Source organism: Pelodiscus sinensis, chromosome 3 (genome assembly GCF_049634645.1).
Source record: "Pelodiscus sinensis isolate JC-2024 chromosome 3, ASM4963464v1, whole genome shotgun sequence".
In the NCBI taxonomy this organism is placed as follows: domain Eukaryota; kingdom Metazoa; phylum Chordata; order Testudines; family Trionychidae; genus Pelodiscus; species Pelodiscus sinensis.
This window is the reverse complement of record NC_134713.1, coordinates 83,545,060-83,647,406: the sequence shown is the minus strand read 5'-3', so window position 1 is coordinate 83,647,406 and position 102,347 is coordinate 83,545,060. Positions and strand designations below refer to the sequence as shown.

Genomic DNA, 102,347 nt, shown 5'->3' with positions numbered 1-102,347 from the left:
TAAAATGATATAGGATAGGTCTTTGATGTTTTTCTTTTCTGAACGCTGCCTTTTACAAGAAAACTAGCATTATCTCTTAAAAAGATGATTTTCATTATTCTTTCATTCCTGAATGACAGTACAGGCAGTCCCCGGGTTACATGGATCCAACTTACATCGGATCCCTACTTACAAACGGGGTGAGGCAACCCCGCACTAGCTGCTTCCCCCCAGCAGACCAGAGAGACGCGAAGCTAGCCCCCCCCCCTGCCCCAGCAGACCAGGGAGACGCAGAGCGGCTTTTCTCAGCAGACACCTCAGCTTGAGAATAAAGGACTGAGGGAAGTGAGGTGTGGGAGAATAAAACTGAGCTCTGGAGAAATGTTTGGCTAGAGTTTCCCCTGCAATATGTACCAGTTCCGACTTACATATAAATTCAACTTAAGAACAAACCTACAGTCCCTATCTTGTACGTAACCCGGGGACTGCCTGTATATGACTCTCTACCTGTTTTCTTCCTGCCAGAATCAAGGTGTAATCTATTAGCAAGAGTAGAATTTTCTTTTTAATGTTGATTTCCTACCCCCCCAGAAACTTAAATAAAAAAACTTACCAGCAATAATAAAATGTTGTTCAAATATTCATGAAAAATGTCCCCCATGTTTCACCAGCTCCTGATATTTTTCTGCTGCCCTTCAATGTAGTTTCTGGGCATTTCAACATGCAGTAAGGATAGAAAAACTTAAATGAATAATGACGGAGTAAACTAAGAAACTGAACTCTGCTCACTGCAGTTAACAAAATTTGGGATGGTATTGGGTGATACTTTGGAGATCAGATTTAAGAGACTGGAGTTACTTGAGCTATATACTTTGGTGTGATATGAAATTAGAATATGACACCTGAACACTTTACAAGGGGTTCATCTTAGGGCAAAATGTCATTACCAGGAAAAGCACTAGCTTTTATGTTGACATTTAATAGTATTTTTATATAACTACGTGAAATTAGGATAAATGGGCATGCCGCTTGCTACTTAAGATTTATCATAAATGGAAGAAGCATCAAGATAAGCTTTAGAAACACATTTCTGTATCACAATAGGCCTGGAGGCAATCAGGACAGGGGCCACAGAAGAATCTTTAGGAATTTCCTTTGAGCTTTATGGTACATCCCATGAAAGTAAATAATTTGTTCTTTGAATTATATCTGTGCTACCACACAGCCTTTGTGAGGCAGTTATGTCAGCCATTCCATGAACCCTTTCCCATTACTTTTCTGGGCATTACACTGTGCCACAAAAATTAGCTTAAGGCTGAAACCTATCATAAAGGGACTAATTGCCAAAAACACATGCCTATGCTCAGCACAATCAAACACTTCCCTGGATGCAGCTTAGCCTGTCTTTTAGTATTGCTGACAGGGAGAGGTTAACCTAGTATGCTGGCTAATCACTCCTAAACCTGCGAACTATTTTCTAGGTTTGCCTGTAGAAAACCTATGACAGATGTTAGGGAGGGATTCCAGCAATGATGAAGCAGAAACTCCTGACTGAAGTGTGTCCTAACACCTTGCCTTCCCATTGCTCCAATCTCCCCTTGAGACCAGCATAGGACTCCTGAAGTGAATTGCTACCATGATGGCAGTTTTCAATCTGATCCTTGGACTAGGAGTCAGCAGGGGGAGGCCAGCTGACTGACAGCAGCCATTCAGAAGAGTTGAGCAGGCATTAGTCATGCGTGTAGACCAAACAATGCTGGAGAGGCAACCTGGCAGCAGAATGAGGGCATGCAGCCCAGAAATAACCAGGGCAGGTGGGGGCTGGGTTATGATTAGAGATGGGTGGGAATTTTTTGACAATGTTTTCACTGGCAAATGCCAATTTATTGTAATCAGGACCTTTGGAGGAAATGTTTTGGTTTCAACAAATGTTTCGTCAGGAAGCTTTCTTGGACCCAGCATGCAATTTCTGAACAAAGAAAACGCTGCCTGGGTCAGGATAGACTTGAATCTGGATTTCCTACATTCTAGATAACTGCCATTGATACAGAGCTAGTAAAAGGGGGGGAGGGGAGAGGTATCTCTTGTGCCCTCTATTTTTCATGACATTTTTTCAACAAGTCTAGTTTTTATTCTGATGCAGAACAAAACCACATGTTGGATGTTCAATAGAATTCTTGCTTTCTGTACAGCTCTGGGTGATGCACTTGTGTGGTTCAGAAAGTCAGGTATGTTTATTACTACAGTCAGAGGTGTGACTGCAGCTCTGGTAGACCTCAGTGCTTTACAACTTCCCTGTCCCTTTAATTTTGCTGGCTAAGAATAGCAAGGAAGATACAATGGCACAGACCCCAGCATCTGCTGTGCAAGTCTGCCCTGGATCCCTAACTCTGTACTTGCATTGCTCGCCTGGGCCAGTGTCCATGGTGCCTCATCTTCAGTGCTATTCTTAGCCACACTGGGTAAATTAAATCTAGCGTGGATATGCCTAAGTAAACTGCAATCACACCTCCCACTGCAGTAGATTTACCCATGAAAGAGAGGTTGGAAAGTGAGAGAAGTGTCTTTCTGCTGAGAGCGTTGAAGAGGGAATAGCAGCTGAGGGGGCTAAGGGTTCTTAGTAAGTGGAGAGGAAAGGAGCAGAAACTGAGAACAAGTATGTACTCCCCCAGTTCTCTAAAGGCTAATGCTGTTAAACTTTAAATCTGCACTTCATGCAGGAAATAGTTGAAGCTCACATTCCTTCTTGCAGCCTACAGTTAGTGGCACATTTACCCATACGTTTCTTTTGTATTCTACAGCTGGTGCATGTGCCCACCTACCACCAGTCAGCCAGGTCTGCTAGCACAGCCAGATTTGCATAGCAGATTTTCATATTTTGAGATAACATGTAAAAATCAGGTCTGGGGGTACTTGGGCCAGTGGTAGGGAGCAGGGCCAGAGGGCAGCCTTGACCTCCTCTGGTCCAGCAAACTCTGTGGTTCGGGACCACTAAGATGTGTCATGGATCCATTTTACACCCACTCACCACAGGTGAAAATAAATTGGTGCATAGTGGCTGGGAGAGTTGCAGTGTGTAGTGGCGATGGGGAGGGGTGTTGGCACACATGGCAGCCGAGGGGAGTTGGCGCATCTAGCGGCTAGAGTGGCGGGGTGGCAGGGGAGGGATGGTGTGCATAGTGGCCAGGGTGAGATTGGCATGCACAGTGGCTGGAGTGTGGTTGGCACATGTAGCAGCCAGAGGGGAGTTTGGCATGTGTAGCAGCTGGGGAGAGAGGAGTTGGTGCGTGTAGCGGTGTGGGAGGGAGGGGGGAGATGTTGTCAAGTGTAGCAAGCTGGGAGCACATTTCCATAGTTTTTATGTATCTGACTAGTGTCACATTGTCCCCATTTCCACTAGCAAACACAGCTTTTCATTTTAAGCATAATGGAATTTCATCCCACACAATGCATGCATTTGATTCAGGGAGCAAGTTTTCATTGGGGGTGTATCTCAGTCCAAATAAAACAGCCCTTTAGACCACAAGGGAAAACCTTTCCATATAGTGCTGTTCACAAGCCCATTTATTTTACATTATGCTTAATGCAGCCTCTGAGAATTATACTATAATATAAACATAATATATATATTGATAATATTATGTATTTTATCAAATGGATTGTATGTCCTTATATTGGGTTTATTTCAGTAACTGCACAAATAAAAAGCTCTAGCATCTTGAGCTGGATATTTTAAATTCACAAAAGACAGGCATTGTAGATTGAAAGTTCCCATGGCAACCTTTACTCTGCCCTCTGGTAAATACCAAAAAGTAACAAAAATTGATTTAAAAAACAGCTAAGATTACTAAGTCACATTATGTATTTACCTGTCATGCCTTTCGCAAAACCAAATGCTTAAAAGCCATTTTGTGGGAAAATTACATATGTATAAGTATCTGCATCTGACAAACATGAACATATTTTTGCCACTAATATGTAAACATATAATTTTAAATAATTTTTCACAAGGGTTGTTTCTTTTAGCATTACTAATTAAAGATACATGTGTAGTGGCAACTGCTGACCAACCCCTTCCTTTTTGAACATGCAAAAACCTTCATATGTTAATGTAAACATACATAAAACACTACCTGTTGATAATAGGGCTTCTAGCACCTCCTCAAAACAGAAACATCAATTAATTCATTCTGCATGGCCAACCCTGCATCTGCCCATCCTCATCCCAATTAAATCTGTGTTCCCTTCACCCCAACCTCACAGGGTACGTCTAGACTACAGGCTTTTGTCGACAGAAGTTTTGTCGACAGATACTGTCGACAAAGCTTCTGTCGACAAAGAGCGTCTAGACTACATTCAGTTCTGTCAACAAAGCAAGCTGCTTTGTCGACAAAACCCTGTAGTCTAGACACAACCCTACATGCAATAACACCTTCTGTCAACAGAATTCTGTCGACAGAAGGCGTTATGCCTCGTAAAATGAGGTTTACCAGCGTCGACAAAACTGCTGAGTTCTGTCGACATTATGTCGACAGAACTCAGTGGTAGTGTAGACGCAGGTATAGTTTTGTCGACAAAAGTCCACTTTTGTCGACAAAACTCTGTAGTCTAGACACACCCACAATGGCCTCTGTACTACAGGCCCATATCTATTCTGCACTCATCCTGGCCCCACATTTTTCTCTACCATCTAGCACACCTATCTCCTCCTGCAGCTTTGGACATGGTTCTTCTGCCCCCTCCCTTCCTTGGGGTATGTCTACACTACAGCGCTAATTCGAACTTAGTTAATTCGAACTAAGCTAATTCGAACTAACGCATCCAGACTAAAAAACTAGTTCGAATTAGCGTTTTGCTAATTCGAACTAGCATGTCCACATTAAGTGGACCCTGAACCGGGGTTAAGGATGGCCAGAAGCAGTGCCGGCAGGGCATCAGATGAGGACTTACAGTGTGGAGCTGCTGCCTCAGGCTAGCCGAGGGCTGTGCTTAAAGGGACCCGACCCCCACCCCGGACAGACAGTTCTCAGGGGTGCCTCGCTTGCAAAGCAGTCCTGGCTTGGAGTGCCCTGAGTGCCCACACTGGGCACATCACAGCACTCGGCCATCAGACCGGCTGCACTTGCCGCAGGCTGCCATCTTGGAAGAGGGGGCAATTGGGGGGCTGCAGGAGAGCTTCCACCCCCAGAAGCCCGCAGAGCCAGCCCAGTCCTCCCCATCGGGGGCTCGTGCCCCATTCCTCCCTCACCTCCTTCCACTTACCCTTCCCTAGCCCCTCTTCTTGATGTACAAAATAAAGATAACGTGTCTTCCAAAATGGAATCTGTCTTTATTGAACAAAACTCGGGGAGACTGGGAAAAGGAGGTGGGAGAGGGGAAGAGAGAGGCTGGGAGAGGGGAGGGCAACTAAAATGATCAGGGGTTGGGAACAGGTCCCATATGAAGAGAGGCTAAAGAGACTGAGACTTTTCAGCTTAGAAAAGAGGAGACAGAGGGGGGACAGAATAGAGGTCTCTAAAAGCAGGAGTTGGGTGGAGACGGTGCATACAGAAAAGTTCTTCATTAGTTCCCATAAAGAAGGACTAGAGGACATCAAAGGAAAGGAATGGGTAGCAGGCTTCAAACTAGTAACAGAAAGTTCTTCTTCACAAAGCAAATAATCAACCTGTGGAACTCCTTGCTGCAGAAGGCTGTGAAGGCTAGAACTAGAACAGAGTTTAAAGGGAAGTGATATCAAGTCATGGAGGCTGGGTCCATGGAGTGGTATTAGCCAGGGGGTAGGAGTGGTGTCCCTGCCCAAAGTTTGTGGAAGGCTGGAGAGGGATGGCACGAGACAAATGGCTTGGTCACTGTCTTCGGTCCATCCCCTCCAGGGTCCCTAGGGTTGGCCGCTGTCGGCAGACAGGCTACTGGGCTAGATGGACCTTTGGTCTGACCCAGTACGGCCATTGTAACCTCGGGCCTCAGGGTCGGGGGTCTCAGTGCACCACCTTGATTTTCATGCACACCTGCTCCTGGGTGGCCAGGCTGGTAGCTCTCCTGCCCTTGACGGCCACTTTCCCGTGCCTAGTGCGGAGATCGTGGACGAGGTCCACAATGTCCGCACTAGACCAGGCGGGTGCCCGCCTCTTGCGGTCCCAGGCAAGCTCCCGGGAGCCGCCAGCCTGGTCCCGTGAAGAGGGGGAGGGCTGGGGGGCATCGGGTGGCTGGCTCGATCCATGCCAGGTGCAGGGTCTGCTGGGTGGGTGCTGGCAGGCTTGCACCTGGCACGGGCACCGTAGCCAGCCTGTGCCCCTTTAAGGGGTCCGGGGCTGGGAGGTGGGCAGACGAGTTTCCCTGGTGTTGGCCAGAGTGGCCACCAGGGAAAGCTGGGGAGGGCTAGCCTCCCACTAGTTCGAATTAAGGGGCTACACACCCCTTAATTCGAACTAGTAAGTTCGAACTAGGCTTAGTCCTTGTAGAATGAGGTTTACCTAGTTCGAACTAAGCGCTCCGCTAGTTCGAATTAAATTTGAACTAGCGAAGCGCTAGTGTAGCGCCTATCAAAGTTAATTCGAACTAACATCCGTTAGTTCGAATTAACTTTGTAGTGTAGACATACCCCCAGGCTAGGGTTGGTGATAGCTTCAGGGTTCATCGCTATGGGAGACAATGGGTGCGGAAGGGGAGGAGGGAGACAGGAGAAACCAGAAAAAGCTGGGATCTGCAGAGCCTGAGGGGAACATTTGCTTGTCACTTGGCCCTTAGAACACAGGGTTGAATGATTCAGTAGCACTTTAGTCCTTGGTTTATATGTAGGGGGGAGGGTTGCTGTGGTGTTGAGAGAGGAAGCAGACCCACTCAGCATGTGCAGCTACACTGATTGGCCCTTCCCCAGGAGGCGTGGTAAAGGGGAAGGGCGTTGTTGGTTAGCGGGGTTTTACATCTGCTACAAGTCTGTGGAGAAAAAAATATCAACTGAAGGAACAATCTCTTGCTCGGGGCTTTCCCACAGAGACACAAACCACTGTGTCACAAAACCCACAGTCCATTGGGATAGCGCATAGTGTGGCAGGGGCAAGAATAAGATTTATTTTGAGTGTGGGCAGGACCAGAAATGCAACAGCCTCTTTATAAGAATTCACATAATTCACGCATGAGGTAGTCATAAATGCATGGACAGCAGTCAGGGCCACCACGATGGTAACTTCGCTGTTTACTTACATAGGAGCATTGGTGAGCCTATAGTTAGTTGAGTGGCAAGCTGTCTATATAATTGTCTTTTGAAAGCTATCTGTTTATTTTATAGCTATTGTACAAAATCGTCACATACTCTTATACATATGATTTTCTAGGGTTATTATACTTCATATGCCATAGAATTTATAAATTGTCTTATAACTCCACATTTTAACATGAAGATAATTGTATTCTATAAGGGTGGGTTTTTCAGAAGCAAATTTCAATGAAGCTGGTGCTTTTAACTCGCTTAGGCATTTCTAAAAATTGAATCCTATATGTACACTAACCCTGAAATGCATTCAAAGAGTAATAGAACCACTGTCCTAAGAACAATGTTGTTTAGATGAAACACATAGAGATGATTCCTGTAGGATTTCTTCCATCATATACGTAGTGAAAATATGAAGTTAAATTGGCACAATAGCAATGTTAAAATATGGACTGAGATTAGCATGCACATTGAAATTAGAATAATAGAAGTAAATCCAGTCTGACATCTATTGTATGTCCTAGAGAAAGTGGCATACTACTACATGAGCAGGCACAATGCCATCCTAACAGATGGCCGTGAGTGGAGGCAGCCAAGAGACCATGTATGAACATCAAATGTGTTTGCTATGGGCAGGAATCCAGGCTGGGAATGCTGAAATTGTTTTCCAGCCCAAGCTTCCGCTAAGAGGGCTGTGTAATTGCTACTCTAGTTCCGAGATAGATAAACAGCAAAAAAGACAAAATCACTTCCGCACTCATATAAAGTGGGACTCTGTGTCTGGTGGGTCAGGATTAACACCCTGGCAAGTATGGTGAAAAGGTCTTAACAGCCTCTCCATGCCCTAGTCCCTTTCCGGCTTTTTGGAAAAGGCCTTCACAACGTTGGCTTAAAAAGCTCAGCTGGATGGTGGTTTTAGCTGAAAAGATAAAAAGGGCAAGGAACTCTCTGCCATCACTTTCTCACAGCCCGGGTGTGAGTAAGAGCAACATAAATTGCCTACAAAATGCAGTCTTATCCTTGTGATAGACTCCTGGGGTACAGCTTGGACTGTGGGACCACCATGTCCCTTTTTACTGTCTAGATCAGGGTATCTTTCACAGTGCTCTGCTAGCCCTGGTCTACACTAAGGAGTTATTTTGAAATAATTTCCTTGTGTAGACATGCCCCTAGTGACAAGCAGCCCCTTCAGGCTTTGCTCTCACACAGCTATTAGCATGTGACGGCACATCCAAAGTTAGATGCAGGCTCTCACAGCTTCTCATAAACTGTAGTCAGGGAGACACGAGAAAATCCCTGCAGCCCCAGCTCTATATGCCAGAAATGTACTATCATACACTGCTCAAGATCATATTTTGAATAATGCAAGCTCATTAATTAGTTCACCACCACATCAAATGATGCAAGAAATAAAAAGTAAAATTGCAGTCTAAATCCTAAACTTTATCAGACTAAACAAAATTTGGATCAAGCAATTTTTCTCACCCCACAAGGCATTGTAAGCAGCTCACAGTTCTTAGTACTCAAGATGAATTCCTCACTGAGCCTGGGGCTAGTCTCCTTAGTTTGAAAGGCTTTTCATTCAAATGTTCTTGCTGCCTTTAGAGAAGGTGGGGTAGGAGAAAGGTGAAGAGGTGATGTTATTGCTTCTCATTTTATATTCTCTTCCTGGTGTTAGAAAGATCCTTGATGTATCACAGGGATTAGACAGGCCACATTGTGTATGTGCTTTCTATGGAGTCTTTGAGAAGAGCCCACTGGGACAATAGATTCTTGTTAATGGGTCATCAACACGTGGCTGGTTAGTCCTGATAAACATAAGTCTTGGGCGTTTCTCCTTTGTTGGCACCTAAGGTCTAGGTGTGTGTATTTCCCAGTTCACAACATACTTCAGTGACATACATATAGCAAACTTCATAACTTCACATACAATGTTAATACAATCCAAAACGAAAGTAATGTTCAAAAGATCATGACCTCTCAAATGATACCTCATAAGGCCTACTTCGTACAAAATATGTCATAATCATATAATAGTAGTGAATATGTGGGTACATGGTGTCATTTTGAGGTACAGTATGTCACAATCCTAATGGGGCATTTTTAATGAGAAAAACACATCTTTTAGCCTCATGCTCTAGTTCCGATCTTCCAAGTTGAGCAAGAGGATAGAATTCAACATCTACTACCACATAGCCTTAAACTTTTGTAGATATACTTTATTTCCAATTTCTAACATTCTAGAGCAGGGGTTGGCAATCATTTTTGAAGAGGGGCCACTTCACAAATTTTTGAAGTGGCTCCCAGCTTCCCTGGAAGGGGCAGGGCCTCAGCTGGAAGGGGCGGGGCAAGGACACTACTTGTGCTCACTCTGCTCACAGACTCTGATTGGCCTGGGAGGGGAGGAGCACATGTGAAGTGTTTGCTGTTTCAGCTGGCTGTTCACTCTAAGCACCACTCCCCCCTTGCACGGTGGGAGGAGACTTTGTGCATTTCCCCTCACCCACAAGCTAATCAGGGCCTGGGGGCAGGAGAGCGCATTAAATCTTTGTCCCCTGTCCCCACCCTGCAAGTGACACATGGTGCCTACAGTGAACCATCATCTGTTTTAGCTGGCAGTTCTCTCTAAGCACCATATGCCCCTGGCAGCGGGAGGAGACTTTGCACGCTACCCTGTCCTCAGGTCTCGATTGGCCTGGGAGTGGAGGAGTGGCAAGGCAGCCGGGGGCCGGATCAACTGACTTGGTGGGCCAAATGCGGCCTGCAAAGACTCTCTTGCCCATCCCTGTTCTAGAGGCTGGTTATCAAACATAACTGATCACGTAAATTTTCATTGGGAGCTTGTAGGTCTTGGCTAAGACATTTGCTTTGCAAACACAGGTGGTTTATTAGCACACAAAGAGCAAGCACTCACAGAGCAAACATTGTAGCTTGTGTGAGTGAATGTTATTCGGGCTTTGTTTGAGCTAACTCTCACTTACTTGTTATATAGTAATAGAGAGGTAGCCTTGTTAGTCTGATCTTGCAAAAACAAAAAGAAAAACTATGTAGCACTTTAAAGACTAACAAGATGGTTTAATAGGTGATGAGCTTTCGTGGACCAGACCCACTTCCTCAGATCATATTCTGGAAGAGAATTGGCATGACCATATATAGCAAAGGAATACAATGAAAAAAGTGAACACATTATTAAACTGACAAATCAGATTTAATACAGAAGGGAGGTGAGGGAGAGGGAGGGAGGGAATAGCTATTTATGAGTCAATGAAAGGTGATAAGTGGGGTGATAATTGGGGAAGCTATCTTTGTAATGGTTAAGGTAATTAGCATCTTTGTTAAGGCCCATTTGTAAAGTGTCAAATTTAAGAATGAAAGAAAGTTCTGAAGTTTCCCTCTGTAATCTGGTGTTAAAGTCTCTTTGAAGTAAGATGCATGTAGTAAGGTTTTTAAGATTATGTCCAGGTAGGTTGAAATGAAAAGCAACTGGTTTTTCCTTGTGAAGATGTCTGATGTCTGATTTGTGGGCATTAATTCTTTGGCGAAGTGTCTGAGAAGTCTGTCCAATATACATAACAGAAGGATACTGTTGGCACATGATGGCATAAGTTATATTTCTGGATGAACAGGAATATGTGTTCTTGATCATACAACTGACATGGTTAGATCCAGTGATGGTATTACCAGAGTAAATATGTGGACAAAGTTGGCGATGGGGTTTGTTGCAAGGGAAACTTCCAGGGTTGGTATTAATGTGGTATGTCCTGTCGTTGTTGGTAAGAATCCTCCTGAGGTTAGGTGGTTGTCTATAGGAGACTATGGGTCTATCCCCCAGAGCCTCTCGGAGTGTAGTATCCTGTTCCAGTATAGGTTGTAGTTTATTGATAATGCGTTGGACGGGTTTAAGTTGGGGGCTATAGGTGATGACAAGTGGTGTTCTATTGTTGGTTTCCTTGGGCCTATCTTGAAGTAGATGGTTTCTGAGTATTTGTCTGGCTCTTTCAATTTGTTTTTTTATTTCCCCTGGTGGGTAATTGAGATTTACAAATGCTTGGTAGAGATATTGAAGTTTCTGGTCTCTGTCAGTGGGATTAGAGCAGATGCGGTTGTTCCTAAGGTCCTGACTATAGACGATCGTATGTCCTGGATGGAAACTGGAGGCATGTAGGTAAGTGTAGCAGTCAGTGGGTTTTCTGTAGAGAGTGGTATTTAATTTTCCCTTAGTGATTTGTACTGTGGTGTCCAGGAAATGGATCTCTCGTGTTGAATGGTCCAGGCTGAGATTGATCGTGGGGTGTAGGTTGTTAAAGTCTCTGTGGAATGCGTCCAGTGTTTCTTGGCCATGGGTCCAGATCATAAAGATGTCATTGATGTAGCATAAGTAAAGGAAGGGTAAAAGGGGACGGGATCTGAGGAAATGTTGTTCTAATTCATCCATAAAGATATTAGAGTACCCTGATAGTCCAAGAGATTTCAGTCAGACTTTTGTGCAGGAGCTCTGACATTGTCTGCAGCTTTAAGTCCCACTCAGTAGTATGCCTGGTGTGTAGAGACAGGAAAGGTAGCCAAAGATCGCTTGGCTCCTAAGGGTATGTTTACATCACAGTGTAAGCCACGGGCTAATAGAAACTCAAGTTAGTAGGCCTTGGGTTTGTAAACCTAGGGCTTGAGCATTTAGACTCATCATTTGTATCCATGGTAAGGAACTGTTGAACCCTGGGGCTCCAGCGTCTACACTGCATTATGTGGGCCTGAGTCCAACTACCCATATGTCAGACTTCTTAGCAGCCTCCCACAACATGGCCGCTCTAGTGCTTTGTTTGTGATGCAGACTAGGAAAACTTGACTGTCCATCAAACTTGGCTTTCCTGAGTCATCCTGTGGATTTGTAGGATACTTTTGGCAGATTCCCAGAGCATGTCTTCCCAGGGCTGCATCTTCACTGCATAGCAATAGGGCTCGAATGCTGGGTCTTGACTTGGATTCTTCACCCCTGAGGGTCCTGGAATGCTGGGTTTGATCCCTGGAGTAGTGCAGTTTGTGTGCTAGTAGAAGGGGGTTACGCTTGAGCCTGAGTTCAAACACTGCTGTTAGTCTGCAGTGTAGGCATACCCGCAGGCTACATCTACACTACAGCATTATTTTGGGACGCTGAAGCTATCCTGCATTTTAACAGCAAGCCCATTATTTCAAAATAGAATGGGCTTACTATTCCGATATCCCTGCAAACCTCGTTCCATGAGGAGTAAGGAATGTTTTGGAATAGTGGCTTATTTTGAAATTTGGTGCTGTGTAGAAATAAGCTATTTTGAAATTGACCCAAAATAAGCTATGCAATTTGCATACCTCAAATTGCATAGCTTATTTCAAGCTATGGGTGCAGTGTAGACACACCCTCAGTGAGCAGTGGTGTGAAAGAAGGCCAGGGGTTAACATGGAGGATGGAGTGCTCAAACCTGGTTTCTCAGTGGATCCTCAGTATCAAACGGCTGAATCTTCTACTTTTTCTATATAGCTACAAATACTTATCCTTAAGGGTAAACCCTCTGAGTAAGGGTTTTGATCACTTCTTCATCCTCTGCAGGCCCTTCTGTCACAGGGGAGTATTTCAGCTTCTATTTGAATTTGAAAAATAGCTTAAAAGGTTCTTTGGCATTCACTCTTTTGATGTCTTCCTGTAGTGGTCCACAAAGCAAGTAATGCTAATGAGTTCATGGTCTACATTTATACAGCACCTTCCTTCAAAAAGCATTCTAAGGGTATAGCAGCCTGTGGAGGGGCGTGGCATCAGTGCGACCCACCCCCAAGCCGCGCAGGGCCTCCGTCCCCCCTCCGTCTTCCCTCACCCGAGGTCTCTTCCCCTTGTGCTCCCCGCTCACTCCGATGCCCTGCTCCGGGTCCAGCAGGGCTGATCCGTCGCTAGTAAGGTCTTAATGGCATCTGCGCCAGCGTGGAGAGGTAGGAGGGCTCAGGCCCACCCTTTCTCCAAGCCCCGACCCAGGGCCCTAAGGTCTGGGGCATTCTGTCCCCAGCTCTGGTTGGTGGGGGAGGGAGTCCCCTAAACCCACCAACCCCCCCGGGTTCCAGCACCCTGCCCTGAGTCGCTTCCTACCTCCCTCGCCGACTCGCCGTGACAGCTTGGTCCCCAGGTCTCTGTAGCAGTGGCCCAAGGTGCCTCTGTCCGGCCGCCTGGCGTCCTGCTGCTCTCCCCCCTCCTCTGGCTGGCGGCGGTGCTCCTTTTGAGCGTCCCGCCGCGATGATGTCTCTCGTGGCTGGGCGGGGCCGCCTCCTCTGCCGGGTGGCGCTGCCCCACCGGGGCGCCTGCGCCTCCTGGCACCACGGGGGTGGGTCGGCTCCTGGTCCTTCCGGGCACAGCTAGCCCACTCCCATGCTCAGCCTCACCCACGTCGGAGCAAGCCGCGCAGGGCAGGAACCGGCACGGGGTCACCACTTGTCCCCAGCACGCCGGGGACGGCGCTGGGTTAGTTTGGGGCATGAGCACTGCCCCGTCACACAGCCATATATATATGCATGTGTATGGAATAATTCTCATCACTGAAATGCAGTCACTTCCCCCTAATGATGGCACATCTTCAACAATACACAACTGCATTACACAACAGTTTCAGACTGGATGTGATGAATAACACACACAATTGAAATCTCAAGAAGTGGAAGCACCACACAAGGCAGGGCAGGGGAAATGATAAACTGCACCTAGGGACGAGCTAGGGATTGAGAGGCTGATTGAAGATGGAGCACGCAGCAGAAAGAATAGGCAGGGCTGATATAAAGCCAGGAATCTGGCAGCTTCAAAGGAAGTAGTTTGACCCTGGGAGAAGGAAGATGTGTCTGGGGCTATTTATAATTATATCTATCCCAAATGGACTCATGTAAATAGGTGGTGAGCAGGGCCGGATTAAGACCTTTAGAGGCCCTAAGCACTGAAAAGATTATGGTGCTCTCCCCCATATGTAATTCAAAATAAAAGCAATACTATACCATAAAATAAAACTTTATTTTTCGAAATGACACAAAACTTACATGTATGCTGAAATTAAAATAGCTTCTTTCTAGATTTTCTGGTTGAAACATTCTGAATAAGTTCATAGAAGCCGACTTGACGAAGCATTTCCACTTCCATACACAATAGGGAAAGTGAATCAATGTCCTGACACATTGTTGTTCTCTGAGGGTTTTTTATTCTTTTCAGCTGAGAAAAAGAGCATTCTGTGGAGCAGTTAGTAATCATCAATGTTAGAAAAATATGTAGTGCGGTTTATACATTTGGAAATACACACAGTATTCCATCTTTCAGTATTGTGTCATGAAGATCAGTGTGACTGAATTTCATTTTTCCTGTTTCATTAAACTTTGCGCGCATATAACAGTGGAACTGCTGTACTTCTCCACAGAAATTCATGTTCAACTCAACGGGGTATGAGTCAACAAGCTTTGGGGAACTTTGTGAATATTGTTGGTCAGATAAGTCTATATCATTTAGAAAAGAAAGTCTACTTGATACTTCTTTGTACACTTCACCTCTCCTCTTCATATGAGCTTCAAGTGTATCAATTATAGTGTAGTAAATAGATATTCAAAATTTGTCTCTAGGATTCAATGCTGTTTCTGTTGCACTGCTATCATTTGCTTGTTTTTTCCTGATTCGCTTGTGGACTGGGCTTCTTTGTAGTTAGTATCAGGCAAGATATCTTTTGATATATCTTCAAATCTTTCGAAATCATTCCTCAAAGTGTGTAAGTGGTCTGCTAATGATTGCCAGAGGTCTGCACGTGTTTTCAAATCCAATTCTTTTTCTTGAAGAGCTTGACTTGTGTGGTAAAAGTGTTGTAAAATTTCATTTCACATGGTCAACATGAATACAAACTCTAGTTCTTGCATCTTGTTTGCAGTGTTTTCTGCCTCTCATATAGTTTTTTCCTTTTGTGATTCGTCTTCAGCTATCCTTTCTAATGCATCCACAAACTTTGAGTAGGACTCCAGAACTTCACTTGTTGCCACTGCATATGCCTCCCAGCGAGTATTAGAAAGAGATTTCAATACATGATCATTGCACAAATATGTGTTAAGAACTGCCCCTTATCTCAGTTATCTGAACTTAAAAAAAACAAATTACACAACGTACACTATTTTTATGTAGATGTATAATATATATAAGAAAGAAAAAAAACAAATCAAGTACGTATAACTCAGAAGAATATATCAATAATAAAACATAAATTTATTTCAATACATGACAGGATCTGATTTCCTTGCATTATGTTATGTTAGTAGGATGCCTCCCTGGTTTAGGTGGGGATAAGTAATAAAAAGAGAACAAGAAAAACAGGGGAAGAGTGTGTAGTGGAGTGTAAGGTAATCTTACAAAGTTCTGATTTTTCCCATGATGACTATTTTGATGCTTTTTTTGAAATATCAAATATCAAATTAAAAAAAAAATCTTTTTTTTTTGGTGCCCCTGCTTTGATGGTGCCCTAAGCATGTGCTTAGTCTGTCTATTGGGCAATCCTGCCCTGGTAGTGAGGAATAGTAAATATGTATTGAATGGGGAGGCTTTGATTTGATTATATTTGAGCCCTTTAGTATACCTGAAGCTTTGAAAATGTCTGTAAAGTTCAATGTTAAATACCTATGTTAGACCACAGCCATACTAATACTTGGAAGGCCAATTTCACAGCACCAATATTACCAGTAGATACTATATGTACTTGCACAACTGTAGACTTCCATTTGTTAGTTTGTTAACCTCTTCAAGTATTTTTGAATGCCCAGTAAATCAGCAAACAAGGGGGTTGATCTGTGAATGGTTTGAGATGTCTCCCACTTCTGTTCCAACCCTACTCCTAAAAGGTGAGATTTTTTGAAATTTGTGTTAAAAGGATACAATTCAAACAGTTCTAGTATCTGGCCAGTGCACTGGAGATATTACCATGTACTCTTCTGAAAGCATCTCAGTTTGTATTAATTCTAGAAATGCTCACCTACAACACCCACCTGCCTGTAGCACCTGCCATTTCCTTGCAATTTCTCATTCAGTCATTCACCAGCCCAAGCATTACGACAGCTGACAAAATCACAGCCCAAGAAGGTCTGGCTTAAAGGCTCCTTACTGCCATCAGCCATTTTGGATCTGACAAGGAACACCTCAGAAGCGTCACCTCCCCAGTGATTTGGATTTGTACATGTTTGAGACTTGGGCTTAGGGCTGGAATTAGTGGAAGGTGACTCAGGTGACTGCTGAAGGGCTCAGGGGTGCAGTTTTTGTTGTCAGCATGAATCAATACAGATTGACAGATCCTAGTGTGCAAATCCATCATCTTATATGACAGGGATAAAGCACGTTTGCAAATTGTGCATCAAAGTTATGAAATACAGTAAAAAGTTAAAGTATTTAAAAATGTAGCAAAAGAGAGGAGTGGCAAAGACACTTCTTACTTGGGGAACCATTTGATCTAGGCTGGGCCAAGTTGGGCTACTTCTTGCTTGCATAAGGTATAATTTTATTATGTTTCCTACTTTAAAAAAGAAAGTAGCATCTTTATTAGTTTTTAGCAGTTAACTGACCACTACAGAGAACAGCACACAACAGAGCCTGTGGAAGTCTTATTTAAAAGTCCAATTGCTGCAGGTGGCTGATTGCTAATGACAGCCAAAGCCCATACCTCCTTTATCTGTATAAACTAAAATCCTTGCAAACTAGGGAAGGGATTTTTTTACATTTGTATCTTTCTGTCTTAGGCTTTTACACTGGTAACCATTACTGTAGTATACCAGCGCCTGCCCCATAAAATCAATATCAAAGACCTTTGTGGCCTGTCTCTCTTGGGGGTTAAAAACTGTTTGGGGAGGGGTTTTGGTTTGATTAACTTAAATTTTATTTCTTTCATTTTTACTTTTAAATAGTTGGGATGTTTTAGATAGAAAAGGATGTCCATGCTGTGAGTGTCATTTTTTATGGATTCTTATTGTATAGAGCTAATTCCACTCTGTAATTGTGGAATGCTTATAATCAAATCCAAATAATTAAAGTGCATGCATTTTACCTGTCAGATTATTAGTCCAGTGAATGAAATGATTAATTTGCTTCTGAGAGACCGATAAAAAAAAAGATGGGGAGTGCATAGTAAAGTTTGCCGAGTTCCAAGGGCAGTGCTGCCATCTGCTGGTGATCTGAGAGTGGTTTGTATGCACACATTATTTGAGAGACTAATAAGATTATGGGGCAAAACATATTCATACTTCCTGGTGTGTCCCCTTTTCCAGGAGTTCTCCAGACAAGAGCTGTATTCTTCCTAATGAGTTAGGAATTGCACAGTTGAACATTTTGTTGTCCTGCTGAACAGGATCAAATTGCACCCCTACCTGTTTTCAGTTACTTGCTGCTGATAAATGCATTAGTACCACTAGACACATTCCACCCACTGTAGTCTATAATTCCACTTGGAGATATGGTGCACACGCTGGCATATTAGGATGCACCCTTTGCTAGCTCTGTCTTTAGTGCTGTCAAAAGATGCTCCCAATGCTCCTATGAGCTCCAGTGTATGAAGTGCTCATCTGCTTGGGAGGAGAAACAAACAACTTGTGCAAAGTCCATCAGCATCGCCACCCCAAAGAGAAATAGTGGGAAGTACTCACTGAGGGCTCTTGGCTCACTTTTATATGTATTCTTTATTTATGTTCCAACTCTTGCAAAGTCTTTGTGACTCGTACATTACGGACATGTATCACTCAGAAAAAGGATGGTTATAAGGAATAAAACTGGATTTCAGTTATATCTGTTTAGTTGCATCAGCTATTTTGCTTCCCTGCAATTTGGATAGATGCTAGTGGCCACTTCAGATGCATTCATTGTCCATACTCCTCTCTTTTACAAAGTACTTATGGAACCCCAGTTCTTTCATATGGGCACTGTGTTGCCAGTTGCACTTATGGAGAAAAATATAGTTCTCTAGATATTTTTAAGAGCCTAGAGCTAAGACACACTCTGTTTCCCTTCTGCACCCATGAATCCGTTTGCCCCCACCCCCTCTCATCTTTTCTTTTCCTATCTCTTTACATTCTGACTAGAAAGTATTAGCTATGATCCCACCAGATAGAAGCTACATCTCAAATGAAGAGCCTTTCTGCTACACAGCTACGTTTTACCTTTACCTCTAAAGCACTTTACCACTTTAGCTCTGCCTAATGGTATTAAAGGCCATGCTATGTTAAAAGGTTTTTGAAAAGAGGATAAACAATTCAAACTCAGTTTAGAAGCATATTAAACAAATTTTGAAGAGACTAATGTAATTTTAAGTCCAAATCATATTCTCACCAGAGCTGGGAATATAAGATCAGTTTCTGTGGGTGCTTCGCAGGTATAAATATTACATTTCCAATATGCAGACACGGTACAGCATAATTATTTGACTGGTTGACTAGCATTACAGAATTCATTGCACAGGTGCCTTGAAAGCCATTTTAGAGAGTGCAATTTTATAATGCTGTTTTAATACATGACAGATGCATTTTTGACAAACAAGGTCTATTGCTGCACATTAACAGAGTAACAAGATAATCCCTTCCTAAATGACACAAGTCTGCTTCAGACAGTGCTATTAAGAAGTGAAAAACTTAAAAAACAACAAATAGTCTAGTAGCACCTTGAAGACTAACAAAACATGTAGATCAGTGGTCCACAATGCGGTGACCACGGGTGCCATAGCACCCACTGGGGCATTTATGTGTGCCTGCCTAGTGACCAGGGCCAACCCGAGCCATTCCTGTGCCCCGGGCCCCGGGCGCCCAGTTCATGCATGGTCCCCACCCCGGGCATGTGGCAGCCCCAAAAGGTTGGGGACCACTGATGTAGATGGTATCATGAGCTTTCATGGGCACAACCAACTTCTTCAGATGACTGGAGTATTGAAGAAGTGGGTTGTGCCCAGGAAAGCTCATGATACCATCTACACGTTTTGTTAGTCTTTAAGGTGCTACTAAACTATTTGTTGTTTTTTATGTTTTTCTTGTTACAGACTAACTCAGCTACCCCTCTGAAGCTAATAAGTAGTGAGGCTGAAGTTGAGGTAACAATCTAAAGCAGTGTTTCCCAATTGGTGCTCCGTGGAACCCTGGGGTAAGGGTTCCGTGAGAACTCGGCACTCCCCTGCTCCCTCTTAAAGAAACAGAGCCTTTTTGCTGTGGGACTCAGCAGGTCTTTTTTTTCCTTTACAAATTTTATCCTGGCAACCCTAAGGGTTCCTTGAAATTCTTTCAAACTGAAAAGGGTTCCATAGCCAAATAAAATTGGGAAACACTGATCTAAAGGGTTTGATTCTCCACAGCCTAGTGCAATGATTTATACCAGGAGAGTGCATAGTGAGTCTGGGATGTCAAAGAGTTTTGCACCCCACTTTGCATTCACTCTGCACAGTTGCGAACGACTGGGTCAGAGAAACCTAACAATCCCCTCAAAAAGCTCTGGGAATAGTGTTATTTAGTTCAGAGCTGCAGCACAAAGCCAGCAGAGGGAGCACAAAGTATTGTTTTGTGGACTCCGTGACAAGCAATTGCTTTTTTTGTTCTTTTGGTTTCTCACTGACAGATCTGTTGATCTGCAAAAATACCAGGGCCAACAGGCCAAAATCCAATTGTCCTTCTACTTTCAAAAATTAGTTTCCTTCTCTTGCACTCTCTTCCCTCTGCCACAGTGTAGACTGATTTTGTAAGAGCCTAATAGGATCTTCCTTTTTCTAGACCGATAATAATGTAAACTGGACCACATGAACTTGGTTTTAAACCAAATGTTTGTTTTCCCTCACAGTGCAGATGCTGCTTATATTTATCATGCACTCTGTTTCTCAGTTGTCTCAGAACTTCAAGACAGTCCCCTCACTTTCTCAGAAGAACATAAGAACGGCCATACTGGATCAGACCACAGGTCTATCTAGCTCAGTATCCTGTCTTCCAGCAGTGGCCATGCCTGATGCCCCAGAGGGAATGAACAGAAGAGGAAATCATCAAGTTTTCCCTCTCCTGTCATCCATTTCTAGCCTCTGACAAACAGAGGCTAGGGACACCATTCCTACCAATCCTGGCTAATAGCCATTGATGGACCTAACTTCCATGGAATTTATCTGGTTCTTTTTCGAATCCTGTTAAAATGCTGGTCTTCACAACATCCTCTGGCAAGGAGTTCCATAAACTTCATTTTGTTTATTTTAAACTTGCTACCTATTACTTTCATTTGGGGACCCCATGTTTTTATGTTACGGGAACAAGTAAATAACTTTTTCTTATTCACTTTTTCCATACCAGTCATGATTGTATAGACCTCTATCATATCCCTCCTTAGCCTCCTCTTTTCTAACAGAAAAGTCCCAGGCTTGTTCATCTCTCTTCATATGGGACCCATTCCAAACCCCTAATAATTTCTGTTACCCTTTTCTGAACCTTTTCCAATGCCAATATATCTTTTTTGAGATGAGGTGACCACATCTGTACACAGTATTAAAGATGTGGACATACCATGGTTTTATATAGAGGCAATAAGATGTTCTCTGTCTTATTCTCAATTCCTTTTTTAATGATTCCTAACATTCTGTTTGCTTTTTTGACTGCTGCTGCACACTGAGTGGATGTTTTCGAGAGCTATCCACAGTGACTCTGAGGGTACGTCTAAACTACATGGCTCCATCAACGGAGCCATGTAGATTTGTTTGTTTGGCAAAGGGAAATGAAGATTTAAATAATCATGGCTTCATTTAAATTTACATGGCTGCCACGCTGATCAGCTGTTTGTCGGCTCAGCGCGGTAGTCTGGACGCTCTCCTGCCGACATGAAAGCCCTTTATCGACCTCCCCGGTAAACCTCATCCTACGAGGCGTAACGGGGAGGTTGATAAAGGGCTTTCAGGTCGGCGCGGGAGTGTCCAGACTAGCGCGCTGAGCTGACAAACAGCTGATCAGCTGTTTGTCGGCTCAGCGCGGCAGCCATGTAAATTTAAATGAAGCCGCGATAATTTAAATCACGGCTTCATTTCCCTTTGCCGATCAGCCTAACCTACATGGCTCCATCGATGGAGATCTCTCTCTTGAGTAGTCATAGTTAAATTAGTCCCCATCATTTTGAATGTATAGTTGGGATTATTTTTTCTAGCGGCATTACTTTACATTTATCAACATTAAATTTCATTTGCTATTTTGTCACCCAATCACTTAGTTTGGTGAGATCTTTTTGAAGCTCTTTGGTCTTAATTATCTTGAGCAGTTTAGTTTCATCTGCAAATTTTGCCACCTCACTGTTTACCCCTTTCTCCAGATCATTTATAAATAGGTTGAATAGGATTGGTCCCAGTTACCTCGCTCCATTCTGAAAACTTACCATTTATTTTGTTTCCTGTCTTTTAACCAGTTATCAATCCATGAGAGGACTTTCCCTCTTATCCCAAATCAGCTTCCTTTACTTAAGAGCCTTTGGTGAGAGACTTTGTCAAAGGCTTTCTGGAAAGCTAAGTACACTATATCGACTGGATTCCCCATGTCCACATGCCCCAAACTCTAGGGGTATGTCTACACTACAACATTAATTCAAACTAACTTAGTTCGAATTAGTTAATTCGAACTAAGCTAATTCGAACTAACGCATCCAGACTAAAAAACTAGTTTGAATTAGCATTTTGCTAATTCGAACTAGCATGTCCACATTAAGTGGACCCTGAACCGGGCTTAAGGATGGCCGGAAGCAGTGCCGGCAGGGCATCAGAGGAGGACTTAGAGCGTGGAGATGCTGTCTCAGGCTAGCCAAGGACTGTGCTTAAAGGGTCCTGACCCCCACCCCGGACAGACAGTTCTCAGGGGTGCCCCACTTGCAAAGCAGTCCTGGCTTGGATTGCCCAGACTACCCACACTGGGCACATCACACCACTCAGCCATCAGCCCGGCTGCACTTGCCGCAGGCTGCCATCTTGGAAGAGGGGACAATTGGGGGGCTGCAGGAGAGCTTCCACCCCCAGAAGCCCGCAGAGCCAGCCCAGTCCTCCCCATCGGGGGCTCGTGCCCCATTCCTCCCTCACCTCCTTCCACTTACCCTTCCCTAGCCCCTCTTCTTGATGTACAAAATAAAGATAACGTGTCTTCCAAAATGGAATCTGTCTTTATTGAACAAAACTGGGGGAGACTGGGAAAAGGAGGTGGGAGAGGGGAAGAGAGAGGCTGGGAGAGGGGAGGGCAACTAAAATGATCAGGGGTTGGGAACAGGTCCCATATGAAGAGAGGCTAAAGAGAATGAGACTTTTCAGCTTAGAAAAGAGGAGACAGAGGGGGGACAGAATAGAGGTCTCTAAAAGCAGGAGTTGGGTGGAGACGGTGCATACAGAAAAGTTCTTCATTAGTTCCCATAAAGAAGGACTAGAGGACACCAAAGGAAAGGAATGGGTAGCAGGCTTCAAACTAGTAACAGAAAGTTCTTCTTCACAAAGCAAATAATCAACCTGTGGAACTCTTTGCTGCAGGAGGCTGTGAAGGCTAGAACTAGAGCAGAGTTTAAAGGGAAGTGAGATCAAGTCATGGAGGTTGGGTCCATGGAGTGGTATTAGCCAGGGGGTAGGAGTGGTGTCCCTGCCCAAGGTTTGTGGAAGGCTGGAGAGGGATGGCACGAGACAAATGGCTTGGTCACTGTCTTCGGTCCATCCCCTCCAGGGTTCCTAGGGTTGGCCACTATCGGCAGACAGGCTACTGGGCTAGATGGACCTTTGGTCTGACCCAGGACGGCCATTGTAAGCTCAGGGCTCAGGGTTGGGGGTCTCAGTGGCCAGGCTGGCAGCTCTCCTGCCCTAGCCGGCCACTTTCCTGTGCCTAGTGTGGAGATTGTGGACGAGGTCCACGATGTCTGCACTAGCCCAGGCGGGTGCCCACCTCTTGCAGTCCCAGGCAAGCTCCCGGGAGCCGCCAGCCTGGGTGGCTGGCTCGATCCGTGCCAGGTGCAGGGTCTGCTGGCTGGGTGCTGGCAGGCTTGCACCTGGCACGGGCACCGTAGCCAGCCCGTGCCCCTTTAAGGGGTCCGGGGCCGGGAGGGGGGCAGAAGAGTTTCCCTGGTGTTGGCCAGAGTGGCCACCAGGGAAAGCTGGGGAGGGCTAGCCTCCCACTAGTTCGAATTAAGGGGCTATACACCCCTTAATTCGAACTAGCTAGTTCGAACTAGGCTTAATCCTCGTAAAATGAGGTTTTCCTAGTTCGAACTATGTGCTCCGCTAGTTCGAATTAAATTCGAACTAGCGGAGCACTAGTGTAGCGTCTATGAAAGTTAGTTCGGACTAACGTCCGTTAGTTCGAACTAACTTTGTAGTGTAGACATACCCTAGTAGATTAGTAAGGCATGATTTCCATATAAAGAAAGCATGTTGACTTTTCCTCAACAAATTATGTTCATCTATATGTCTGACAATTGTATTCTTTGCTATAGTTTCAACTAATTTGCCCGGTACTGATGTTAGATTTATCAGTCTGTAATTGCCACAATCTTCTCTAGGGTCCCTTTTAAACATCTCCAATAAACCTCTCTTTGGTTCATCTTAGTATTTAAACAACAACCATAGAATCCAGGACTCCTGTGACAGCTGTGATCTACGTCCAGCTTTCTGTATCCTAAGACTGGGAATGGAAGAAGATAAATCCCTTTAGGAAACTAAAGTGAAACTCTGCAGGTTCCCGAAGCTTGTTTTTATTAGCTGTGCATTCTATGACATTCTTTCACTCATTTTAAAAAATACCAAGACTAGGGCTGGAGCTCCATGGGTCTGACCCTCCACAAAGTTAAATTAATGTTTGTGTTCAGCCTTGGGCAGGGATGGGAAGTGTGAGCTGTGATACTATAAGACGTCAGAATGTTTACAGTGTTAAAGAGCAGAATAATTTTGAAGTCCATATGATTTGGGGATTTAAATGTTTTACTCTAAAATTATTGGGTTTAAATTCCTCTTCTGAGAGAATATGGCGGGGGATGTGTCGGAGGAACAGGGAAAAGGAGAAAAAAAGTCTAAGGAAAAAATAAATGTCTGTTCACTAATGCCAGCCTGTCTTATGTTGTGTTTTCCTATCCCTAATACAACACAGGCTGCCCTCTGGTTAGAAAACACATGAGCCAATTTAATCTCTGCCTTGAAATTGATCTTTATTTAAAATAAAGAAATGGAGATACTCTGAATGGAAATAATCCGATGTGTTTAAAGTTCAGAGGGAAAAATCCCCTCTGACAATGTAAATACCCACAGAATGTTTTGGTTCCTACTGTTTTAGCTGGCCAAATAAGTTTTGGAACAGAACAGTTGGTCTATTATCAGTCTACAGCTTTCTGAGACTGTTGACCTTTCAAAAGAGATCACGAAAAACAGATGAAGCTTGGGACAAATTTCAGGGGTTCCTGAACCAATGTCAGCTCCTATTACTATACTCTTGATCATTTCCCAAGGTCCAAATCTCATCTTAAGTTTGTTCACTTGGGATGCCTTGACCCTCCTGAAACAGTCCAGCCTTCTCTTGTGACAATTAGAGGAATTCATTCAAATCATGTCCGTCAACTTTGGTAACCCCAACTATAAGCAGACCACTGACACAATGCTTTTGACCTTACAGCATGGATCCTGTTGCATGGGCAAGTACTCTGATGAATTTCATCATTTGGCTTCTCACAGCGAGTCCAATGAGATGACACAGTGCCGTCCTTTTTGCCTCAGGCTAAATGAGGATAGAAAGGACAAGCTTGCTCAGGTGGTGCCTCTGCCCATTTATACAATCTGTTTGAAATGTGTGTCAGAACCAGTGATTGCCTCCTGGAATGGCTTGGCAAGCAGAGGCCGCCAGCCATGACACCCCAACCACACAGGCCTTCCCTGGCATCAAAGCTCTTGCAAGGTTTGTGGAACTCATTCTTTCATGACAGCACATCTGCCTTCCAGTTGGTCAGGCGGATAGGTGACAACAAACTCAAATTGTACAAAGAGGAATCAGCCTCCCTGCAGCTGGTTTGGATGCCTGGCCCTTTTTAGGTTTTGCAATTTGTTACGATGTCTCCGAACTTGAACTGAGAACTTAGAACCCTCCAGAAGATGAAACCATTCTTCAAAGGCTGCTTTTATGGTTAGTAGTTCCTTGCCCAGGATGACCTCATTCATTTCAGCAGGAGTGAGTTTTCACTAGTAAAAAGCACACAAATGAAGCCAATCATCCAAACCAGCTGGCTGGGAAAGAACTGCCTCTAGCATGAAGTTTGAGCATCCTCCTCCTTCGTAAATGGACTGACAGTGTTGTGAAAGATACAGATGGAAGCTGGGACCATAACAAATGGTCTTTTTTACATCAAAGCTATGAAAGGACAAGTCAAAGCACAGAATCCTAAGGTAACTCTATAAAAAATAGCCAAACCCCCAAAAGCTCTGGATTCCATACACCTCCTTGAACCAATCCATGACCACCAACACCTTGCAGGGGAGTCCATTACCAATCTCTTCAGTGAGGTGATATATTCAAAAAACTCCAGGGTGCTAGGGTAAGACTTGATTTTTTCAGCTTAGCATATACATGAATCTAGTATGGTCTTTCAAGAATGCTATGCATATGCTGCTCACGAAGAACTGGCTCTTTGGCAAACAACCAGAATGTCATCAAGATAGCTCTTGACAAGTTGGTCCACAATATCTCATAATGTATTATTAATAAGTTGTTGATAGGTTATTGGAGCGTTGCATAGGCTAAATGGCATGACTAGATATTTGAAGAATCTCATGATACCATCTAGATGTTTCATCAGTCTTTAAGTGTTTCCTGACTCTTTGTTGTTTGCTAATTAATGGTTCTTATCTGCCCCCTTTGACTATCTAGTCTTTAGGTGCTTATAGTTTGTTTTCCCTAATGCTTTCTAGCTCAGCTTTCCCTTGATACCTTTTTTACCCACTGCCTTTTCTTGTTCCCTCCCTCTCCATTTTCCCTTCTTCTACCCCCCTCTCCCCTATTTATTTTGGTCCTAGACATCCAACACTCCGGTCATCTGAAGAAGTGGGCTGTGCCAACGAAAGCTCATGATGCCATCTACATGTTTTGTTAGTCTATAAAGTCCTACCAGACTCTTTGTTGTTTTTTCAGTTTAGATATTCACAGTGACCCTATCAAGTACAAAATGTAGGCTTCCATTCATTTCCCTTGTGTACTCACACTGGGTTATAGGGTGGATGCAAAACTCACTTAGTAAAAATACAGGTCATGAATAATCACTCTCAGAGCTCATTAATAAGTTGAGTGCTCTCAGTTACCAAGCAACCATTTGTGATCCTAACCTATCATGCCTTAGATCATGACCAGTATCAAACTGCCAGTGCCTTATCATACCGATGGCATGAAGGATTCATCTATGTATCACAGAGACTTGGTGGGATAATTCACATGATTGGAATATTGGTATAGAAGGGTACTGCTTACTCAGAAAGGATAGACAAGGAAAAAAGGGAGGAGGTTTTGCCTTATATATTAAAAATGTATACGCGTGGACTGAGTCACGTGATGATGTCATGATAGGGGGTCTACTATAGGTCACCTATCCAGGTAGACGAGGTGGATGAGGCTTTTTTTTTAAACAACTAACAAAATGATCCAAAGCACAGGATTTGGTGGTGATGTGGGACTTCAATTATCCAGACATATGTTGGGAAACTAACACAGTGGGTCACAGACTATCCAATAAGTTCTTGGACTGCATTGAAGACAACTTTTTATTTCAGAAGGTTGAAAAAGCTACTGGGGGGGGGGAACTGTTCTAGATTTGATTTTAACAAATAGGGAGGAACTGGTTGAGAATTTGAAAGTGGAAGGCAGCTTGGGTGAAAGTGCTCATGAAATCATAGAGTTCATGATTCTAAGGAATGGTAGAAGGGAGAACAGCATTGGATTTCAGGAAGGCAGATTTTGGTAAACTCAGAGAGCTGGTAGGTAAGGTCCCATGGGAAGCAAGACTAGGGAAAAACAACTGAAGAGAGTTGGAGTTTTTCAAATGGATATTATTAAGGGCACTAAAGCAAGCTATTCCGCTGCGTAGGAAAGATAGAAACTATGGCAAAAGATCGCCTTGGCTTAACCAAGGAGTCATATAAAAAGTGGAAAGTAGGACAAATTACAAAGGATGAATATAAGTTTAAAATACAGGTATGCAGGGGCAAGATTAGAAAGGCAAAGGCACAAAACAAGCTCAGACTAGATACAGACATAAAGGGAAATAAGAAGACATTCTATAAATATATTAGAATGAAGAGGAAGACCAAGGACAGGGTAGGCCCACTGCTCAGTGAGGAGGGAGAAGTAACAGGAAACTTGGAAATGGCAGGGTGCTTCATGACTTCTTTGTTTTGGTCTTCACCAAGAAGTCTGATGATGAAGGAATGCCTAACATAGTGAATGCTAGTGGGAACAAGGTAGGTTTAGAAGAAAAAAGAAAAAATAAAAAGTTAAAAATCACTTAGAAAAATTAGATGTCTGCAAGTCACCAGGGCCTGATGAAATTTATCCTAGAATACTCAAGGAGCTGAGAGAGGAGGTATCTAAGCCTTTAGCTATCATCTTTGAAAAATCATGGAAGACAGGAGAGATTCCGGAAGACTGGAAAAGGGCAAATATACTGCCCATCTATAAAAAGGGAAATAAGAACAATCCAGGAAACTACAGACCAGTCAGTTTAAGTTCTGTGCCAGTAATTTAGGAGTTCATCTGCAAGCACCTGGAAGATAAAAATGTGATAGGTAACAGCCAGCATGGATTTCTAAAGAATAAATCATGTCAAAGCAATCTGATAGCTTTCTTTGATAGGATAATGAGTGTTGTGGATAAGGGAGAAGTGGTGGACATGGTATACCTAGACTATAGTAAGGCATTTAATACGGTCTCGTATGATCTTCTTATCAATAAACTAGGCAAATACAACTTAGATGGGGCTACTATAAGATGGGTGCATAACTGGCTGGGTAACTGTTCTCAGAGAGTACTGTAGTTATTAATGGTTCACAATCCTGCTGGAAGGGCATAACAAGTGGGGTTCCGCAGGGGTCTGTTTTGGGACTGGTTCTGTTCAATATCTTCATCAACAATTTAGATATTGGCATAGAAAGTACGCTTATTAAGTTTGCAGATTATATGAAGCTGGGAGGGGTTGCAACTGTTTTGGAGGATAGGGTCATAATTCAAAATGATCTGGACAAACTGGAGAAATGGTCTGAGGTAAATAGGATGAAGTTTAATAAGGACAAATGCAAAGTATGCCACTTAGGAAGGAGCATACAGAATGGGAAGTGATTGTTTAGGAAGGAGTACTGCAGAAAGGTATCTAGGGGTCATAGTGGACCACAAGCTAAATATGAGTCAACAGTGTGACACTGTTGCAAAAAAAGCAGACATGATTCTGGTCTGCATTAACAGGAGTATTGTGAGCAAGACACGAGAAGTCATTCTTCTGCCCTACTCTGTGCTGATCAGGCCTCAATTGGAGTATTGTGTCTAGTTCTGGGCATCTCGTTTCAAGAAAGATGTGGCAAAATTGGAGAAGGTCCAGAGAAGAGCAACAAAAATGATTAAAGGTCTAGAGAACATGACCTGTGAAAGAAGACTGAAAGAATTGGGCTTGTTTAGTTTGGAAAGGAGAAGACTGAGAGGACATGATAGCAGTTTTCAGGTATGTAAAAAAGTGTCACAAGAAGGAGGATAAAAAATTGTTCTCCTTAGCCTCTGAAGATACAACAAGAAGCAATGAGCTTAAACTGCAGCAAGGGAGGTTTAGGTTGGACATTAGGAAAAACTTCCTATCAGGGTTGTTAAACACTGGAATAAGTTGTCGAGGTAGGTAGTGGAATCTCCATCACCGGAGATATTTAAGAGCAAGTTAGATAGACATCTATTGGGGATAGTCTAGATGGTACTGGGTCCTGCCAAGAGGGCAGGGGACTGGACTCGATGACCTTTCGAGGTCCCTTCCAGTTCTAGTGTTCTATGATTCTCTGTGCCCAAGGGGAACACTTGGCTTTAAGTCCTACAGCTCTACCATAGCAATGCCTTAGAAGGCCACTTCAACTGTTCCAAGACCTTGTTTCCAGGAACTTTTGGTGATCTGCTGCATGTACCTCTATTGCATCCTGTATAGATTCTCATGAATTTTACACCAAGACTACCCCTGCCACCCCTTCAAGACTGCTGGGTTTCCTCCAGCTCTTACTGACTCTGCCTCAGCCTTAACCAACATTTCCATGGACTTCGTCATGGAATTACCACTCTCCGAAGTCCACACTACCATTCTAGTGGTGGTTGATCAATTAACCTAGATGGTACATTTTGTTCCAATCTGGGTGCATCCCTCTGCTGAAGGTCCTGCCCAGCTGTTAGTTAGCAACATCTTTCATCTCCATCATTTGACCACAGGAATGTTATGTGACTAGGAATCTCAGTTTATTTGCTACTTTTGGCAAGTACAGTATTTCTAAGATGTCTGATTATTGATTTCCTAACATCAACAGCTTATCACCCAGCCACCATAAGGCAGGCTAAGTCAGTCAGTCAGTATGGACATTGTTTCTTAAACTTACACTCAAGATTGGTTGTCCCTGATCCCTCATCTTATAACAATGCCACAAATGCCTCCACCAAGCAGGCTTCTTTATTTACTCACTCTGGTTTCCATCTTCATGCACACCCACAGATCCTTTCTGAATCGTCCATGCCTGTTGTTACTGAACTCAGAGCCCACGTCCAGCAGTGGCAATAACTCCAGAGGCTATTAGAAATCACCAAAGCAACCTGCAAATGGGGATAATGTGTGTTTGTCCACCCAGAATCTCTGATTGACTTGCCCGTGTGTGAAGCTGGACTATAAATACCTGTGGACTTTCCAGATCATGAAACAGATTAACATGATTCCATTCAAGTTACAACTATCAGATTTCCTCAAGACTCTCTAGTCTTCCATGTACCCCTTCTAAAATCATTAGTCAAGAATCCCTTCCCACTCCGAACTAGTCCCCCATTCTCTGCCTATAACTGTTCAAGGACAAGAAGAATATGTGGTAGATTCAAAACTCCCACTGGGTCTCATGAAAACTACAATATCTAATTGGTTGGGACAGGTATGGCCCAGATGAATGTTCATGGGAACCTGCAAAATGCATCCATGCTCCAGATTTCTTGTATGCCTTCTACCATGCTTGCCCAGAGATCTGAAGATGGCAACCTTGGGCAGAGTACTGTTAGAAACTGAGGCCTGCAGCACAACTAAACTCCAGGCAGCCTTATAAATACAGCTGGCTTCTTGATTGGCCATATCACCTGATTGGCTGGAGAAGGTGAAAAGCTGGCTCTTAAACCAGCAGCTGTTCTGTGCTCATGCCCACCACTGTGTCTGCCCTGTGTTACCTTGTTCCTTCTGCTTCTGCCTTACACCCAGCCTTGCCTTGAGCCCTTCCTTGCTCAACACCTTGGTTCCTACCCTCCAGCTTGACCTGTGGCTTTGACTTCTGACTATAGACTCTTATTTAATTGTCAGCCCTTTCTTAGCAATCAGGCATGCATGTGATCTTCAGTTATTTCTAATACAATAGTAAAGATTTAATGTGGTTTGACACTTCTCATGCAATATGTTTTAAGCTACTAAAGTAATAGCAAGTGGTATAAGGGACAGGTGGCAGTATCTACAAATTGTGCTAATGGCCCATCAACATATGTTTCATGTATTCCAAGTTATACTTCACATCCTCCTGTTGCTAGTACATTTCCCCTGGCCCTCTTCTCAACAAAGAAATTTGGAGAGGAAAGGAAACGTTTATAAGCCCAAAGTGTTTAATTTAAAAACAGATATAAATTTTAATACTGCTCATCAGAAGGCTTATTTGACAAGAGAACAGCTCATTGCAGAGTTCAATAATTTTGTTGCCAATATCAGTGAAAGGCTTTGACAAAACAAATACTTTTAAAAAATAGTCTTATGGCTTTTCCATAGCATTTGTTATTTGGTCATGTTGTGCTCCTGCATCACTTTTTAATGGATTACCAAAGCAGACATGTCATGAGGCAATATTCTGTATGTGTTTGTCAGAAAAAAAGTAGTGGCTGGAGCCATGGCTTTTCCACTGACACGATCAGCTTTCCCTCAGGGAAAAATTCTCATTGTACATTTTGAGAGGCAGTGAGACTAAATGGCCAGGCCAGCGGACTGAGATTCAGGACTCTTGAGTTCTTTTTCTGGCTCTGCTGCTTGCCCTTGAGCAAAGTTCTGTGCCTCAGTTTCTCCTCCCAAACTATGTTTGTTTATCCTATAAGCTCGGCGTGGCAGGAACTCACTTACTATATGTTTATACAGCTGCTAGCACATTGGGGTCCCATTCACAGGCAGCACTGGAAGGTACTTTCATAATACAGCTAATAATAACAGTGATTCTGATGTCCCTAAACCTCGGCTTGCTAGAAGCTGGGACTGGACAGCATGGGGTGGGTCACTCAATAAATTGCCTTTCTCTGTTCATTGTCTCTGAAGCATCTGGTGTTGGCCACTATCAGAAAACAGGATAGTGGCCTAGATGGATCATTGGTCTGACCTAATATGATGGTTCTTATGTTCTTACCTAAATCCAGTCTTACTATCTAACGGGTGCGATGTTCTCTTAAAATATTGTTAATTTTTGATACTCCAGGGCATAAATCTGTAAACACAAAGGATGAGGGCCAAAATCTGCTGCATATAATCTTCATGCAAGCCTCACTGAAGTCAAAGTATTATACAGTAAACAAAAGCAGAATCTGGATGTTTCATTTCATAGATGGATGAAAGAAGGTGTTTTGATTGTGCGTGGCATCTGGCGTTATCTCTAAATGCTCACTAGAAATTTGACTTAGAAGCTGTTTTATACATGATTCTCAGAACTACTGTGCTTCCTAGGCTATGCAGTGTTAAGCATATATAGAAGTATTTGGCTGGAAGGGACGACCGCAAGCAGTATCTTGCAGGATCGAGACCTGAGGATGTTTCCCCGTTCCACCTAAAGGACTAATGAACATTTTCCTTTGGAGTCACCAGAAAGATTCTGCCCACAAAATCTTAGCCAATCAGCACCAAGAAAGATTTGTAAGACCAATAAAAAAGAAGAGTTTTCACAAATTATCGTTCGTGACATTTATGAAGATCATAAAGGTAACAGACACATTGTCAAATGTTTATTCTGCTTAGCAAATATGTCCTCAGTCACCTGAATCTACTGTCTTCTGCTCACTATAAAAATTTAACAGGAAGGGGCAAAAGGGAATGAGGAAAAGAAAAATCTCACATTAAAGGACGTATTTCTATTTCATCTTCATTAGTGTAAATCGGGAGAAACTTTATTAAGTCAATGGGGTTATCTCAGTATAAAAGCTGTTTTAGCAGGAAAAGAATCAGGATCTTTTTTTCCTTAATGGGCAGCAGGTTTAAAAGGAAGTATTTCTTCACACAACATACAGTCAACCTGTGGAACTTCTTGCCAGAGGACATTGTGAAAACCAGTATTTTAACAGAGTTCAAAATAGGACTAAATAAATTAATGGAGGTTAAGTCCATCAATGGCTCTTAGCTAGGATGGGTAGGAATGGTATCCCTAGCCTCTGTTTGTCAGAAGCTGGGCATGGGTGATAGGCATAGGCATCCAGTAGCTTAGGCAGGGGAAGGCTTTGCCTTCCCAAACTACCAGACCCGCCTACACTCTGCCCCCAAAACACCTGCTGTAGGCATTCTGGGGGCAGAGTATTGCTACTCCCAGCATCTGCCTCTGTGCTCCAAGATGGAGAGGCTGGAACCACATGGCCTGCTCCCTCCCCTGGTGCTCCAGGGCTGAGGAGGCTGGGGCCACACCATGTGTTTTCCTTTCTCCCTGGTGCTCCAGGGCTGGGGCCACACCGCATGCCCTCCTCCTTCCCCTGGCGCTCCGGGGCTGAGGTGAACCCATAAGTGCCCACTCACCTCCCCGTGGTTGGGAGTGTGCACACGTGGCGCATTGCCCCGACTCCCCATGGTGGTATGGGAGTGATCACTTGATGATTTTCCGCTCTGTTCTGCCCTCTGGGGCACCTGGCATTGGCCACTGTGGGAAGACAGGATACTGGGCTGGACAGACCTTTGGTCTGATCCAGTATGGTAATTTTTATGTTCTTATGTTCCCTTCCTCATTTTAGGGCCCATTTTGGGCTAATTTCTCTTTTTTAATCATTCCCAATTCCATGTGGGCCATGATTTTTATCTGGGTGTCAGACCATCTTCAAATTATATGCCCACAGTACAGAAAGGTGGAGCCCATGTTATGGAAACTGGGCCTTAGTCTTTCTTTAAAATTACAATCTGGCTTTTGTGCCTAATGTTTCAGTAAAGTATTGCCATTATCTCAGATTGGTCTGTTACCCTTTAGCAGCCATGCACTGGTACTAAAGCTGAGAAAGTTAACAAATATAAACTGGGAAAATCAGTTGATCGTCAGTTTACTAAAGGCCTGATGGAGAGCTATAGCTGTGGTAGCTAATGCAAAGTTCTGGTTAAACATTGTCCTACCGTTTGCACTATGCCGTCTGTTGTTTTTACACTAGAGCCTTAGCAGAGGTTGGAGGCAGTATTGACTTTGTAATTAAACTATTTTAACTTCAGGATTTTGTAATCACCACATTCAAACCATCTGTTGTAGTACAAGGGTGATTTCCCCCACCTCCACCCCTTTTAAAGTACAAAAACTCCATAACGTTTTTAATTGCAAAGAAGTAGAGTTCACAACCTCTTGTTTCATGGGGCTATTATGCAACCTTTGAAAGGAAAATGAGGATAAGTTCCTCTCTTTCAGACAATACACAAAAGCTCTGTCAGAACACTTACACTGGGTACTGAGGAAAATGCTTTCGTTTGGATTATGATTATAATAACCGTAAATCCTTGTCCTCGCTACCCCTTAGTTTAAGGGTAGAAGTAAACTGTGCCAGTCCTTTTCTTGGTGTGGGTTACTTCCCTCTCCAGGTAGGTTCAGCTGTGCTGGTCAGCACATTGAGGGTGGAGATAGCTCCACCCACTCCTATGCTTCTCTCTTGGCCCCGGCATGGAGATAGTCACGTGATGGAGATAACCCACACAGAGGAGTAAACAACTCCTTATGCTCAGTGAAAGAATGAAGAAATATAGCCTGGGGAAAGAAAGACAATCACAGTAATAATTTAAATAAACGTAAAAAACAACAGTCTGGTAGCATGTAGTCCTCTACTTACCTGTCTGTCCAGCTAGCCAGCCCCATTGCCTTAGTGTCTGAGTAGTTTGTACAATACCTTTCATCTGAAGCTCTCACCACCACACGCACATTAATTCCCCTGTGATTTCCTGGATGAACTTGGACAAATCATTTAGGCTATGTCTACACAGCAGCCTTATTTCAGAATAACTGACATTATGTTATTTCAAAATAACATAGTGTGCGTATACACAGCAAACCATTATTTCGAAATAATGTCGAGATGAAGGATGTCTTACTCTGACTCCTGTAACCTTCATTTCACGAGGAGTAAGGGGAGTTGAAGGAAGAGTGTTCTTCCTTTGACTTCTTGCTGAGTAGACAGCGCCAAAAGCCGATTTAAGCTATTTCAACTTCAGCTACACAATTGATGTAGCTGAAGTTGCGTATCTTAATTTGACTTTTACCCTGCAGTGTAGACATGCTCTTAGGGCTTGTCTACACATAATAGTTGTGCTACACCTGTACAGTTAAAGCAATGTAATCCCTTATTGTAGACACATTTATTCAATATAAAAGAGCTTATGCTGGTATTGCTTATTCCCATATGGAAGGGAAATAATCTATTCCAGTGTAAGCACTTTTATACGGCTATAACTGTGTTCACTATAGGGTTTTTTACCCATGTAACTATTTCAGTAAAAATCCTAGTCAACTTAGCTATACTTTTAATAGAGACCAGAGATCTCTCTGGGCCTCTGTAAAATGGTTTCAATTGTCTTTTTTTCTCCCATCCTTTGACTTGTTTGTTTGGATTATACTTTCTTTGAAATAAAGATACTATAAGGGCAAGTAAATATCCTCCTCCCCCATTTTACAGATGAGAAGATATCAATAGAAGGCTAGACTCCTGGTTCCCAGTCCCCTGCTCTGACAACTAATCACTACTGCCAGACCACAAGTTAAATGTAAAATAATTGTTAGTAAACAAAAATATATTTTATAAATCAGATTGAATGGAATTCTCTTAGGGTACCATGGCTTGTGTCCTACAGAAGGCCAGACTAGAAGATTGCAGTGGACCATTCTGACCTTGGAATCTGTTAGAAGTAAATGGTCTGTAGTGTATTAAAATGGTGGAGTATCTTTAAAGTTGTACTTTAACAGCCCTCACTTTGTGCCATCCTTCTACATTGTATAGTACGGAAGCAACTGCTATCAGCACAGATAAAAATGGTGACATCAGATATATCACATGGTGACTGTACCTGAATATCAGGTATCCAATTGTTCTTCTATATGACATGCTGATCACACATGAGGCATAGGCTAATGCTTTGATCTCACCCCAGGTTTGTTTGGCATTTTTGTCTCAGGAGCTCCTCTTTTGGATAGCAGATTAAGTGGTGCTCAACAGAGACAGGTTTTTTACTGTTAAACAATGCCACCATGCTAGAAGTTGGAAGTTTGTATTTGCGCATGAGGAGACACAGAGCTGGCCAATCTCTGGTCTATCTTAAATGGCCTGGCCATTGATTCACTTCACAAAATCTGCTCACAAAAAAATTGGAAATGTCTCCACAATTCTTGGTGGCTGATGAAACAGTGATGAACAGTGTGACTTGAATGCAACTATGTGAGAAATACCATCTAAATTAATTTTAAAAGCCCCAAACCCACATGATTAGTTCCTTTTGAGCTCACATTTAATGTACTATTTGTGTGACCTATTTAATGATACTGGGATTAAAATGCTGTTACTGGGCTTTAATAATCTTTACTGCTTTTTAAATCAATAGTATTTTGTGATTGATTGATTGATTAATTTTCATTGTGTAAAGGACTGAACCCAAAAATGGCATTGGTGTGTTATTATCCTGATGAAAATAAACTAAGTGTTTTAAGTATGATAATAATGAGAAGATGGAAAGTAATATGTGAGAAAATGAACATGTCATGACAATTATAAGGAAAATAACTGCTGGATGTTTTTTTGTTTGTTTGTTTATGATCAATGTATCCCTTCAGCATTTATTAGTTGATAGAGTCATTTGAATAATGACAGTCACTGAGAAATGCCGGGTGCTCAGCACTTTAGAAAATGCAGGAAGTTAAATTCAGACTTAGGCACCCTAGTGTTCTATTTTTGAAAATCTTGGCCATTGTCAATTAACTGAAAGAATCAAGGAAACCATTTCCAAGTGGTGAGCCCAGAGTTTTAAAGATATTTACATATTGCTCTGCTCAGAGTTGTAAGTCCTTAATTACTTAGGGTATGTCTACACTATGGGACAAGGTCAAATTAAGATATGCAGCGTCAGCTATGTTAATTGCTTAGCTGAAGTCAAAGTAACTTCACTCAACTTTTGGTGCTATCCAAACACTTTTCCTTAGACTTCCCTTGCTCCTGATGGAAGCAGGACTACCGGAATTGACCGGAGTGCCCCTTCAGTTTGACTCAGCTGTCTTAACTAGACCTGCTAATTTGAACCCTGGAAGAGTGACAGCAGCAGCTTTGATCTTTTCTGTAGTGTAGACGTACCCTTAGCGGGGTCAATCCTATTTTCAAAAGAAAGATAGGCACGTAGGAGCCCAAATCCATGAGCTGCTAAGCCCTTGAATCACTGATGTAAACTGAACTTAGCTGAGCAGAGCAGTGCCTAAATACCTTTAAAATTTAGGCCTTGGTGCCTAGAATTAGGCACCTAAATCCCGATTTGCACATAGAAATACATGATTTTCAGTCATGCTGAATGCCTGCATTTTCACTGACTTTATAGAAGGTGCAGGTGCTCAGAACCTCTGAAAGGATGTATGTGCCTAAATTCAGATTTACAGTATATGAGTAAATTAAATCACCAAAGTTTGAATATTTTGGTCAAACCCTCTCAATTCCTTTTGATATTAATAGTTGTTATTAGTTATTAAGCCATCACCTACAATACATTATTGCATTTAGGGTGGGAATTCACCTTTCAGATTAGGACTTTGGAGGGAGTTAAGTGTTGAAGGTCTGCATAAGGGTGAATGTCTTACTTCTGTTTTGGATAAATAATGGAAACATGCTTTGCCTTTTTTCATTATGCCAGACACTAATGGTTGTCTCTAATAAACACACACAGTCTTGTAATGGGAACTGGAAACAATTAACTTGAGCTTTAACAGGATGCCAAATATAAAAACATAAACATATTGGCAACTTTAAAAATAGGTATGAACTAGAGTTCTAATGGTGACACCCAAAGGAACACCAAGGGAGCAACTTTTCAGGGGTATGAGGTCTGTATCTGTAGCGACCATGGTGGAGGATAGATCAGCTCACTTCCAAAGCTAAAAGCATGATTATGAATTCAAGATTTATATCCAGTATCTGAGGGCTAGAAACTCATATACCCTGTAAGTTGGGCAGTGCATGTTGGGTGGGGAGTACAATGGGTTATGTACCTACTCTCTGTAAAAACAAAAGCAGATGCACTATGAAGATTCTATACACTCAGAAACAATATGGCAACATTTTCAGCTAGCCTCAAAAGCCTGCTTCTTCTTTATTAAAAATGAGAACAAATAAAGACCGTATTAGAGAGAACTACACTCCAGCTTACTGAACTATAAGCACCAGATTTCTGTGGCAAGGGCTGGTTTTGTCCACCTCTCTCCTATAGTTCAACAGGTTTTAACTGGAATATAGATTGTCTAAAAGATTAAACTTTATACATTCGATTTAATTGCTTTTTTCTGCCAGTTGATTCAAGGAGGTGTCTGTTTCGTATAATAAACCGACATAAAGGTGGACGATAGGATGGGTGAAATATGCTGTTAATTTACCATTATGAATGTACAGAACAGGAAAGAAATAAAAAACATGGAATATCAATCTCTTTTTAAATGCAGAATTTCACTGTATGTCTCTTTTTACTGTAGCAACCAGGGCATAAGGGCGCTGTGAACATGTGGCTCTTTATTTGATCAAGGATAATAATCAACTAAGCCAAGAGAAAGGGAAGTAGATTTTTCCTATTTCAATCACGTAATATAATCTTTTATGTGTTTCCAAATGAGTTTCTATCTGTGCTCCCATTGTAAGTGCAGAAAACCTACACATGACCAAAATCTGAATTTGATAGACAAGGAGGCTTTTAAACATGAAAGATTATTGAGCTCATTCAATAGATTTGCTTACTCTGCCTTTGGAAATGCATAATATTGGCCTGACTTTTCTGCCTTCTGTCACCCTCATTCCCAGACCTGCTCCTCACCTAGAAGTGAAAGATGGGCTGAAGGCCCCATTTTGGATGATTCAGTCCCTTTGGAGAATTGGTTTTAGCTAAACTTCACAGATGCCTTGTTACAATGGAGAGTTTCACTCAGATTTTGTGGGCAGGATTTCCCACCTGGATATGCAGGTTTCTTGCCTATGGGAAACTGCAGTCACCATTTTCATTTTTGTTACCATCACCACATCGATGTTGTTGAGCTTTGACAAGTATCTGTTGTTGTGTGCCATGTTGCTAGATGTAATCCTCCTGAGCTTGCAGATACTTACCCACCTGGGACAACATGCTGATCCCGAGTGCCAATGATCCTTCTATTTTCCTTGGAGATCTAGCTTGTCCAGGCTTGTATGTGGTACTAATGACCATTCAGAGAGCAACCAGTTGCCTCCTTCCCCAATTCAAAGTCAATAACCAGCATAAGGGTATCTTACATATTTCTACTTTTAGCACTGAATCTTCTTACAGTTCTCTGGTTGCATCTTCTGATCATGTGCTATGCTATTGTGAAAGGATGCAAAGACATTTTATTTATCCGGGATTCCCAAGGTACTGATCTTTGCAATGGGAACAAGACATCTTTACACAACTCACATGAGCATGGAAGCTTTTTATATAGCATCTCAGAAGTGCAGGAGTCCCAGCGGTCCCCTCAGAGCTATATTAGTTTTCATTTGGATTGTCCTTAAGTCTATGACTGATGTCCATCTGGGTAATTATTATATTCTTTGAGCAGCAGTCTTTCTCATAAAGTTGTCCTAGAAAGTGTGTGTCATCTAAGAGTAGGCCAGAAATGTTAGGTTCAAGACCTCTTCAGAATTTTTTTTTCCACAGAAAATTTTTCCTTTTCATTCAAAACCCAAAACCCGCAAGCCATAATATTTTGGGGTTTTCACGTTGTTTGGGGTTTGGAAGTTGTTTGTTAGAAAAAATTGTTTGTCTGAAAACTGTTATAGAAAATTGTATGTTTGGGGGTTTTATGAAGAAAATGACATGGCGGTGGGAAGGAGGGTCATGTCCCATTTTCTGGCTAGCTCTTAGAATGTATATTTTTGGCTTACTCTGGAATGACAATAATATCTGAAGCTTTATCCAGGTTCAGATTCCATATTCTTCTGTCCCCAGAGTTCGGGTGGGTATTTGAAACCGCATTTTGGGTACATCACTATATATATCTTTTTCTGATGGTGAGGCTCTGGGGTGGGGGCAATGACTAGCGTTGGAACTGTTTCTCTCAGAATAATTCAGATAAGCCAAAAGCCTGCTTAAAGTCCAGGAGGACTGTATCTGCCTGTACTACCTTGATGTATAATCAGGATGGGGCATAATCAGAAAGGATCTGACTCTTCTGTGGCGTATGTGTCCGATGGAAAAGGGGCCAACCAGGGAGTGACTGGTAGGTGTGCTTTTTCTAGTGCTAATGTTCTGCTGCTGGTTGATATGCTGAGTATTTCTTCATGTGAATGGTGAAGCAATAGGAAATATTGCATATCATTCCTATGTGAGTTAAACAGGGAATCTAGTATTGGTGTCCTCTGTTTTGAGTCTACCCAGTCCTGTTAGGTCCCAGTTCCTGCTGGTCCTCTACCCCTCAGCTGTCACTTTATTAATTGTATCCCATGCATTCCTTTCTTTTCCACCCATTCATCATTTTTTGCGGGGGGAGGGCAGGAGGATGTTTGCAGTCCTTATCATCCCTGTTTTGTTACAATGGAAGATCATAGGACTTGGTATCTATGAGGTGAATATTTATGTTTCCTGTACTATCTTCCTCTCCACCCTCATTTCTTCTCTCTACATACAGTTGTGGAGTCAAGGGTTTTTTGGCTTTTTTTGGCCTGCCCCCAGCTATACCACTGGAGCCATTTGTGTTGGCAATTGGTTGGCAGTGGCCCTTATTGCACCCTTTGTTAGGTTCTCCATCTGGTGATCATTCCTACGGTTCTATGTCCCAGGGCTGCGGCAACAGTGACCTGCATTGATGGCTTCCTTTTTTCTCCCAGGTGCTTGCATTTCTCTGCCTCAGATTTCATTCTTTCCTAACACACCGTTGTGAGTGGTGCCAAATAGTTGTGATTCGGAGAAATGTGGCTGTGCTGTACCTCAACCTTTTCATGAGAGACTGACAGCAGTAGTCACGGCTTGTGCATTTGCAGCAATTCCTGCTGTGGAGATGGCTCAGTTTCTTCACTAGCCCACAACCCACAGAGCTAAGGACAGAGGCCAATTTCCTTTAGTTTCCCTTTACTTTCCACATGCATTTATGGTCAGGGAAGACTCAGTTCACTGATAGTGAGAGTGGAGCAAAATCCCACAGTCAACCTATTTTGAGACTACAAGTAGTACACCTCCTTCTCCTTTCCATGCCCATATCTATGATATCTCAGCTACTTCCCTGCTTTTAATGTTGCTGTTTGGTCTCAGCCACTTGTTTTTCTATCTGTTTTATTTTTGAATAGAGAGCAGAACTGAGGAATTCATTCATCCACCCACTCATATACTGCACAGTCCAAGTTCACTGTCATTTCTCTTCTCCCTTTTTTGAAGAGCGGCTCTCAAATTTTGTTTTTTGGAATATTCTTCATTTGCCAGTGAATAATTATATCATATGCAATCATATGCAATACCTACAAGCTTTTATCACTTAAAATTGACTTTCTGGAATGTATATCTAAAAGGGACATAGGAATTTATATACAACATATACTCAAATTGAATTATCCAGTGTTTTTCAAATGATCACTCTCCATTGAGTCTATTATTTACTGCTTTAAAATGGTATATCAAACTTAAGACTATTAAAAAAATTGAAATTATTTATTTATTGAATTCTCATAAATAAACTTCAGTCTGATATTAGAAGGAAATTCACATTAAGTAGTGTACCATTAAATATAGTAAACCACACTTCTAACGATACTATAAAAACATAAAGGTACCAATTGTTCTTTTGAATTGCTAGGATATTAAATCCTATGGAATTTGCTCTTTTTTTAATTAAATAACATATGCTAAGTCTTTTGACCATACAAAAGTCCTCGGCTACGTCTACACTGGCCCCTTTTCCGTAAGGGGCATGTAAATTTCACCTATCGTCGTAGGGAAATCCGCGGGGGATTTAAATATCCCCCGCGGCATTTAAATAAAAATGTCCGCCGCTTTTTTCCGGCTTTTAAAAAAGCCGGAAAAGAGCGTCTAGACTGGCCCCGATCCTCCGGAAAAAGCGCCCTTTTCCGGAGGGTCTTATTCTTACTTTGAAGGGTCTTATTCTTACTTTGAAGTAAGAATAAGACCCTCCGGAAAAGGGCGCTTTTTCCGGAGGATCGGGGCCAGTCTAGACGCTCTTTTCCGGCTTTTTTAAAAGCCGGAAAAAAGCGGCGGACATTTTTATTTAAATGCCGCGGGGGATATTTAAATCCCCCGCGGATTTCCCTACGACGATAGGTGAAATTTACATGCCCCTTACGGAAAAGGGGCCAGTGTAGACGTAGCCCCTCTGATTGGGTGAAGCGTATAGATGGCTATTAGAGTCTTGTTTTTTGTTGCTCCTCCAGTCAATGATGAATTCAGTAGTTTAATATTTTAGCTGGCCTGCATCCAGTATCAATTATAATATTAATCTGCTAATATTTGCTGATGATATTGGGTCTTGCCTTATCCAAAGATGCATGGTTTAGATTAAATGCTTTATGACAAAACCTTTAATTAGGATCTATATATGAAGAGGCTTGTATCAGAAAATGAATGTGACTAGAAGTTATGCATGCAAATCACCATACACTCAAATGAGACACTGGGTACTAATGCATGCCTCATAAGAGCCAGTTTCTGCCATTATAGTCATGCTGCATATGTAAGACCAAGTCACCAAGAGCACATCCATCCAAGAGAATATCATGCTTTTTGAAGAGAGGGTGTGCCAAGCTGTGATTTCATATCATATAGTAAGACACAGTTTACCACTTCCATGCCATACACTATTTGACACAGGCGTTGACTTTCAAAAGTGCCAGGGGGTGCCTGACTCCTGGGTCTGCCTCAGACTCCATCCCCACTCCACCCATTCTCATAAGGCCTCCCCCTCAACCCTGCTCCATCTCACCTATTTCCACCCCCACCCCACGTCTTCCCGCTCAGCTCTGCCCCCTCGAGCGTGCCGTGTCTTCACCACTCCTCCTGTCTCCTCCCCCATCCAGAGCCTTCCCAATGCTGCAAGAGAGTTGACCAAGGGGGGAGCTGATAGAGGTGCTACCAATGGGTGATCAGTACCCACCAATTTTTCCCCAAGGGTTTTCCAGCGCTGAAGTCAGCACCTATGCTGTTTGTCATTGCTGCTTAGTTGCATCAATCAGCTGCTCATAGCAAAACATGTGCTAATTAGAGTGGGGACTACCCATATCCTTTGCTAGGCAACAGCCCCCCTTGCTTATATCTGATCCCTAGATATAGCAGAAGGTAGGTAGAGCCACCCTCTTTCCTATTTGCCAGTCCCCATTCTGCTACAGACTCACGAGACTTTTATCTTTGTGGCACTGTATATCGAGTTTAAAATTTGTATGTAAATACTTCCCCTTAATTGCCCACTGCCTCCTGTATGAAAGAAAGGAAGCTTAATATACAATTCCAATTTATGAACAATAGTAGATCAACACAATGCTGGGGGAATCATGTAGATGACGAGATTGCAACTTTGCTTTCTTGATTACGTGTTCATAGGCTCATAGATTTTTATGGCCAGAAAGAAGCACTATAACCATCTAATCTGAACTGTGGTTTAACAGAAATCAGAGAATTTCACCCATTCGTTCTTGTTTCAAACCCATAGCCTCTGGCTGAGCTAGTGCATGTCTTTTTCAAAGACATTCAACCTTGAATTCAATTTTTTTCAACATGGTGTGATGTCATTTCAAGTGTCTCATTTGTCTCACAACATTTGTGTAGTAAGACTAGCATTGCTACCAGTAGCAGGGAGGACTTTAAAAAACCCACAACACAATATTGTTTGTGTTTACTCTATTGCAGCCAATGCATGTATAATCTTGCGTCAGCTCATCTAGCTCAGTTGCCATTATGAAGTGAGGGGTTAGCGACGTATGGCTTGTTTCAGAGGCTTATATTTTATGGACTTCTTTTTGCAGTGTTTAGAATAGGTTGTTGTTACATTGCTTCGTGATAGCTAAATGGATGTTTCTAAACAAGGGTTATTTTCTTTGGTGTGAAATCATAGCAGAGAAATGCACACTCACACTGCCTGTATTATTTGCTCTCTGTTGTAATCAGGCTTCCAGGACAGAACTTATGGTGAAAAACAGAAATTGAGTTATGCAGAAAATGGAACTAACCTGAATATTGCATCATAAAGCCCCCAAAATAAACCCAGTGGCTCCAACACACAGGGGTGCTGAACAATTTTTATGGTAGGGGTGTTGAGAGCTATTGGACCAAACTAGAAACCCTGTATATAATGTAATAGAAACCACTTCAAGCCATGGAGTGCTGCAGCACCCTTCATACTCGTAGTTGCAGCACCTATGCCAGCATATGGGGAAGTTCTAATCCACATCTGAGTTGTGTGTAATAGGCTGAACTGGACCAGTGAAGCTAAACAGCCCCTTAAACCTGGGAAATTTGCATTTAAATCTAAATCTGTAGAATACTTTCTAGGATTGCCAAACCTCAAGGTTTGTCCTGGAGTCTCTAAGAATTCAAGATTCATCTTTAATTAAAGATTATGTCATGTGATGAAACCTCAAGGAATACGTTCAGCCAAAACTGGCTCCTCTTAAATGTTATACGTTTATTCCTCTCTCCCGTTTTTATCTTAGTTAGTGAATGTTCATTTCCAACTTTTAAAGGGAGAGTTATTAAAGCATAACTGGAGTTTTGCAATGTGTTTCGATCATTTCCACTACATTTGTTGTGTGTACAGAGAGCCATAGTCAAAGGCCCACTGAAGGCAATGGCAGTCTTTCCACTGACTTCAATCAGCACTGGACTGTACCTGTACATTTTTGTGGCACAGTTTCCATTTAATGGCAGTTATCTGGCAACAATGTCAGGTTGTGTCATGATATATTTAGAGGATAATATTTGCAGCCTCTAAAGATGTGATTTAAGTAAGAAAGTGTTTAAAGCCTCGTTATTATTATTTTAAAAGAAAGATCTGCCCTATAATATGGGTGATTCTTGTGGACTCTAATATAAGTAGGAGCATAAGGCACTAAGAATTTGAAATTGATATTTTAATATACAACTGTAGAAAACTGAAGAATTTTGATTTAGATTGATTTGAAGCAGTAAAAAATTGACCTTGTAAACATTTCCATAGGAGGTAGAACACATACATTTGACTATTTGTCAAACAAGAGAAAGTAAACAGTGATTCTGCAATCCTAATAAATAACAAGCATCACAGGTATTAAATAAACACTTTTTATACAAAAAATATGCATGTGAAAGACTAAAACAGTATATTTAATAAATTAGAAATGGGAATAATCATTTCTTCACAACTCAGACATATTTTCAAGACTCATTGGTTCTTTCTGCTCACCCTGAAGTTAAGACTTCGGAGAGACAATTGGTGGAGACAATTTCTGAGCAATTCATGTGCAGAGCACAAACTGAGAGCAGCTTGTTTTCTCTTTGGGTGATAATATCTTCAGGATGGGTTCCTTAAGACCAATTTTAATGCTTTTTCATTCCAGTTATTGATGGGGTTTGTCAACTAACAAAACCACCTGAAGCTAGAACTGGAAAATAAGTGTAAAAAATAAAATACTTCTTCTAATTCAGGTGCCTCCAGCAGCAGCTCCCATGAAGACAGTGTTGATTGGTGGTAAAGATGACACCATTTCTCTATTGGGCTGCGCATGGGAGTCCAGTGGTTCCTGAGAAGGATACTGGTTAGATGTTCCATACATGCATTGGGAGGACGATGCAGATATTGCAGTTTGCATATTTGAAGCTATGAAAAGAAAGGCAACTATCACTACAAGTTATCTATTGGAGTCTATCTTAATACACACTTTACTTTAGATACAGGCCTATATTCAGACATGCCATCTCTCTAAACACAGGTAGCGTAGGGCTGAAATCTGAACTCTTCTGGATTCAGATATGAATTCCCCAAATGACTCCTCTCTTTATAAAAGGATAATGTAAAATCCCAGATCTGGAGGAACAAACTTGAATTTTTAGGGAGTTAGGAATCCAGCCATGAGACAGAACTTCACAGCATAAGCCTGTCTCTAATGCAAACCATGGAAAATGAATCATGTTTGCTATTCCTCTTCCTCCCGCATCTAGCACCATTCATTCCCGAATTAACTCGTAGGCTACACTTACTGCACCAGTTTCGATATCACCCAATTGGCATTTTTTTACAAAAACATTTTGTTGAAAGATTCCTGACTAGCTCTACACATTGGCTATGTCTACATTATGGGGTTTTTCCGGGATACCAGAAGTATCTTGGAAAAACTCTGCCACATCCAGGGAACGCAACTGCTCTTCCGCTTTTTTTTGCGGAAGAGTCGACGCGCTCTTTTGGAAGCCCTGCCTTCCTCTTCCCACAAGGAAGAAGGGCTCTTCTGAAAGAGGAGGCTTTTCTGAAATTTGGCCCGCTCTTCCAAAAAAACTAACGGAAAAAGATATGCAAATTCCGATACATCATTGTAGTGCAGACATAGCCGTTACCTGTATAAAATAGAAGACATTATTTTTGCCTCTTTTGCAGTTTATTGCACAAGGTAAGCAGAAAAGCAGAGGAAGGAAATCAAATAGTTGGTGTCTAGAAGCAAATACATGTTATTCATATAGGGTATGTCTACACTTGCACCCTCTTTCCAGATTTAAATATCCCATGCTTCATTTGCATATTCACATTATGGCGCTATTTCTAAATAGCGCTATTTCAAAATAAGACAGTTAAGACACGGTTATTTCGAGAGAAAACCCGTCTCTCGAAATAACTGGTAAACCTCATTGTATGAGGAATAAGGGTTATTTCGAGAGAAGGGTTTTTTCTCGAAATAACCGTGTCTTAACAGTGTCTGTTATTTCAAAAGCGCAGTAATGCAAATATTTGCAATTTCGAATGTCTTCATTTGCATCCCTCTCTCAAAAGAGGGTGCAAGTGTAGACATACCCTACTAGAGACTAATTATGCTGTGATTAACATCCTCTGTGCAGCTCTTCTGACCTCATTCATAACATTGACTCAAAATAAGCCCTGAATTAAAGCAGCTGATTTCCATGGAATTAAAGGAAGAAGAAATAGTCCTTTATTCTTAATACTTGCCTTTCCAAACACCTTGGGATGACATGGTTCTCACTCCAGTAAAACTCACTGACCACAGTGGATGTTTTGCTTTAAGTGAGTACTACAGAATTTGGCTAATGTGTTTAGATTACACTATATGAAGGGATTCCCAGATTCACAGTCCTTGCTTGATCATCAGAGGTACTTACTTAGGGGGGTCCGACAGACTATTGAAGATGATGAGTCTGTATAGTATGAGCCTGCCTGTTTCCTTCCGTTGTCATCTAAAATGTTGAGGGGGTCATGAATGTCATTGAACGGTGGCAGTGGTCGAATGCTGCTCACACTACTGATTACAGAAACATGTTGATCCACCATTGATCCAAGTCGGTGGGATTCTGAATAATTTATGTTGTTCCCATAGTATCCTATTGACAAGAAATTAAAATAAAGTAACTGTATAGAAAAGAATGGTTGCTCTAGTGGAGCATAACCGGGAGTCAGAAAATCTGGGTTCTACTGCTATATCTGTTAGTGCCTAGCATTATGGCCAGGGGCAAACCATTATAACTCTATGCCTCCATTGCCCCATTTGTCATATGAGAGTAACAGTACTTTTCTGTATCACAGGGGTGCTGTGTGATTTAAATTAATTAATGTTACTATAGTGCTTTGAGAACTGCTGATAGACCATGCTCTTGATGTGCAAATATGATTATCAGAAATGCATTAAAAAACAAATGCTTAAAATTGAGCCTACTGAGTTTTAGGGGGTCTAAGATCAGAATCTCTAAATTAAAATGCAGTGTTCCAGGTTAAATTCCAAACCAGAAAGGGCCAATATTTTGTTTCTGGTCAATCTGTGGAGAAAAGCTAACTAGAACTACCAGTCATACAAGAATTCAGTACCCCAGAATGTACTCCAAACCACTAATTTTGTATGGCCTTGAATTCAAATTTTATTCCCTGGCTGTAATATCTGGATCTAGTTCCAAACACCACTTATTCTTACTATTTACCTTTGTTTTGTTCTCTTGAATATGTATATGAAAAAAACAACAAGGATTATTTATAGGACTAACATAAATTAGCTACAAGTGACTAGTTTTAGTCATTATGCTACAGTAAATCCGCATTTTATAAAATAAGCTTGTTTTAAGTTTCCCCTAATTAGCAATAGTATGTAGTTCTTAGTTAATTTCTTGGCACATGGCTTATTAAACATTAAAACATTACCTATGTGCAATGAGAGAGTAGAGAAAAGATAATCTAAAAACTTGCCCACGGTTTCAGCAAAGAGTGAATCAAAGTCAGACTCAAACCTATATCATCCACAATCAAGTAATCAGTGGAGCAACTATTCAGCTTTATATCCTTAACTGAATTCTGCCCCTTTGAAAATGTGACCCTGCATCATAAATAAATTAAATTATTGGAGATTGCCTATCTCCTAGAACTGGAAGGGACCTTGAAAGGTCATCAAGTCCAGTCCCCTGCCTTCACAGCAGGACCAAGTACCTACCCTGACAAATTTTTGCCCCAAATCCCTAAATGGCCTCCGCAAGGATTGAACTCACAACCCTGGGTTCATACATAAATTTTGAAATGGACAGCAAAGAAAAAATACAAGCAAAGAAAATTCTAATTATAATGGTACAGGTTGAATTCTCTAAACCGGGACTCTCTGGACAGGCAACATTCATGGTCCAGACCAAGGGCTAGATGGACCCTTGGTCTGACCCAGTAAGGCCATTCTTATGTTCTTATGTATGTTCTTATGTCCAGATGTTGCCTGCCCAGAGAGTTCTGGTGGAAAACCAGAGGCAGGAGCTCTTTGGGGGCCAGGAGCCCAACCGGATTGGTTGCCAGGGGGCTGGCAGTCTGGGGCCCTGTCGCAGGAGTCCATCTGAGCCAGCAGCAGGCCGGCTGAAGCACCAGGTGGCTCCATCAGGGCAGCGGTCAGCCACAGTGAACAGGAACTGCAAAGCACCTTATTTGTAAGAGAAAGGACACAAAAAGCCCGTACTGCCTTTGCATATGAATAAACAGTCCGAAAGAAAGGGAGATGTTCATAAAGATTAATACCATTGGAAGCATTAGGAGGATATGTTGCTCCCGGACAGGCAGCAGACACTGAATTGCTCAGGAAATTGAAGCTCCCAGTGTTCAAAAACTGCATATTGTGTGTGTCCTGTGTAGTCGAAGGGGGGGCGTAGTTGGAGGGAGACCTGGGATTGTATGGCGACACAGCGCAACTGCTACTGAAGTAGTCTCTGGAGAACTGCTGCTCACTCAAGGCTGTGAATCGACTGTGCTCTGCCCTATGGTGATAAACTCCTGAAGGGGTAGGCGCCTGGGTCCTGAACAGGGCCTGATAATTGGAATTGCTTCCATAATAGCTCTGGTTGGTTTGTGACAAAGTCTGGTAAAGGGGCTCTGAATAGGAAGAGCAGTGGGAATGTGTGGATAACACTGGGCCTACACTTGGCGGTCTCCCAGCCATAGGGCCCTGGTTGATCACACTTCCTCGATTTGCCATGGTTGGGGAAATGGGTGGAGTCATCAGCTGACCGGTGCTTTGAGAGAGCTCCATCTGACCTGAAAGAAACAAACATTAGTATTAGGTTATGTTCATGTTGTGATATACTTAGATGCTGAGTAACAATGGTTTTTCCAAAATGGTAAATATAACACACTAGTGAGTGAGTGTTACAGGCCCCCTCTATGCTGTTCAAACCTGGGGCACTGGCCAACACTGCAGCCACCCTATTGCATGGAGAGGGAGGCACATCTGGTATTCAAACTGCTGTGGGCCTCAAATGCTTGAGATAACAATGCTTTTGTCCACTCACTGCTCAAAGAAAACTTAACCCATGCCTCCGAGATCCACAGCAGTTCGAATTTCAGACAAACTCCCATTTAATGTGACAGCCACCCTATTGGCCACCCTATAGGACTGAACTGGGGAACTTCAGAACTAAAATCATGAACTGCTTCAGCTCCAGCTAAAGAGCAGAGAGGGATTATAGCATAGTCTTCCTCCTTTAGTAACTTTGTGTAAGTATGGACTAACAAAGACATGATATCAGCAAGGAGAAGAGACTGAGGTATAGAATCACAGAACTGTAGAGCTGGAAGGGACCTTGAGCGGTTATCAAACACAGCACCCAGGGGCATGACTCCAGGATGATCCTTCACACCTGTTCGTAAAAATCTCCAATCATGGGAATTCCACAACCTCTCTTGGAAGCCTATTCCACTGTTTATTCATCCTGATAGTTGGAATTTTTTCCCCCTAATCTCTAACCTACATCTCCTTTGCTACAGAATGTTTTAAGCCCATTGTTTTTTGGTCCTACCTTCAGTGAACATGAAGAACAATTGATCACTGTCCTCTTTATAACAGCCCTTTACATACCTGAAGATAGTTCTCAGGTCCAGATTTTTTCAAGACTAAAATATGCCCTTTCAAAATCTTTCCTCAAAATGTATGTTTTCTAATCCTGTTATCATTTTGTATCTTTTCTCTGGATTCTCACAAATTTGTCCACACCTTGTGGTGCTCAGAACTGGACACAGTACTCCAGCTGAGGCCTCCCTAGTGCTGAGTCGAGTGGGACAATTACCTTCTATGGCTTATATACAACACTCCTGCTAATATGCCCCAGAATTATATTAGCCTTTTTTTTTGTAATGGCACCATGTTGCTGACTGATATTCCACTTGTGATCCATTGTAAACCCACATCATTTTGAACCATTTGAGTTTCTCCAATTTTGTAGTTGTGCGGTTTTTTTCCTTTCTATGTGAAGTACTTTGCACTTTATTGAATTTTAAATTGTTGAATTCAGACCACTTCTCCAATTTGTTAAGGTCCTTTTGACTTCTAATCGTGTCTTGAAAAATGCTAGCAACCTCTCCCAATTTGGTGTAATTCACATTTCTATAAGCATCGTCTCCATTCTGATAGCCAAGGCATTAATGAAAATATCAAATAGTACCGGCTCTAGTAAAGACCCTTGTTAGACCCCACTAGATAAGTCCTCCCAGTTTGACAGAAAACCATTGATAAGTACTGGGGTCTTCAACCAGTTGTGCACCCACTTCATAAGAATTTCATCTAGACTACAAACGCTTATGAAAATGCCACATGGGACTGTGTCAAAAGACTTACTAAAATCAAGATATATAATATTTACAGATTTCCTCTTATTCGCCAGCCCAATAACCCAGTCAAAGAAGGACATTAGGTTGTTTTGCATGATTTGTTCATGAGAAATACATGTTAGTTAAGTCCTTATTACCCCATTATCTTCCAAATGCTTAAAAATTGAATAATACCTGTTAGCTGCATATTTTCACTGTCTCCAGTGGAGAAGGGGTTCAAACCAGTGTGTAAACTGCTGTGCTGGTTGGCTGACAGTGACACATAAGTTTGCTCTGCAAGGCACTCGTTCTTGACTGAAGTGTCACTAGGAAGGGTAGCAGCTTTGTTGCGGTTTGCAAGGAAGCAGGAGCTTGGTGAGGCAGTAAAAGCAGCTTTACTTGCATCTGAGAAAGAATAAGAATTTTTTTATTGTGGTTGTTTATGTACAGCATGTAAACTCACTGTGAATATACAGCCTGTGAATGGGCTGATGAGAACACAAGGGACCTGTTAGTGATTCATTTACTGTGATTTCTTATCTTAAATACAAAAATCCTACAAAGCCTCCAAATTTCACTGAATATTTCAGTATATATTCACATACTGAATATATGCAACTTTATTGGGGTCAACCTAGTCTTCCCCTTCCCCAATCTAATGCCTTTCATTGTGTTCTATGCCCATCGAGCTACATCATAACAGAAGAACTGCTCTTTAATGAAGCAATAATGGTAATTATTTGGGTCAAATTCATCCCTCTGGAAGTGTAAGTGAAGTAAGTGGAAACATTCAAGCCATTAAGTCAATTGAATTGCATCACGAATGAATTAGACTCATAACATTTAAACCTTAATCACATGAAGGGCAGTGAAGGAGAGCTCAAAGCCCCTAAAGCTCATACATTTTATAGTGTTGCTTAGCAAAAAGTATTTGTTCTTTTCATCACTTCTAAAGCTCAATGCACACCATGGGTAAAAGCCTGGCACCAGTGAAATCAATGGGGGTATGTCTACACTACCACCCTAGTTAGAACTAGGGTGGTTAATGTAGGCAACCGGAGTTGCAAATGAAGCCCGGGATTTGAATTTCCCGGGCTTCATTTGCATATTGCCGGGCGCCGCCATTTTTAAATGTCCGCTAGTTCAGACTCCGTGCCCCCGGCTACACGCGGCACGAACTAGGTAGTTCGGATTAGGCTTCCTATTCCGAACTACCGTTACTCCTCGTGGAACGAGGTGTACCGGTAGTTCGGAATAGGAAGCCTAATCCGAACTACCTAGTTCGTGCCGCGTGTAGCCACGGGCATGGAGTCCGAACTAGCGGACATTTAAAAATGGCGGCGCCCGGCAATATGCAAATGAAGCCTGGGAAATTCAAATCCCGGGCTTTATTTGCAACTCCGGTTGCCTACATTAACCACCCTACTTCGAACTAGGGTGGTAGTGTAGACATACCCTCGGAGTTTTGTTATTGTCTTCAGTCATGCTGGAATTTCACTTCACCTTTTTAAGTCCCACCTGAGTCCCCAAGCTGAGTGCAAATTCTGTGTAGCCCAAAGCTCTGTAAAGCTCAAAACAACAAAAAAGGCCGATTTCTATCCTCAGACTAAATCAATGTGCTTGTTCCAAAGAGCAGAATTTGACCATTAAGAAACAAATATCTGAAGACTGATTTAATTTAGGCTGGTGTAAATTCAAAGCAAATCCATTGAGCCCAGGACTTTGGATTTATATGGTGTAAATGAAAGCTGAATTTGGTCCAAATGCAATTTCTTGTGCTTTATTCAGCTTTATTCACCTCATGGCGAGGTGCAGGGGCCTGACAATCTCCATGAGTGCTTGGGCAAGGTGTCTGTGTGTGTAGGGGAGGGGGGGACTCCACGCTCCTGGAAGGGGCAGGGTCCCTGGCAGAAGAGACAGGGCTGGGAACAGCCAGCTCGGAGTGCCACCTGGAGTGCAGTGCTTTGCATGGTGATTTAAAGAGCCGGGGGCTCCAGAGTTGCTGCCACATTAGTCGTGACAGCAGCTGGGAGCCCATGGGCCCTTTTGAGTATCCCCAGGGTAACAGTCCCCTCTGCCTTCCCCCATCGGTGGGCCCAGCAAGGTACCTGGAGTATGATATAAGCATCAGTGTGGGAGTAGAATGATCTCTGGGAAAGTTTAAAATGTTTTTTTACAAGGGATCCTTTTGTGCTTTTTCTCATGGTAATACTTCAACCTGGGCCCATTTACACTGGAATCAAAGACTTGTGACATGACTGAAGCTGTCCTTGGTCAGTTGACTCGGACTTGTGAGGCTCAGGCTGTGGCGCTAAAAACTGCTAAGTTAGACATTTTAGTCCTGGTCTGGGTTTTGGGACTCCTAGAGCTCAGTCTCCAGTATGAGCCCGAATATTTACACAACAGTTTTATAGCCCAGCAGCCAGACATCTGCAAGACCAAGTCAGCTGACCCGGGCCTGCTGAGTGTGTTTAATTGCTGCCAGGGAAGTTGACAGTCATGCCTGGTTCCTGGGCAAGGAGGGGAGGGGAGGCTGGCCTCACGCTCCCAGAAGGGTGGGACCTGAGGCAGAAGGGGCAGTGCAGGATGCAACCAGCCCTCAGTGCCACCTGGACTGCGATGTACTGCCCCCCTACCCTTAGAGCTGCCTGAAGTGTGCCACATGGTGCTCCAGCAACAATTTAAAGGGCCTAGGACGCGGGGACCGCTGCTGTGGCATAAGCAGTAGCGGCGGTGTGAGCCCCAGACCCTTTAGAATTGTTGGGTCCTGGGGCAGTTGCCCTCTTTGCCCCCGTCAGCAGGCCTGACTGCTATGTACCCTAAATGGGGAAACGAGGCTCCAGTCCTGTAGAGGCTCATGCATATATTTAACTTTGAGCACATGGGTAGACCAACTGGAGTCAACAAGACTGCTCATGTTCTGTTTTTAAAAGTTAAGCATGTACATTGCAGGGTCAGGGCCTAAATAAATCAATAAAACCAAAAAGAATTAAACTTAATCAAGTTACCCAAATTCTTCATGTACTTGTCCAACAGATTCTGGAGTTCTTGTTCTTTGTCATTATTGAACTGGGTCTCCATGGCTAGCAGGATGTATTCATCTAGTAGCATACGGATCAAATGAAAAGAACCTTGGTAGGGGGAGAAGAGAAGAGAGAGTGTAGCAAAATTATCTTTCTGACCATCTCTCAACACTTTACAAGAAGCAAGTGAAACAAACAAATAATTGTTGGACTTTAAATGACCTGCCAAGACCAACAAGGAATAGTGCCTAACTTCTCACTCTAATCTCTGTTTGCACTGGCCCACCTAGCTCAATATGTTTACTGTCCTGTAAGCTATTTGGCCACTAATTACATCAAAGAAAAATACTGATGAAAGTGAGACATGCTTTATACATGAAGAGGGCACACACTGGAGGTAGATAAAGCTGCTCTCTGCTAGAATGAGCCTGACTCTGCTCTATTTCTGTTTGTCTTGTGCTAAATAACCAGACAATGGTCGACACAGTCTTGGAGCTGATTTCAAGGAAATGCCACATTCAAAACAGACCTCTCACGACAGCCTTTTCAAATATCCTTTGAATTAAAGTTAAAAATGTAACCTCCGATACTGAGATAATTTGAGAAATCAGTGCAATGTGATTTTTCACGTAATGCTAAAAAATTTGAATTTAGAAATGTCCATTTTGAAGGACACTAAAATGTTAAAAGCCTCAAAGTATATGAAGGGTGAACCTTAGATCTTAAAACAAATAGGAGCAGAATGTGGTGTTTGAGGTCTATTATCCAAGAGCAGATATTTTGCTAAATTCCTTATAAAATGGCTTAATGTGAAAAACAATTATTTTTGCCATATTGATTCAGATGTGTTATTCTGATTTAAAATAATTTATCTGCACCTCTTATCTTAGGAAATACAACTGTGGATTTTATTGCCAAGTCATAATAGTTCCTTGTTCTTACATCACACATTTAACCATTATTATTTAATGATATTATTATTATTGCGATTTAGGTTTCCATGCTTTGCAAAAATCAGTGTCATTATCCCCATTTCACACACTGGGAAATTAACTCCTACCACTAGCTCAAAAAAGACACAGAAAAATTAAAACTTTAAAAACTGACATTAATTCTCGGTTATCAACTAATTACTACTAAGAATTCTTTTTAAAAATACAGTTGGCAATGTTTACAAAATAATAGCTTGGGCTCTGGTCAGAGAAACATTAGCTAGAAGACAATTTCACAATCTTGGGCAGTCTGGATAGAATGCCAAGAAGGCAGTTCAAAAAGAAGGGTTTTATAAAGCCTACAGTACCAAAACTTGAAGCGTTGTTTAGAGTGAGATTATGCATCACTCGGGCCCCAAAAAAGCTCCATTTGAGAAGGAAATCTTGAGCTCTCTTCTTCAGCGACCTCCCATTTTGTTTGCTTGCCTAAAAGAGAGAGGGAAAAAGAAGAATCTGTAAATAACTATATTAACTCCAATCCATAAGGAATATTATTCAGCCTATGCATATGGCCACAAATAGATCAAGGGAGACAGGCAAATAGTATGTGTTTGACACTTCACAGGATCTCTTGGCTAGTCTGGCAGGATGGGATGGCTCAGTCTGACTGCATGAGACATGCTTTACAGTGCACGTGTTAGTGCTTCAGAAAGGAGTAGTGCACGCACACTATAGTGCAAGTGGCCTGGGGACCTGGCTACACCTCCAATGAGGCAGGCTGCTTTCCCTTGGGGCTGTGCTGAATAGTGTTTCGGCTAGCCTTCTTCTATCAGTATAGGTAGGGAGGAAAAAAATTCTGCATTGCATTGAGTCACATAAGACAAAGAGCTAGAATTATTCCCTTCATATGCATAGTATTAAGTGGGCCATCTCTTTTACCAAACAACCAACTGGCATATCTGGTAGCCTAAAACTGGGCTTTAATTTTTAGTAGCTCATTGTGTGCTAACATTATAAACTGTCACTTTTGCAAACAGAAAGAAGCAGTGTTGTGAATTTGACAGTGACTGCTCTTTAATGTAAACAGAAGGTAGAGGGCAATGGAGGCTTACATGTTCTGTAAATGATTAGCTCCTATTCAACTAATCTCAACTCCTACAGGGGACTGCTGGTTGGTTTTGTTTTTTCCTAACCCTGGGAAAAAACAATGCTGGAAGCCATACCTGTTTGCCTTTATATCATGTTACACAATAGATGCTTAAGGGAGGGGAGGAGAGGAGATGATCTTCTATCTTTTCTGCCTGCCTTGTTTGTCACTGATTGTCTAAAAGAAAATCCTGCATCATATTTTAGATTGTAACGGTCAAATTCAGCTTGCAAATAAGATAGTTTAAGCCTCACATCTCTGGGAGTTGTGTATTTGTCTATGTAAGACAGCAGATATCATAATGTTAGTCTGTAAATTCATGGTAGAGCTACACCTTGAATTCTGTGTGTAGTTCTGATTGCCCTGCCTCAAAAAAGATATTAGAGTTGGAAACGGTACAGAGAAGGGCAACAAAAATGACTAAGGGTATGGAACAGCTTCTAAATGAGGAGAGATTAAAACGAATGGGTCTGCTCCGCTTGGAAAAGAGATGACTGGAGGGTATATGCTACAGGTCTTTAACATCATGATTGATATAGAAAGTGAGCATAAAGAAGTGCTATATACTCCTTCACGTAACACAAGAATATGGGATCACTCAATGAAATGACTAGGCAGCAGGCTTAGAACAAACAAAAGGCAGTACTTCTTCACACAACCCACAGTCACCCTGTGGAGATCGTTGCCAAAGGATGTTGTGAAGATATAAACTATAACTGAGTTCAAAAAAAGAATTAGCATAAGTTCATGGAGATAGATCCATCAATGGCTATTAGTCGAGCTGGTCAAGGATGCAACCTCATGCTTTGGGTGTCCCTAAGCCTTCGACTGCCAGATGCTGGGAATGAATGACAAGGGATGTGTCACCCAATATTTGCCCTGTTCTGTTGATTCACTCTGAAGCATCTGGCACTGGCCATTGTCAGAAGACAGGAGAGTGAGCTATAGGAACCATAGGTCAGACTCAATATGACTGTTATATTATCTGAGGACTAAATTCATCTCTAAGGGCTCTATTAAACACTGTACTTAACAATAACAATATCTAGTTCTTATATAATGCTTTTTATTAATTGATCTCGAAGTGCATTACAAAGGAGGTAAGTATCATTATGCCCATTTTACAGATGTGGACACTGAGAAAGGAAATAATTTGCTTAATGTCAACCCACAGGTCAGTGGCAGAGCCAGGCACAGACCCCATGTCTCCTGAGTCTAATTACTAGATCACACTGTCTTCCCTTAATGTACCTGCTTCGTAAGATGACAGAAGACTTTAGCATCATGAACCATTATATACTCAAACAAAAGTAAGTGAAAACAGTTCCTCATATACTGGAAAGGCTTGATTCAGGATTGGGTGTTTCTCACTATCACCTGAAGCACTTAATTTTCCTCGTCTTTCTGTTCTCCTAGATGCTTATAAGTCACAAGCTGGGATGTCATTTATGATTCCAGATATAATCAGGAACTCTGAATGCACGTCTTGATAGGTAAGACCCAAATTTAAATTACTGGTTTGAAAATATACATGTTTTTGGTAACAGACAAGCATAACAATCTAAATGTAACTGTAAGCAAACCCTCACGCTTATGGTTTTACATTTGTTCTGTAGAAGATTTTCAATTCACCAGAAAAATAATTCCCATAAAATTCTTGAGTAATACTAGTGGACTCAACCTAAAATCACAGAGAGGCACTTTCCATGCTATCTTATATTCATACAAGAAATCCTTCTCCAGATTAGCCACTGCTGATTCTATCCTACCGCTTTATGTTGCACCACAATTAATACTGCACAAATGTCATTTAGTAAGAAACAAATATCTGCATGTTTGAGGACCAAATCTTGCTCACACTCATTTGGGCAGTCCTGCTGATGTCACAAATACAAAGGTAAGATTTGTGTCTTTTATTTATTTTCACATAATTGTGGAAGGACTGATTCCAATGTCATAGTAATATATAACTGAGCTATTAAAGCACTTGAGGTGGGATTTTCCAAAGCAGTGAGATTTGGCTTATCTTGGTCATTGGAGCAGACTCTCAGTTTCAATAAACTGTCATAGGGTATATCTACACTAGCCCCCTAGTTTGAGCTAGGGAGGCTAATGAGGGCGACTGAAATTGCAAATGAAACACGAGATTTAAATATCCCGCGCTTCATTAGCATGTTCCCGGCCAGTCGCCATTTTAGAAATTGACTAGCCCAAAGTAACTGCTCACGTCTACACGCGGAAGTGAAATGAGATTCTGAATTAAAGCCCTTAAATCGAATTAGGTGGTAAACCTCATTCCAGGAGGAATAACAGCTAATTCGATTTAGGGCTTTAATTCGGAATCCTGTTTCACTGCCGCGTATAGACGTGGGCAGTTACTTCGGGCTAGTCAATTTCTAAAATGGCGAACATGCTAATGAAGTGCAGGATATTTAAATCCTGCGCTTCATTTGCAATTTCGGTCGCCCTCCTTAGCCTCCCTAGATTGAACTAGGGGGCTAGTGTAGACATACCCATAGCTTCATTGACTTTTATGGACCAACTGCAATTTACACCATCTAAGGATCTGTCTCATTGGAAACTCATTGTCTTCAGGGAGAGCAGAGTTAGCCCAATGCTGAGTGCTTTTGCAAATCTCATCCTTGAAGTCAGTGGGACTGTTCTTACATGAATAAGGGGAGAGGATTTGGCCCTGACTCAGACAGAGCAATTGAAAGGTACCTTGATAACCCTTTGCTCAACCACAGTATCCAACCATTCAATAAATGATTCCACGGTGGCATTCTTCTTTAGCAGGTCCTTCAGTTCTTGGAACACTGTAATAGAGTCATCTACCATGTAAAAAGGAAAATATGTCGTTGCTCGCTCCACTGAATATGAGAGAAAGCCACTCACCAGTCATTGATAATTTTGTAGCATGGAAAGGAAAGGAAAGAATTAGAGCACTGAAAGAAAAGGAAATTCACCAAGGAAGTGGCTATTATTATTATTAATATTATAATAAAAAGTTCTTCCACTTTACAGATTGTGGGAGACTTTAAGAACATAGAGTTTTTCAACTCTGAAATACTGATATCGTTCATTAATTTCAGGATTCATTTTTGGAACTATGTCTAACCCCAAATGTAACAGGGCAAATAATGGCTTTACCATATTGTAATATGGATGATTGAAACAGTGTCTAGGGATGACTCTCGCAGGGTGCATCTACACTGCAGGGCTTTACTCCAAATAAGCTACACAACTGAGCTATGTCAAATTGTATATCTTATTTCAAAATAGATTATTTTGAAATAGGGAGCATCTACACAGCACTTATTTCAAAATAGAACACTCTTCCTCCAACTTCCCTTATTCTTCATACAGTGAAGGTTACAGGAATTGGAGCTTGACAGTATTTTGACATTATTTTGAAATAAGTTATTTCGGGATAGTGCTAGTTATTTTGAAATAGTGTTGCAGTGTAGATGGTACTTGGTCCTGCCATGAGGACAGGGGACTGGACTCGATCACCTTTCAAGGTCCCTTTCAGTTCTATGAGATAGGTATATCTCCATATATTATATTACCCATAGGCTACGTCTACACTGGCCCCTTTTCCGGAAGGGGCATGTAAATTTCACCAGTCGTCGTAGGGAAATCCGCGGGGGATTTAAATATCCCCCGCGGCATTTAAATAAAAATGTCCGCCGCTTTTTTCCGGCTTTTAAAAAAGCCGGAAAAGAGCGTCTACACTGGCCCCGATCCTCCGGAAAAAGCGCCCTTTTCCGGAGGCTCTTATTCCTACTTTTCCGGAGGATCGGGGCCAGTGTAGACGCTCTTTTCCGGCTTTTTTAAAAGCCGGAAAAAAGCGGCGGACATTTTTATTTAAATGCCGCAGGGGATATTTAAATCCCCCGTAGATTTCCCTACGACGACTGGTGAAATTTACATGCCCCTTCCGGAAAAGGGGCCAGTGTAGACGAGCCCATAGTGTCTAAGGCTTTTCTGACTTCTTAGGTTCTCACAATATATAGAAAATCAAACTACTATCCCTTCCAAGATGCTTCTTTTCTAGAATGAGTTTTGTTATTTGACCAATGAATTACAAGATAATCTCTATGTTCACACGAGTGCTAGTTGAGCAAAATCAGAAAGGAAAATAGAAATACAGAAGAAGAAAGAAAACAAGAAAACGAAAGAGCAATACAATGAAAATGTGACTTAGATTATGAGGCATTACTTCAGAAAAGAAAGAACAATATATATTTTGTTCAACTTGTCATGAACAACGTAACAAAATGTAGAATAACACAGATGCTATATTGCTCTCAATTTTGTCAGCTTTTTGACCAACATGGTTCTTAAATGATTAAAACATATCTTTTGTCACCACATAGTGTATTCAGGCACTGAGAAGATGGCTAAATCCCTTTAACCTGAGACAGTAGCTGCCAGAACAAGTTAAAATAGAAAAATGTGTGAAAAAAATCAAAATTGTGAAGGTGTTTACATTATCTAGTCTAACATTTTTCATTTTAGAAAAAAAGGACTATTTTCAATAACAACAAAAAAGGTTTTTATACAATGTCATACAGCTCTAGTAGGGTATGTCTACACTACAAAGTTAATTCGAACTAATGGACGTTAGATCGAATTAACTTTGATAGGCACTACACTAGCGCTCCGCTAGTTCGAACTTAATTTGAACTAGCGGAGCGCTTAGTTCGAACTAGGTAAACCTCATTCTACGAGGACTAAGCCTAGTTCAAACTTACTAGTTCGAATTAAGGGGTGTGTAGCCCCTTAATTCGAACTAGTGGGAGGCTAGCCCTCCCCAGCTTTCCCTGGTGGCCACTCTGGCCAACACCAGGGAAACTCTATTGCCCCCCTCCCGGCCCCGGACCCCTTAAAGGGGCACGGGCTGGCTACGGTGCCCGTGCCAGGTGCAAGCCTGCCAGCACCCACCCAGCAGACCCTGCACCTGGCACAGATCGAGCCAGCCACCCGATGCCCCCCAGCCCTCGCCCTCTTCCCGGGACCAGGCTGGCGGCTCCCGGGAGCTTGCCCGGGACCGCAAGAGGCGGGCACCCGCCTGGGATAGTGCGGACATCGTGGACCTCGTCCACAACCTCCGCACTAGGCACAGGAAAAAGGCCGTCTAGGGCAGGAGAGCTGCCAGCCTGGCCACCCAGGAGCAGGTGTGCATAAAAATCAAGGTGGTCCACTGAGACCCCCGACCCTGAGCCCTGAGCTTACAATGGCCGTACTGGGTCAGACCAAAGGTCCATCTAGCCCAGTAGCCTGTCTGCCGACAGTGGCCAACCCTAGGAACCCTGGAGGGGATGGACCGAAGACCGTGATCAAGCCATTTGTCTCGTGCCATCCCTCTCCAGCCTTCTCAAACCTTGGGCAGGGACACCACTCCTACCCCCTGTCTAATACCACTCCATGGACCCAACCTCCATGACTTGATCTCACTTCCCTTTAAACTCTGTTCTAGTTCTAGCCTTCACAGCCTCCTGCAGCAAGGAGTTCCACAGATTGACTCTTTGCTTTGTGAAGAACAACTTTCTGTTACTAGTTTGAAGCCTGCTACCCATTCCTTTCCTTTGGTGTCCTCTAGTCCTTCTATTATGGGAACTAATGAAAAACTTCTCTTGATGCACCCTCTCCACCCCACTCATGCTTTTAGAGACCTCTATCCTATCCCCCCTCAGTCTCCTCTTTTCTAAACTGAAAAGTCCCAGTCTCTTTAGCCTCTCTTCATATGGGACCTGTTCCAAACCTCTGATCATTTTAGTTGCCCTCCCCTCTCCCAGCCTCTCTCTTCTCCTCTCCCACCTCCTTTTCCCAGTCTCCCCGAGTTTTGTTCAATAAAGAGAGATTCTATTTTTGACCACACGTTTTCTTTATTTTGTACATCAGGAAGGGGGGCTAGGGAAGGGTAAGTGGAAGGAGGTGAGGGAGGAATGGGGTACAAGCCCCCGATGGGGAGGACTGGGCTGGCTCTGCGGGCTTCTGGGGGTGGAAGCTCTCCTGCAGCCCCCCAATTGCCCCCTCTCCCCAGATGGCAGCCTGCGGCAAGTGCAGCCGGTCTGATGGCCGAGTGCTGTGATGTGCCCAGTGTGGGCACTCAGGGCACTCCAAGCCAGGACTGCTTTGCAAGAGGGGCACCCCTGAGAACTGTCTGTCCGGGGTGGGGGTCGGGTCCCTTTAAGCACAGCCCTCGGCTAGCCTGAGGCAGCAGCTCCACGCTCTAAGTCCTCATCTGATGCCCTGCCAGCACTCCTTCCGGCCATCCTTAATCCCGGTTCAGGGTCCACTTAATGTGGACATGCTAGTTCGAATTAGCAAAACGCTAATTCGAACTAGTTTTTTAGTCTGGATGCGTTAGTTCGAATTAGCTTAGTTCGAATTAACTAATTCGAACTAAGTTAGTTTGAATTAGCGCTGTAGTATAGACATACCCGTAGCTACTAAATGAGGCTAAAATTAAGTCTTAAATATTCTTTCAGATGGGTTTTTTTAGGACCCTAAAGCTGTTCTTTACAATCTAAAGCTTCAGAGGAATAGCCGAGTTAGTCTGTATCCGGAAAAACTTAAAAAACAACAAATAGTCTTGTTTAAAGACTAACAAAAAATGTAGAAATGAGCTGTTACGAGAGAGATTTTTTTTCAAAAACTAATCAGCTATGTTGGCTTATGAGGATGGTGACTCACTTTTAAAAAGAGTTCTCATGACAATTATTGATAACATTATCATGTTCTCGATAGCCATTTTTAAAATGTCTGAGATGCCAATAGCTGACACAAGTGTGTTAACCCATATTCAAGACTGAAATTTACATGCAGAATTTGGTAAAAGCTTCTCTTTTGTTGGACACATTGGGACTGTTTAATAGCTTAAAAAAAAAAGAAAAAAACCTGAAGATGACTCCTGAACTAGCTTAGGGAACTCAAAACCTGTACGTACAAATACATTTTCCTCAGTCTACCTTCATAAAAAGTAATTAAGCAGATAATTCAAATTTATTTTTTGTATTTTACAAACAATCTTACCAGACTTACATTCAGTGTAGACTTCCCCATCAGATTCTATGCTGCCTGAGACTGTGAGAAGAGCTTGAGAACCAATGCTATTCAAATCTACCTTCTCAATATCAGACACCATGGAATTCACCACATGCTGATCAAAGAGGGCTGGCCGGGCAATCTGCAAGAGACAACAGGGTTAAATGCTCAGATCTGCACCAGTGAATAATTTGCGGAAGGATTATGCATTCTTTCCTTCCTTTTTTCCAGACTGAGGAATGATGTGGCTTTTTCACTGATCAGATACCACTATAGGAATACAATTATTTTAAAATTGACGAAACAGAACTGCCATGACTGAGTGAGAATCATTTCAAACTCCGTATTAACTAACTCTTAGCCTTCCCCTTACTTATATATACATTGTTAATACTTTGTTCTACTAAAGTGCCTTCCATCAGAGGCTCTCAAAGTGCTTTTGCAATGTTTCTATTGTTTTCATTTTACATATGGGAAAACTAGGAAAACATGTCCAAGGTTACACATGAAGTCTGTGGCAGAGGCGGGAATAGAATCCTGTGTCTTAACCACAAGACAGTGTTTCCTCGAATACAATACTAGGAAGGGGAAGAGTCTTAGAGAAATCAAGATCCTGAGTCTGACAGCCCCTAAGAACAATGGTCAGTTCCTACAGGTCTGCCTGATTGACAATGTGGGCAGGCCAATGAGGGAGTGAGGAGAATTGGGAGAGTCCTGTCCTCCATGTGAGCTGGATTTGCCTGGGTCAGGCTGAGTGGGGCAGAGTTAAGGTGATAACATGTGCCAGAGCTGAGCCATGCCAGCCAGAGAGAGCCACAGACACAGCCCAGCAGCAGATTCATGCTGGGGGAGTGGGAGGAAGAGCTGCACCCAGAGATCCTGAGACACAACACAAGCTGATCCATGCTAGGAGTGGAGCTGCAGCCGCAGAGCCAGAGGGGCCAGAGAAACAGCTCACGAGCTGGAGACAGCACAGCAGAAAGTGGAGCTGAGGCTGGAGAATGCTGGAGCTGGGTGCAGTGAGGAGCAAGCAAGAGCAGGAAGAACCCTGGGTAGAGACCCAGCATAGGTGGCACTTCATCAGCCAAAAGTTCTTACAGGCCAGACTGGGGAGAACGGTCCTGCCACCCAGAGCAAGCGTCTGACCTACAGCATCCCTGCAGCACAGCCAGGGCCTGAGAAGGAGGCCTGGGACGTACAAGGAACAGACTGTCCTTACATTCCAGAGACATTATGTGTCAGGTCTCTGTGCCACAAAGCGGAGTGATGTGTTTTCCATTATTTTTTCCCTTATTCTCTTTTTAAAAAACTGATTGTTGTATGATAAATTGTATTTGCTTTGAACTATATGTAATCATCAGTGGGTCAAGGAAGTGTTCAATGTGAAGAGAGCATCCTGGAGCAGGGACACCCTTCCCCGGGGTGACTAAATACCAGCCTGCAAGCCAGATCTGGTTCCCCAGGGTTAGCCCTTGGCAGGCCACTGCCTCTATATTTACCTGTGTCTCTGTAGGTCTGAGCAACTGCAGCTTGGCGGCCTACCAGGGATTAACCCTGGTGAAACACCATTGGTTTACTGCCCACCTCTGCCCTAGGTGACGAGCAAGGGTAGGCATTGGGCCCCCAGGAATCCTGGGCCCACTCTTGTTTGGGTTATGAGGACTCTGCCACACAGGAGAGTAGAAGGGGAATCCTCAAGGTCAGGGAGGCCTCTGAGTAAAGGAAGTGGGGGTTGGGACTCAGATCCTTTCGTTAGCCCATCTCACTGCAGTAGTGTACAAGCCAGGAAAGTTCCCCTCAGTAATGGGACCATTCCCCCGCTTCCAATTACATTGAGGAAGTTTTCATTAAGAAAAAGACCATTTGATATTTTCTACTTTGGAAATAAATAAATACCCCTTTATTCCACTTCATCATTTGATTGCCAAAGCACAGAAGGATTTGCAAAGAAAAGTGCTATGGGGATTACAGTGGTATCGCTTTAAATGGTGGTAGACTCATGAGTCCAAAGACTACAGTGGGTCAAAAAATGGGAAGGATTTTAATAAATCTTTCACTCTACAGTGTTTTGTGGTAAGGTAAATTCTCATTCTAGTGTTCAAAACTTACCTGAGCTAGGTGTAAGAAGGAGGTCTGTCGTTTTAGAGAGGAAACAAATCTTCGCGCAATAGGCAATTTTCTGTCTGCCAGAGCTTCTGGTAGATTTTCTAGAGATGAAACAACCCACTGTTCCCAGTTTTTAGCAAAAGTTCTTATATCTGCCAATAAACTATAGTAAAAACAATACATTAAACAAAGGCTAACATCATGATAAAATATAGCACTGCATCAGTTTAAGGGGAACAGTTTGGAAAGCCAAGACCATCAGTGGTATCAGCAATTCAAAGACCAGACCAACAAAAAAATCATAAGCAATATTTCCCCCGGGGAAAAGGAATGGAGAAGATCTACGTATGACAGATACTAGTCCAGTAGTTTTCAGCTTGTTATCATTGTGGGCTGCATATGTGGCTCACAATGTGTTATGAGGGTCACATCCAATACTATCTGTATGGCCTTGGGAGTGTCACATGAGCTGCACCTCTGAGCTGACTGGCTTGCAAGCCATACGCTGAGAACCACCATACTAGTCACATTATTAAGACATTGTTGGAAGGTACTTAGATACATAGGTATAAGAGGCAGGGGAAGGCAATGCCTTCTCAAACTGCTAGTCCAGTCCTGCCCGTACTCAACGCCTAGCCCTCGCACTCCTTCAGAGTATCTTCCCCAGTCTCTCGGGGTATTTGGGCTAGAGGCTTGAGGTGGTGCTGACGACCCTCCCAAGACCGGGGAAAGCTGGGGCTGCGTGCTGACTGCCCTCCCCATGCTCCTGCTGGGCCTACCTCCCTCCCATGCTCTGACCAGGACTCAGGAAGGCTGGCTCCATACGGTCTCTGCCTTTCCTCCCTACCATAATCTATCTGGGGCTGGATAAGCCATATGCCACTCATTAAGAGGTGGCCTGCCTCTACAGTAGGGAAGGGACTTGGTTCCCAAAGCGCTCTGGGCAGCAGATTCAGAGCTTCAGGCAAAGGGAGGGGGCTTAGGGTTTGCTTCACCCAGTCCTAGGTTCACTCACTGCCCATGCTTAGATATTGCTGGTGATGGGTGTGATCAGGGGCGGATATAGGGCAGGGCGAACGGGGCAGCCGCCCCGGGCCCCGCGCTTCAAAAAGCCCCGTGCATGCGCCGTGGCGCCACCGCGCATACGCATGGCGTCACTGCGCATGCGCCGTGGCAAAGGGGGGCCCCGCGAAATTATGCTGCCCGGAGCCCCGCAAAACGGTCATCTGCCCCTGGGTGTGATGCAAGAACCTTAACACTATTCTGTAAATAGTGTAATTTAAGCCTTCAGCTCACAAAACAAGCATATAACCTATCTGCCTCTCCAGCTGCTGACCCATCTATTCGTCTCCTTTTGTTCTACTTCAGATTCTCTCCCCAAAATGGCTCCTTTGTGCCGCTCATGTGGTGCAAAGGAGATGGAATCTGGCATTAGGGGCACATCTAGACAACGGGGCTACCCCGCGTCTTTTAAACACACCCGTTATTTCAAAATATTTTTCGAAATAACAAGCGCACTATTTTGGCATTCCTGTAACCTTCGTTCTACAATGGTAAGGGATGCTTCAAAATAGCACATTATTTCGAAATGTGGTGTTGTGTAGTCAAATTTCAAAATAAGCTATTTCGAAATACAATCGAAATAAGATACACAATTTGCGTAGTGCAAATTGTGTATCTTATTTCGAGTTTACAGTGCTGTGTAGATGTACCCTTGCTGTCCAGCGGAGAGCTCCCTTTTCAGCTGGATGGTCTAAGCTAACTCTTGAGATGTAGGCCACAGCAGGAGAATGGCAGAGATGTACATACTGCTACCTTTAGTGCAGGGATAGCCAACCTGTTACAGGCAAAGAGCCAAAACAGTGGTGGACATAGCGCAAAGAGCCAAGGGAAAAAAGTTGTTGAGCAAAAAAAAAAAAAAAAAGGAACGCTGCTCCTTTAAATGAAAACTCTAGTTTGGGTCCCATCGGCCAGCGCCATCTTGCACCCAATGAGCAAAGGTAGCTGGGGGCCCTTTGTAGGGGTGCAAGGTGGCTTTGTGAGTCCTGGGGTACACTTCATGAGCTGCACTTTCTGCAGTGAAGAGCCGCATGCGGCTCGCAAGCCACAGGTTGGCCACCCCTGCTTTAGTGTATTAGCTCGAGCAGAGCTAGTGGGACTTCTTATATCTATGTTAGGAAACACATCTCCAAGATACTGTGTAGATATACCCAGAGGGATTATACTCATCTGGTATAAATTAGAGCAGGCCCTACACCAGTAGTCTCCAACCTTTTGGGGCTGCTGGGAGCCCGGGGTTGGGGCCACACTTGCGCCATGTGGTATGCCCGGGGAGGGGGCTGCACATGCCCTGGGCGCAAGAAAGGTTTGGGCTAGCCCTGGTCACTTGGCGGGCGCATATAAATGCCTGGCAGGTGCCATGGCGCCCGCGGGCGCCACGTTGGGAACCACTGCCCTACACTGTCATATTTAAGGCTTTGGCACCTAGTATAAGGGTCATAACTCGCTCCTTGACAGCTCTCTCCTCACCACTCTCCTAGGAGCTTGGTGCAGGAGAAGATCTGGCCTATGGTGTGAGTAGTGATAATGGGCCTGACCTTTAAACCCTCCATCTTGTGAGGAGTCCCACAGATTTCATAGGGACACTCACATTAATAGGGTTTGCCAGGCTGGTTCCCATCACTGGAAATTTTAAAATAGCATCATCATTCAGCTTGGTTTGATTAGAGCTGCAATGTGAAAAACAGTAGCAGGAACAGAAGGCAACACAACAGTAGAGCCAGATTTTAAAATAATTTGGAAAGAATACACAGAGGTCTACGTCTATAGATGTCATCAGTTCAGATTGCATTTTGCCCTGTACTGCACCACTTTAGAAAGGTTCTTAAAATTAATGTTGTGACTGAATTATAATTTCCTAAGCTTAGAATTCTATTATAACATTAGCAGTTTATTGCTCGTCTCTCTGGAGCATGTGATTACCTAACATTTCCCAGACTATAGAGTTATTAGTAATTGTTAAGAACCCACCTTTCTGGCATTTCTTGCATTGTTGCAGGAATGAGGACATCTGTGAGGACCTTGATCAAGGTAACAGAAAATTGTTTAACATTTCCTTTGTCAACATATTCATACAAAACCCCCTTAATTTCTGGGAAATGTCATTCCTATTGTAAGTTCCTGGAGGGCATTTATGTCTCTCTGGATTTTTCCTCATGTCTCTCAAGAAAAAAATCCAGTAATGAGAAAAGAAGCAGGCATTAAAAGAGAAGTTTTTTTGTTTTGTTAGTTTTGGATATTTTAATCTAAGTTGAAGGCTCACAGCATTATTACTTTTTTTTTAATCTGCTGCCTTTATTCTGATCAAGGGAGGCACACCAAGTTAGTTACAATAATGCATTTCATAGAGATCTGCTCCAGAAATGTCTCATAAGAACATAACAATGGCCATACTGGGTCAGACCAAAGGTCCATCCAACCCAGTATCCTATCTGCCGACAATGGTCAATGCCAGGTGCCCCAGAGGGAGTGAACCGAACAGGTAAATGATCAAGCAATCTCTCTCCTGCCATCCATCTTCACCCTCTGACAAACAGAGGCTAGGGACACCATTGCTTACCCATCCTGGCTAATAGCCATTAATGGACTTAACCTCCATGAATTTATCTAGTTCTCTTTTAAACCCTGCTATAGCCCTAAAATTCTCTTGGTTTTTTGTCACATCCAAGATTATTGTAGTGGAACCAGATGTCAGTGTAAAATCCAACAATCATAGCACTATGGACAGGAAGGGTGGTTTGGGGGTAACAGCATTAGCCTTGGACTCAGACGAGCTGGGCTCAATTTCTGGCTCAGTCACAGATTCTTTTTCTGTCCTTGTATGAAATGGGGCCACTGTTACTTCCTTTCCCCACCCTCTGTCTCTCTTGGCTATTTAGATTCTTTGGGGGCAGGGATTCTCTCTCACAATTTGCCTGTGGAACACTAAGCCATGATCCTATCTAAGAAATAGCTTAGGTACATGTATGGCCCCCATTACTGCAGTATCTGAGAGTCATGCCATTTTTAATGTATTTATCCCATAACACACCAGTAAGGCAGGGAAGCACTGGGTTTTACAGATGAGGAACTGAGTCAAAGAGAGACAAGGGGCGCGTCTATACAGCCCATGTCAGTGAATCTCTGAGCCTGAATACACAGAGTGGGCTCACTCTATGGCACTACAGATAGCTCTGTAGACACGACAACTCAGAATGGAGCTCAGGTTTTGAAACTGAGGAAGGGGCGCTGGCTCCGGGACTTGCTGTGTAGAATACTCTGAATGACTTGCTTGCTGTCACACTGGAAGTCTGTGCTGGGTAAAAGACTTGAACGTTCCCAAGTCCTAAGCTAGTGCCCTAAGCATTGGACCATCCTTCCTCTTGTATGGGTGAAGCCTAGAGGATTTTCAGGGACTGGTGCTGGTTGAACTCAACTTCAAGTGCAGACTTGCGCGTGGGGTGGGGGAACAGGACATTAATCACTTGTTGGAATAATCAGGGTGAAACAGCACTGAATATCATCCTCTCAGATAGGTTTTATTAATCTGGCTCAACACACAGTCTCTTAGTTATAATAAAACTTAAGTTGCTTCTACTAATAATTTTAATGATATAATAATACCGTAAATACTAGCTTATGTTTGCCGCTTAATATGCTATGATATAACTTTAATGATATAATAATACCGTAAAATACTGCTCTGTTTGCCGCTTGATATGCTATGAAATGCTTTTCTTCTTACTTAATAGATTGTTTTCATATTTTTATTCCGCCAAGAAATGAAAATGAATTACAAGAAAAGATTCACTGGTAAGTAGGCCCAACCCTCTCCATAAATACATTTGCCATAAACATTTCTTTTGATGGTTTCTGACTTGCCAGTACTCACTTCATTTAATCCACATGCAACTGTGAAACCTATCAAGAAGATAATGATAATCCTTTGTACTCATGTGATGACTCTTATCTGAGGATCTCAAAAAGCTTTACAGTCATTAATTAAGTAAGGGCCAGATTTCCAAAAGAACTCAGCACCTAACAGATCCCACAAAGATGTCTGAAAGTGGCTATTTCCATTTCACAGGTGTTAATCTGAAGCAGAGGGTGTTTCAATGCCAAATGCTAAGGGCCCCTCTCAGGTCTGGTCTACACAAGGTTTTAGACTGATTTAACTCGGGTCATCTAAAGAAGGGGGTTGTGCCCATGAAAGCTCATGATACCATCTACATGTTTTGTTAGTCTATAAAGTGTTACCAGACCATTTTTTTTAAGTTTATTTTGATTAGGGGGGTGACTCTTTTTGCCAAAATAGTAAAAATCAATACAAGTCATAGTGTGGCTATCAAAATACTGGTATAAATATTTTTATCCAGGTCCTGGTGTACTTCTTTGAATAAAACCTGAACAAAGCCCTCAGGATTTGGTCTTAAGTGACCAATTTAGTGATGTCTCAGAGAGGTAGCCGAGTTAGTCTGTAACTTTAAAAACAATGATTAATCCTGTGGCACCTAGAGCACTGGTCTACAACAGGGAGTTATTTTGCAATAGCTCCCCTTATTTTAAAATCAAAAGCAGAGCAACCACGCTACCAAGCCCATTATTTTGAAATAAGGGGCTGGTTATTTCAAAATAATAACTCCTGATTTCCATGAACAATAACTCTTATTTTGAAATAATTATTTCAAAATAGCGTTAGTGTGGATGCTCCACTGCTACTATTTCGAAATAACTACTCTGGTCATCCGAAGAGGTGGGCTGTGCCCACGAAAGCTCATGATACCATCTACACGTTTTGTTAGGATATGTCTACACTTGCCCCCTAGTTCGGACTAGGGAGGCAAATGAAGCATACCGAAGTTGCTAATGAAGTGGGGGATTTAAATATCCCACACTTGATTAGCATATTCGCGGCCGGTCACCATTTTAAAATGCCAGTCGCCCGATTTAACTTGCCATGTGTAGATGCGGTACAGTAGTCCGATCCAAAACCCTTCTCTCGAATTAACTGTTACTCCTCATTGTTACTCCTCCTGCAATGAGGAGTAACTGTTAGTTCGAGGGAAGGGTTTTGGATCAGACTACCGCGTCTACACGCGGCAAGTTAAATCGGGCAACCGGCATTTTAAAATGGCGACTGGACGCGAATATGCTAATCAAGTGTGGGATATTTAAATCCCGCGCTTCATTAGCAACTTCGGTATGCTTCATTTGCCTCCCTAGTCCGAACTAAGGGGCAAGTGTAGACATAGCCTCAATCTTTAAAGTGCTACCAGACTATTTGTTGTATTTTAAGTTTTCTCCCCAGAGTCATTCAGAGTAATTACTCCCCAGTGCTTACTGGGGTTCTAAGTCGAGATAGCTCTTCCCCATTAAGGGAGCCTGCTTCGGACTAATTTCAAGGCTTCCCTGTAGTGTAGACACACTATTTTGAAATAGTTATTTCAGAGTTATTATTTTGAAAAAAGTTATTTTGAAATAATTTCCTAGTGAAGGCAAAACCCACTTCTTCAGATGAGCTTGTGTGAGCTAGTGAAGTAGTTGCTGTTTTACAGAGGTGTGAAGGAGAGGGGACAGGATGTCTTGGAAATTTGATTCTAGCTGCTACACTGTATTACCCAAACACCCCCTGTTAAATAGTGGAACATCAACTGAGATTATCCACAAAAGTGAATGCTGAGCACACCTTGTAGAGTATTGAGTCACAAACACAGAAGATGTCGATGATAACAGGATTTTCGAGGAGAGGAAGAAGGTGGTCAGGCATTCCTTGCCAAAAGTGTAGTAAGAAATGTGGAATCTAGAAATGGAAAACAAAAAACAGAGACAAATAATGTCTTTTCTGCTACTGATGAATATATAATCAAGAATGTATATTGAAGCAGCCTCACCTCTTCGAAGTTTCCATTTATTGCATTGTCAAGGACACACTGACAATGTGTTTTGTACATCATAATAAGGGTATCTACCTGTTTTGGAAGAGAGAAATATTAAATAGGATTTATTAGCACTCTCCTTTAGTGCTGTATTAAAGTAGATTTCTGCTGTCATTTGCTTGCATTTCAGTACAGTATATAAACCTTCTAACATGAAAGGAATGAAAGTGCATGACCTTGAGAAAACTGGGGGTACAGATCTGGAAGTGATAACAATAAAAGAGGCACCCTACTCTAATTCTGCATCAACACTTTTAGGGCCCAATCCTGTAACAGTTGTGAAGAATATATCTTGAAAGTTTACATAGGCAGTGGCCACTTTACCCAAGTTATGTGAAGTATACCCATATATTTGAAAGTAGGGTTAATTCCCAAGCATAGTGCAAGTTAATCATTAGGCTACTATAGGCGGCTATGAGTGTTTTGGGACATCACTGGGTGAACAAATGTGAAAAAAAGCTGTCAGCCACTGGGTCAAAGTTTAATCATCATCATTCAAGAGCAAAGCTTTAAAGAGCAGTATTTTTCTTTCAACTCATGCAACTCATTCATCTCTAGTGTATTTCTCCTTAATTTTACTGGGATTATAGAGATGTGAGTGAGAAAGGAATTTGTCCCAGTGTCTGAAAAATGGGTAATATTTGTAATTGGAGTTGTGCAGAACATTTGGAAAGAAATCTAGCATTAGATAAATCATAGCCGATCGTTCAGATTCAGAGAACATTTGCTAAGGGTTGTGAACCTTTCCAACATACCAAGACCCGGGTTAAACTGAGGTGTTCATGGTTTCTGCACATTTTTGGTATACGGAAGAGGGGAATGTGCCAAGAGAAACAAATACAAGCGATGTATATAGATCACTCTGTGAAATGAACCTGCTGACTTTCACACAGCTATGGCTGTAATTATGACTCTGTGAAAAATGGGGGAGGAAAGGGAGAGTCAACAATGTAAAAAAATCAAATTTTGGAAAATGCCAACGAACTTTAGTTGTAACACTTAATCTAACTTCTACACCTTCAGAATATCCACTCACTTAAGTTTCTCAGCATTTTAACTATTTTGTAGGTTTTTATAGCAGCTCCCATTACCATGATATCTGAGGGTATGTCTACACTACCACCCTAGTTCGAACTAGGGTGGTAATGTAGGCAACTGGAGTTGCAAATGAAGCCCGGGATTTGAATTTCCCGGGCTTAATTTGCATATTGCCGGGCGCCGCCATTTTTAAATGTCCGCTAGTGCGGACTCCGTGCCACGCGGCTACACGCGGCACGGACTAGGTAGTTCGGATTAGGCTTCCTATTCCAAACTACCGTTACTCCTCGTGGAAGCCTAATCCAAACTACCTAGTCCATGCCGCGTGTAGCCGTGTGGCACGGAGTCCGCACTAGCGGACATTTAAAAATGGCGGCGCCCGGCAATATGCAAATGAAGCCCAGGAAATTCAAATCCCGGGCTTCATTTGCAACTCCGGTTGCCTACATGAACCACCCTAGTTCGAAGTAGGGTGGTAGTGTAGACATACCCTGAGGTACTTCTGCATATTCCGTTCACTTTAAAAACCTAAAATGGGTGGCCTTATTCTATCCACTTCAGATACTATTTGAGCTCTGTTCTGGATCTGTAAACATTTTCATAGAACTCCAGCTATCTTGGATGCAATATTTGTTTCCTCCTTGTCTTCAAGAGTCAGACTGTGGTGTATTGGTTAGTAAGATTATGTCAAAAGAGCCAACACAGTGCCCCTGGTTTAAGCCATGGTTTTGACATAGTTATTACGTGGCTATCTCCATCTACAGAAGGTGAATTGTATTGTACTGCAGGTCTTTTTAACTACAGCTATGACCCTGTCTACTTAAGATGTTTTCATTGGTTTAACTTAAACTGATTTAAACTCACAATACTGGGATGGCAGGAATCATAGGCTAGGGAGGCTGTGCCTTCCCAAACAGCCAGGTGTGGCTCTGCCATACTCTGTCCCCAGATCCTCTCCTGCTTCTTGATCTGTGAGTCAAATCTTCCCATATGCCATGGCCCCAACTTGAGCTGGGAACAGGGTTCCCTCTAAGTTGCGTACCTGCATGGCTGCGTACTAAAAATTTTAAGTCTGCCCACCTCATTTTCAGAGCTGCACAGTAGCATTCACCGCTCCCTTCCTGATGGATCAGAAAGTGAGTGGTGGTGGTGATGGTGGCAGTGGCATACAGCTGCCCTTTTGCTCTGGCTGGAGCCGGCATTCGTGAGGTGGGTGAGCAGGGATAGCCTCACTGGAACAGGCCATATGCAGCTGCCACTTTGCTCCAGCTGGAGCCAGGCACATGAGGTGAAGCTATCCCAGCCTCACCGGCCCCCATTCCAGAGTTGGTGGGCGGGACATAGCCTGGCTGGTGGGGCTTTATGGTTGGAGGTGGCTGTTGCTGGGGTGGCCACAGCCAGAGCCACGTGGTTGGAAGTGGTGGCTGCTTGGGTGGGCCCGGGGCTGGGAGCGGCTGCTGGGGTGGCAGTGGGTGGAGCCCTGTGGCTGTGGGGCGGTGGCTGCTTGATTTGTAATGGTCATAACTGGAGAATAGAAAGCATTAGAGCAGTTATTGAAAAACCTGAAACTGGAATTTTTATTTGCAAGAAATACAATGGCATGAAAATTCACTCAGTTGCAGGATATTAAGTCACTAATGAGAATTAGAGTATTAGGCTCTAGGAGGCAACAATGCATGATTTCATTTTTGCTAACCTTGAGAACAGCAGCAATTGCTTTTTGCCAAGGAAGCCATTTCTGCCACCATTTATTTCTGGTGTTGTGTTGCAGCGCAACACAAGTCTAAGAAAAACAGCCTATTGTTCAAACTTTGCAGAGGGGGAAGAGTGGGGGGTGCTAGAGGGACTGACGTCTTTTAACCTTATCTGTAACTGATGGCATGATACAGTACATTGGCACTTAGGGTCAGCCATAATAATAAGGATGTTTGGATGGAAGTTCTGATTTAATAGCTCTTTTTATTTTTTGTGACTGGGAAAGGGCTGTTTTAGGATTCTTTCTTCCATCACACACACACACACACACACACACACACACACACACACACACACACACGCACGTTAGTAACCAGTGGGTGCCATGGTGACACATGTCCGAACAAGCGCACGTAACCTCAGTATTGGTGCACAAGACAAAACTCAGGCTACGTCTAGATTGCAAGCTTCTTTTGGAAGAAGCATTTCTGGAAGAGAGCTTCTGGAAAAGCTTATTTTGAAAGAACGTCCACACAGCAAAATCACAACGAAAAAGTTTTAGAAAGATAGCGTCCACATTGATTGGATGCTATCTCACATTTAAGTTGTGATTAGTATGGATGGAGTGGCCACCAGGGCACCTGTGTTATTTCCTGGAGGCCTCTTCTTTCGAAAGAACTCCCTCTTCTGCATCCACATACACCTTTTTTCTAAAAGAGCTCTTTCGGAAAAAGGCTTCTTCCTCGTAGAAAGAGGTTTACCGCCGTCGGAAAAAACCCTCAGTTCTTTTGACTTTCTGTCAAAAGAACTCAATGGCAGTGTGGATGCAAGTATTGTTTTTCCAGAAAAATGGCCATTTTTCCAGAAAAACGCTGCAGTGTAGACACACTCTCACTCTGCTCACGGATGGAAAATCTTAGAAGGAACAGTGGCTCCTTCTAAGCACCTGCCCTTCCAGCACTCCCGGGCTGGAGAGGGGTCCTCCGTGCATGCTCCCCCAGTGCTCCGATGCTGAGGACAGGGCTGGGGCTGCACTACCCACTCTCTTGGTGCTATGGGGTGGGGGGGGGCAGAATCACTCTGATGGTCGGTGCTATGGGGTTGGGGGTGTTAATCTGGGGCAGGGTCCTGTGGCTACGGCAGGAGGCTCTAGGCTCCAACAGGATGAGGGAGGGACGTGACTGGGGGCTAGTCTCCCCTATTTAGTCACTACCTAGAGAGAGAAGTGTTTGGGGTTTTTTGTTATTGTTTTTACTCAGTTGTTACAAATGATGAACACTGAATTTTGTTATTTATGTGATATTTACATCTTCTGCATGTACAAAGGCTTCCAATGCCTCCACTCCTTTCACTCTTCCAGAACAAGTAGGTAGGATCCTACTAAATGCTTCCCCTGAGGTGATGTGTCAGAAGGGGAGAAGGGCACTGGAACAGCCATTCACGGGCTATTAAGGACTCAGAAAGCCTTCAGGGACTCCTAATATTAGTACAGCAGCCACCAACTTGTCCAACACTGGCCTGAACCAGCAACTTTCAGGTTTACAGTTGTACTAAGCTCTGCAGTTTACAGCCCCTGTAACAAATTTATATCCTACATGGATCAGACACGTAACAAGGTACAACCCATGCGTTATGTAAACAGAACTGTTTAAAATGCAGGCTGGAATGGGGTAGTATTGTGCATTAACTTTATAATGTATTCTGGGTTTTTCAGTTACGTACTCCATCCATTCAGGAAATACCCTCGGACTTATGTAACTAACCAACAAAGCACAGACTTCCAATACTGCAGTCAAATATGCAATTCATACAATATTCTGAGAAAGAATTACTCACTATAAAATTCATGAATAATTTCAAATAATCATCACATATGGTACGTCGTGATTTATTCAAAGATAGTTGATGAAGAGGGAAGTTTGGGAAAGGTAAATGTCACCTAATTATTTGTTGTGAATTATTTGCTCCAATCTAATCAGTAAAAATTGACTTTAAAATCCAAAGGCATTTGGAATGAATACAGCTCCCAACTATTTGTTTGTTTTGCCCTCCCATTGTTACATACCATCAGTTTGTAAAATACTAGGTCAGTTAATAGGTAAATAATTCAACCACCTTTCCAATGGTAAGCCAGTTAATCGACATTAGTAAAGGTTTGCCCCTTCTATAAATCAGTCAACTCTGTTTGACTGTAGACATTTCTGGCTCTTTCATGTCAATACTGAGATCCTCAAGGGCTGAATAAGATATGGAGAAAAGTTCTCTGACAGTTTTTGGTCTGCAAGTCAAGAAACAGCATCTCCCATTTTACCTTTTCTTTAGAAATGCACCCTTGAAGCACAAGATGTTGTGCACTGGGGAACTCTGGAAGGAGCGTTCCAGTTTTGGAACTAAGGGAATATTTCCTAGTGAAGCCACCCTGAAATGTGTAAAAATACAGTAGAATTAGAAATAGGTAATATTTCCATCATCACCACCAATGAGTATTCAACTGATGTTATATCTCACAAGATTCCCAAAGGTTCCAAAATTTTGGTTAAATTCATATAATTCTTCTAAAATCTGAAGGTTCAGTAAGATACTTAAGAATGTGCCTAACATTAAGCACAATCAATTTTTGCTTTTATAATTGTACAAACCTGTAATCACCTCCACTGAATTCATGGAATTCTATTGGCTTCAAAGAATTGACACTAGGTTTACTAGTCAAAGCAGGCTATAATCTCTTGTACTTAAATGGACATACCTACAAATATATACAAAGTTCTACAAAACCAGGAGATCACTTTGGGCCAACTTCATCTTTTTGCAATTCCACTGACTTTAACAGAGTTATATCAAAGATTCATTAGCTGGAGGACTTCTTACTCAGACTCCTGTAACCCTCATTTTACAAGGAGTAAGGGAAGTCGAAGGAAGAGTGTTCTTCTATTCACTTCCTGCTGTGTAGACAGAACCAAAAGCCAAATTAAGCTATTTCAACTTAAGTTACACAATTGACGTAGCTGAAGCCGCATAGCTTAATTCAAGTTTTGACCTGCTGTGTAGACGTGCCCCAAGACTGTTTCTTCTGTTCACACTGGCTAGATAAGTGAAAGAACAGCTTTGTTGGTTGCTCATTTTGGAGTTAGGCTGCCGTTAACTTATAAAGGTTCCCAGAACAGTCTAGCTTGCATACATGTGATTCTCATTTATTCATTCTCAGGAACTGAATTAAGCTCTGTGCCTTCTCCAGTTTTCAAATGGCAGTGACCTGTGGCTTTGGTTCCATCCCTGCTGAAGGCAGTGGTGTCTGGAGGTGTGTGTGACTCCAGTTCATTACAAATGCACAGCCAAACTATGCATCAATTCAAGAGCCCAGTGGCAAATGAGTGTTTTGCTTGACTGAGGTCTCCCAGACTGGGCTTGAAGGCAGGAAGCGAAGAATAACTCATGCAGCTTAAACGCCGGGATAGTGTAGAGAGACAAAACATACTTTTGGCCAAGACACCAAGATCAACTCTCTCATACTAAAAAAAAAAAAAAGTAGTATTGTGAGACTGTAACAACCACAAGAGGTTGTGATGCCAGGTTTACATCTCCTTCGAGGATAGTATTCTGAGGAGCACAATGCTGCCAATTCTATCCTGTGAGATCACTGTTTCAGTACTGAATCAGCTCCCCCCTGAATCTTCCAAAACACTTTATTCAGTTTCTAGGTGTTTCCTACAGATGTCCCATTCAAGCAGCGACCTAACTTAATCTTGCAAGCCGTGGAAGGATCACAGTCAAAGGTAGAACAGGTGCTGGCTGTGCCTCAAGAGGAAAGTTTTAAGGGCTAAAATACAGACAGCAAATGCTGATGTAACCCTTTCAGGTTCAGAATGACGTCAGGTGGAGATAATGAAACAATAACTACACTGCGTATTTAGATACGGACTGTATGATAAACATGACAACCCTACGCTTCTCTTGTTTGCCATAAAAACCTGCCTGCCTCAGCCCACTTCTCAGCACAGACAGAACAGTAGCACCCTGTATAATATGAGGTATGACGTTAATAAGACTGCCTAAGCTTTACTACCGATACTGCAGTACACTTATTGCTGCATTAGGAAATCTCATGAGGCAAATGAAATGATAGTGGTCAAGATAAATGGACAGAATACATTCGGTGATATGCTCCTGACTTATTGAGCCATGTTTGCTCACATAAGGCTACATTTACACCTGGTAAGGCTGCCTGAACAAGTCCCCGTGATCCATCTCTGCCTCACTTAGTCCTCAGTACACAGAGCCTTGCACAGGCCTTTTGCAATGAGAGGAATTCACCTCCATGGATCCATTCATTCTGAATCGGTTCCCCCAATCTCTACAGGTTCTGGTCAAACACATGTAAACCCTAATTTGAGAATGTGAGTGGTACCTATATTGGTCTTTTTGTAGCCATCTACATTAGGGATGTGAACAGGTCATATTTAACTGGTTAACTGATTAACTGGGATTTTAACATCTCTACTCTACATATGGGCGAGCTTCATCCTAGCATGATTTAGCAAGTTCCATCGGTGTACATAAACACACTGCAAAGAAATACAGAAAGCTGTATAAATCTGTGTCCGCTGAAACTGATGTAAAGATTTCAAAAATCTAAGTCTGTCTCAAATTAAATACATTCAGAAAAACAAGAACTGAAGCTAAGTGTTGTCCACTATTTATTTGTCCTGTTTTTTAATCTTCTGACTGACATCCTCACACTGATTTGTTTCTTTTGAGGCTGTACATTTGCATTTGGGAAACATTAAATTCAGATTTTAATGAACGCTCCAGATTTCCAAACAGTCTTTACTTTATCATTAAAAAGCAAAACAAAAAGCAAGGAATGACAGACATATGTTATTTGAACAGTATCTTGCCTGTGCCATCAACCTAGTCAAACACAGATAAAGAGCTAAATAAAAGAAATGATAGAAGTTTAAATTCTGTATTGACTTAAACATTAGACAGTTAAAACACTGTTTTGAGTCAATATTTCTGCAGTTCTACAATTGCCTGTCAGAATCAAGACTTGTTTTTAAATGATAACAGGAGCAATCTGGATGCCTTCATTATGCAATTATCCATTAAATGTATTAAAAGCTTTGATTAAAAGAAATTAGCGCATAAAAGTATTTTTAGGACAAACATTTGCACAATTTCATTGTGTTAATGTACTTATACAACTGTGTCCCACTTCTAGGTCTGATATTTTAACCCATTGCCACCTGCCCTTTCATTCTAATACCATCTGTTTCTAATGGCTATATAACATTAAGATAATGAGAGTAATATTATCAGCCTAATTAACCATGCAGACTCTAATGGCACACTAACTGGTTTAGATAACAGAGTTTGCTGATATCTTCTAATACAGAAAAAAATACTAAAAAATGTGATAAAACATACCAGAGGTAAACAATATGCCTGGCACGCAATGTTCATCCATGTCAAGTTTCATTTAGTCTGTACCTATAAGGGTATGGCTACACTAGCAACCCTAGTTCAAAGTAGGGTGGCTAATGTAATCATTCGAACATGCAAATGAAGCCCGGGATTTAAATATCCCGGGCTTCATTTGCATTTTCCCGGGCGCCGCCATTTTTAAATGCCTGGTAGCTCGAACCATCTGCCCGCGGCTACACGCAGCACGGGCTAGGTAGTTCGAATTAAGAGTGTTAATTCGAACAACCTAGCCCGTGGCCGCGGGCAGGTGGTTCGAGCTATTGGGCATTTAAAAATGGCGGCGCCCGGGAAGATGCAAATGAAGCCCGGGATATTTAAATCCCGGGCTTCATTTGCATGTTCGAATGATTACATTAGCCACCCTACTTTGAACTAGGGTGGCTAGTGTAGCCATAACCTCAGATTTTTAAAATCTTTTCGATGTTTCAATATTGCTGGTGAGAGTGACACTTCATGCAATCACTATAAATCCTTTCTGAAAAAACTAATGGGACAAAATGCCCCAGGAATTTGTAGAATGTCCATCATGAGAGATTTCTAAGAACAGGTGAGACAAACACCTGCCAGGGATGACCTAGTAATTAGTCCTGCCTCAATACAGGGGGTTAGACCAGATGAGCTCTAAAGGTCCCTTCCAATCTTGCATTTTTATGATTCTATGATATGTTTAAAGCAGTGAACAGATATATAGTTCTAATGGAAGGAAAATTGCAAAATTTTCACTAAATCCTATCTGGCCACATTTGGTTTCATTTTGTTTAGAAAGTTAACTCCATGATCTCAGACGCAGAAAGCTAGATTTACATTGAGAACCCTTACTCACAAATGTAATTTCATTGGCTTCATTAGCAACATGGCTAAAGTTTCCACAATCCACACAATCTATCCTTTAATGTCCTGTTGTGATTTTCAAGCAAACTGAGATGAAGGGGAGGGGAACCATTCCTATTTAACAGTACTACTGTGAATAACTGGACTACAAGGGAGAGAAAACAGGGTATGGTGCTTACCTCATTCTTCAACTTGCTTCCAGAAAACCTTTGAAAACACACAGACTGTATTAGTACTTCAAAATTTAGCATTGTGGTTATTCTAATTAAACAATAAGAACAACTCCTCTCCAACACACTGCACTTAATGGAAAAATTGATCATGGTGATCCTGAAAAATAAACCTGGACAATTAGCTGTATTCCTTAACTTTTACTGGTATCCAATTAAAGCCATGGCAGACAGTTTTTTAAAAGTGAACAATTTAGGACAGTGATCAAACAGAAAAGTCTAAGGCTCTAGTTCTATTCAGATTTCCAGCTTGTGCCACAACCTCACAAAAGTCAGTGTAAGTAAGATTTAGCTACAAATCTAGAATATTTTAGAACTGGTCTAGAAAATTTAGTATAAAATGAATAAAAATAAATTTAAAAAAGAGTTTAGACCTTCCCCATTGAGAAGGATGATAGCATAAAATAGTGATTTCTAGAAACTAGTTATTCTCTTAGCATTCAGAATGGCTACATCAACACATCAGGGCTAAAATGGAATTAAGCTACGCAACTTCAGCTGCATCATTTGTGTAGCTTAAGTCGAAATAGCTTAACTTGGCTTTTGGCGCTGTCTATACAGCAGGAAGTTGAAGGAAGAACACTCTTCGGCCGTGTCCAGACTCAGGGGTTTTTTCGGGAAAAGTAGCCTTTTCCCGAAAAAACTTCCCCTGCGTCCAGACTCAAGCTGCGTTCTTTCGAAATTATTTCGAAAGAACGCGGCTTTTCTTTCGATGGCGGTAAACCTCGTTTCATGAGGAAGAACGCCTTCCTTCGAAAGTTCCTCTTTCGAAGGAAGGCGTTCTTCAATGTAAAGAGGCCGTCTTCGAAAGAGAGCATCCAGACTCGCTGGGTGCTCTCTTTTGAAAAAGCGGATTTTTCTTTCGAAAGATCCGCCTGCAGTCTAGACGCGATCTTTCGAAAGATGCTCTTTCGAAAGATGCTTTCGAAAGAGCATCTTTCGAAAGAAGCCTGCAGTCTAGACATAGCCTTCCTTTGACTTCCCTTACTCCTCATGAAATGAGGGTTACCATGAGTCAGAGTAAGAAGTCTTCCAGCTCCAGGACACTATTTCAAAATAAAGGCTTGTAGTGTAACATGCATACTATGTTATTTCCGAATAATTTCAGTTACACTGAAATAACACTGCTGTGTAGACATACCCAATGGTTTCAATCCAAATGGGAAAAAAATCGTTAATAACTGTCAGGAATATGAAATAGTGTAGATAGCATTCTGTCTGGGTCTGGACCAATGGCCATAGAAGTCAATGGGAAGACTTCCATTGGCTTGATTGGTGAAAGCAAGTGCTACATGAAGTCACTGGAAAACTCAAGTTGAATTAGATCTACTATGTTAGGGTATGTCTACACTACCACCCTAGTTTGAACTAGGGTGGTTAATGTAGGCAACCGGAGTTGCAAATGAAGCCCGGGATTTGAATTTCCTGGGCTTCATTTGCATATTGCCGGGCGCCGCCATTTTTAAATGTCCGCTAGTTCGGACTCTGTGCCTGCGGCTACACGCGGCACGAACTAGGTAGTTCGGATTAGGCTTCCTATTCTGAACTACCGTTACTCCTCGTGGAACGAGGTGTACCGGTAGTTCGGAATAGGAAGCCTAATCCGAACTACCTACTTCGTGCCGTGTGTAGCTGCGGGCACGGAGTCCGAACTAGCGGACATTTAAAAATGGCGGCGCCTGGCAATATGCAAATGAAACCCGGGAAATTCAAATCCCGGGCTTCATTTGCAACTCCAGTTGCCTACATTAACCACCCTAGTTCGAACTAGGGTGGTAGTGTAGACATACCCTTAGGGATTCCCAGGTGGCAAGGTTTTACAGGGATCTGCACAAGGATGAAAACAAGCCAGTTGTGGTTTGTTTAATTAATAGAATTCCCTGTTAATTTAGCTTCAAGGTGATAAGATTACAATGGCAACATGAAGTTGACATAGGGTAATATTGTGGTTTCAAGCCATTGAGATGTGCCGGGGACAGGAAGTGGAGCTAACATGGCCAGACGTGACCCAAGACATTCTGCCTGCACAGGCCACATACAAGGCAAATGGTGGAGGGGAGTCACAGTGAGTGTCTTAGAAAGGGGAAATGTGTATTCCTTTCAAACCTCATGTCTGATTCCCGATACCAGAAGACAAGCAGAGATGGAGTTAAGTGATCTTACAGCTAGGTTTGTATTGTGGCCCGAGCAGCAAGGGGACACCACCAGTTCTGCAAATAACTTGGGTAGCCTTTGCTGGATGTGTTCCTCCAAAGTCCCAATCACGAGCTAAAGCTGCTCTTCCCACAGGGCTGCCTGTGCTATTAGTAGGAGTGTGTTAGGCTTCTTCCTTTAAACAACCAGGCTTGGGGAAGGGGATTTTTAGAGGTTCTTTAAGCATCTAAAGATGTAGAAAGTGCTTACTGGGTTTTTTAAACATGTCGAGGCCCTTACTTCTCACATTGAAATCAATGATTGCTAGGCACCTGGAAGAGCTGGAAAATCCCAGTAGGCACCCATCTGCACCTGTGAAAATCTGGCCCTGGGTACTTTTGCATTAACTCCACTTTCTTTTACTCAGCAGCACTGTAGCTTGAAAGGCCAGAGCCTGAACCTAATGGTGCATGGCACTGGCTGAGATACTGCCCAGGGCCATTAGTGATATGGTCTCTTTTGTGCCTCTCACTCAATTAAATGAGCAATTTGTTCAAGATAATTCTGCATTACAAAATAGCCCCATCTACATATGTGCCAACACCACCTCCGCAGCCCTTGATAAATACTGGATAAGGAAATGGCAGGTTCTGATTTATTATACCCAGCAACTGCAGGATCCCCCTTTCTTTAGATGACCAAAGTCAGTATTAGTCTCATGTGTTCTGCTGTGTTCTGTTTCCTATGCCAAGGACCCTTGGTGATAACCTGAAACTGACAGAGGCGATTTTTTTTATATATACCCATGAACTCATTTATCCTTTTCCTTTAACATAGTCCCACTCATGTCTGTATTTTCATCTGCAATGAAAGCCGTCATTCAAGCCATATGTGAACAGAAACATTTGTTTTATGAACTATTAATCTTTTGTTTGGTAAACCAACATGCAGCTATCATAATTTATTGATCTTGCTAGCTGTCTCTTAAGTAAATATAATTAGAGTTTCTGGTTTAGGTTTCAGCTTGATATTTGTCAGTAAAAGAACCAGTAAATATTAATCAACACTGAAACCTGTCCTCCCTGCCCACAGGTGCCAACTTCACACCATTCCCTGGCAGTCTCACAATGGTGAGCTGCATTGGGTGGCGAATGGAGAAGACTACCACACACACATGTGTAAACAAAATGCTCTGAAAATTGAGCTTCTCTACATTTAGCAGGCTAGTATAAATGGTGCAAATAGCATAGCTCTCTTGACTTCAGTGGTGGTGTGCTAAATTACACCAGCTAGAATCTGGCTGACTGTGTTCAAAAATGTATCCCTTGATTTTTCTGGTGTAAATTACTGCCCTAAACCAGAAACATTAAAACATGAGAGCATGATATTACTGGTGCCTCTATACTACAGTGATAGGTGTCCTAAGACTATCTTACTTAGATATTCGAGATTAAGATTAGATCATTGCTGAACATCATTCCAAAATATAGTGGCAGTCTGAATCTCAGAAGTCATGTTACTATACCTTGTCAACCCTTTTCCAGAATACACAGAGTGGTAATATGCACTGCTTTCTTTAATGCCGATTCCATAATAATGATACCTGTGAAAAAGAAAATAGCTGCTTACGTTTGTGGAGGACACACACAAAGATCTACAGAGAATTAAACTGGTGCTCACCTCAACTTTTCTTTAGAATCTGTTTTAATTAAAGTTATTTTTCATGTTACTGGGACAAATCCTGGTGCTACTGAAGGCAATGGCACTATTACCATTGTATTCAAGGTTTGGTCCAAAGACCACAGATACATTACTTCCTTCTCTCACATGGGTAGACTAGAAACTCATATGGACTTTCAACTGGTGCAGAAGGCAACTGACCACTTATTAAATGGTATGACCTGCCAGGTTATATCTCATCTCTGCTCCATGGTTTGCAGTAGATTTCAGCTTGCTTCCTTATGAAGGTTAAAGAGTCAGGTTTGATCTATCTAGATTTTTATATCAGGCTCATCTCTGTAGTATGTGAGTCATTGGAAAGTTCTAAGTGGTTTGTAATCAGCCTGCCTTTCAGACTACTTCTTTCTTGGTGTGATGCTGCAGCATCTTCAATCAGATAAGGTGCTTGGGACAACTACAGTGCTTGTCTTTCCTGTGATTTAGTTTTTAGCCTCCTGCCCATGTCTACAAATACTATCCCTGAATCCTGACTTTAGCTGGATTCTCCTTGTATGCCTTTTCCATCCAATGTGTACACTGATTCACTAGTTAAATCAGTACTATTCCCCTCACATGGATACTCTTAACATAAGACAAAGATTGCTATGGCTTAAGTATATTGGTTTAGAATCACACCGTTATTAAACTCATCAACTTTGTATGTAGACCGGGCTTAAACTGCAGTGGCGTAACCTCTGCAAACTCAGTGGAGTTGTGTCATCTTAACTAAGGGGAAGATGTAGATTGACTCCACTTTGCATATTTCAGGTATAAACAATAAAAGTAGCAATGTATTTAAAATGACTCAGAGGCGTCACAGTATCGCACTTACCTTACACCAACATCATTTCCTCATCTATAAAAGCTACTAGTTTACATTTATATGGCACCATTTATCCAGAGGGATCCCAAACTCATAACCCAGTTTAAAATTTCTCTATATTAATCCTTTCATTCCTGATTTTTAAAAAATTGCAGACGGGATGGAGGGACAATTAGGTGAAGAAATTCCTACCGGCTAGAGTTGGTGGACAATTGCAAGATCCCTCAGGGTAGAAGGGAAGAAGAATAACCACCACAGAGTGATTAGCTCCATCACCTAGCACACTGATAACTAGACAGGATAAAACTCTTGTAAACGTATGAGATGAAACAATCTCGCACTGGCAGGAAGGCTAGATGGTCTCATAGAGTTTAGATTCAATGGTCCTGATTCTAGATGGGACTATCAAATGGGATTGTGTCTTCTGATTATCCAATGTTCTTATACTGCTACAAACTGGAGAGTCTCACTAGGTAAGTGGTGGTGAGAAAATCTTGCGCCAGGAGGTCATATCCACTTTCCCCTATATGTTATCTTGCTGATCTTCCTGTAGTGTAGTTCTATCTTTTTAGCACAGTCTGAGACCACTTAGGGTCCTGTAAACTCAGGAAACTGCATGTGCTCAGAAGCTTAAGTGATGTAATAGCATCAAATTCCCATACCAGCATTACAGAATTTCATTGACCTGATATGCCTGTTTACTAACAGGATCCACATACCTACACTTTTCAAAGTACTAAAGTCACGTTTAAAGTATGAGGTAAAAGCACCCTAAGGTTTAACAGAGAGAAGAAGAGACCCACATGCTTTTAAAGTGATCCAGTGCTGCATTTCACTTGAAAGGTAAAAGAAAGAGATCCTAATTTTATGGCAACACAGAGGTTTCTTTTCAAGAAAAGAATTGATCTTTCAGTCTCTGCATCAGTGCATTAGTCATGTCACTGATCCTCAATTATATGTGAGCAGCCCGATTCAACAAAGTTCAGGTGCAAACTTTTCACTCTGGGCTCATGGACATTTTTCTCCTATTGAATTGAAACTATTCTACATAAGATCTTAGAGTTAGATCCATTATTCAGAGATAGCATAAGTATTTTAAAATATGTTGAATGCATAATGATATGTACTTATATGGACATCGTTTGAAGCAATGCTAATGCATCTTTAAAATTGGGCTGCTCACGTGCACTTAGTCATGTCACTGATCCTCAAACTAATATACTCATTGCAACGAGCCAAGCTGATCAGCCAAAATCTCGCCCTTCTCAAGGGTCATTGGGTACGATGCTGTTTTGGTGGAGTAACCTTTACTTGTAAATTTCAGGCAAACAATGAAAGCAGTAATGTGTTTAACAATGACCACTTGGCATCATTATAACATATGTGCCTATAATAAATGTACCATTGACTTGCACTCTGCCACTAAAACAACTTCTCAGTTCTCAGCTGAATACTGAAATCTCTCTGCAGCTTCAAACACTTGCCATTTTTTATTTTAAAACTAACCTCCTACAAAAATAGTCCTTCTTTCTCAACAAATGTGGAATTCTCATTCATTATATGAAATATACAACTGCATAGCTATATATTTGCTATCTTAAATATGATAAACTAGGAATAAAATAAAATCCATGATGGTGGAGGACTTATTAACAGAGCCTTTAAAAAGAGACAGACTAAACTGCTTTCCTTTTTTATTTCATAGGTCTGCCATAACATATGTTCCTGTGCAACTAGTAGCCCTGATTTTAGCTTACACGGACACAAATGATGGCTGATAAGGAAATGATAGGATTAAGCTGTTCAGGGACTTGCAATAACTTGTTATCACGAGGCCAGCTGCCATATCAGTTTTATTAACCCACTAAATCACTCCTAATAAATAAGATAATAGTTTTCAGACATGATGGATAAAAGCTAAGATTTAACATTGATCAAAGTCTACAAAGAAATTAAAATGTAACTTGAGCTCAAACACAATCTCCTGTGTGTCTACTCTACACAGTATGTACATTGTCCTGAGGAGCTGTCACAGGTAATACACTGATCATAGGCGTTATTGTTTATTATTTCTTTTCTGGAGGCAGCCACGATAAGCTGGGCATTGTCTAAACACACAAGGGAACACAGTCCCTGCTGCAAAGCGCTTACAGATGATTATATATTCATCTGAGACAATGGCTTAAACTTTTCAACAGTAGCCCTCTTCCCATCTAACTGGGGTGTAGCCAGCATCCCCACCCCTTCAGCAATATGGGAAATACAGGGCAGCCACGACGAGCGCTGATTGGAAGCCTGCTCTGCAGTGAAACACACTGTTTCACCTAAGCCAAAATGTTTTGGCTTCAGTGAAGACTTCATCAAAATGGGGTTAGGATCCAGGAAGAGAAAGAAAGATTCTCTAGGGCAGTTAGGGCATTATCCTGGGATGTGAGACAGGTTAAAAACTCTGTGCTTCCTAAATCATGGGGGATCTGGGATGAAAAACTCTGCTTTCAATTAATAAGAGCAGGACTTATACCTGAGTGTCCCACCACAGCCAGCCAGTGGGCACATGACAGCCAGATCCACTATGACACACACACATCCCTACCTCTCTACTGACACAATTCCAATGGAAAACCTTCCAGTGCCAAATGAAAATAAATGTTGAGACCTCAAAACGCTTCTGGGAATAGGCTTGCCCCAACGGTTCACTGGTCAGCTCTGTCTATGGCTGTGATCTATCATTATCCTTCAGAAGGATAGCCAAGTTAGTCTGTAAGGGTATGTCTACACTAGCTCGTTAATTCGAGCTAGGTAGGCAAATGAGGTGACCGGAGTTGCAAATGAAGCCTGGGATTTAAATATCCTGGGCTTTATTTGCATGTTCCTGTCTGGTCGCCATTTTGAAATTTCACTAGCCCGAACTCTCTGCCGTGCGGCTACACACAGCAGTGAAACGTTAATTCGAACTAAGTCCTTAGTTTAAATTAGCTGTTACTGCTTGTGGAATGAGGAGTAACAGTTAATTCAAACTAAGGACTTAGTTCGAATTAACATTTCACTGCCGCGTGTAGCTGCGAGGCAGCGAGTTCGGGCTAGTGAAATTTCAAAATGGCGACCGGACGGGAACATGCAAATAAAGCCCGGGATAATTAAATCCCGGGGTTCATTTGCAACTCCAGTCACCTCATTTGCCTACCTAGCTTGAATTAATGAGCTAGTGTAGACATACCCTAAGAGAAAAAGCTTAAAAAAACAACAAATGGTCTAGTAGCACTTTAAAGACTAACAAAACTTGTAGATGGTATCATGAGCTTTCGTGGGCAAAACCCACTTCTTCAGATGACCGGAGTATAATGAGCCCAGATCCAAGGATAAATAAGGGAAGGGGGGAGGGGGAAGAAAGGGGAGAAGAAAAAGAGATCAAATGCCAGCAATGCCCCACTGCAATGTATATTGGCCAAATTGGACAATCTCTATGAGAAAGAATTAATGGACACAAATCAGATATCCGAAAAGGCAATACACAAAAACCTGTTGGAGAACACTTTAATATTCCTGGACACTCATTAATGGATCTTTAAGTCACCATTTTGTTTCAGAACAATTCCACAAGCCAAAAACACAGAGAAGGACTGGAACTTAACTTAATTCACAAGTTTAATTCTTATGCTAATGGTTTAAACAAGGATATTGGATGCCTCACACACTACACACTACTTTCCACCTTTTAATAACTTAACCAACCAACCAAACATTGGAGGTGCTAATGGTTCTTAACAGATTCCTGTAACTACTTGAACTATCTACTCACCATCTACATGTTTTGTTGGTCCTTAGAGTGCTGCTAGACTGATTGTTGTTTTTTAAGTTTTATCTACTCACTGTCTCTCTTCTTCTCTCCGCCCCCTCCCCCCCGCTTCCCTTATTTATCTTTGGATCTGGACTCATTATACTCCAGTCATCTGAAGAAGTGGGTTTTGCCCATGAAAGCTCATGATACCATCTACATGTTTTGTTAGTCTGTAAAGTGCTACTAGATTATTTGTTGTTTTTTAAGTTTTATCATTATCCTGACAGTAGCAAGGTCAAAGTGAGATAATTTGGTCATAGAAAGTAGGAGTTTTTCTTTGAATAATGTATTGAAAGTTCTTTGGGGCAGTGTTTGTCTTTTGGTTCTATATTTGTGTAGCACCCAGCACAATGGTTTCCTGGTCCATGACTAGATGCTACACTAATACAATTAAAAATAATAACCAAGTATCCGAACCATAGAACTGAAATTAGAACTCCATTATGTTACATTCTTTAAAAGGAAAAGTCTGAGTGCTAGGAAATGACTGCACCTAATCCAAAGAGCCTGGCTTTGCTCCCCATGGACATGTCCGCATGATAACATTCTGCCCAGTAGCGCCTAACCTCACTCAAGGCCAGGCAGTAACCTGTTTACTTTTATTAAAGTGAGTAGTTAGACTGTGTTTATACTACTGCTGATGCACTGTAGCTATGCCGCTATTTTGCTGTAGTGTAGAATAGATACTTCCTATTTCAATGAAAGGTTTTTTTTCTACTGATGTAGGTAATCCACCCCTCTGAAAAGAGATAGTTAAGCTAATGGAAGAAGTCATCCAGTGACCTAGCTGTGTCTACAGCTGGGATTAAGTCAACCTACCTGTGAATCTCAGGGCATGACATTTTTCACATCTGAGAGTAGGAATGTAATATTATAGTCGATTAACTGATTAACCGATAAGCAAAAGCATATACTGTAGGTTAATGCAACAGACTACACACATTTCCCTCTTCCTCTATCCCTGCCAGTACATTTTTTAGAAAGCTGGCCAGCAGCCTGGCTCAGTCCTAGCTTGCAACGGGTCCAGGACCTACCCCCGTTACAACTCTGCATTTTAAGTGTATTAGGAGCCGGCTGGGAAGGCAGCCCACCTCAGTTCTGGCTCGTATCGGGTCCAGGAGCTCAGACCCGCCCCTACACAGGCACTCCTGCCCTCCTGCGCTGCTGCCTCTTTCTCAGATGCAGCAGCATAGGGTGACAGGCAGCCGGTTCGTGAGGGGAGCTGGTTTTCAAAGTCTCTCCCCTCACAGACCAGCTCCCATCTGGCACGCCACGCTGCTGCTTCTGATACAGTGTCTGCCGGCCCAACCCCCAGGTACTATAGAATAGTCGACAAACTGATAAAATTTTACGAGGTTACTCAACTATTCAATTAATCGATATTTAGCATCCCTATCTGAGAGATGCAGGTAGGTCAATGGAGGAATTCTTCCATTTACCTAGCCACATCTAACAACCAGGGGTTAGAAACTGTGTGGTGAAATTATTTACAGCCCTGATCAACATACGTAGGTTGATCCAACCCGTCTCAGTCCCATGATTAGTTCAGAACTACAACAACAACAACAACAAAACATTTAAAAAAAAGACAATCCCAATGCCAGATCTTTGAGCAAAACCCATTGGAAGAAACTGTTCAAGAGCTGATAATCCATATAAAACCATGACTCATACCGTTATGGCCAATGAGTCTGTGCAATCTGCTGAGTAAATGCTGGACAAGCTGTATTTCTGTACTAATATTTTAAAATGTCTTAGAAAAGAAACAATGGGCAATGACACTAGCCTCTACTCAATTAAGGCTGGAGCTAGATCTCCATTTATAAATGCATATTTTAAACACCCCTTCAGCTTTACAGAAACCAAAGCACCTGACATTTTATAGATGTACGATATTTTCTTAAGGCCCAATTGACTTTGAAGGTTTGGAATGAAATCTGGAAACCTATTTATTATATATGACAGGTCCAAAAAAGAGGTGCATTTTAGGGACTTTTTCTAGTATTTTCTGATTTATAATATCAATAGAATGGCTGAAGCTAAATTCCAGATTCATTGGGCCTTTAGTAGGACTTGACTAGTTTGGGGAATTCATGATCTAGTTCGTTATTGGTGCACTCAGTGCCAACACCAGAAAATTTAGGAGTCTGTATAAGATACGTTACAAACCAAAGTTCTGGGAAAATACATCCATCCACACTTACATCAAGATGCCCATAGCCATGACCTGAGTTGCTACAATAAGAGATTTCACTAAAGCACACAATCACCTTTCCCCCCACCCTTAGGACAGCTAACAAACACAGGATTCTTTCCAATAACAACTTTATTCCAAAAACTTTCTTTCAGTATTTAAAGGTGACCTTCAAAGGGAAAAGGAGAATTTGTGTTCCACTTTTTAATTTTTTTTTGGTGATATATTAATAGTGCCTGAAAGGTTTTCGGGCTTCCTCCCGCTGCCTTGCCTCTCCATCTCCATCTACAATAGACATTTATGTCTTGTCTACCCTGTTTTTCCTGGGAAACTATGAAGAATTAGAAAACTGGTAGGATTATGAGATGAGAGAAATGAAGCAAGTGACATCTGATTAGCAGAGCTGAGAATTGCTTTTTATTCAGACTATTTAAAGCACTTTGGTTCATTCTGTTTTTGTTAATACTTGTTTAACTTCAATGCCTGAGACACACTCAAGAGACAAAACATGTTGTTAACATTTGAAACTGAATGCCATCTCCACGTTTTATTAAACCCTAAAGCTAAATTCCATATATGGCTTCGCCAGTTAGCTCTCCAGAAAAAACAGGAAGTCAGCTTGCCATTCCTGATATTTCTAAAGTATGTAAACAAATGAACAAACAAACAAACAAGCAATCAAGCAAGCAACAATAAAAAAAATCTTAAAAAACAACCAACTAACATCCTTCCGACCATCTTTATATATTATAAATAATTCCAGGAGGACACAACTTTACGTTTTTCTTTTGCAAATCACCTTTCTATCTCATGCTTTGTTTTACAGGTTATTAAATAGTAAGGTTGAAATTTCTCACACACAAAGATTCTTTTACCAAACAAACAGAGGTCTGAATTTTCTTATTACTGTTATTGTTATGGTTTTCCATCTTTGTTAGTGAATTTTTCCTTGTTACGTGTCTTTGTTTTTCAGTCTTGCCTCAATAAACCATCAACCTATTGTGATCTCTTCTTTGAGTCAAATCTGTTTTCCTATACTCTGATTCAGGAAGGCACTTAAACACATGCATAATTTTAAGCATGAAAGTAATGCTGGGACTATGCCTGTATTTGAAAGCGCACACATACTTAAGCACCTTCTTCAATAAGTGCCTGAGTAACTACAGGTACTGATTAGTACGGATAGATTTATTCACAGAAACATGGATGCCATTTTTATCCCATAACATTCCTCACAGCAACATGGGCATCTGAGGAAAAACTTCTGAAGCCAAGAGAGAGTCACAGGTAAGAACTTGACTAAATTGGATTCTAGGTTGAGCTCTGCTAACTTATTTGATCAATGCCTTATTAGAATGATAAAGTTTAATCAAATCCCCTCTTACCAGAAAAATGTCCCACTCACTTTTGAAAATCTTCAAAATTCTAAATTTAAGTGCAAACTTTACAAATTCAAAATATTGGTAAGTATAGAAATTCCCCTGTAAAGGCACTTTAAAAGCTCAAATCTACCCTGGTAGAACAGCCTATTAGACAATCTTATTTTCAAAAAACACAGAATGTTGTTGCATCAGTAACTTCTGATATTGGGAAAAAAGTTTACTGACACACCTAATTCTTGGTTACTCAGTAAATTGTGCATCATGGAATCATTTAGACCACTGTGCACCTGCTCAATGTGCTTTCCTAACACCTGTAATGTATTGGTGCATCAATACACAACATTGCTCCTTACTTCCTTAAGGACATACACAATCCATGAAAAAACATGCTTTTTATATTCTTAAACCAAAATCAAATCACAATGCAGATCTCAATCCACACTTCCTCAAAACTCTTGGGGTACTCAAAAGGTAAAGGTGCCATCATACCATGAGATTCACCAGAATACTACACTTGCTCTGTCTAGGGCTACAAATGCATGTGCAGGACAACACAGACATCATTTACACAATGGGCATGAGAATTCCTTATCACAGACACACATGTAGAAACCTAACTCTTAAAGCACAGTGCTCCAAAGACCTGATATACAAACCAACAAGTTGATTAGACTGAAGAAGTGTGCAGCTATACAATTGTGAACTTCTCAAAGTCCTTATAAAACTGTCCTTAACAAAGGTAATTTGCATTTCTTCCAGGTTTAGCACCAAATGTCTGTCTCTAGTAGTTTCACCTGAAGCTTTACTGTCTGTAATTTGGAAATGGCAATGAAAAGTTGGCCAGTTTGAAAATCAGACTAATAACAATCGTAATTTAATGATGCAATTTTCCCAGCAAAAATAAGCAATTGTAACAAATACCTGACCAAGGATAGCAAATACCACAAATGATCCAGGACATTATACAACTAATGGAAAATCTGGAAAAAGCAATTACATTTAAAAATCATTCCTGCAATAGTTTTTCTAAAATTCAGACTGTTTTTCAACTTTCTCTCTCTCTCTGTCACATACACACACAATATATAATCTGTATCTCTAGTTATCTGAATGCATATTTTTCATGCATTCAATACAGACAGAGAAGCAATATTGGACAGTTTATATTCTATGTGGATGCATGGATAAAATGGCTTACTTTGAATGGCCTCTTGTCCCAAGCCGCCGTGTGGTAAGCAGGGGGAATTTCTGCCGAATGGTCTATTGAGAAATGAGGCATATTAGTTTCTAGCAAGGGCATGCTTTCTTTGTCAGTGGCTCTGAAATGTTTGTCTCGAAAAAGCAAATGTAGGACAGTGGATAAATATTTACTCCCGAACATATTAAAAATAAAGAGTAGACATGTAGTATAAAACAGGGGTGAAAGTAACTTAATTTTTTTACCGGTACTGTCCTATCACAACCCTCTTGGAGGGAAGGATCAAGGCAGGAGGTGGGGGATGATGCGATAGGACAGTCCTGTAAGAAATGTAAGTGTGGGATGGAGTGTGGGAGCTCAGGGCAGGGGGTTGGGATGTGTGGGGCGGAGCTCAGGGCAGGGGGCTAGGGATGTGGCAGGATGCAGGAGTCATGGCAGGGATGAGGGTTGGGGGGGTGCAGAGGTAAGAGCTGTGGACTGTGGAGTCTGAGGGGGAAGGGCAGGAGATTGGAGAGGTGTAGTGGGAGTTGAGGGCTAGGAATACAGCCACTGCACTGCCCAGCCACCAGATCCCCAGGGCTGGCTAGAACAGTGGGGACTGTGCAGCTTGTCTGCCCAAGCACTGGGGTATCAGGGACTGAGCTTCCCAGCTGACTGATCCCTGGGGCTGGCTCGGGCCAGGGGACTATGCTGTCCAGCCAGCTGAGCACCGGGGCTGGAACCTGGGTGCACTGTTGTTGCACGGCCCCGGTCCCAGCAGCATCCAGAATTTCATCCCCACATTGCAGACACCAAAACCTGTCATTTGTGATTAATGACTGAGAAATGTTATTTCAATGCTATTAAGAACCACAAACCATCAAACAAACTGCTTATGTTTTCTAGAGCCCAGAATAGAAGTAACTTGAAAGATTAGGAGGCTTATTACCCTCACTCATCCCACTTTGTAACTCCAGATGTCCCCATAAATGTGTGTACGCACGCACACATACACACCCCACAAGCACTCCTTCCCAATCTCCCTCTCACTTGTCACCAAGAACACTAATTCAGGAACAACCTATTCACATAAGCTGTACTGCATCCTTTGCCCAAACATCTAGGGAGGCCGTTAGGCAGAAGGAAAGGATGGTAGCAGTGTTTCTACTCCTGCAGGTGCTGTGTGGTATGTCTGGGCTCTAGGTGAGGAAGGAAGGCACCAGGCTTATGTGGGCTAGAATGTGTTAGGTTGCAGGGGTCTGCACTGGAAATGGAAAGAGGAGAAGCCAGGCCTAGAAGCCTGTCAGGAGCCTGAGAGCACTTGAAAGTGCTTCTGGACTGGGGAAGAGAGAGGGAAGCAGCAGTAGGGGAGAGGGAGCCGAGGCTGCGCAGAGAGGATGGCAGAACTGGAGACCTTGGGGAATAGGGAAGGGGCAAATGGCTCCTTCCCTCTCCCCTACCTCCCTCCAAGCTGCAATGCTGGAGAAAGCACCTCAGTGCAGCAGCAGGTCTGGACTCTCAAATCATGTCTGTCTCATTTGGGCCGTTCAAGACTGGAGGAATTTTCTGGGGTGACCTACTAACTCGCACATGAGAAATGACATCACACAGTGCTAAAACATTTCAGTAGGTGAGGGTAGCTTTTAACACCCACGCCTGGCCCTACTGCACCTGCTAGGGCCTCACGTCAAGAGACTGACTCGTGCGAGAAGGAAAGCTCTCCTGCCTGAGAAGAGGATGCAGTGGGTGCTCTCTTCCCTGGCAGGCCAGCTTTGCTGGCTGGTGTATATGGGGGAGTGAGGGCAGAAGAGATATGTCCTCACCCTCACCTACTCTCTTTCAAACAGATGGTGCTAACAAGAGCAGGGCCTGTGCTTCCCAATGGGTTTGTGTCCAGCGTATGGGAGTGGGGTGCTCACTGAAAAACTAGACCTTACTGGTTGCAATGTATGTCTGAATAAAAAACATTGACAACAGAATTGCACTGACAGTAGCATGCAATGACTGAATGCTTTCCATCCTTCTGATGCAGATTCACCGGGTGTGCTATGCCAGCTCTCTGCAGGTGAATATTTGACTTTAGATAGAATCTAGAATCTCAAAGCACTCTGTGACCACTGACTGGGTCAGTTTTTCACTCAGCAGGAAATAGTAGTATTACACATCTGAGGCTCTGAAGGGTAAGTAATTCTTCTAAGCTTGCACAGAGAATCAGAGGCAAAGCTAGAAATAAGATTCAGGAGGCTTGGCTCCAGTTCCCTTTGACTCAAACACAGTAATTTCACATTAATCTTGCTGTATAGGCTCATGCATCCTTACACAAACAAAATTACCAATAACCCTAAAAAGAATGGCAGAGTTTGGCCCTTCAATATTTTATTTTGCAATGGGTTGACTTATTACTTTAAGGCTACGTCTACACTGGCCCCTTTTCCGGAAGGGGCATGTAAATTTCACCAGTCGTCGTAGGGAAATCCGCGGGGGATTTAAATATCCCCCGCGGCATTTAAATAAAAATGTCCGCCGCTTTTTTCCGGCTTTTAAAAAAGCCGGAAAAGAGCGTCTACACTGGCCCCGATCCTCCGGAAAAGGGCACTTTTTCCGGAGGATCGGGGCCAGTGTAGACGCTCTTTTCCGGCTTTTTTAAAAGCCGGAAAAAACGGACATTTTTATTTAAATGCCGCGGGGGATATTTAAATCCCCCGCGGATTTCCCTACGACGACTGGTGAAATTTACATGCCCCTTCCGGAAAAGGGGCCAGTGTAGACGTAGCCTAAATGTGCAATCTAAAGGCTAAGACATACAAATCTCTTTCAATCTCTCTCTCATATGTATGACCATCCCTCGTGGCACAGTGTCAGAGTGCCTCATAATGTTTAAGGTATTTATCCTCATAACTCCACAGTGAAAGAGGGAAGGGATACCCATTGTATAGACCAGGAATTGAGGCACAGAGAGATTAAGTGGCTTGCCTAAGATCACACGGGAAGTCTGTGGCAGATCAAGGATGTAAACCCATGTCTTTCAACTCCTAGGCTAGTGCTTTAATCATCTTTCCTTGTCAATAATTGTTTCAATGATGCTTAAGGCAGCAGAGATACAAAATGAAAAGTCCTTTGCTCCCATAAGCAGCGAAAATAAAATTTGCAATAAAAATACTTTGTAAGTGGAAAGTTGTTGTTTTTCCCAATAATACTGAAGTCATTTAATGAACATGAGATGTGGAACTCCCCCAATATATCCAACATAGATAACAAAACATGATTAATGAACATTTTATAATTTGGAGTTGATTTCCATTATGGTTATTTCATTAGATTAATGCATTTCTGTGAGCAAACTGAATGGATCAGTGGTGTTTTACAAAATTGATCTATGATGCACTCTTGGTTTTCTATTTCACTAACTGTATCCGATTTAATTTGGAAAGTCCATATCTGTCACTGATTAAATGATTTTAGCACTCATTGGGTGGGAGAAGTTGAAATGTGGGGATTCAACAGTTTTTCACCTGGAAGAAACATATTCTGCTCTTTACTCTTCTTTTCCTACCAAACATCACAGCATTTCTCTCTCTACTTGCATTATAGGCTGGCAAGTAAAAGCTGTGTTTTGTATACCAAATCCCTCAATCTATGCTTTTTATATCACGTGTCTCATTGTAAAACAAAGGCCCCCGAGAAAGAATGGCTCTTCTGGATTTCACAGTGCAAATCAAAAGGAATCTTAATTTCATTCTTTTGAAGTTGTTAAGACCCTGTTTAGAGGGAAGAACATAGGTTTAGTTGAACCCAATTAATTCAAAGGCAGAGGCTCTAGAAAGCATAAGGACCTCTTTATTTCTGAAAGTCATGATAACATAAGAGGAGTTAAACATGATTTTGTAGAAGAATTAGTCTAACAAACAACGAACAGCCAGACATTTCTTCTTTACCTTCCCAAATGTTGCAGCACAGGCTGGTTCTAGCTTCTCTTTTCTGCAGAAGTCTAAATAATGTGCATAAAGGATGCATCTTGGTAAACAAACTCCTTCACATACGATGTAGTTTTCTTCCAGCCTGCAGAGTAAAAACAATAACCAGTATGAAAAGTTATTCTTTATGTTTCCCCATTTCATTTTTCCTCCGTTCTTTTTCACTGCTCATTCTCCAAACTTTACTGAGCATTCTCACTATAGCTTACAAGTCAGTAATATATTGTACATCACCTTCTGCAAGATGGAGGAATCAAAAGGCGTATTGTCATCTGCTAAGCTTTATGGAGGACAATAAGTGCTTCAGCTTTCTTCTCCAGCAATAAAGAAAAATAACTAATGCTTCAAAATAATAGGAAGAATTCCTCTTTGGTGTTACTCACTAAAATACAATAGATTTACCCTCAAGGATAATTTTAATCCTTATCCAATTGCTTTGACTGATACAGAGCCTAAAACTAGATCCTGGACTTGTTCAATATATAACCTTGGTTTAAAACACCAGTTTTAGGAGACAGTGGAAATGCTTATTTAGAGAGCACACGAACTAGAATTCAGGCACAACCTCGTCTACACCTGATGTTTGAAAGGGTGTAAGCCTTCATCTCTTAATACCTTGCCACTTCATTTAAAAGTGACACAGAGGCTAACTGGAATGGACATCAAGGTAATTCCTCAAGGAATGAAGTCTCCTTCCATCTTGAACTAGGTAATTATGGCATTTGGGAATACCTGTGTGCTCTCAGTCTGGCAGCAATTTCACATCTGGCCTGTTTCGACCCTACACTGTTATCAATACTATTCGAATATAACCGTTCTCTCCCCCTCAAATAACATACATGCAAACAAGGTCTTTCTCTAGAAAACACTCTTGAAATCCTACTCCCTAGGTTAAACCAGACTCAGAAATCTGCAGTAGAAATGCAGCCCTGTGTATATTTTATATGATTTTCACAGTTCGAGGAAGTAATCTTGTGCTAAACCTTCAGTTTGTAACAAAAATCTGCTGACTTCAGTGGAAGAGTTCCCTGACTTCGACAATGCGCCAAAGGGAATATTTACCAAATAAGGATAGTTATTGGGTGTGTTCTCTTTGCATAAATAAAATACAGTAAAATCAGGGTTTCAAAGCTGGGAACCATGGCTGATTGCATTACAACTCAGTAAAATGGCCAAAGTCATGACAATTCAAACCATTTTCATTAATATTTTTCAAGGTTATCACCTATTTATTTTTATAGGCAGGGATAACAGAAGCTTATTGAAATAAAATTCTAAATCATAGATTGGTTAATATTGCATTATTTGGTATCCAGAAGAGGATATTTCTCTTAGGAGCCTCATGCTTAAAAACTGCTTTCAGTTTTAGGGGTTTGGATCATACTGCGTATGTTCATCTGCAACAAATTAGTAGCAGTGAAAGTATTTGTGAATAGGTTTATTCTCCTATAGACAACCTCCTAATATGAGTTCCATTTTACTACAATCTACATTAAAACTGATAACAGCCACCTAAATAATCCCTAGAAAATCTACTTCAGACATCTTGTGGGCTATGTTTTCAAATAAATTGTTTGGGTTTTTTTTTCAAAACAGCGCCAGATCAAATGGCAAATACTGTGAAATGGACAGCAGAGAACAATTTCATGTATTCTATCCACTTACATTTCCTTTGTGGCCCAAATTCTTGCATATTCTAATTATTGATTCACTTTACCTATGCACCATAGTACAGCAATAGAAATAATTCTGCTAGTAAAGTAACTTCCTTTGGGAAAGCTTTCTTACACAGATTTCACTCAGACTTTGTAGAAAGAAAGAAAGAAAGAAAGAAAGAAAGAAAGAAAGAAAGAAAGAAAGAAAGAAAGAAAGAAAGAAAGAAAGAAAGAAAGAAAGAAAGAAAGAAAGAAAGAAAGAAAGACTGATTCTGTATAGTTCAGGTGTGCTTGGTGGATAGGTGGTGTAAGAGCCTTACCACTGTAGTGTGAGCTGTGTCTGTTTCTTTTTATCCTTCATAATCTGTGTGATGGTTTTCTTCGGAGACAGGTTTTTGTCCAAGGATTTGATTTTACTCTCATGGATATCTGTATCTTCCTCTTCCGAGGAAAGGACTTCACTGTTAAAATGTATTTCTGAGTGTCAGGGGGAAAAGAAAATAAATCCAAGTGCATCATTACATTGCCATTGTATAGAGTAATTTTGATTTCCCTGATTCAGTCCTGAATGCCTCTCCTTTGATTCTCTAGCTCTTTCTGTGTGTGCACTGCTCTAGATCTCCACACACGAGTGTATTGCATAGCTGTAACCTTTGTTCGGAGATGAATTCAGTTAGGCTCTATCGAGTTCACGTAACTTATCGATGCCACTTCCTCGAATGGGACGGACAGTGTCTGCCACTTGTGCCCGCCAGGAACAGTACAGCGCCCTGGCTTTGAGATGACCGTGACAAGCTCAGCTCCAGGACTGCAGGGATCTCTCTCTCTATCTAGCACTACTGGTTCGCCCCGCTCCAGGGGCGCGCTGAGCTCGGGCCGGTGCCTGCAGGTGGGCGCGGAGCTAGAGGCGCGATCCGATGCTCTTCCGAGGGCAGGTGCCCGCGCAGCGCTCTTACCTGACTTGATGCCAAGGGGCAGCCCGGGCTGCAGCTCGCCCTGCTCTCGGCTGTCCAGCGAGGCGGCGGCGGGGTAGGCGAGCAGGCCCGCATAGCAATCCTCCTGGAGCCCGGGCGCCCCCTTCTGCGAGGGCGGCAGGAAGGAGTCGCCTTCTCCCTGCGGCGCCTTAGCCATGCTCTTCATTGGCCCCGCTGCTCCCCAGCCGCGGCCATGCGAGCAGCGGCCCCCTGACGGGGCAGGCGTCTCAGGAGCTCAGCAGGGCTGGGGGCAAAGGACATCAACCCCCTGGGCCGGCTCTGCTCCCCCCCCCAAGCAGACAGCTGCCCCGGGGCGCTCTGGCTCAGCTTGCAGATCAGCCCCCCGCCCCGATCCCAGCCCCAGAGCGGAGCGGCCGCAGGAGAGGCACGTCGGGGGCTGGCTCGCCTTAACCTCTCGCCCACGGAGGCTGCATGGTGCCCCCGCCCCACTGAGCTCGGCCCGGCCCCAGCGCCCCACGCCGCGCTGCCTGCGCGCCCTTTATGCCGCTTGCCAGCCCCAGGCGCCTGGCTCGTCCCCCAGCCCTCCCCGCCGGGGGGCCGGTCCCAGCCAAGAGCCCCCTTCCGTGGGAGCCGCCGTGTGGACGAACTGGGAGCCGACGTCACGGCGAGGACAGAAAGGGGGTGAGCTCTAGCCCTGGGGGCGTGGGGGGACCCGGCGGGGAGCAGCTCTGGGACAGAGTTAATGGTTAACCCCGCAGCACAATTGTTCCAGATTGTGTCAGGCAAACCCGCCTTTAACAGCGCGTATATGTGTGTGTGTGGGGGGGGGGGAGCCCGCCTTTCATATAGTGTGTGTGTGTGTCTGTCTGTCTGTGTCCACACAGCCAGGCTGT

At 42.4% G+C, this 102,347-nt stretch overlaps 1 protein-coding gene across 2 annotated transcripts; it reads right to left on the bottom strand.

Annotated features, from left to right (window-relative positions):
• Positions 1 to 44,929: 44,929 nt before the first annotated feature.
• RFX6 (regulatory factor X6) lies at positions 44,930 to 102,106 on the bottom strand. Of its 2 annotated transcripts, none has more exons than XM_006123056.4 (19): positions 101,476 to 102,106; positions 100,840 to 100,996; positions 98,826 to 98,949; positions 94,912 to 94,973; positions 85,283 to 85,360; positions 81,574 to 81,601; positions 77,394 to 77,501; positions 72,305 to 72,382; positions 72,100 to 72,213; positions 68,406 to 68,455; positions 65,379 to 65,538; positions 63,267 to 63,411; positions 58,938 to 59,047; positions 55,438 to 55,555; positions 54,123 to 54,245; positions 51,310 to 51,519; positions 49,054 to 49,566; positions 47,178 to 47,396; positions 44,930 to 45,672 (listed from the first exon to the last, which is right to left on the bottom strand). In XM_006123056.4, the coding sequence occupies exons 1-19, from the start codon at positions 101,657 to 101,659 to the stop codon at positions 45,497 to 45,499; spliced, it is 2,757 nt and encodes a 918-aa protein (XP_006123118.2). In that variant the 5' UTR covers positions 101,660 to 102,106; the 3' UTR covers positions 44,930 to 45,496. The 2 variants fall into 2 exon arrangements, with proteins under 2 accessions (XP_006123118.2, XP_014429116.2); XM_014573630.3 differs by having other exon boundaries at positions 58,938 to 59,032.
• Positions 102,107 to 102,347: the final 241 nt, after the last annotated feature.

What these genes read in the sequence shown, in the direction of transcription:
- RFX6 (XM_006123056.4), bottom strand. Translation starts at nt 101,659, where the DNA reads ATGAAGAGCATGGCTAAGGCGCCGCAGGGAGAAGGCGACTCCTTCCTG. An exon ending in TCTGGAAAAGGGTTGACAAG is followed by an intron (nt 81,602 to 85,282) that starts GTATAGTAACAT and finishes GTGTTTTCAAAG; the next exon opens with GTTTTCTGGAAGCAAGTTGA. An exon ending in ATGCAAGAAATGCCAGAAAG is followed by an intron (nt 65,539 to 68,405) that starts GTGGGTTCTTAA and finishes TTTTTACTATAG; the next exon opens with TTTATTGGCAGATATAAGAA.